This window comes from Mytilus galloprovincialis, chromosome 7, assembly GCF_965363235.1.
Source record: "Mytilus galloprovincialis chromosome 7, xbMytGall1.hap1.1, whole genome shotgun sequence".
Classification (NCBI taxonomy): Eukaryota; Metazoa; Mollusca; class Bivalvia; order Mytilida; family Mytilidae; genus Mytilus; species Mytilus galloprovincialis.
In genome coordinates, this window is record NC_134844.1 from 49,733,212 (window position 1) to 49,877,390 (window position 144,179).

Here is a 144,179-nt window from a genome sequence, read left to right on the forward strand (position 1 = left end):
TAGATATCAGGATTCAAATGCTTGTATGCCAGACGCGCGTTTTGTCAATAACAGACTCATCAGTGAAGATTGGCTCGAAAAAGGTTTAAAATGCCAAAATAAAGTACTAGAAGTGGAAGAGCAATGCACACAGTACCACTATGAACAAAAAAACAACAACATATGAATAATGCTTGTTTATTGTTCTTTTTTACAATTGCTTTTGCACTTTGTACTTTTGTTATGAATAAGACATGTAAGAGAATATAATAATTATTAAAATTTGAAATAATAGCTTTTATCCCATAATAATTAAACCTTGTTAAATTATTACGACCCAAACTCAACTAATATCAAGAATAAGCTTTTATTTCAAATAAATATGCAATAGTAATTTCAAATTATATACCAAATGACAAAATAAAATTACACGCTTCTAAATTTTAATTGTCGTAAGATTCCTTTACAAAATATATATAATGTTAGAAATGTGTTAATACCATTTTAACGGTTCAAGTAAAACAAACGATTTTGTTATCTGTTCACTCATCGTTAAATGTTTGTAGTATCTAAAACAATGGTTTTAAAACTCTTCAAGCAAGCTCGATTGTCTGGCAATTTTCATCGATAATGTTTCTTCCTCAAGAATTCTTTATTTTTCCCCTTGATCAGGGAAGATGCAGTTCGTGACATACCATCGGAAATCAATATAAAAAACAAAAGAACAATAAATATTGATAAAAACATACCAGACTGCTTGAAAATAGCAACATAATTTTCATTATAAAGACCTATATATAATACCAACGACAAAAATAACGCAATGATTACACCAGCTTGAAATCGATAGGATATCTCACTCGATTTCAGTGCGTCTAAATTTACTGTGAGTTTTTTAGGTGGATTGCCATGAATAACTAGTAATTTCTTCTCATCAATAATATGAACCTCGTCGGGTTTTACCGCCAAATTAAGACAACCATTACATCTTCCATTTTTATCGTATAGAACTAATCGTCTGTTGGCTCTATCCATGAAAATGTTTTCATCACATTTAGACGATGCTTTCTCAGATTTTGTATTGAATGGTTCAGATTTCTCGTGTATATCATCGAGTGTCCTGCGTAAAAAATGTGAAGATTTTTCACAAGTGGTTGTGCTTGCTTTACTTAACAGTGTTTCCTTGTGGTATGAGATAGTTTGTGCTTGTTTCATATGAAATTGTTCTATTGACATGGGCTTTCGTTCTGCATCAAGAGAAATAGTTCCTAGGGAATCCAGTGAGTCTAGGAGTTCTATGTTTGGTGAAAAATGCAGGTTTACATCATGCAAACTACTCACTGAAGATAATGATTCTAATTTTAAATGAGCTTGGCGAATTGCTTTGCTCAATCGTTTCATCTTTAAGAAACATTGTGCATCATTAGAAGTCGTTTTGGTTTCATCCTTTGTTGTCCTCAAATTGGCAACCAAATGTCTCAAGTATTGAATTTCATCCAATTCTCCACTAACTTCTTCTCTCATCGTGTTGAAAACCTGCTCAAGCTCATTTTGAAGTTCAGTTTGAATTTGATCTAATTTGTTATTGCAGATACCTCTATTCTTTTCTATCTCTTGAAGCACTTCAATCTTTTCTCTAAACAAATTATTTAAAAGAGATTTCTTATTTTCTTCATTTGAATTTATATTGGATGTTAAGTTGTCTATTTCATCTTCTAACTCGCTGAAAGCAGCTGAACTTTCAACATTGTGAATACAACTTAATGTTAAAACATCAACACATTTATTGTGTGTCCGTTTATGACACCTGTTGCAACATGGTTCATCGTGCATTATGCAATAATATTTGAATTTACGATGATGATGTGCACAAATAAGTTCTCCATCCCTGGTAGTGGGCATTTCTGAGATGTCTTGAGTATGGTGTGTAACTACCATTAACTATTCCTGAAAAAGATATTGCTATGTATCAATAATATTTTTAGAGACATACAAATGTACACAGCTAATTTGAATTGAAGTATGATAAGCATGAACTTATATTATTAAAACCAAGGAAAACAATTAATAAAAGATTTTATTTCAAATGAAATCAAATAAAATTATTGTTATAAAATGACAGAAAAGCAAAGTCGGTTTCTGAATATAACAACATTAAAAGGCGGGGGAAATGAAGAAAATAAATTGAGAAAAAAAATTGTCAATGGAATAAAACTAGTAATGAGAGTAAACAAATAAAAACAGATACAATGTGAAAACAGACACACGAATGACAGCTGGTAAAGATTGAGAATTGTTCTACAGCCAACAGAGTTGATATAACCTGGACAACGACATTAGTAACAGAACCGGAGGAGGGAAAGGAGGAGGTGTCAGAATTTTAAATTTTGAACAGAAGCCAGGCTGTGTTCTATCGGGCTTTTTAAATTCTGAATCACAATGCGGAGGAGTGAAAGGGATAAATAAAGAAGGGAATAAAATCAAAATGTATTTAAAAAAAAAGAAGAAGATAGGTGTGTATGACATAATATACAAGCCATAGACAATCCAAAATTTATAGAAAAAATAACAACTCCAGACAAGCTGTGTGCAGTTGCAAGACGTGCAAATAAAGGTAGATGTCCGAAAGAGGATAGGACATATAAGGTAAGAAGCGGAAATTAATTGCGGAAACAACATATTGTTTGAACTTATTAAGACATGCCAATATACCTTATCCGATTGAAGAAAACCATGTACCAGTACACTAAGGCTGAGTAAATGCCAAATTTGATGTTTTACCTCTGGTAAGAAATAGGGATTGATTTATTTATGCAAGACAACGACGAATATAGAAAAAGAAGGAAAGAAATACATAGAGTCAAAAAGTTAAGCAACAGATATTTCATTAAAAAAAAACTGTAAACTAAACATTTTCAATGTGTCACAAAATATGTTGTTTTCTTCAAGCTATACTGATACGGAAGTAAAACAAAATTACCCGATAACGTGCATATTGAAACCAAATGTAACAGACGAAATGCTACATATGTCTGCTATTCATGAGAAAATAATATAGTGAAGTTAAACTTATACAGTGCATAACTCTATATAAAGGTCCAAAAAATGTAAACTGGTAAAATCATTTAATAAACAATGAGCCATATAACACTAGTTAATATCAGAAAGGTTAAGGAATCACATTGCGATAAGACGTGTCACGGTACTTGTCTATCCCTAATTCATGTATTTGGTTTTGATGTTATATTTGTTATTCTCGTGGGATTTTGTCTGATGCTTGGTCCGTTTCTGTGTGTGTTACATTGTAGTGTTGTTTCGTTGTTCTCCTCTTATATTTAATGCGTTTCCCTCAGTTTTAGTTTGTTACCCCGATTTTGTTTTTTGTCCATGGATTTATAAGTTTGAACAGGGGTATACTACTGTTGCCTTTATTTAAGGAATCACAACTTGTTATTGGGAGGTATATAGTTAGCTTATTATCTTAGAATGGCGCAATATTAGTATACAACAAGAAAACTACCTTTTTTCTTTGATATTTATATAAGACTGATGTTGATTTATAAATTAATTGTTTACAAAATTAAGAATTGTTTAAATACTAAAACTGTTCTACCTCAGGAATAGATTACCTTAGCTGTATTTGGCAAAACTTTTAGGAATTTTGATTCTCAATGCTCTCCAACTCCGTACTTTATTTTGCCTTTTTTGGATTCGAGCGTCACTGGTGAGTAGTTTGTAGACGAAACGCGCGTCTGGCGTAAAAACAGAATTTAATCCTGGTATCAATAATGAGTTTATTGGCAAAACATCATGTATTTGACAAGACATTTATAGAAATTCGAAAAATGTGGTTACTAGAATTGTTATTTCCGAAAGGGATATTGGGGCTATGCATTAAGGTAGATTCATGGTATACCGCCATCTTAGATTGTACAATCACAGTACACAGTCAGTCTAGTTATGTGACAATATGATGGGCTTAAAATATATATATAGATATATATTATATATATATCTATATTTATATTTATGATTATACATTCTCAAAATGTTTATTAAATTGAATAAAATAAATACAGGGGAATATCTATTAAGAAAAACATGACCTTGTAAAAGGTTGTTCAATTGACCGCTACGTTGCATATTTACATGCAGACCAGGTGGTGACATGTAGCAATTAGTTAAAACACGGGAAATATGTGTATTCTTTGAACATTAATCTCCAGGTTGGTCAAAACATGTCAATTAAAGTCAACTTAATAGATATTCATCCCTGTATCTTTTGATTTAAGACTATAATGGTCAAATTAATAGAAACCTTGACACTGTTTATATTCTGTATATATACTTGTGTAATTGACTGTATAGAGGAGACCGTCCGTTATGGACACTGGTCCAGACCGGCTTTAATAAACAACTGTTCCAAATAACCATGTGTTGTGTTACAGTTATTTGACCAAATCAATAAGCTTTGAGATATATTTGCAATTTGTGGTTTGACTGTTTATTTATATGAAGAAAACTTGCTTATTTGTTGCATTATCCAAAATTTTATTTTTACTTGCAATTGTAGCAAGAAAACAAGTTCGGTGACATCATGTTTTTCTTGTCAATTGCTTATCAAAACATATTATAAAACCTATCTTCTCACAATTTATTTCAAAATTCTATATCATAGAATTCTTTTTATGCTCAAAAATGTGTTTTTTCATGATAATTCTAAGCACATTTATGCATTTTCAACGACTCATATTTTGAAAAATTTCACGATGGCCCATCCTTTTCATTATATTTTTGAAAAGAGCATAGTAAAATCTTCATTTTGGCAAAGTATAAGAAAATTCTATCTCGGGAAACTTATACCGATGATCTACCTTAAGAAAACCACGATGATTGAAGAGAACAATGAGTTGAACAACACTGTGAATGTTACAGCTGTTATTTGGAGGTATATAGCTAGCTTATTATCTTAGAACGGCACAATATTAGTATAAGAACAAGAAAACTACAGTTTTGTCTTTGATATTTACATTAGTATGATGTTGGCAAAACATCATGTGTTTGACAAGGCAACCAGAACAACTCAAAAAGGTGGTTAGTAAAATTGGTAGTTTTCAAACGGAATATTGAGGCTATGCATTAAGAAAATCGTGATATTTGAAGCAGAGAACAACGAGATGAACGACCCTGTGAATGTAGTCATAGAGTTAAATGTGTAAAATGATTTAGGAAGAGAATATGGATGCAGACTATAAAGTGTGCAGATGTGTACCAAGCAGGCATTGATCGTTTGAGTAAACGTATTCTCAAAGGATATCAATTAGAAAACATTGTTTGGTAGGAGTTAGCTATTGGCTTTGAACTACTAACAACTTTCGGCAATGAGAGTATTCATAGATCTGCGTGCCGAGTGAGTCTGAATACCCTTTTGATATTTTTCGACTCTCTTTTGTCAGTTCAATTAACGACAATGGTTGTGAATAATATAATACAGTGACTATTGGTTCAAAGAAAAATTAGATAACATACAAACTGAAGGCTGAGGATTATGTACGGGGCAATGAATTCATGCTAAATTGCATCTAAGCAATTTGGATTGGGATTCTTTGAAACGAAGAAAGACGAAAAGCTAACATTAATAAACAGGTCTAAACAGAAACAGCAACATCGATGCAAGTTCTAAATTAGTCTTGATGGACGGTTTTGCATATTGATCTTATGAAACGAAATACGTTATAAAGGGAAACCACATAGAATATAGAAGCAGATGATTAGGCAGCAACCATTTGATTTTCTTGGGGGCTATGGTTTTTTTTTGAAAAAAAAGTTTGTTTCCAGGTTTTGGTGAAAAAAATCATTTGTTTTGGACCCTGAGTAAAAAAAATTGTTTGTTTCACCCTCAGCTTCCACTATATGTAATGCTAAAATTGAAAGAAAAAAATTGTCTTCGGTTTGTCGCTAAAAAAATAGATTGTTCTTCGCCGAAGGCGAAAAAAAAAGTTTGCACAGAAAAAAAAACCATAGCCCCCCCCCCCCCCCCCCCCCCGAAAATCAAATGGTTGCTGCCTTACACGTTGATTTAAAACCAATTCACCGACAAAAACAAATCTTTATCCTACCGTGGCATCTAATAAAATTAACAATCTGTTCACAGTTACTCTAAAGTATCACAAATTAAAGCAGGGTCTTCTCGCATAAATGAATAGTGAAATTGAGATATTAACCCATAGTATATTTCAATGGTGTTTGGAAATATATACTGTAACAGATGGAAGACTATTTGATTTTATATATATAAAATAATAATAATAATAATAATATTGTGAGTATAATAAAACTCTAAGAAATGACTTTTTTCATCACATATGTACAGAAAATAATAACTTTAATAATTTAAATGAAGAAGAAAAAATTCATTATTTACTAAATCCATCATCGCCTTTACAAACAAATAAGTTAGGATCCTTCTTGAAAAAGTCATTAGAACTGAGGGCAGGGGACTCTTAACAACTTGTTTGTTGTTATAAATTTTAATGCTGTTGATATTTTGTATGTTTAATATGTATGTATATATGTTTATTGTGCTTATTGTATTAATATATGTTGGTCACAAACTGTAAAGTTTATATGACAATAAAATATTTGATTTGATTTGATTTGTAATAATAATAATAATAATAATAATAATAATAATAATAATGATAATGATAATGATAATGATAATGATAATGATAATAATTATAATAATAATATCATTGGCCTCGGTTAACAATGTTTTCTCGAGGTGAAAATCTGCTCTATCACTCTCTGAGCTATGTGTTACCATTATATTATTAGACTTCACGTTGAAATGCCATATTTTGATTGGCTAAAACGAGGAAGATAATTTACTCTATCCCATGGCTGAGCGAGGGACATTTTTTTTTAATGTCACCTTTTCGTCCAGACTGATTAAAAATCGATAATTCATAGGAAAATTAATAGAATTTACATCATGTAATTAAAGACAATGCGTAAGTTCTAAGTTTTGGCTCAGATTTAATTATTTGACACAAAATAAAAAAATATAAAACATCTTGCTTCACTTCTGTTGATTTTTCTAAAACCCGAAACGTTGTTATGTACGTGATGTCATAGAAAATATTTAAAATAAAATGTATCTGTAAAAGACATCATGATAGGACGTTCAGTATAATACATTAAATAGCACATGGCTCAGAGGGTGATAGAGCAGATTGGTACCCCTCGAAAAAGCATTGTCCACCGCGGTTGACAATGTTTTCTCGGGGCAACAATCTGCTCTAGCACCCTATCAGCTATGTGTTATTTATATAGTACATTTCGTGTTAATGTATGTTTCAACTCATTTCGACACGACCATAACACTCTTAATTCCAAATAGGATATTCAAAATACGGTTTGCCAATATAGACTTGTATTGACAATATACGGTAATTAAGTGAATAAAATTGAGAAAGGAAATAGGGAATGTGTCAAAGAGACAACAACCCGACCATAGAACAGACAACAGCCGAAGGCCACCAATGGGTCTTCAATGCAGCGAGAAACTCCCGCACTCGGAGGAGTTTTCAACTGGCTCCGAAACAAATATGTTACTAGTTCAGTGATAATAGACGTCATGCTAAACTCCGAGTAAAAGATTATCAAATCAGATAAAGATAAAGTAAGTTATGCATACTTTCACACAATCATCTAAGCGCTACTACAATACTGTCTAGAAATGTTATTTGGCACACAAAAGAATGCCCCAGGCCACCACCTTGTTTGCCAGTACCAAGTCAGGCTATTGATATTTGGATCGTGTGTTGTTACTAGTATTGTATTTGTGTGTTCGTCCGTTTTGTTTTTGTTTTATTTAAAAGGAAGCAGGTATTGGTTGATGTTGGTTGTTGTACTGACTAGTCTTTTTTGTGAATTGTTTCATCATTTCATATATTCTATTCAGTCCTCAACACAGTAAATAATAACTCTTATGAGGGTCGACTTTAGAGGGGTAGGTGGATGGTCCTTCAATTCTGTATTGTTTTATTTTTTCTCTATAAATCTAATTGTGTGTCTTATAGATCGAAACATCTCACTATGTTATGAATAATATTAGTTACATAGTGTGCTAGTGACCTAATACGGTATATATGGGGTCAGTAAATTCCATATGGGGTGAGAGCGAAGCTCGAATCCCCATATGGAATTTACTTACCCCATATATAACGTATTACGTCACTAGCACACTATGTAACGAATTTATCTTACTGACTATCTTAACGTGTGAAATTAAGACTAGTGATTCTCAAAATGAGCAAGTCTTCAATACTGTTAGCACTAAGAAAATACTTCCATTGATCCTACAAAAACAAATGCCAACAATAACGACTTGTAAGGTTTAAATGTGTTTTATGAATTTGTTTCAATCTTAATCATCAATTTCTTCGTCTGTTGGATCTTTTAAGATTTTTTCTCAGTACCGTTTTGTTTTTATAAAGGGACATAACACCATTACTAACCGTGTATAAAATAAGCTCCGCCCCCTTCTTACCTAATAAGGTATAGAAAGGGACGTAACTCCACTACTAACCGTGTATGAGATAAGCCCCGCCTCCCTACTAACCTAATATCAAATATACACGGTTTGCACGCGGACGCTTTTAACCAATCATATTCCTGGAAATGTATAGAAGGTAAGATAACACTGATTCGAAAAACAAAAACACCAAAGAACATATAAGAAATCTATACTTTTTGATAGACAATCCATATAAACATAAACTGGTGTTGTGTAAATATAAAAAAAAAAGATGTGGTATGATTGCCAATGAGACATCTCTAAAGTTTTTTTTACAAATGATATATGTACAATAATTAGCGCCTGTCGGGTCGCCATTCAAAATAATAAAACGATAACATATGGACCGGTATAAAATCATTATTCTAAGTAGGATATGACATTAAGAATACGATGGTTTTTCTGCATTTTCAATATTCTTAGTGCAAATATGTTTTGATTTTACACAATATTGATACCGAATATCGACTGATATCGGAAGTCAAATTGACTGATATTAGTACAAGATATCGACTAACATTGGTACAGGTCTCGACTGATATTGGTACCTGAGATTTCGACTGATATCAGTAGCGGATCTTGACTGATATTGTCAGTGGATTTCGATTGACATTGGTTCCAGATCTTGATTGACAGGGGATGTGGGGGCAATAGGAGGTCCGTTAACATGTTAACAACACCTCGAGTTTGGCAAAAACAGTTAACAACAAATGTGAAAATGATGATAACAGTTAACACAGTGGGGCGAAACAGTTAACAGTTTAAATTTATCTCAGATAACAGTTAACAACACCTTGAAAAGGCAAGAACAGGTTAACATAAAAAGGTATTGCTCCCATCTTAACTGTTATTTGTTATTTATACAGAGGAGTTAAACAGATGTACATGCAGGCAAAGAAATGTCAAAACAATAATTAAAAGCTATATAATGCAGTTCATATACTTACATCAATATCAGCGCTTACTTACTATACTTGTAAATTTCCTTTCTTTTGTGAGGTACAAAATTTGAGATAAAACCAATTATCTGGTAACATTACATACAGTTATACCTATTTTGACAATATAATTCTTCCATGGTATACAAAAGGTGAATGGTTATATAGATATCAAATTAACTTCAGTCTATTCATCAGTTAAAGAACTACAATTTCACACAATGGTCGTAAGAATTTTACAGCAATTATAGTAATTATCATATGCGTATTTACAAAACTTTAAATAAATGTAGATTTAATCGTGATTACATAGTGAATTGTCATTTAGATGTATAAACAAATGCAGGTTTAATTACCTTGTCCTGGTGAAAGTTGTGCTGGTTTTTATCTGGTAGCTGTGTTTGTTTTGTTACATTTTGAAGGATCAGTAGACAGTAATAATTTTTTAAGAAATTCAATGTACAAATTTTCAAATATGCCAAATATCTTTCTTCAATGATCAAAAAATACTATTTATAAATGATATTTCGATGTGACTAAGCAACATAAAAGCACACACTGTTCTCAAAGAAGCAAGACGATGACATATAGCATCGTCTAACCTAAATAACATGCAAATTTGAAATCTCATGTGCAATAAGATTCAAGGTGTATTCTTAAAAAAAATGTACATTACATAAAAAAGGGAAGAAGAAGTAGTAAACGAAGATGCATGTAGTGGTCAGTATACAACAGTGTCTGGGTAGGGGTGATTCGCTTCTGTATATTCTTTAATCAATTATGCCATTTTCTCTATTCTTCATATTCTCTGTCCTATATTTTCCATTCTTTACATTTTAACACCCCATTTTTCTCTATTCCTCATCGTTTAGGTCCGTTTTTTTCTTTCTTTTTATTCTCTTCCACCCACCCATTATGTTCTATTCTGTTAATCCCAATCTAGACCAGACCCCAATATAACAGAAGAAAAATCGACAACCAACAAATCTACTGGATAGTTTGGGGTAAACCTCTTTACACAATTCTCAGAGGAAGTTCATATCATTATCAAATGTACCAAGGTTTCAAAGCACGCTTAAGCTTGACATTTTTAATTCATGAAAAATGTCTTTTGATTCAACTTACTAAGTAACCTAGTCGGGCGATACAGTGTACACATACATGTACATCCCTCGTTGTCAAACGGACACCCCGGTGCAAATTAAAAACGGTTTCTTATCAATTCAATACAGAAATTTAATAAAACAAGATGTAGTAAGAAAATAGACACATCTCCTTCATTTTCAATTGCAATACATTACAGCTGAAACAGATTGAGATTTTTAAGACTTTGTCGTGGGTTAAAACTAGGAGTTTGGGTCTAGTTTATTTTGAATATTTAACTGATTATAAAATATAGATGAGAAATAAAAAACCCACTTATTATTCAATTATATCTAATAATCCAAAATAATCATAATCATGCCAAAGTGACTTGTACCAACAAGATGAACTGGTTTCCTGTCGACGACACCATTGAAGTGGTTACCGAGTCAATAATATATATATATATCTGACAAGTTTTGACAATAGAAATCGAATTATACTGTACAAATTGAAACAAAGCAATAAAATCAACAACACATTTTATTTAATGGTACCACATAAGGTGTCAACAACTTTGATAACGGAAAGTAAAGGAACCACTTATATACTTAATTGCCAATTTTATCAATTTGAAGGAGTATATCACTATATTTAAGGTGTCAATTTCAATGCTTGTGAGAAAACACTTGATTCCATCTTGGGTAGCGGGATATTGTTTGTCGAATTAATAACCGAATTAGTGATAAAATTGGTTATTAAAACTTCATTATTACGTCACGACTTTTATATATCTTAGTAATTTGAAATATATTACAATTTGCACATATTAAAATTTCGATTTTATGACCTGCATTGAAGTTTGAAGTATGTGAACTGAAAGACAAACGAAGAATTACTTGAAATATACGTGTGAATTTCTAGAGTAAACGTATAAGTCCTTGGCCTGAAACCAAATGTTCTTTTCGTTTTGTAAAAATTAAATATAATACTTTATTTTCTATATTACTTTTCTTTAATTCTATATAGAGAACATATGTTAATGGATGTTTGTCAAAAAACAATGGTTAACTTAGAAAATTTAAAAAAATCAAATTTGTTTAATTCGCGTCTACAATAAGAACTGATCTATGAGTATTTCGTACATAAGTCATTTATCTTTAACAGTTACTGAGCATTGGTTGTATTATGTATTGTATTGTATTTTACATTGCATTATTTGCATTACATTGCATTGTATTGTATTGTGTTGCTATTTTGTGCATTGTATTATGTAATGATATTGTAAATGATATGTTATGTTTTGTTCTGTTCTGTGTTATAATATAACTGTTATGATAGGCCATGGTGTGTCATATTATTTAGAGAATAAAATATTGTCATTTGTTGCAATATTGTATATTTTTTCATACTAGATACTCATTATCAACAGGAAAAAGATAAATTTTAAAGCATGTATAGAGGAATTAGAAATTGTAGTGAAATCTTAAGGCCTTAACGGGTAGTGATCCTTGACAATGTCAAATGTCAAAAGGACGCCTCAGATGTCCTCTGCAGCACATAACAACATACTTGCATACCAAACGTTAAACTTTTTTTAAAAGTAACAAAGCAGTCAAATATAATGTTTATTTAAGAAACACAATATGCCAGTAATCTGTAGTTTTTTTCCCCCACAACTTCATATCTATTTATACTTTTTTTCTTAAATTCAATATTCATTTTCTGTTTGGTCACTTTTAAATAGTCCATAAACCTTTAACATGCAAGCGTTGCAGAGAACATTTGATGCTTGTTATTTAGGGGTAGGATGATATCATGCGGTTTGTAGACAATGCTTACTGTATGTTAACAGATAATTTTTGAACAATAAAACTATATCATCTTGATGAGTCAAGATTCAGGGTCTCTCTATATGAATTTCTTTTGAAAACAAACGTGTTTTTTTTTTCTTATTTTTACGGGCTGTTTTGTAGTTTAGAATATATATTATATGAATACATGTACGAAGTCAAGGAACGAAAACTTTACACTTTAGCAGTAGTTTTCTTTTTTTGGGGGGGGGGGGGGGGGGGGGGGGGGGGTTGGGGGGTTGGAAGGGGTCGTTGTTTGCTGTCTTAGATGTAATGTTTGTTTGTTTTTCATGTCGAGTAATTTGATATCGATTTTCACAGGTTTAAGGTGTGTTGTTACACCACTGTCCCCTGTTTTATGCTGTCACAAACATGTTTAACCCTGTCCCATCATAGAGTCAAGTCCCTTTAATTCAGTGGTTGTCGTTGGTTGATATACGTCATAACTACATAGTATCATGGGTGCTCGACGTCATAACTACATAGTATCATGGGTGCTCGACGTCATAACTATGTATAGTATCATGGATGCTCGCTCATAACTACATAGTATCATGAGTGCTCGACGTCATAACTACATAGTATCATGGATGCTCGACGTCATAACTACATAGTATCATGGGAGCTCGACGTCATAACTACATAGTATCATGGGTGCTCGACGTCATAACTACATAGTATCATGGGTGCTCGACGTCATAACTACATAGTATCATGGGTGCTCGCTCATAACTACATAGTATCATGGGTGCTCGACGTCATAACTATGTATAGTATCATGGATGCTCGCTCATAACTACATAGTATCATGAGTGCTCGACGTCATAACTACATAGTATCATGGATGCTCGACGTCATAACTACATAGTATCATGGGAGCTCGACGTCATAACTACATAGTATCATGGGTGCTCGACGTCATAACTACATAGTATCATGGGTGCTCGACGTCATAACTACATAGTATCATGGGTGCTCGCTCATAACTACATAGTATCATGGGTGCTCGACGTCATAACTACATAGTATCATGGGTGCTCGCTCATAACTACATAGTATCATGGGTGCTTGCTCATAACTACATGGTATCATGGGTGATCGACGTCATAACTACATAGTATCATGGGTGCTCGCTCATAACTACATAGTATCATGGGTGCTCTCTCATAACTACATAGTATTATGGGTGCTCGGTCATAACTACATAGTATCATGGGTGCTCGACGTCATAACTACATAGTATCATGGGTGCTCGACGTCATAACTACATAGTATCATGGGTGCTCGCTCATAACTACATAGTATCATGGGTGCTCGACGTCATAACTATGTATAGTATCATGGATGCTCGCTCATAACTACATAGTATCATGAGTGCTCGACATCATAACTACATAGTATCATGGATGCTCGACGTCATAACTACATAGTATCATGGGAGCTCGACGTCATAACTACATAGTATCATGGGTGCTCGACGTCATAACTACATAGTATCATGGGTGCTCGACGTCATAACTACATAGTATCATGGGTGCTCGCTCATAACTACATAGTATCATGGGTGCTCGACGTCATAACTACATAGTATCATGGGTGCTCGCTCATAACTACATAGTATCATGGGTGCTCGCTCATAACTACATGGTATCATGGGTGATCGACGTCATAACTACATAGTATCATGGGTGCTCGCTCATAACTACATAGTATCATGGGTGCTCTCTCATAACTACATAGTATTATGGGTGCTCGGTCATAACTACATAGTATCATGAGTGCTCGACGTCATAACTACATAGTATCATGGATGCTCGACGTCATAACTACATAGTATCATGGGTTCTCGACGTCATAACTACATAGTATCATGGGTGCTCGCTCATAACTACATAGTATCATGGGTGCTCGACGTCATAACTACATAGTATCATGGGTGCTCGCTCATAACTACATAGTATCATGGGTGCTCGCTCATAACTACATAGTATCATGGGTGCTCGCTCATAACTACATAGTATCATGGGTGCTCGACGTCATAACTACATAGTATCATGGGTGCTCGCTCATAACTACATAGTATCATGGGTGCTCGCTCATAACTACATGAGTATCATGGGTGCTCGCTCATAACTACATAGTATCATGGGTGCTCGCTCATTTTTCAAAGTCGATTCATTTGGACTCTGTTAGGCAACTGTACCGTTAGCAAACGATTTACATCTTTTTATTCCAAATTATAACTTTTTTTACATTGTTTAAATACTTCCTGGTATTCTTTCAACAAGCAACCCCCCTTTAAAACGTTTTACACAAAAAATATTATATCACATCCCCCAGATATGAGGGGTTAATACAGTTGTCATTTTGTTTTCAGAATGTTGTATTGTTAGTATTCGATTTTTTTCAGAATGGTAAAGGAGAGTGGTCGTTTTTATACTTCGTGTTGTATGGAAGGACTTCGATTTTTTTCTATAGGATATTGTACAGAAAGTCTTCGATTTTTCTCAGAATGTTGTATGGAAAGTCTTGGATTTTTATTCAGAATGGTTTGTGGAAAGTCTTCGATTTATTTCAGAATGTTGTATGAAAAGTCTTCGATTTTTTTTTATGAGTCTGCAGTTTAGAAGATACCATAGCAACCCAATACAACGCTGTTGGATTTAGATGGATAGAGAAACTGCTAAAAAAAATTACTTCAAATTTAAACATTCCTCAATATTAACGAAATTTATAATTCTATAATATCAAGCTTATATGTTATCAATTAATTCAACATGTTTTTAAAAAATTAATGAAATAATTCATAAAGTGCAAGTATAACATATAATCAAAAGATGATTTTCATAAATAATAAATAATTAAAACGTTATTACTTTTCAAAGCAGAGGAAATGGAAAATTGCTTTGAAAGATTTAATAGTTATACTAAGTTACCTTTATACTTTTGAGATCGTTTTTAGAAAAGTTTGATTTATAGAAATTCTTCTTGTGTTTAGTCACAATCAATTGCAACAAACTCAAACAAAAATTTAATAATTTTACAACAAAAAGACTTCAAAGGTTTTGCAATAAATCAACTAGAGGACCCAAACTAAATCTATCAACTGAATTATAAAGTAATTTCCACCATTGACATTTGTGCAGCTATCTGCATAGTATTTGCATTAAGCTACTTTTAAGATTTTATTGTGGGGCCTGGTGTTGGGTTGTAAATTGATTACTTTTTTTACAGCAAAAAAGGCCATCTGGATAGCAAATAGGGACACTAAAAATAAGGATGCAGGACATCAAGAAAATTCCAGATTAGGTCAATGTGTAGCTCATAAATGACAAAAGTATAAATCTACAAAAAATAAACATGTTAACACCTTCAAAAAGAAAAAAAAGTTTTAAATAGGTTTTTGGCCCTCACATACTATGTCAATGTATAATGTTTTAAATCAGCAAATGTCTTCTGGTTCTATGTTGATAGGTTGCTGCCTTATTGAGTTTTATCTGTAATCCGTATTTATTCATATAACTTTGCCATAAAATGTAATTTTTAAGCAATATGAAACAAACAATTGCACACCTTAAAGTTGCATAAATAGAATCATCAAAAAATATAAACGATGACAATTATACTACCCAATTCTAATAATTTAATGCAATTTTAAACATTCAATCCAAAAAAGCAAGTTAAAAAAGAAACGTGTATTTCTTAAAAAAAAAGACTTATAACCCTGCATGGACAAAACTATAAAATTACCAAAAAGTCCTCAACAAGCCTTCTTTTCACTGGTGGGTGTAAAAAATGTGGGTGATGAAACAATGTATACTTATAAAATAAATTGACATTGTAACTACTTTTTGTAGAAACAAGCTTACATTTTGAGATAAAAAAATAAAATTACAACTATACTAGTAAACTTCAAAAGAATTCTTTACTTAATTGAATTTTAAATATCAGAATGTTTGAACAATAACATAAGATAATCTTTTTACTTAAAAAACCATGAAGGCCTTTTCAGATTGTCATTGTTAACTTAGTTAACATGGGTTTAATCTGAAAAAAGCCAATGAATGCCCAAAATCAGTCCAAAAAAGCCTTATGAGAACTTCCAAAGCTCAAATCAATAAAAGTGAAAAACAAATGCATACATTAGCAATTATGGCGCAACCATTATCCAAATTTAAACAACCCAACTATTTTTTCTTGTACCCATAAAAAAGATAAAATAAGAACATTTCCCCCCACTTTATCCCCTTTATTGCAGCAAGTATCCAAAGTTTCATTGAAGTGTGTAGAATCAAATTATGCAGTCCTAAGTTTTAATAGAATTCAAATTCACCTCTTGACACACTAGGGGAGGCATTGGAAGAAAAAATATGATGCTCTTTATTGTATAAGTCAATAAGATAATTTTCACACCATAAATAAGGATATTCAAATATAAATGGATTGAAGAGGGCAATCCAGTATACAAGATTGTAAATAAATTCTAGACAATCAAATTGCACTGATCGGCATTAAATACTGTAGGAGCTATCGTTCAAGTCAATAAAAAAAAATCTAGCCATTATTCATATAAAAAGATAAAAAAAAAAAAAAAAAAATTACTACAAAAAAAATTATAATAAAGAATAAATCAGATGTCTCACTTCAGATTTATAACAATGGAAATATTTAAAGAGATTTTTTTTTATATGCATTTAAAAGTTATAGAAAAAGAAGTGGCTTTGATAAAGGGGTAGATGAAGGTAAAACAATCCAAGACAAAATATATTAGAAACAGAAGATAAACTAAAACTAGAACAAGAATGTGTCCATAGTACACAGATTCCCCACTTGCACTACCATTTTCTATGTTCAGTGGACCATGGAATTGGGGTCAAAACTGTTTCGGCATAAAAATAAGTCCAATATACAATTTAATCGTCTGACGAAACAAATTGCAGTTCATGGAGACCTAATTTTGTAAAGAAAGCATAGTTTCTGTTTATGGAGAACACTTTCATTTGTCATATTATTGTTTGCCTCTCTCTATCTAAAAAAAATTACTCAACTATTTTTTGCCAGTGTAGCATGAAATGCCAGTCAGTTCTGGTAGAAGCTGTTATGAATGAATTTATGTAATTAATAGTCACTTATCTTCTGCAAACTAAACTTAAATGTCAACTTAAGCTGACAAAGAGATACCTAAAAGGTTGTGTTAGCTCCTATATACATGTACTAGAAAAATTAATATAAATCATTGAAGCATGAAGGAATATTGTGATTTACTTTTGTTTTTTTTATACTTCCTAATTGATCCCTTCATAATGTTGTAAGACTGCATGATGCCACCAAGTATTTGTGAACTGATATCCAAGATAAAAATTTAAACCAGTAAAGCATGACATGTATGACACAGTGACCTAATTTGTTTTAGTTTAAATTACAATTTTGAAAGTTAGAAGTTGATTTTAGTGTCAGTGTGAACATAAGAGAGAATTTATGTCAGTTTGTAATTGAGAAACATTCTTGGACTTTTAACTTAATGCAAATAAATGACATGGAACATGTAGACCACAGTAATTCAATCAGTGGCGGATCCAGCCATTTTAAAAAGGGGGGTTCCCAACACAGGACAAAAGGGGGGTTCCAACGATATGTCCCCATTCAAATACATTGATCGGCCAAAAAAAAGGGGGGTTCCAACCCCGAATCCCCCCCCCGGATCTGCCACTGCCAATTATTATGATACTGGTAACTATAGATGCCTCTTTACCCCAATTTATAAGGTCACGTCACTTAGCATCTAGCATTAAAACTTGCATACAAAACATTAATGTGTCATTAAACATGAAAAGTAGGTTAGAGTGACACATTTTTGAGAATACTACTTTCCTACTTTTTATCAAACCCACTGAACTGAAAAGTATAGGTCATCTAACCTTCATCTTATGACAAATGCTCTTTCCTTTGACAATGTAACTGCAACACATAATCATATAGCTGTATAAGTTTAATCCCTTAGAAATTTCTCTAAACTTTTAGGCTATAATTTGGGTACAAGAAGCAAATATAAGTCAGCCAGACTCCGCCTGTAAACTCCTAAAAATACTAATACCCTTAATCCTAAATCAGGATATGTTTTACTGTAATATTTTTCCAGTGGTATTACACGAATATCAAAAAAGCATCACCCAATTTAACCTAATATCTAGTTTTTGATTTCAGAGCAGTTGTGGAAAGCAAGTGCAGAGACAAACAAATGCACAGACCAGTGGACAAAATTATCATTACATCAGTAAGCAGTAATACCAGAAAAAATGCAATACTTTTGATTATTAATTGGCTATGATAAACAATAACATGAACAACATTATCAATATATTTATTCTCTGTGACTTTTAGGCATTTTCTCTTGAAAGGTCAATATATAGAACTTTATCCAACAGTACATGATTCCTATTGCACAATATACTGATGTTAACATCAACGGTATAAATGGTAGTCTTTGATCTAATCCTAACACTGGATGTATTATACTGTTATATATTTCTAGTGGTACTATACCAAGCAGATATAATGTTTCTAATGTAGAACACAGTGGTAACTGGGTTAATGTCCAAGGTATTCTGAAATTAAACCATAGATTAAATTATAAATGTTGAGCATGACTTGAACTGGTTACCATAGGCATATATTCACAATGAAAACATATTTTTGGGGTGGTAAGGGAATGCTTTGTTTCAAATTACAAACTTTCACTAATCTAATTATGTGATACTAGCTATAAGTGATACCATTTTATAAAATAGCAGGAAGGTACATATAGTCTTATACTCTTTGCAATGCAAAAAAAATGTAACCTGAAAAAAAACCCTTTCTTTATTCATTTAAGGTGGTACCCAACACTTTCACCAAAATTAATTTGGCTCGCTTAATCTTTATAAAATTTTGTCAAATTATTTACTTTGACCCTTTAACAAAAACATAAAAATTTCAAAAATTTTGAACGAACAGTTTTGTCAGAAAAATTACCATGATTACACTGGTTATATAGCAGTTTGACAAACACCAATTTTGATCATTGAGAAGCTTAATATTCCTTTTACAACACAATGTTATTAAAACGTTTAGCTGACTTTACAGAGTTATCTCCCTGTAGTGTTAGGTACCACCTTAATTCCCATAAGTATTCTCTCTGGATTTATCCTTTGATTTTTTAGAATTGTAGTAAGGATAAGTCAATTATACAAGGCATATGCTAGTTAAATGAACACAGGAAACAGAAATGAATTAAATTCATGATAGAAAATTGAACTCTTCAAAAGGAAGAAAACTGTTTAACTTGTCACTACCACTCAAGCACTTACTTACCTGTAGATATTTCCCGTCACTACCACTCATGCACTTACTTACCTGTAGATATTTCCCAGACTATAAAATGAATAAACTGTATACAGCAGCACCATACAGATCTTTATCACAGTTTCTGCAAAAGAATTTTTTTATAAATCACATTTTTTTTGTCATTCAGAAAATTTTGTTTTGATTGGAATAAAAAAAAACCACTTTCTTGTCTTTTGAGTAATTAGAATTATAAATTACATAGAAACTTGTCTACTGCTGAAGACAATACATTAACCTCGAACTAATTTATCTTTTTTTGTAGTTCGGATTCTGTTTTGTTGGAATATAGCCCACTATTCGTTTATAAATCTTTAGTAATACATACTTTGGAGACGTTTATTTTCGTGGGTAAAAATGTCCTGGAATTGGTCAAAATTGTATTTTTCTAATACCCTATCAGGGAACAAACAGACAAGCATCAACATTCAAGGGAAGCAAGCATGTTATAGCTTTTTATTAGTTTTCCATAACTTAAGTTATCAAATTTGAATTTTCAATACAAAGATGCTGACTAAATATGTTCAAGTGTTAATGGAATCAAACAACAAAACAAAACAAAACATAAACATGGTATGCTCTCTAGCAAAAAAATTAAATATTTGAATGCTACAAGGGTAAATACTAGCATAGTTTTGACTTGGTACACAGCCACTTTAACATTATTTGGTTAAACCAGGTTTAACTACCCAAAATATAAAAATATATAAATCCATTCTGAGTTTTTGGTACATGTATCAATTCTTCTTTGTGCAATTAGGCATATAACATCATTTTTTGATAGGATGACGTCTGCCATTAGTTCGACAATTGAGTCATTGGAACCAAGGTTCTGAATTCAGTTAACGTTTAAGGGGTATTTGAAATAATTATTTTTATAAGTTTAAGAGTATTAATGGTTGGATAGTGGGATAGTTCTTCAGTTGTATGAATGACGCTGCATGCTTTTCATTGATAAATTGACATGGACAGACACGAGTACACAATTTCCATTACTTATACATGACATCATTGCCTAATATTTTTGAGTATCAAGTCCTACAAATGGCCATGATCCAAAAAAAAATAGGTAGTAAAATGAAAGGGAAAAAGTATAAATTGCAGATAAAGTTATTTCTTAAATGATTTTTTTCACTTACCTGCTTTTGTAAATATTAATGGAAATAATGAATAATGAGCAACTGTAGACAGAATGAGGAATAGCTGTGCATCTCTCTTCTTATCCAATACTAATAAACTACAAAATAGTAAGTGTAGAACTAATTAGATAGTATACATGGTACAAAACCATTCCTTCATTGAGGTATAAGCCCTTGCTAATGTTGAAGGTGTTAATAGGAATTTTAAGATGAACAACAGCAATAAAGCGATTTAAGGGTTCCTTTACTTTAGATTATGTCAAGTGCATCTAAAAGTTTAGTCACATGAATTAATACACCATTTCTCTTCTTTTTAATTCTTTATTCACTTGATATTATGTAATCTCATACTGTGGATTCATTTATTTTCGTGGGTATCAATTTTCGTGGATAGAGAAAAAAAGACGTTTCGTGGTATAGGTAAATTCGTGGATCGCTGATTTCAAAACAAAACAAAAATTCAGATACGTAATTCGTGGATTTCTTTTTGATTTAGGAGATCGTATAACCTCCTTGGTTTGATCAATAATAAAACAAACAAAAAAGAAGGAATTCATTGAAAAAGTTTTGAATTGTCAAAATCCTCGCTTGGTCATTTTAGGTTAAAGTGTTCATTGGAAACTTCTCTTACAATAATGGACAAAGACAACTAATTATTTGTTTGTTTTACAATTTATAAATGCTTGTCATAATTCCATAAGGCAATCAAAACTTTATGATTGAAAGCTCATTTCCCTAATCACGATATAATAAACAGTCATATAAGTCAAAGGTGTGAAAATAAATGTGCCTGTCATAAACAATATTACCTACGGGCAATATCCCCGTACTTAATCCTATTGATTTTTAATCACTAGTAAACCAAACTATGACACGGTAATTAACAACTTGCAGTTATTTTCCATGAACAGTTTTAATCAATTTTAAAAAGTAAATTATCACTGATATTCGATATATGTATTATTGATTTAATTAAAATACTTGTATCTTCTTTCAATAAAAAAAAAAAACATGTGTTATGTTACAATGTTTATCGCTAGTCAACACTATACTAGAACTGCATAACATAACCGGAAATAAAAATCCGACTCCATTCACATTTATCAGGATTATTCTTCGTTGAATTCTTAAATTCGTGGTTTGCTGTGACCCACGAAACCCACTAAAATTGGTATACCACGAATAAAAATAAATCCACAGTATCATAAGGAACATGTATACTTAGTTTCAAGTTGATTGGACTTCAGCTTCATCAAAAACTTAAGCGGGACAGACCAGAAAACATAATGCCCCTTCTATGATAGGTGGGGCATAAAAACATGTGATTTGCTTCAAAATATGCTACAAAATACTTCAGTTGTCAGTCACCTAGATGTTCAACTCTAAAGCCAATTGTTCTGCAAAAGGTCATGATTCTCTATCCATACTCAGATTTCTTCCTCTAAAACAATGCAATGAGTGCTGGTGTCGTTGTTTAACAACAACAATCAATCAATCAATCTATATCTTTTGAGATAGTGTGTTGTTGAGAATATGAAGAACATTATGACACACACGGGTGTTTTATCTGGAAAAATTTAGAGAAAATATTTTTTCTGGTTCTTTTGTACTAAATATATATATAAACGGCTGGTATTTATCATAATTTTATTCCACTCTCTTTATTGGTTTTAAATCCTTCTATGTAAGAGAAACACCATATTTTTGTAAATTACCTGAATGGAATGGTTATAATGAGAATGGCCTTTTCATGAACATGCCAAGCAAACATATATGATCCAAATCCACATAAAATGAGACATCTTAGGAAACTTTTTGGTCCTTTGGGACAAATCCAAAGGTGTAAAACTGCTGGCTGAAAATGAAAAATCAATTAATAAACACAAAACACCATTGCCCTTGTGTACATACATACACAGATATAGGAAGATGTGGTGTGAGTGCCAATGAGACAACTCTCCATCCAAATAATAATTTATAAAAGTAAACCATTATAGGTCAATGTACGGCCTTTAACACGGAGCCTTGGCTCACACCAAACAAAAAGCTATAAAGGGCCCCAAAATTACTAGTGTAAAACCATTCAAACGGTACATGTCAATATAAATATAAAAAAATTAGTATCCATCTTTGTAAGAAATTTTGTAGACAAATTCATTTGCAATAAAAATAAAAAATATACAATTTTTACTTGATCTATGCTTTCAATGATTTTTTGTTATTAATTTATTTAAGGAATGACTGTAATATTTTTCTGTCTATGAAGAAATAACATCAAAAATGAGGTGCACACTGAATACACGGATTATTTTAAAGTGTGCACCACATTTTTTATGTTATTTCGAATAGACAGAAAAAATATTACAGTCATTCCTTATAATTTAATTCTAAATTTTACTTTACCCACAGTAAACCACGAAAAAACATTGATGGTCACATGACAAAATTATGTCTATGTGCTGATAAACAAAACAAGGTCAGCCAATCAAGCATTACATTCAAAATTTAAATTATTAGAAATTTAACTTGAAGATAATACATTGTATCCTACATTTCTGTGTAAAATGTATGCAAGGGTAAAATTTTGATAGAAAAAGAAACAGATTTTTCAGTTTTTTTCTTTCTTTCTTATTTCACCAAAAATATAATTCAATGACAATTATTCTGTAAATTCATATGAAAAATTCTGTAGTTAAAAGTCTGAAATTAAAAAAGTTCTTAATTCAATCGTACAACCAAGTTGGTATTATTGCTAACCAAATGAAACTTTTCCACAGATTCACCTCATATTGGTCAATCTATTTAAACTTTGGAAATATGGATTTCTCTTAGAAGAAATTAAAAGGTCCTAGTGAATAAACTTCACAGATAACAATAGCTATTGTATTTATTCAATAGGACAACAGAACTAACAAAAGTTTAAAAAGATTTACCAATAGCAGATGAATCCATGTATTTATTTTCATTGAAATGTCACTGATCTTTCTTCTGTGTTTTTTCTACTAAAAATAACAGGAAACAGTAAAGAACTTGACGATAATCATATTTAGGAGATAACTGTGTTGTATTTTAAGCTTGGACGGCACCAAATCACCAATTGATGTTGTTGGAGCTTAAATACAATATTATTATCTCAATTCTAATGAAAGTGGCAAAAAACAATGATAAATCATACATTTAAAAATCTCTCAAATGTCTTCTGCGCTTGCACATATTACAAATTGATGCCATGCATGAAAATTGGTGGCATTATCCAAACGTAAAATAAACGTTACAAACTATGTTGCATTAGAATAATTGATTGATTGTTGCTTGTTTATCTTCCATTAATCGATTACCATATAGATATAGGCTGTCATGATGTTGTCTTACTGATGTTTATCCAGGGGCAGATCCAGCCATTTTAAAAAAGGGGGGGGTCTTTACACAGGATAAAAGGGGGGGGGGGGGTGTTCCAACCACATGTCCCCATTCAAATGTATTGATCGTCCAAAAAAAAGAAGAAGGGTTCCAACCCCGTAACCCCCCTGGATTTGCCACTGTTATCTAAGCATTGTTAATGCTGTTGCAAAAAACTAGCTAGTTTTTGTAATCAGTATTTTAAATGCAAAACCTCAAGACTTACCAGTAAAGATAAACCTGTTAATATAAGTGTGACTATAGGTGATATAGATGGGAGCACTGTATGCTGGAACTCCTGTACGAGTCCTCCTGTCATCATGGCAGATCCCGAGTCAGATACATTTAGTAGATTATATTTTTTACCTACAATTAAATGATATTTTAAAACTAAAAACTCTGAAAAAGTATGGAAATACAGCAAATGTGTGAATGACCTTTCCAAAGAAAGAAAGGACAAAACAAGACCGAGTTCTGTTCTCAAGGGCAACTGATACAGCACAACAATGAGCTGTTATCACTAATGAAAATAAATGTTAGAATGTTTTAAAAGTTAAACCAAACAAAAGGGTACACACTGAAATGTCTCACCCTTTTTACTGACCACAGACATGACTGATATTATGTTAAAAGTCTTAAAGACCTGAAAGATTAAAGATTTTACTATAAATATTACATAAACTTCACATTTTTAAGACAAAAACTAAATTTCTCGCAAATCTTAAGGATGAGTTTTAAATATTGTATGACATGTTAGTTTAAACATATTTATTTATAGTGGATTGGGAAACAAGTTTTGCAATTTATATTAATCCCTTTCCACTTAGCGGGTGCGAGTGCTGCCTTGTAGCGGCATTAGCCTGCTCTTTTTCGAAATCTACAAGGGTGTCTTTAACGTGCAAGAGATATGGCTCTCTCTTAACACGGGTCAGACATTTATCATCCCCTTCCGACGGACTATAATCTTTTCTCAAGACCATACTCGCAAATGGTGTCAAGGGAGAGCCAAAAATTAAGTTCCTGAAATTTTCATCCCAGACGGAAATCGAACCAGGAACCTTTGTGTTAGTAGTCCAATGCACTAACCACTACACCACAGCTCTGACATATATTATTATATTCATCCATACTTAAGTTATTGTGACAGATTTGAAAAATTATCTTATTTTTTGACAAGTTAAAGTCCCATAACTCTTGGTCAACTTTACTTTAAATCAACAAAATCACAAGGTTGCTAGTTTTCAAAGAACATATATTGTGTAAAGTTTGGGTGTTTCCTGACCCCACAAGGTATGCCAGGATGGATGAAATATAACTGTCAACTATAATAAAATTGAGAAAGGAAATGGTGAATATGTCAAAGCGACAACCACCCGACCATAGAGCAAACAACAGCCGAAGGCAACCAATGGGTCTTCAATGTAGCGAGAATTCCCGCACCCGTAGGTGTCCTCCAGCTGGCCCCTAAAATATGCATAATAGTACAGTGATAATGGACGTCATACTAAACTCCGAATTATACACAAGAAACTAAAATTTAAAATCATACAAGACTAACAAAGGCCAGAGGTTCCTGACTTGGGACAGGCGCAAAATTGCGGCGGGGTTAAACATGTTTATGAGATCTCAACCCTCCCCCTATACCTCTAGCCAATGTAGAAAAGTAAAACAATAACAATACGCACATTAAAATTCAGTTCAAGAGAAGTCCGAGTCTGATGTCAAAAGATGTAACAAAAGAAAATAAATAAAATGACAATAATACATAAATAACAACAGACTACTAGCAGTTAACTGACATGCCAGCTCCAGACCTCAATTAAACTGATTGAAAGATTATGTCTTCATCATATGAATATCAGGTACAATCCCTCCCGTTAGGGGTTTAGTATCATACTATCATAAAATATATGAGAAGAACATAACCCGTGTCATGCCAACAACTGTTTTTTTAGAAATAAATGTGTTTAGTTCCGATGCAAAGACCCTATCAGTGAATCAATGTTAAAGCCAAAATATGCAATCTTTAATGACCTGACAACAGTATCGTAACTATATCCCCTTTTAATAAGTCTATTTAAAGGTTTTGTTAGTTTCTGAGGAGAATACTGACATTTTTGTGCTTTATAAAGAATATTTCCATAAAATTTTGGATGTGAAATACCTGAACGTATAAGATGTCTGCATGTTGAGTTATATTTACGAATTATTTCCTTATACCGGTGATAAAATACATGTATGTCCATCTGCTACTTTTTGGTACATAAAAATTAGTGTGCATATTGAATGGTGACACTAGTTATAAATGAATACTGTAAATGCAGAAATTGTTACATGCATTTATTATTGGGATTTTGTCATTTTAGACTAAAATGCAACTTTTAATTTTGCAATATTGATAAAAATTCTGTATAATTCATTTAAACAAATTCAAAATGCGAGTTTAAATTATTGCAATTATAACCCTGTCGCTTCTTTAGCAATAATAAAAACATCACAATAAGTTCTGAATTTACAGTATTGAGAAGAGGTTTTACTATACTTTAAAACATTCTCTATATTTTAAAACATAATATATAAATACTTACAAAACAAAGTAGCTGCTTTATCAACAACGTTATATAATGCATAGAAATTTGGTGCCCAGTATGCATGACAAAGACCTCTTTTAAAGGGAAACAACCTTGAAAGAACTTGTGGGAGCTGGTCCTGAAATAAGAAGAAATAAAATAATTTTAAAATTACAAAATATTAAGCATGTTGATTTATTTATCAAATTATCATATGATAAATACTTTAAACAAAAAATACACAAACACACATAAAACCTCATAATAAACAAAACAATGTTATTTCTATATGTTGGATTATGTTCTATACAAATGTGTTCAACAATATTTGACAAGGTAAATAATAATCAAAGATCAAAAGAGTGCAATATACTAAACAAGTAAAACTGCGAGATACTGCTTACTGATGATACCCTCGCCGCAAGTGGATAATATTAATAGTGTAAAAATATACATGTGTTCGGTAAACAGGAAGTTATCGAGTCATGACTCTGAAAACGCATCACACGGTATAGCTGACTTATATAAACCTTGAAACCAAATTTCAGAAATCCTTGTATTGTAGTTCCTGAGAAAATTGTGACGAAAACTTTGAACTTGGCTATCTTGGGTAAAATCAAACAAGTGTTCGGTAAACAGGAAGTTTGCGAGTGATGACTCTGAAAACACATCACATGGTATAGCTGACTTATATCAAGCCTGAAACCAAATTTCAGAAATCCTCGTATTGTAGTTTCTGAGAAAATTGTGACGAAATTTTCAACTTGGCTATCATGTGTAAAATCATACAAGTGTTCGGTAAACAGGAAGTTGTCAATTGATGAATCTGAAAATGCCTCACACGGTATAGCTGACTTATATCAAGCCTGAAACCAAATTTCAGAAATCCTTGTATTGTAGTTCCTGAAAAAATTGTGATGAACATTTTCAACTTGGCTATCATGTGTAAAATCATACAAGTGTTCGGTAAACAGGAAATTGGCGAGTGATGACTATAAAAACGCATCACACGGTATAGCTAACTTATATCAAGCCTGAAACCAAATTTCAGAAATCCTTGTCTTATAGTTCCTGAAAAATATTGTGACGAAAATTTTCAACTTGGCTATCATGTGTAAAATCATACAAGTGTTCGGTAAACAATAAATTGTCCAGTGATGAATCTTAAAACACATCACACGGTTTAGCTGACTTATATAAACCCTGAAACCAAATTTCAGAAATCCTTGTAGTGTAGTTCCTGAGAAAAATGTGACAAAAATTTTTAACTTGGCTAACATGTGTAAAATCATACAAGTGTTCAGTAATCAGGAAGTTGGCGAGTTATGAATCTGAAAACGCATCACACAGTATAGCTGACTTATATCAAGCCTGAAACCAAATTTCAGAAATCCTTGTAGTGTAGTTCCTGAGAAAAATGTGACGAAAAATATTCATGGGACGGACGGACTCACGGATGGATGGAAGGACAGACAGAGGTAAAACAGTATATCCCCCTTTTTTTGAAAGCGGGGGTATAATTAAGGAAAACAAAATGGAATTTATTAATTATCATAATAAATGGGTTAACAATTTAACAGTGTAAGGCGCTAGGTTACTCTTTTATCATCTAGTCAGAAATCTTGTATAACAATTTGAAGGCTTTTTGTAATTGAACCAAAACCACACTAAATTACATGACAACTGCCTACATTTTCATTAAAATCTGGTTAAAAATTATGCTTTGTCCGCTGGATAATATAAAATATCAAAATACGGTATACAATTAACAAGAGAAGCTAACACATTATGGGGTTCAATGTCAAACAAAAATCAATTCATAGGATCAATATTCCACCGCAGTAACTGTCTGAGCCCTGTACAATGCTGAGAGGGAATAATGAAACCATTCGTACATATATATGTGTATATGAATGCTACATCATTGGAAAAGTCAACTAACGACTTAAAAATTCCAAATTTGAGAGTGATAGCAAAGGCATTTTCAACTAATTGGCTAAAAACGGGAATCACTGTATCTTCTTTTCTGCAATTCCATTTGAAGCATCAATAGATATAAAAAGCTTTGTTGAAATAGCAAAAGATCTTATTCAAATCTTACCATTACTATGAATGGCCCAAATGACAGACAGAATACAGATATTACCACAAAACCAAGCATAATAATTCGTGTGAATGAAAATGTCCTCCAGGAAATTTTAGCTGCTACACCTATAAAGATATTTAATTAAATGTAATTTTATTCCAAGATCAGATTCACAAACATTTACTTATGTTCTCCCAGTATCATGGACACAAATTGACATAATATAATAATAATCAGTTTATTGGAATGCAGTGCAAATTTAGTTCTTACTGTGCAGATACATGTATTGTAGAGTTTTAATTGTTCCTCCTTTTATTGTCTCAATTACAAAATCGTTGCTGCTTTTGTTTTGTTGTGGAGTATGGAGTTGGAAAAAAACTCAACTTTTAATGTTTCATTTAAAAATGTCAGAAGTCAACATAAAATAACTTATTTCTATTAGCAAATATCAAATTACAACAGTTTTTGCGCTTATGCGGAAATCACTGTCGCCAAACATGTGACTTCATCGAGATCAGTATCACAGGAAAATGGCGCCTGTCAAATTATTATAGGTCACCTGAAGGCAAACTTTAAAGTTAAGTACATACATATCAGTGTTCACACATAAAACATACGTACCATCACTCTTGAAACAGTAACACCGAAGGAGGTATACAAAATATGCAGGTGCTACATACAGGTAGATGTGTTTAAAATTAAGTAGTGTAGCAAACCATAATGCTCCTTCTAGATTTCTATTCTGAAATAACAATTTATTTTATATCATAAAACTAACCATGGGGGACAACTCTTAATACTTAAAATTGTTGAAGTTTTAAATCTTAATTTACTTTCTTAATTTACAGCGACTAATTATCATCCTTTTTCTTACAGCAATTGTAATTTGTATTCCTCTTATAAAATCAGGTTGATAATTACTTATTGATAATAAAAGCTTTGTTTTCATCCTTGAAATTTGATTAGAATTTTATTATTTATTTTTGAATGCAATATTTGTTTATACACATCTAAATTCTGTTTTTTTTTTTAACTTTTTTACTTACTACAAAGTACCCCTGAATTGTAGTTACCAAGAACAAAAATATAAATTGACAAAACAAATACAGACATACACAAAACCTCATATAAATGCTTGAACAGGTTAAGAATGCTAACACCATATCATTGATTGTTATTGTTCAATTCATTCACAAAAACAAAACAAACAAGAATGTGTCCCCAGTACACGAATGCCCCACTCGCACTATCATTTTCTATGTTCAGTGGACCGTGAAATTAGGGTAAACCCTCTAATTTGGCATTAAAATTTAAAAGATCATATCATAGGGAACATGTATTCTAAGTTTGAAGTCGATTGGACTTCAACTTCATCAAAAACTACCTTGACCAAAAACTTTAACCTGAAGCAGGACAGACAGACAGACGAACAGACGGACATACAGACAAATGGACGCACAGACCAGAAAACATAATGCCCCTCTACCATCGTAGGTGGGGCATAAAAACAATTTAAAAGTCAACTTAATGTATAGACACCTGTATATTGGTGAAAATGTGTGTTGCCTTTTTATAGATGTCTTTTGATTATTTTATGTTGTTGAGTTGGTGTCTCATTGATGCATACCTATATCTTAATTCATTCATTAACATGCATGTTTATAATAAATAAGACACATTGTTTACATTACTGGTATCCTTATACATACCTCATATAACCTTGTTATAGATAACAGTAGTATTCCAAACAGGAAACCATTATACTGAAAATGGATGTCTGAAAACTGTTATGGAAACTTGATATCAAATACATCAGAATTACCCTTCATGATTTTTTTAAAAATCATTGCACATGCTTATAGTTTGTCTAATTATTCTGCATATCCTCTAAATAAAAAGTGAAATGCGACCATCTTTGACTTGATAAAAATTATTTATTTATTCCTCATTAAGATTTTTTAAGATGCAATTAGTCACATTTCCTATACTATCCAGAAAACTCCCAAAAACCATTTTGTTGTGTTTTTGTTACAAGATCATCACCTCACCATATTGAACTATACTTGGTAGATGTTCAAAAGGCATTCAAAAAAATATAATAAGTTTTGTTACTTCTATCTTTTTAGACAAGATGTTTCCTGGAGGTCATCAGTTAGCAAAAGCCAATACTCAGTACAAGAACATGTTCAATTTGTTTTATTACACTTTGTTATTTGAATGTTTGTTGTTTATTTAATATCCATTCATGGCAAATATTTCATAAAATTTTGAACAATTCTTAAACAAGAGACTATAAACCACATGTCAAGCCCAAAACAATAATCATCAGATTACTGTTTGTTAAGGATACGATCAACTATCATCAACCCAGCATTACAAATCAGTAAAGATAAAACTATTAAATATGGTGAAGTAAAGATGTCTTGTTTGTTGTCATCTTTTCTTTGCAGTTTTATACATTTTGTACAAAATCTGAAAAAAAATCAAAAAAAAATTTAATATTGGTTAACTGTCAACCTCAAAAAACGGCACCCATTGGACAAGGAAAAAATAACCACATAAGACTGTACAGGTAATCATAAAATAAGGTTTGCAATGTTAAGTTAGCTGTAAATTGGGATTTTCTGTTCCTATCCTTTACCAATTTTTGGCATGTTTTTTTAAGAAATTAGCTTGTAGGAATAAATTAAATTTGGTGATATTTTAGTTCAATCAGTGATTAAGGATACCTTGAATGCCAATTACTGATGTCTTCTAAAGTAAGTCTGGACAAAAACTAACCATTAAATATATACAAATGTACTTTCACGTTAGGGAACAATTTGTGTGGCCACTGGCCATGTTACCTTTGTAATTTGGTTTGTGAGAATATAGATATATATAGAAAGATAATTTTTTTTCAGTTAAATAACACATGAAAACCCATTGGCAACCATACTACATCTTCTTATTTTCATATTTATTTCAGTTATTTTTCTATTTTTATCTTATTAAATACTACATATTTCAACACAGTTTTTTTTTTAATTTTGTTATAGAAGTCCATTATATATTTTTATATAAATGGCAATCAAATTGTTTTTTTCTAAGATTTTATAAGATATTCAAACAAGAATCATAATGTACTAACTCTTTCACTGCATAAATGAATATAAAATCTGTCAGTACAACAGATAGTCTTTGGAACAGTACTGTAGCATCAGATCTGTAGTTGATGTTTTCTACTTTCAACATGTCTGGGTCAAAAAATTGTGCAATCTGTGACAGCAGATATTCTAACCAGGCAAATAAAGGGGGATAATCTAATGTCCATTCTGAAGTTTCCTAAAACAAAAGAAAATGAAAAATTATTATGATTATTTCTTACATTATGTCTTATAAAAAATACACTTCCTAACATAAATGTTGAATCTCTTGGATGTTGTTCATGCTATTTTTCCAAAATCATCTTCTACTTGGAATTACTGAATCTGTGAAAATAATTTTTCAAACAGATGGGTTGTTAAAAACCAGCAAGCCTTTTAAATTATTATCAAGAGCCTGTATTGCTCACCTGACTCTACTTTGGTTTTTGAAATCATATAAAAAAAGATAAAATTTGGTTTAATATTGCATTCCATTCTGTGGTTTTTCAAATGAAGAGTTTGTATGCATTTTCCTTAGGGTCCTTTGTTAATCTTAGTCCCCCGCTGAGGGCCATCTTGGATGTTGGATCGGCAACAAAGTAACAACACTTTGTCAGCATCTCATAAGGAACATTCATGCTATGATTAGTTTTATTCCATTCAGTGGTTCTCTAAAAGAAGACATTTGTATGTATTTTAGATAGTGTCCTATGTTAAACTAAGTCCCTCGCTGGCAGCCATCTTGGATGATGGAATGGCAAAAAAGTAACAACACTTTGTCAGCACCTCATAAGGTTTCGATTATATGATCAACCATACTTGAGACAAGCACGCCTCCATTAAAACAAAACTTTATGATAAAAGAGATGATTTCAGCTTTCCAATTGCGAACTTTTCATTTCTAAGTAGCAACATTCCAGAGGCACCTGCATATGGGGTATATATCTCCCAATTGACAATGATTGATACGATATTCCTATGCTTGTATTTCCTATCATTATTTTCTTGATAGAGGGATGCTGCTCACAAGGAACCAAGAGTGCCAAATGGTGAAGTTGAAATCATCCCTTTGTAAATTTTACAGACACCATCACAAGTTGGTTGACCTTTATGGAATAACCTTTTCACGTGTAACACCGGATATGTTCCTTATGTCTTAACTACAATCCCCTTCCCTTTCATGAATGTCACCTACCAAATTAGACTATTTACATTATTTGTTAATACATGAGCAACACGACAGGTGCCACATGTGGAGCAGGATCTGCTTACCCTTCCAAAGCACCTGACATCACCCCTAGTTTTTGGTGGGGTTCGTGTTGTTATTTCTCTAGTTTTCTATGTTGTGTCATGTGTACTTTTGTTTTGTATGTTTGTCTTTTTCATTTTTAGCCATGGCGTTGTAAGTTTATTTTCGATTTATGAGTTTGACTGTCCCTCTGGTATCTTTCTTCCCTCTTTTGGATCACCTAGGCTTGTGACTGGCAAAATTCAATAATGTCAAACTCTCAGATATTCTTTTTAGCTCACCTCATAATACCATTTGCTAATTGGAAGACTATGAGTGATTGCCAACCAATTTCTGTGAACATCAAAATCAGTAGATTTGCTGAAATAAAAAAGAGACATGTTTTCGTCATTATTATGTTTTTGTACAATGAAAAGTAGTGTTTAATTTTTTTTTAAATAAAGTGTAAAATCTCATTTGGTTCAGTTTAGTCACAACTTGTTTTTTTTTGTGATTTAAAAAGCCATATAAATAGTAATGACATTATAATTTGATATATATGCTATACTTACTATAGGGGCATATACAACAGCCAAGGGTGGATTTTGCTTTTTCCACTGGTGCCAACCGAGGGCAGCCGACCTGTGCCCACCCTAGCTATAATCTCTTTTTTTGTAAAAATAGTGATTACAAATGCTTATCTGCTTTTTTCACTTGACTGTAAGTACTTGCCAGTGTTTTGATTAAACAAAAGAAATCGCATGCCCACTCCTATGGGTGCGCAGAGTGGACAAGCTCGCAATTTTTTATATATATATGTTCCTTTCTGGCACTCTCAAATGATACTCAAATGAATGATTTTTACTCATTTGACTGATTTTAGGAATAGTTCCCCATTTCAACTATTTGGCAGGTTAATTCTTCCCAACCTGGCAACCTGATAAAAGTCGATTTAAATAGTTTCAACAAAAATCAAAATTTCAGAATGCTTAATTTCTCCTAAAACCTTTTTTTTCTTTTTACTTTTTTTACTTTATTCAATTTTCATTATATTTTATAAGGGAAAGGGGGAGGTAATTCACTAATGAATATTCTTTTGGTTTTTTTTCTGTTGAAATTCATTTAATGTTAATTTTTCGTGCATAATTTTGGAAAAAGTAAAAATATTCCGTCTTGTTTGAGGTGAAAAATAGTATAAATACATACTATGATGGAAATAAAAGCAATTTTGTGCATGTTACAATGCCAACAACCATCCACCACGTCTCCATATTTAGTCTTCGTCATTCACGCGTTTTAAAAATGATTTATCTTAAATTGACATATTAGCTCTTATAAGACCTAGATTAAAGGATCAATATTAGTCAACGAGTCAAGTTCCGAAAAAGGATAGTTACTATTTCCGGCAATTGATAAACTTAGTGTCCTGCTTTGGTTCATATTAAAAGAATAAGGGTCAACCATTGTCAATGTATGTATTAGGGAAAAATCGTATTTTGTTTTTATTTTTCACTTGTCCTGGTCAAAAGTGCCGATCGATAGCGTTTGACTATTTTTATTGTAATTTAGTTTTATGGACGATTCTGAATTTGCCTTTAGCTATTATTTTTTTTAAAATATTTTTTTAAATAATCTCTTATTCAAACAAAATTCTCTGAAACGACGTTTTGTCAACAAACAATCGACATTAAATGGACACCAACCATGTCTTCATGCTGACTTCATACTGTTACAGGAGCTACTTAGGAAGAATGAAAAAGTTAAAATAAGTTTTAATTGAATTCCCGCTATATAGATGCTTTTTTAACTCTCTAAACAATCCTATGTTGAATAAACGCATCTATTGGATTGAACTTGAAATAAAGGTACAACAAATACAGTAAATAGATATAGGAAGATGTGGTGTGAGTGCCAATGAGACAACTCTCCATCCAAATAACAATTTTAAAAAAAGTAATCCATTATAGGTCAATGTACGGCCTTCAACATTCATCATTCATTCGGAAAAAAAATTACGGACGCCCTCACGAGTTGGTTGACCGGGTGTGTACTTACACGAGCAACACATGGGTATCATATATATGTGGAGCAGGATCTGCTTACTTTTCCGGAGCACCTGAGACTCCCCCCCCCCCCAGCACGTTTTCTGATGGGATTCGTGTTGCTGTCGAAATTTGAAAGCAACTTGTATATGTGAGGAGCTATATGAACAAAAGGTACCTGAGGACAAGAACAAAATCCAAGGTAAACTCTGCTCGAGGGGGAAGTAATTTAAAATTGTTTAATAGTTGGTAGAAATCATTAAATGAACGACTGTGTTAGAATCTCAGTTTCGTGTTTGGTTATAATGGGTGGAGAGCTTTTTTTTCTATCTTGACACTACATGTATATACCTGGTACTGACAATAAATGTAAACCAAAGAAATGCATCAGAGTAGATAAATTGACCAAACACAAGCAAAGAAGGGCAACGTATGTGGTTTAGAAAAATATGAATATTCAGTGTAATGAAACAAATGAAACATGTAGATGTTTAAATTTTGATGACAATGGCAGCATAGTTATGGCAACAGCTCACAGTTTTTAACTGTTACAAAAATCATCTCAAGAAAATACAGAAAAGGGCCCATACTTGTAATTCATATCGGCAAAACCAAAATTTCAAAAACTCCAATAGTTGATAAATTAATTGATTCCAGTGGCAAATATCACATGCAAACTAGGACAAAACGGTGCCAGTATGAATTATGATTCATGCTTTGTACTACGTCAAAAGGCCAAAGCGAATTTTTAAAATTATAGTTAATACGATATAAGTTTGCAATTCCTAGTCTTTGCTCTTATCTTAATTCCATTTAATGGTGTTAAACGGAGAACAGCAAATGTTAAAATCGCCATTATATTCAACCCTCAAAGGTAATAAACCTTTAGCCTCGAACTAGTCCAACGTATTGCTGCATGATATAAAAATTCATAAAAAAACTGACAAGAATCATAGCATTGAGGAAATTTACAATGCAGTTTTAAAAAACAATTACATTTCAAGCAAATTGAGCAACCCAATGTTAACCAGTGCCAATTTGAAATGTTGATACTGTGCTCTGATTTAAGATTTGAATGCTTCTTTATGTAACTTGATTAGGGTGTAAAAGCGTTGACCGAAGTACATTTTGTTCCGCGCTTCATTCTAAGAATGTGCGCACGGTCAACGCTTTTACATTGCAGTGTAGCCAATCAGAATAACGTTTTATAATGAAACATACATCATATAAATTCTATAAATAAAACTTATTCAAGACATTGCCGTTCTTCTCTTGACTGTTTATGACGTCTTTGCACTAAATCCATTGGATGTTGGATGTGTACGGATTGATAGTTTAGTCTTAGATGCATGATTTTTTTTATTAGTTGTTAGTGGCTTTGAATTAGCTTTCAGATTCTGCTTCTGCCTGATAATGAGTCAGGAGCCTGTAATTCAGTGGTTGTCGTTTGTTTTATATGTTACATATTTGTTTTTCGTTAATTTTTTATTCAAATAAGGCCGTTAGTTTTCTCGTTTGAATTGTTTTACATTGTCATATCGGGGCCTTTTCATGATAGCTGACTATGCGGTATGGGCTTTGCTCATTGTCGAAGGCCGTACGGTGACCTATAGTTGTTAATGTCTGTCATTTTGGTCTCTTGTGGATAGTTGTCTCATTGGCAATCATACCACATCTTCTTTTTTATATTGAGTATGCTTAAATGCAATTTTCCATATATTTCTTTTTCAAAAGGGGATTCAATTCTTTAAATTTTGTTCTTCAACATTATTTTTTAAAAATTCAAGTCATTGTGGATAGATAATCTTACAAAAATTGTAGGTATGAGAGCTATAACAAGACAGGAAAGACATCCAATATTTCTCTATTCCAACACGGGACGGGGTTAACATTTGAACATGTTGAATGTAAGCACCAATTTTACAATTTTGATGATATAATGGCAATATATATACATGTATTAAAAGTATGAAAATCATTCAGTCAATAAACCATTACTGAAGGTGTAGCCAGAGCCAATTAACTTTCAGGAACTAAATGTCTATGCTTATAAAACTGCTCACCTAAAACCAAAGACTTAGTATAGTATAACAAAACCAGAGTTCGATATTTTAATCATAGATTGCTTTAAACGGAAGTAGGACAAATCGCCCCACTTGTGAAAAGAGTTAAATCCCGTTATTTTCTTTTTCTTCTCCTGCCAACTCGCCCCACTTAATGAAAAATGTAAAACCTAGGTGAATATATAATTTCCGATCTGCCAACTTGCCCCACTTAATCTTATGTACACAGAATACAAGAAAACGAAAATTTGTTAAATCATTATTATTGACACTCGACTTGATTCATCAGGTATTTTCTATTTGTTCCTAACGGAATAAATGGTATAGAATATTTGTTCCAACAAAAATAGATATTATGATAATGTTTATAACAAAGTTTCAATTGGAACTTCTGTTAGGCGGAACAAATATACGTTGAGAGATGGCATGACTTCATAGGCGGATCCAGGGGGCCCCCTTTCGTACGTGGGAAAAATTTGGTTGATTATATAGGGAATTATTGAAGCATGACGGGAGGTGTATGCTTTATTTCAACAAAAAGAAAAGAACTCATGACAAAATAGATATCAGAAGATGTGATATGAGTGCCATTGAGGCAACTCTCCATCAAAGTCACAATTTGTATAAGAAAATCCATTATATATAGGTCAAAGAACTGTCTTCAACACGGAGCCTAGCTTTTCTCACATCGAACATTCAGCTATAAAGGGCCCCAAAAATGACTAGTGTAAAACCATTCAAACGGGAAAAAAACATGTTTATCTATTAAAGGTTTTGATAGGTATTGGTTTTATTTATTAGTGGACAGGAACAGATATAAAACGGTATTCCATCTTTTTTCACGAGTTGGTTGAGTTGGCACACTAAATTCATCAGGATTTGGCGAGTTTGCAGACCTTATATCAGTGATTTTTTCCGTTTTAATAAATGGAGCAAGTTATCCAACCTATTTTCTATGAGATTTTATCCTTTTCACAAGTGGGGTGAGTTCGTAAACAAAAGTGTGGCGAAAGTGGGTCGAGTTGGTGAAAAAGTGGGGTGATTAGTAATAGATTGCTTTACACTAACAAACTTAAAATATAACTGCATACCAGACTTAACATTAGTTGTTCATCTCAAATTTAAACAATTACAAACTTCAACATTTACATAATGCAAAACATTCAGTCAATGAACCCATTAGTTAAATCTTCCAGTTCTTTTTTATGGCCCACAGTTGCCGCCATTGATCTTCCAGAAACTCAAATATACAATAGAAAGAATAACTTTTTTCATTCTTATCAAGAAACTATTGGAACCAACTATGACAACTGCTTTATTCTTTGAATTTTTCAAGGTTACAAGTTTGGTAGTGCATTTCCAGTGTTTCTAGAAAAGTTCATCCATTGGTTTTATTCCACTTTTGCCAGTTGGAAAGGAGTACTTGACTTATAAACAGAAAACACATGATTTTTATCAGAAAATGTTTTTTATATTATTCATTTTTGCCAATTTCGAAATTTCTTTTATAATTTGTCAAATGTAGTCTGGTTCATCAATCATATTCTTAAAAGGAACAAGCATTCTGTGACTTTAGTATTGCACAATTCCCTACCTGCTAAAAACTTATTGTACTGGAACAAAATGTTAACTTGATCTATAACTTGTCATGGTGTAATCTATATAACCAATATCAAGTCAATATCTTCAAGTAGGACTAAATAAGGCCTACTTATTGTTTCCTCTCTAAAATAGGAATGATCTAGTTGAAAATAAATGGGAAATGTGTCCATGAGAGCAGCATGAGACACAGATGATGCCCCTGATTGCATAACATATAATGTTATGTAGGTACAAAACCTCAGAACAGATAAAGTGACGCTACCCAAATTGAACTTGATCTAAGTTTTGAGGTAATTAGTATTGTGTATAAGATTTATAACATTTGGCTGAGGCAAACTTAAGTTACAGAACAGAAACGAAAAATTCAGCAATTTTTCAATTTGTAAAGGGGTACAACTCTTCAGAGCATCTAAAGTGACACCACCAAAATTTGAACTTGATCTATATTTTGTGGTATAAATACTCATATTGTATAAGTTTCAAAACATTTGGTTGAGGCTATCTTGAGTTGGGTGAACAGAAACAAAAATTCAGCATTTTTTTCTATTTGTTAAGGGGATTAACTCTAGAACGGTTAAAGTGGCCCCACTAAAATCTAAATTTGATCTGTGTTTTGTGGTAATATGCATTCACATTTAGTTGAGAACAGAATCCAATTTTCGAGTCTACGTAGAGACAGACAAGGGTAAAACTAAATGCCCCTTCTATTAAGGCAGGGGCATAGTATTGCCTTTCATAAATATACCTGCATGTATAATTAGTTTTGTTCCATTCTCTTGCAGAGAAAGAACAAATTTAACTGTCCCAATATTTAGGAGTTGTGGTAAACTTGGAAGGGGGTCCAGAAAACTTCTAAAAAATTTGTTGTTTGTAGCTTAACACTGAACAAAACAAAGACATGTATGTTATTTCTTTTTTTTTTTTTTATTTCCCCCCAAAATGTTCAATGTCCATATCACTACTGTGGGGGTTGTGATGGCTTTCCTCTTCCAAATCCACCTCTCTGAAAAATAAAGAAAGAACAATTTATAATCAGTAAATAAACAAACTACAGGCTGCATAAATTCATAGGAATTCATAATTTAACACGTTTGGATATGAAAAATCTATCACTCTCAATGTTTTACTTTGATACGTCTGTACTAAAATCTTTTATACAAATAATACGACATGGAAAGCATTTTCTAAACTCTATACTCAGAATACTTTTATGTTATATTTCTAAAGCTGAAATAAAACACACAAGAATATAAGGACAGCTCAAATTGAATAAACAGCTGCACCATGAGCGCATGATACGCCTGTCACATTTTCAAAGAAAAAAGTTTTATTAATTCTCTATGTCATATTAGAAATATATGAAAATCAAAAGCGAGCTTACATCAAAAGATATAAACAATTCACCAAAGTTTCATGAGAACTGCTGACAGCATTTTTGAGTTGGGAAATTTCTAATTTGGCATTAAAATCAAAAAGATCATATCATAAAACATGTGTACCAAGTTTCAAGTTGACTGAAACTTCATCAAAAACTATCTCGCCCAAAAACTTTAACCTGTAGCAGGACAGACGGTTGAATAAATGAATGGACGCACTGACCAGAAAACACAATGCCTATAAATAGGGCATAAAAACAATTCACCAAAGCTTCATAAGAATTTTGAGGTTTTGTCTGAAAAACTGGAAAATCCACCACTTTTTTTGAAGAATAAAACCCTGCAACTCAGAAATATAAAATTATAAAAATTGAAAGGGAGCTCACGTTAATAGATCTTAACAATTCAAAGTTTTAAGCAAATTGGATAAAGAGATTTTGAGTTAATATCAACATGTTGACAACGGACAGACAGACAACGGTAAACCATAATACATCCCGTAAACAGGCGTATAAAAATGATAATACAATTCTTTTCTTAATCTTACCACTTACAAACATGATTACTGGATTTGTTTACAGGTAACAGACAATGATACGTAACAATTTCTGAAAAGCTCTATTTTTTTGTAGTAAATTATAACTAGCCTGCATGTTTAAAGAAAAAAAGCCATGTGATTGATAGTGTGAACTTACAAATTGGAATTTGCCATCTGCTGGGGCTCCTACATCAGCCTTCTTATCATCACCACCACCTGTAATTAAAAATGTCATCATTAAATTTTGATAAAGACTTTAAGTAGGGAGATATTTTAATATTAAAAGACATCTAATACACAATTTGAAAAATCATTGTATGTAAACTCAATTAATTATAAGTTTACTCTTTTACCATGTTTACTTCAAATCTTAAGAATTCAAATCTTACAACATATCTTATAGCAAAGAAAATTTATGAATTGAGTAGTAAAATAGATTTTAAATTCATTGTATGGAAACTTAGCTTATTCTTTGATGGTACATAAATTAAATTTATATTCAACTCAGCAAATCTTCAGTTTGATATCTATTCAAATTCAAAATAGAACAATTTTTTAACAACTATTGTATTTCAATAAATTCTGAAGTTTACTTATATATCACCATGATCATGATGATTAAAATTCTGTTACCATGCAAACCATGGAAAATCAAAATACAAACATACCAATTTCAAGTAAAAGAAATATATTGGGATGATATATTCAACTTTATTAATATTTAAATGGGTAACAATTGAGTATTTCAAGATGATCTAAATAAAAGTAAAACCTATCCCCCTTATATTTTATCAACAATTCCTGAATTGAAATATAATTAATTTCTTATTTCTCAAGATAAAACGGACTCCTATCTCGAAAACAGATGAACTTTTTCTCCCTCTCAAATCATCTCATCAGAACCAAAGAAGCCATCTGCGATGATCATAAAAATACTACTGGCCCATGTCAACATAACAAATCTACTGACATTGAAGTTTTGAATTTTAAGCTCTTTGCAAGGAAACAGTCATTACAGGGACAGATTTTAACACAAGTGTTGGAGAAAATAAGCCTACGCCCATAAAATAGCTACATGGAAAACAATAAATATCAAAGTGGGACCCAACAAAATTGACATCTGCAAATTAACCCTGCAATGATAAAACTTTTGACTATAAATATACTTTGATAAACAAATCAAACTCCACCTAAGGAACAGAGCAGAGTATTACTTTTACCAGATTTATCCAAGGTGAAAAATATCTGTACACCTGTATATAGAATTGAATGTTTTTTTAAGATGTATCAGATTAAAAAAACTCTCGGGTAAATGACAAATCCAAATTTCAATAAAATGTGAGATGTATTTATTTCATGAATACCAATATTTTGCTAAATAAAAAGATTCTGTTGAAAGATACTTTTATCAGCACTAGGGAACAAAACTTTTAGCTAAATGTCAGCAAACAATATCAAAGGTGATTTGTATTTAGTGATGTCTAGGACAGAAGGATATCCCAATATCACATGACCAATACACTTACCTGGAGCGGCTCTTCTGTATTCAGCACGGTCAGCACCACCACCTGGAGTTCTAGAAGGTCCATCTGGTCCTGAAAAAAATAATCATAGTATAATCATACAGTATCAAAAATGTGCAGGTAATTCATGTTGCAAAAGGATCAAGTTATTTATAGGTCATAAAATAATACATTTTGACCTCTTTGATCCAGAACAGTTCCTAATACATTTTTTCTTCATAAATGTGAGTAAACAAAATTTAATTAGCCTGAATTAATTCTTGCTAGACTCTGGTATAGGGCTAGGGACTAAAGGCTCAGGCCAATTTTGATATATAAAACTAAATATGATAAAAATGTGATTAATAATTTGAATGAAATTTGTGTCAATTATTGTCCTTAAAAACATCACAAATTATGTTTAAGTAAAAATAAATCAGAAGACTGCATCATATTCAAGCATAATTTTGCTAAATTCAATTAATTTTTCAGGGAGAAGAAAAGGGGAAGATGACATCAATTCAAAGCCTTGTAAACAAACTTTTCATGTTGATTCATTTTGCAATTCTATTTATTAGGCCAAAAAAAATATGTCTGTTAAAGGTTACATCATCAAAATAAATAGGGTAGGTAGGTCGGTATTTACATTTTATTTCTATTGGGGCCATGATTTTGAGTTGTGTGGTCCGTCTTGCTGTGGTCTGAGTTGTCCATGGGCCGAGTTTACCTGTATTTTTCAGGATTGGAAAAAATTGGGGGCAAATGTTTATTTCATCACACGAGTCGTCAATTTCCTGAAAACAGCTATCATATTCATGATTATGAACATTGGGATGTATCAAGCAACACTATCTTCACTTTTAACATGGGTTCAGTTTATTTTTCACTTTCTGACGGAAATTAAATGGCTTATGCGGGGTTCACACATTGCCGATTATTGCTCCCGTTTGAGATCAGACAGCGATACGACACGAAAAGTGAAAAAGTCGGATTAGTATCCTCAATTATCTGGAATGTCCTATTATTGTCTGAACACAGTCGTTTTAGTTCGTAACAGATTCCTACTGGTCGGGAAGGGTCCGAATAGTTCGGCAAAGCACCCCGACAGTTAGGTGCGTCCCGTAACATTCGGGGAAACTCAGCCGATTTTGTCTAGTCGGATTACAATCGTGCCTATGTCGTGACAGATTCTGCTGTATCGGATCGAATTCCTAACAATGTTCTGTGTATTCGGGACGGTGTCCTGTGGAACGGGAATGATCTGGAGAAGTCCCGACAATAACAGAATACAATACGACTGAGACCAGACAAAGCCGTTTGCAATGCGATAGAGCGGACCGTGATAGGATTACGTTCCGACAGTACCTGATCATCCCGATTATGCCGACAGTTTTCGAACGGATAACTTCCGTCAGCGTCAGTTCACTATCTGATCTCTGTCGGATTACATTCGGTAGAATCGGGACGCAGTCGTGCCAGACTCGGTCGAATTTTACCTGGCGAAAGATACAAATCGAATTTCCATCCACGATTCACAGGATCTTGATCAGATTTTTGACAAATTTTAATCGGGAATGGTCCTGTCAAGGACGGCAGTAAAAATCGTGAATGTGTGACCCCAGCTTAAGGGTTGGCGCTCAAAATAGGGTCGGTCAGGTAACCGTAAACAGAAATATTTTATCAGAAGCCCCTCAACAATATAGAGAAGGGATTGCTTAACTTGTTCCATTCGGGTTTTAGATATGGTGAAAAATCTAAAAAAAATCTAAAGTTTTCTGTTAGGCCAATTAATTGGGGTTTCATTAATTGCATTTTTTACGTTTTTCTTTTGGTCAGGATGTCATGTGTCACTCTCCTGCATGTTTATGTAACTACAAACTTGGTATTTTCTAGTACCATGGAATTTCACTGTTCTTTTATTCATTTACACTTTTAATAATTATAATATTCAAACAAATTTTACACATATCTCATACCTTTAGGTCTTGGCCTTGGTGCTTCTTGGCGTGTCTGTCTTTTCAGTGTTGCTGGTACAATCTCAGCTGGGAGGTGGAGGTAATTCCTCAAATACTCAATCCCTTCATTTGTCAAGTACCAGTAAAAATGACGCCAAGCAAATTGTTCTCGGACATATCCTTGTGATTTTAAAGACTAGAAAAGATAGAATTAACATTAAATGTGTGAATAGAAAGACACAAATTTGTACATGCACATGTGTTGAAAGGGAATTCAGTTATTTTTCACCTTTATTAATATATTGTGTTAAGGCCGAGAAAAAAAAGATCGATGTTTCCGGTAACCCGACCGACCCTATTTTTTAGCCCCGACCCTAACTTTTTTATTGGATCTTCAAAAAAAAAAAAAAAAAATTGTATCAACCGACCCCGTTTTTGACACAGGCTTCTGATAGATGACATAATATTTTTTCTCTCTTGCTTCTACTTGCATAGAAAGCCAGTAAAACATTTTATTAATGTCAAAAGGTATTCCAAATAGGTTAAAATCCAAGAAATTTGCACAGCAGGTGCTTCAAAAAAATTGCAAATGGCACACTTCCGGTTTTTGAAACTAACTACGGATCCGGACTTCGAAAAACAATGATAATTTTCCGGATTTCATTTACGATGTCAAAAAAAAAAAAAAAAAAAAAAAAAAAAAAGAATTCCGACCTACCGACCCTATTTTTCAAAATGATGTTACCGGAAACACATATTTTTTTTTTAGGCCTAATGGCATGTGATGCATTTCCCCATAGCTCATTTCTCTCTAACAGAATATTTAAGAAGGCATGTGACGGTCCAGGTCTTTGACAAGTGTATTTTGTAGGTCATTCCAAATACTGCATCAGTGGTTGGTAATTGATTGTCATTGATTACATTTTCACCAAATAATCTGCAGAAATATGTTTTCCTCAAAACTTTTGATTAAATCAATGTTATCATAATTAAATCGGTAATAGTAAAAATATCATGAAATCATCAATTACTATAACAAGAGGCTCTCAAGAGCCTGAATCGCTCACCTTAATGTTTTTGGTTAAATCTCTCATTAATGATTATTTTGGCTTTTCAATTTATTTAAATGTTCTTTGAATCGTCCTATTTTCTTCAAAAGCAAAAAAAAAAAATCATTTTCTCCTATGTTCTATTTTAGCCATAGGAGCTATGTTTCTGACATACAAGGAAATGAAATATAAAATTTATACTATATACTCTGAAACTCATTTAGCCTAAGTTTGGCTGAAATTGATACAGCAGTTTCAAAGGAGAAGATTTTTTAAAGTAAGTCAACATGATGAACAAATTGTGAAAAAAGTCTTTACAGGGCAATAACTCCTTAAGGGGTCAATTGACAATTTTGGTCAAATTGACTTATTTGTTGATCTTACTTTGCATAACATTTTTGCTATTAACAGTTTATCTGTATCTATAATAATATTCAAGATAATAACCAAAAACTGCAAAATTTCTTTAAAATCATCAATTCAGGGGCATTATACCTGAAAAACCAGTTACCCAATTCGGCTGAAAATTTCAGGACAGGTAGACCTTGACCTAATAAATACTTTAACTTCTTGACTTATTTGCTCTAAATGCTGGAGTTTTTGAGATATAAGCCAAAAACTGCATTTTACCCTGTGTTCTATTTTTAGCCATGACGGCCATGTTTTTTGACGAAAAAAAAAATAAAGCACAAACTTTATTTTATACACCCTACTGATCATTCAGTTGAAGTTTGGTTGAATTTGGTTTAGTGGTTTTAGAGGAGAAGATTTTTTAAAGTTAGCAAATAGGATGAACAAATTGTGAAAAATTGTCATTAAAGGACAATAACCCCTTAAGGGATCAATTGACAATTTTGGTCATATTAACTTATTTGTAGATCTTACTTTGCTGTTTACAGTTTATCTTTATCTATAATAATATTCAAGATAATGACCAAAAACTGCAAAATTTCCTTAAAATTACCAATTAAGTGGCTGCAACCCAACAATGGTTTGTTTGATTCATCTGAAAATTTCAGGGCTGATAGATCTTGATCTAATGAACATTTTAACACCATGTCAGATTTGCTCTAAGTGCTGGAGTTTTTGAGATATAAGCCAAAAAACTGCATTTGACCCCTATGTTCTATTTTAAGTAACGGCGGCCATAATTTTTGACGGATCAAAAATCGAAGCACACACTTTGTGCAGGATAATCTAAGGAACAATCATGCTAAGTTTCATTCAAATCCATTCAGTAGTTTCAGAGGAGAAGATTTTTTAAAGTTAGCAAATATGATGAACAAATTGTGAAAAATTGTCATTAAAGGACAATAACCCCTTAAGGAGTCAATTGACAATTTTGGTCATATTAACTTATTTGTAGATCTTACTTTGCTGATCATTTTTGCTGTTTACAGTTTATCTTTATCTATAATAATATTCAAGATAATGACCAAAAACTGCAAAATTTCCTTAAAATTACCAATTAAGTGGCAGCAACCCAACAATGGTTTGTTTGATTCATCTGAAAATTTCAGGGCTGAGAGATCTTGACCTAATGAACATTTTTACCCCTGTCAGATTTGCTCTAAATGCTTTCGTTTTTGAGATATAAGCCAAAAACTGCATTTGACCCCTATGTTCTATTTTAAGTAACGGCGGCCATGTTTTTTGACGTATCAAAAATCGAAGCACACACTTTGTGCAGGATAATCTAAGGAACAATCATGCTAAGTTTCATTCAAATCCATTCAGTAGTTTCAGAGGAGAAGATTTTTTAAAGTTAGCAAATATGATGAACAAATTGTGAAAAATTGTCATTAAAGGACAATAACCCCTTAAGGAGTCAATTGACAATTTTGGTCATATTAACTTATTTGTAGATCTTACTTTGCTGATCATTTTTGCTGTTTACAGTTTATCTTTATCTATAATAATATTCAAGATAATGACCAAAAACTGCAAAATTTCCTTAAAATTACCAATTAAGTGGCAGCAACCCAACAATGGTTTGTTTGATTCATCTGAAATTTCAGGGCTGATACATCTTGACCTAATGAACATTTTTACCCCTTGTCAGATTTGCTCTAAATGCTTTCGTTTTTGAGATATAAGCCAAAAACTGCATTTGACCCCTATGTTCTATTTTAAGTAACGGCGGCCATGTTTTTTGACGGATCAAAAATTGAAGCACACACTTTGTGCAGGATAATCTAGGGAACAATCATGCTAAGTTTCATTCAAATCCATTCAGTAGTTTCAGAGGAGAAGATGTTTGAAAAATTGTTAACGACGACGACGGACGCCAAGTTATGAGAAAAGCTCACATGGCCTTTTAGGCCAGGTGAGCTAATAATGTAATTTGATGAAATCCAACTTGCAACAGTAAGTGGAATAGATGCCCAAAAACCTTTTGTAGTAATAATCTCATTGCCATTGGACTAGTGCAACCTGAACCCATTTGCATCCAGTTACAAAATGTGAAGGCCTATTTGATCTCACTGTAGAAGTATGTACATTTTGTCAAGCTTTTAGTTTCGATTGGATGATGTATTCTTGGATGTCTCTCTATCTCTTATGAATCATTGACATATACCCAACCTCTTATCATTCATAGGATAATGCAGAGTGCAAGTACTATATAAATACACGATAGTTGGTATGTGTACATGTGTACTCACTGTCAATGCTTTAATAACTTGAAGATTTGGAACATCAATATCTGGATGCTTTGGGGCACCAAAATCTTTCTTAGCTACAAGAACACCTTCTTTGAAAAGATATTCAAAAATTGTAACTCTGTTCTTCTTGGGCATCAACATCCTGAAATATGTACATGTAAATTTATTTTTAGAAACAAGAAACATACATATATAGTAAAAATAACATATACGAAAACATGTACCTGTACATGTATGTGAAGGTAAAAGATAAAACAGTTCTTTCACCTCCATCTAAAAATTCTGCAGCTCTTTTCACATACATTTTAATGAATAAGAAAACTTGTAATGTCATACACATCAGTATCAGCTGTTCAGTATAACTTACATTCATTATATTTTTTCGTGAAGTCGCAACCCTTTTTCATGTTATTCAATTAAAATGACTGAAAAAGTGAAATAACTGAAGTGGCCTACATGCAGTGTGACCCAGCGTTTACATTTTGTCATTTTCTGGCCATGTCTACAGTATCACTATTTAAGGATGTGGGGAACTTGAATGATTGACGTCATACAACCACTTTTACTTTTATAAGGAAGGAAGTCATTATTTTATTCTTTCGACAATTATATTTTTCATCATGATTATGTTGATATAAGTTGAGGTTTAGAAACTTCTGTTATATCCAGTAATGGCACTCATACCACATTTCAGCTGCAGAACCTCTCTTTTTACTCTTGGGTCCTTCTGCACATGTCAATACACCTTATCGCTAGTCTGGTCACTTGAACTTTTGACGCATACAACAATCACTTTTCGAGTGTGACGTAAAAATTTTGAGGGAACCTGTGTGATATCCAGTAATGGCGGACAATTAGCGATAAGGTGTATAGTCCATAGGCAACCATATTTGAGAAACACAATACCTAGCTGCGGATCTGTAGGTCTTTAACCAAATCTTAGGTACTAAGCTACAGTTCCGCACCATATCCAGACAATTTATTTGTAACTATCTTGCCAACCGTTATTTACTCCTGCTGTATGAAACTGTACGTGTATATATGAAGACTATGCAACCAATTCACCAGAAATTATTTAACAGTGTCATGGTGTCAGGCATTAAAATACATTCGAAAAAACAAGGTCCTGCTTCTGGCACAACAGTTAAAGTAGGTATGGCAAACCAATGGGAGATAACTCCAAATTACCCTAAATAATTGTTCCCAGATGTGTGTAAAAATAAAATCTTTGGGTGACCTCCGATTACAGCCTTCTATCAACTTGTTAAGTCTCAGAAGGTTCTGATTGCTTTTGATAGATATTATATGAATATAAATGATTTTGTATATTATAATTTTCGGGAATACGATGAAATATTTGAGGTACAAACAAGGGTTTGAAAGTTACATTCGTTTCAAAAAAATACAAGGGAACTTTATACAGCCATAAAATGTATTTTTTTATTAAGTTTAATATATTAATTAAATAATTAGGTCCAATAAATAAATCTAGATAGCTGTGTTCATATAAAAATTAATTTTTATAAATTACCCTCCTTTTTGAGTATACAGAGTTATTTCCCTTGCATGGACAACTTTTGGTTTAGTTTTGATTGGAAATCAGCGGTGATAAGTTTTTTTATTGCATGATACAGCCAGTTTATTGCGATTTAAAGATAGTTCAACCACTTGCCATTGCACACGAGATAGTAAGGATACTGAATAATGTGGTTTAAAATATATGTATTTTCAACATGTTCAACTAAAAACATACATAGGAATCCATGCAGTAGTGGCAGTTCACTTCCAATGATATTCACATTCAATGCATTTTGAACTTCAGTCCTGAATGAGATTGGTTTACAGATTTCACTGTATAAATATTGTAACTGATATACAGATATGAATTTACTTTACTTTTATACATACATGTACAAGTATTTACAGTGATCTGACATAACTATTTTTTTTGAAATTTCTCGAATAAAAAATAATGTTATATTATTTTCATTGTTTTTCAGTGCAACAGGTATTTTAGTCCTGTAGAAAAATTGTTAAAAGCTTGTTGTTTATTTTTATTCATAAGCATTTACTATACATCTATAATACTAAAATTACGAGGTCCAATTTGTCAGCCGTCATCACGTAAAAACGACGAATCACAGAATTCAACTTTATATATAGCTAATATAGTACAAAGGTGTAGATTAAAAATTACACCATTCCAGGCCCTTTTGTTTTCCACGTAATTAATGTTGCCAATAATTAAGAAGTTCCGGGTCGAGTCCGCTACCGATACCAAAAGTATATTCACCTGTTACCTATTACCTTATCTGTACGTTCCGCATCTGACAGGCGCACCACCAAACGTTGTATTCAGGATTAATATGCTATATACACGGGTCATAACCACAGGGTTGACACTACTAAATTGTCAAATTGTTACCTATATGTAGTATTTTAATCAGTAAGACTTTCTAAGATAACAATACAAATACTAAAAATAAGGCGTATAGGTACAGTTTTCAATTTGTTAGTACGCATGACGTAAAACAGCGAAGAAAAGAATTCAACTTTATTTATAACTTATATAGGACAATGCTGTTGATTAAAAAATACTCCATTCCAGGACCTTTTGTTTTCCAAAAAATTAATTTTATTGTTTCAGTTCGACGGGTTCAAACAGAAAGACTTGAAAGCAGAGAAAAACTGTATATCTTTTAATCGGCATGACTTTGTCAGATGACAATACTAATACTAAAATAAGGCTTGCGCATAGTTATATACTTTAATTCAGTCACGGACCCGTGATATCACGGGTGTGTTCTAGTGTTATATAAGAATAAGAATATTTCATTAAAATAGAATATTAATGAAAAGGGAACATTCTAAAACTATACAAAGACAGATGACATATTTCAAAACAATTCTTGTCTCTCATGGTACAACTGATTTTTATAGTTCGTTCTTATGTTGTACTGTGACAGGTCAGGGGAAGAATTGGGCACCCGCTAACATGTTTAACCCCACCACGTTCTGTATGTATGTGCCTGTCCAAAGTCAGGAGCCTGTAATTCAGTGGTTGTCGTTTGTTGATATGTTAAATATTTGTTTTTCGTTCATTTTTTGTACATAAATTAAGCCGTTAGTTTTCTCGTTTGAATTGTTTTACATTTGTCATTACGGGGCCTTTTATAGCTGACTATGCGGTATGGGCTTTGCTCATTGTTGAAGGCCATACGGTGACCTATAGTTATTAATTTCTGTGTCATTTGGTCTCTTGTGGAGAGTTGTCTCATTGGCAATCATACCACATCTTCTTTTTTATACACACACACAATTGAACATATATAAAGAGTAATATTCATATTAATATTTTGTTTCTTTACATTCAAATGTTTATAAGTTTTACTTTACATTTTCAATATACCAACTGATGCTCTGAAAAAAGGAATATATAAAAGTTATTGTCATGTTATGTGACTTTGGACGATAGAATTTCATGAGAGTGGTTGCCATTTTCATGCTTTATGCTTCTACTTTAACCAAAAAACTTAATATGGAGGATTGAAATTGACTAACAAGATGTAAAAGAAGCAATATAAACAAAACTATAACCCAAATGATTAAAATAATATATTTTATTATTTTTTAAAGAGAGGAAACAGTTTTTCCAGAATAGTAAAAAATTTCCATTTTGAAAATTTGCTATTTCTTCGTTGTTATTATGTGTATTGATAAAAGTGAAACTGTTTTGAAAATGTCTTCACAATGCCCTTAAAATGAGATTAAGTTTTCTTAGATCAGTTGATTTAAAAAAAATCACTTTCCGTACCTAGTTAAAGTTCATAGGAAGACTTGACATTGGAGCATTCGAACACCGTTACCAATAAACCCTGTGTGAGTGTGTGTGTGAATAATGGTAGTGTTTCGTTTGTCATGCATTGCAAATAATGGAGATATGCAACCTGCATCTATGAAAAACGAACTTGTGCACAGTTCAAGTTTAAACTGTACGCAATTCGAGATGATCTGCGACAATTTGGACAAGACAAAAGATTTCCTGCATTTCATTTTTTATTTGTAGCTAATCATTTCATTATGATGACGAAAATTAGACAAGATTTTAACCGATTCATTTAAAGATTTCACTCACTTGCTGCACTTATTTACGACAGACCGGAAAAGGAAGTTCAATTATACAAATCTCGCGTAGTACGAGACGCAATGGCAGCCCCCATGAAATGTCAATATGTGGCAGTAATAATAGTTTTTGTTGCTTTATTCGAATTGGCAGGCTCTCATTTGGGCAAAGCATACTCAAAAGATGACATCCTAAAATACAGGTTACTTAAAAACCCTATGTGCATGTGTTTTTCCACTCTTATGGGAATAATATTCCTCATAATTTTTTAAGTACAAAATGTACCTGTTCATTCATTTTCTTTTGACCTGAGTTTGAACTAAGTTTTCTTTTGTGTATTGCTATGTGTTTCTATATTCCACATTGGCTTGAGGTAAAGGGGGGATTGAGATTTCACAAAACATGTTTAACCACGCCACATTTGTGCGCCTGTACGCAAACAGTGGTAATAGATGGAATAACATCAAATACAGCACCAGTAACATCAGGTGTCCCCCAAGGAACTGTCCTTGGGCCTATACTCTTTTTAATATACATTAATGATTTTCCAGAATACCTGGAACACAGCAAACTACGACTCTTCGCTGATGACAGTATTATATACCGAGAAATAACATGTCAACAAGACTGCACAAATTTACAAAAAGATCTTAACGCAGCAGCGAAATGGGAGGCTGATTGGCTCATGGCCTTCCATCCTGGAAAATGCACTATCTTAACCATCACACAAAAAAAACAACCATTTAAACACGATTACATCCTTCATAACCATACTTTAGAACTAGTAACATCTGCAAAATATCTTGGCGTAACCCTACAGTCTAACTTAAAATGGAACATTCACTACAACAACATCGTATCAAATGCAAATAAATCTCTTGGCTTTCTTAGGCGAAACTTAAAAATTTCTAACTCCAGTATCAAATCCCGTGCTTACCAATCAATAGTGAGACCAAAACTCGAATATGCCTGTAGTCTATGGGATCCACACACAGCAGATTATAAAAATAAGCTAGAAATGGTACAGAGGCGTGCGGCCCGATATGTATGTAACAATTACCACAACACCAGTAGCGTTACATCCATGTTAAATGAACTACAATGGCCCTCACTCAGTGAGCGCCGCCTCAAAACCAGACTTATCATGTTCTACAAGGTCATCCATGGACTCATTGCAATCCCATCACTAGTCCTCATACCATCAGATACTAGAACAAGAAAATTACATACTCAAACATTTCGGCAAATATCCACCTCTAAAGACAGCTACAAATGGTCATTCTTTCCGCAAACAATCATTCAATGGAACATGTTGCCACAAGTTGTGGTAGCAAGTCAAACCATTGAAATTTACAGAGATCAGTTGACACCAACTGTTCTCCACAACATAATTTAATTCTATAAATAACAATGTACATATTTTTTAATCACTTGTTGTTTTCTTTCATGTAAATATCACCAAGTATTCTACTAAGTTAAAGATAAATTTTTGTTCATATTTTTTAATCATATACTCCGCGCATGCAACAGTTCGTAATCTTCAATAATAATGTAGCTGTAACTGTATATCAGAAGAAGAAGAAGACATGTATGTATGTATGTTCCATATCTCCCTCCTTTAGTAGGAGCACCACCATGGGTTATGGTGTAAAAAGGAAGACATTTAACACACTGTATCGATACAGATTTAATGTGAGCATTTGCCTATCCAGTTTCCCAGCCTGGCCGTGACGGGTCTTACTACCAGAAAGTTAACCTTTCCCTGTACAAAGTCGGTAGCCTCTGCCTCTGCCTCTGGTCTTTGTTTTTGATTGTGTGTTTTTTGTTTTTTAATTTTTGGTCATTTATATTTTTTGTGACGTCAGTTTTCAATATACTACAATGTAGTGCACAATTTTATTAAGGTGTTACATTTAGCTGAGGACCACTTTCGGGTGGGGGAGTTTCTCGCTGCGTTGAAGACCCATTGGTAGGGTTGTTGTCTCTTTGAAATATTCCATATTTTCATTTCTCAATTTCCTCATATTTTAAACACCAATACAAGTAAATATATAAACTATATTTTTTCAATTCATTGTTATAATTTATAATATATACATGTGTTCTTTTTCAGCCTTTTTCAATACCTCAGCTCTGAGTCTCATAACTCATTACTTCCTATATTTTGATTTTGCTGGGAGTCTCACACTTTGCATGCTTTCAACAATGTTCAAGCATCGTAAAGATCACCAGAAGAAATTGAAAAGATAATTGAACATTTTGTGCGAAAAGATTCATTGTCAAGTACTAGTGGACTGAGTCATTTTAAGATTAAAAATCTTTCATTCAAATCTGCTTAACATAACGATTTGCATTTTTTTTTTTTTTTTTTTTTACAATAATGCTTGGTCTAGACAAAGACCTTTATCTTGTTGGAGTTGACATTAGCTTATCTCAAACATACAATGTAAAAACTACTGACAAAAGGTTTCAATTGATCACCGATTATTTATTTCTATTGAAATAATGAAAAATCAAGAGAATTATGAACACAGGTTTATCCACAAAATATTTGAAAGCAGGAGATTCTATACTACCTTGAGGGTACAAGCGGAAGTTTTCTGGAATTTTGTCATTTGAGCAGGAGTGTTGGCAGGTAATGTGCTGGCCTTGATCATGTTGATGCAATAAGTCAAATGAGCAACATGAGCAAGTACATCATCCTTAGCTTGTCCCTTGGCACATAAAAAAACCATTTACAGTGATAATTATGGATCTTTTTAAAGGCCCTCACATGGTCGGTTTCATATTGTCTAGTGTAATTTGACATGTTGACGTTTATAGTGAGACCAATATTACTTATATACATGATATTTATACCCACCAGTCCCAGTAACTTGTAGCGATTTTAGTTTTTGTTTGGTTGGTTGGTGTTGAAGGCCTCACTGTGACTCTGATATGTTTTCCTTTGTGTGATTTTTTGCTCTGCATGGATAGTTCATATCCTTTGTTTTTCTATTAACATGATTAATAACATGCCACATAATGGCACATATCAATTTGACTTGTACATGTAGATCTGACCTATATATAGCTGGAGAAGGCGGTGTATATTTTACAGCAGTAATAAATTTTTGTCATGTCAGTTGGTTCAAATTGCATTTGTTTCAGTTCATTTTTAAGTATTTTGAATTCAAGAACAATTTGTTCTTAGGGCAAGCAAAAAAGTATGTGTGTTTACTGTACCACTAGCTACTAAACCTTATTTTTATCCCCTACCCTAAAGGTTTTTTTTCACCATTTGTGATTTTGCACTGTTTAAGTCACAATGTTGCTCCCAAAGACTCAATGTGAAATAAAATATCAAAAATGAAAAAAATCCCTACCTTCCTTACCTATTTTTTTCAGCATGTACATTGTAACAGTAAACTCACAAACTTTTTTGTTTAGCTTTATGTAGTGATTTACTTTAACAATGTACCATCATGACTTGAATTTCAAGCAGTGCAGGAAGCGAGAACAGAATTTTCAAGGCCTTTTAAAGTTTGCTGTGCAGTATGGGGTTTTGTTCAAAGGATGAAGGCTAGGTTTTGCAGTGACCTATATAGTTTAATTACTTCTACGTCATTCAGTCTTAGTGGAAAGTTGTCATATTGGCACTCATTCCACATCTTCTTATTTTCATATTGTTTTTAACAATCATGACATTCATTTTCATTTTTCAGAGGCAAGGTAGAGAAGATGTTTCACCATGCATACGATGGCTACATAAAATATGCTTATCCTTATGATGAACTTCGACCTTTGACTTGTGATGGTCATGACACTTGGGGCAGGTATGTTAAATTTTCTTATGAATAAAATAGAATAAAGATTTCAATGAGAGGGAAAGAATATAATGAAAACACATCCAAACACACACAAAATATTAAAAGTTAACCTTCTTAAGTAAACATACAGTGAACAGGCTTAACAATGGCTGCCCTTTGCATTTTTATTCGCAATATAAATGAGACTAAGTGAGTGAAAATAACTATTTGTCCTGCTAAAATCTCTTATAACCCACTTAATATAAATCCAGCTATTTAAAATGTAGATCATTCAACTACTTTGTTATGCTGCCGCTGTAGTGGAGGGTGCATTAAGGTCTACCCTTGTCTGTCTGTATGTACTTTCGTCCCTATGTCCCAAAGTTGGCTTCTGTTCTCTAACTTTAATTTATATCAAGAACCTTGATTAAGTTGTCACTTTTAGAATAGAATTGAAACAGTACTCATGTCATGCATGTGTACTTCTCTGAAAACCTTTCCCCTTACCCTTTAAATTTGAGCTTGAACATTGCAAAAAATGATTGAATGTTGCTTTCACATATACATGATATATAATGACTTTCTTGTTTCCTCTGTCTTGACTAATTTTGAATGCTTCTGTTTCAATTTCAGTTATTCCTTAACACTGATAGATGCTTTAGATACTCTAGCCATCATGGGAAACTACACTGAATTTCAACGAGTTGCCAAGCTAGTATCTAACATGATCAACTTTGATATAGACATCAATGCTTCGGTATTTGAAACTAATATCAGAAGTAAGAATACATTTATTGTCAATTCCATTACAATATATGTGGGAAGGTAGGAGGGGAAGTTTAATTATTGAATGTGGGTCTAAAAAATGGTTCTTGGTTGTAGGGATATTTTGAAAGCTCTAATCAGTGTTTATTCAAGAAGTTCATGAAATGGTGGGAAAAGCAGAGCAGTATTAAAAATAAGTTCATTTTTTTTTGTACCTGTAAACATGCTGTGAAATACAAAATAGCATCTAATGTGTAAAGTAAAATGTTCAGAATTTCAATGTTTTTTGTAGTGACAATTGCAATGCATATTATTAAGAACAAATTTACTATTTAGTTTTAGGTGGACTACTGTCTGCTCATTTGTTGTACAAGAAAACAGGAATGGAGTTAGAACCAGGATGGCCATGTTCAGGACCTTTGTTGAGGTTAGCTGAAGATGTAGCAAGAAGAATCCTTCCTGGTAAAAAGAAAACACTATTTTTTATGTGAGGGATGAGTGGGAAAATAACATCCTTATTTTATATCTTATTGAATATTATATATTCAAGATCAAACCTGTGGCCCCCACAAGTTTGTAAAACATATAAAAACACACCCTGCTAAAACTTTTGATATATTGTTTTTTAGAAATAGAGTTAGGAATTTGATTTTATTGTATCACCTACAAAGAATGTTACAGAATGCAAAACATAGGGATTTTGATGCCAGAAATGGGTGAAAGTGGTGATGATGTAAACAACATGTATTTGCATAAATTTTTATATATCAAAGTAAAGTAGATCTTGAGTAATTAAATGATTTGTTTAGAGATCTATACATGTAGTTTTCTTCCCACTTTTGTTTACCTTCATTGTTTACATGATTCAGTGATATTTTAATATGACAATGTGGTCACATCAACTAAAAAATTAGTACACACTCTTCATTAGGATGTGACCTTTAAAAAAGATATAGGCCAAATTAGGGTATGAGTTTAAGATTTGTAGGACAACTAAAGTTGGATATGTGATAGCTTAAATAATCTTGAGCTTAGTGTGTTTGAACACACATTCTTGTCTTTGTGTACTATCACAGGAAAAAATGTTAAAGTTTTTGTATAAACATATGTATGATAAAAAAAAGGAAGTAAATTAAAATTGTAGGAAATTTCCTACTTTATAATTTGACCTTTCATAACACTATAAATACAAATGTAACACTAATTTCATGCTTTATTTTATACTCTTTATAATTTTAGCTTTTGATACACAGACTGGCATGCCTTATGGAACAGTTAACCTAAGACATGGTGTACCTAAAGGGGAGACAACTGTTACATGTACTGCTGGTGTGGGAACATTTCTTATTGAATTTGGAACACTTAGTCGTCTCACTGGAGATCCTGTTTTTGAAAAAGTTGCCATGAGAGCACTCAGAGCTCTTTGGAATGTTCGCTCTCCAATTGGAATGGTAATTTTCAGTATACAACTATGATACATTAATACCATTACCCCATTAAACATTATATGTCTTTCTTTTAAAGTGTTTTTGAATATTTTCTATGTTAACCCTACAGGTCTGGATTTTCAATGGGTGCATTAATCATAGGAAAAAAATAAATATCTGAAATGATTCCTGGAAAAAGAAACATGTATTTTGCAGTGATTGAAACAAGAATTTGTGAGCATCCAGTATAAAATAATCAAAAGTCTTGGCAAGCCACAATTTCCTCCTGCCTCTAAAGATGGTACAAATAAATATGACATTTTCTTATAATATGCATGTATGTACACAGGGAATTGATATATTTGTTGCTGAACAATATTTACAGGTAGGAAACCATGTTGATGTAAAGACAGGAAAATGGACAGCTTTAGATTTTGGTATTGGTGGAGGAATAGATTCATACTTTGAATATTTGGTCAAAGGAGGCATTATGTTTAACATTCCTGAACTCCTAGATAATTTTCATGGTTAGTGTGAAATTTGTTTTACTTTAAAAAAATATGAAAAGAAAGCATAACACTGAATAGTATTACAGTTTTGGAACAACAGATTTAATTTTAAGATTTCATTATTAACCAAACGAAAATACTTGTTTGTTTCAAGCCTTTTGACCAATTCAATATAAAATTACTCATGCTGATCTCTGAATCTAGTGATAAAATAACAAAACCACATGTTCTTTGAATGAATTTTATGTAATGCTTAGCCAAATTTTATTTGTGTTAGTTCACACAAAGTAACAATCCATCAGAAAACATCAGACACACCTAGTATCTGACTCTGAGTTGACCATTTAACTTTTACTCCTTAGTGTCCAGTAGAGAAGCAGCATGCAATTATACAAAATTTAAAAACTTTAGTTTGATAATTGGGATCTAATTTTGCACATTCTGGCACTCAAGGCATGCATGCTAATCTTTTATATTCAACAACAACAAAAAAGAAATGTCATACAAATTTGTTTTATAGATAAACTCAAATTGCATATTTATTTTTCAGAATACCATGCAGCTGTAAAGAAATATATAAAGAGAGATGACTGGTATATGTGGGCAAACATGAACAAAGGGGGAATAACTCTACCTATGTTTACATCTCTAGATGCATATTGGCCTGGCATACTGGTAAATGGAACTTTGCATACTTCTTTTATGTGTATTTTTCATTGAATTGTAGCAATTTAAATTTGGTTTACAATAGGATATGAGTTGGAAACAGAATCTTCATAAGACAGGATTGAGTAGAGCAGAAACAACAAGACTATTAATAATACCATGATATAGATATGATGCATCTATTGTCAGTCAGGGGAATTACTTAAACAAGTAACTTTTAAAATAACCTATATAAGTGATGTTGAAAACGAGGCTATTTCAAAAATTACTTATATAAGTAACTTTTCTAAATATTATTTTTATAGGTGACCAATTATACAAATTTTACTAGTTTTAACAAATTTTTACAGTCATCTGGTTATTTTTCCCATGAAATATAAAGTCTAATCCTTCTGAAACACTAATTGCTTTTCTGACACACTTATCTTTGATATCAACGCTTCTTGGTCAAAGGTTGGTCTCTTGGGACTATTAAAATATCGTTTTCCTTTAAAATATTGAAGGTAGACAGATATAAATAGATAGAAACTTATGAATCAATTAAGACTTGAAGTTATTTATAATTTGTAACCCAAAACAATTACATATGTTCCTTAAATAAGTGTTATTACTAATTCTGTCAAAGATGTACAAAATAACTTATTCAAGTAACATTTTTGTCATTATTTTTAAAGTAACCCTTAATGTCTATTCTCCTCTCAATTCTTACAAATTCTTAAATTTATGTAATAAATGATATAAAATGATGTAAAAGTTCATGAAAACTACATTTAGTCCCTGCTTCTATTGAAATTTAAAATAACTCTATTGAGTAATTTTATATTTTTTAAAAACAAAAATTACCTATATAAGTAACTAAAAAAAGTTACTTGTTTAAGTAACGCCCCTGACTGATTGTTGACACAGACTTTTTTCAGAACAGCGTAGTTAAAGTTTTCAATAGAATACATAGCCTTTTGTTTTTAAACTGTGAAATTTTTCGAAGTGAAATGTTGTTTCATAAAGTTGTAAATTTGTATAAACTTATAGGGAAAAGTCTAATACTGAAAAGGGAATGCCTGAATTCATGTGTTGTAGGCTGTAAATTTAGAATTTAAGTAGAGCATAAATTATTGGGAAACTTTTACAGCTGACTTTGAATACCATTCTATAATCTGTTAAAGTAAAATATTGCTGAAAAAAGTATGTGTTTAAATGTGGATTAATTGTAAAAATTTGGATGTTCATATGATCCCAGTTTTAAAATTGACATTTTCCCATATCCTTTGTGTTTCTTTAATATAGCCACATTAATTTCTAAATTCTATTATAATTTCCTGTTTGAATAGTCATATTAATATGTATTAAGAAAATCCTTTATTTTATTTCAGAGTATGCTTGGTGACAATGATCAAGCAATGAAGACATTGCATAATTTCCATCAGGTCTGGAAACAGTATGGATTTACTCCAGAATATTATAACATTCCTAAAAATGAGGCTCACAAAGGGAGAGAAGGATACCCTCTCAGACCAGGTAATGTGCTAATGAATCAATAGAAAATCATTTCTTAGAATAGATAGGATTTATTTGTAATATAATTTACTTTAGAATGTATTTGTCTTTTGATTGGCTGAAATGTTTATGTCTATTAACTCATTGACATAATTTTGTCATATGACTGCAGCGACGTCATCAAAATTTTTATGTGATTTACTCATTAAAAAAGGAATTTAGAATTAAATTATAAGGAGTGACTTATATTTTTTCTGTCTATTCACAGATTACCTAAAACATGTGGTGTACACTTTTAAATAATGTTTTACACAGTTAATTCAGTTTGCACCACATTTGTTATGTTTTTCTTCATGGACAGAAAATAATATTACAGTCATTCCTCAGATAAACATTTTAATCCAGATACCTTAGATATCATTTCCTTTTAAATGTTGTTACTGTGTATATGTATATGTTACATACCTTGGAAATATATATAGTTGGAATAAATTGAGCAGCTAAACTGAACAGATCTAAAAAATATCTCATGTATTGAAAGAAATCATGAAACATAGAAAGTGTAAGGAATAACAAAGAAGAAATTATATAGTGTTGATATATGAGAACATTAACGTTTTGGATGTAATGATTGGTGAAGACTGTTACAAGAGCAGAAGTTGAATTTCTGAACAGGTCCATTTCTGCCAAAAATACTGTAAATTCATTATTGCAATTGTTGAAGAAAGGACAAAAAAAGAGGGACGAAAGATACCAAAGGGACAGTCAAACTCATAAATCTAAAACAAACTGACAACGCCATGGCTAAAAATGAAAAAGACAACCAGAAAAACAATAGTACACATGACACAACATAGAAAACTAAAGAATAAACAACATGAACCCCACCAAAAACTAGGGGTGATCTCAGGTGCTCCGGAGGGGTAAGCAGATCCTGCTCCACATGTGGCACCCGTCGTGTTGCTTATGTGATTACAAATCTGGTAAATAGTCTAATTCGGTAGGTCACATTCATGAAAGGGAAGTGGATTGTAGTTACGACGTAAGGAACATATCCGATATCATTTGTGAAACGGTTATTCCATAACGGTCAACCAAATGTGATGGCGTCCGTAAAATTTACGAAGGGATGATTTCAACTTCACCATTTGGAACCCTTGGTTTAATAGCTTCCTTGTGAGCAGTAACCCTTCTATTAAGAAAATCATGATAGGAAATGCAAGCACGGGAATATCGTATCAATTGGGAGATATATACCCCGTATGCAGGTGCTGCTGGAATGTTGCTACTTAGAAATGGAAAGTTCACAATTGGAAAGCTGAAATCATCTCTTTTGTCATAAAGTTTTGTTTTCAACCGACCCTCATTGTCAATTTCTAGATGTAAGTCAATATATGCAAAAAAAATTTTTGCGATATCAGGAAAATCTGCATACAGATATGCATCATATATCAGCTTATTTTATGTGATAGTCACCCAATTGCATTATTCACATTAATGATATCCTCAAAATGATTTCTGAATTTACAGTATGTAATTATAATGCAGAAGGGAAAACTTGAATTCAGGAAAATGAAGCAGTTTCTGATCATTGGGTTAAATCATTAATGAGTAAAACATGATTTGACAGCATTGTTACTTGATTAAATGTATTATTTCAGAGTTGATAGAAAGTGTGATGTACCTGTATAGAGCAACAAAAGATCCCTTTCTACTGGATATAGGTGTAGATATTATAGAGGCTATAGAACAATCTACTAAAACTAAGTGTGGATATGCTACAGTATGTATAGATAAATGATAGTTTGGGTGACCAGTCAGGACAGTCATCAGCATTTCCAAATTTGCCATTTCAGAATCCAATGCATTCTGGGTAAAAAAAATGTACACCAAAAAGTGATTGTTTAACAACATCCTGAACAATAGATATACAACCAATGGCATACATGTGATGTTATTGTCATTTAAGTGTACAGACAATGAAATGACCAATATTCCTTTAAATATAAATACTTGCATGGCAACTAGCAAATTTTAGCATTGATTGAATTGATTTAAATATATCCATTCCTGTGCACATGGCTATCAGGGATTATAAACTTTTATATTTTACATTGTTGTTTACATACATATTCAAAATTTTCATTTACTCAAGTGGACTGTTTAGCTGTTTTTCATTGATGTTATTAAATAAGGTTGTATAAAGTAAAATCACAAAAATACTGAACTCTGAGGAAATTTCAGATTTCAGGCATTCCCTTTACAAAACGGAAAGTCCCTAATCAAATGGCAACATCAAATGATAAAACACATGAAATGAATGGATGACAACTGTCATACTCCTGAATTTGTACATGCATTTTCTTAGGTAGAAAATGGTGGATTAAACCTGGTTTTAATCAAAAGTTCAATGTAATTCTCATAGTTTTTTTCACTGACCAACCCATCCACCCCTCTGGGAAAAATTGAATGACCAATATTAATATATGTAAAATCGATGTTCAATTAACAAAACTTGCAGCATTAATATATATTTATTCCCAAATCATTTATCTTAACTGAGGTTTCTTATTTTTTTTTTTACAAAAGTCAGAGAAGTGTTAATTCATCTTACCAAATATTTCATTGATATTGATGGATTTGTGGGTACATTTTAACCATGAATTGAAAAGTTCAACAGAGTATACATTTTCTAATGGTTTGTATAAGACTTTTGCAAAACCATGAAAATCAAATATTCACAAAAATCAGTTTTCCTTCAATCCACTAAAATGTGTAACAATAAAAATAAAAGAATTCGCAGCAGTTGTTATTTCTGTAGATAACTTTTACACAAATTTATTTCTATACTTAGGTTAAAGATGTCAATAACCACCTTCTTGAAAACAGGATGGAGAGTTTTTTTCTGGCAGAGACAACAAAATATTTGTATCTTCTCTTTGACCCAGATAATTTCATTCACAATAACGGTAGCTCGGGAACTGTTATACAGACCCCCAACGGAGAGTGTGTAATTGATGCAGGAGGATATTTTTTCACCACAGAAGCTCATCCAATAGATTCTGCAGCTGTGTATTGTTGTAGTGCTGCTAAAAAAGAAGATGATGCAATACTCCAGGGAATGCATGATAATTTAGATCTGTTGTCTTTGTTGGATATACTCGATTCAACTGAAACGATTATTGGAGAAAAGTTAATTTTAAAGCAAAAGAAGGAAGAAAAAAGTCAAAAATTAAAAGGAGAAACAGGAACTATTGATGAGTTCGGGAAAATAGTTGAAGAAAATAAAAATGTAATTGAAAATAAGAATATAAAAGATGAAAAGATTAAAGATGGAAAAGATGATAGTATTTATATGAAAAATGATAATGAGAAAAGAAAAAGTAGCAAAGAAAGAGATATAAAAGATGAAAATGTTCCAAAGAAGAACAATAATATGGATGTTAGAAAAGATAATTTAGACAATAAAAAAGAAAGTTTAGACAGTGTAACATCAGATAATATTAAAAACACAAATAGTTCAATTCAAGTGAACATTGATCTAAAAAATACAGAATTGACTAAAAGTGAAAAATTAGAATCAAAACATTCGCAAAGTGAAAGTACTGATAATCAGTCTAAAAATAGTAACACTGCAATTAAAGAATTAACAATATTACCAAAACAGGTAAAACAGACATCACAAACAAATTTAAATTCATTAGTGCAACTTTTAAGTTTATTGTCAGGAAAAGAAATAATAGCAGATAAAAAAGATACAGAGTGGGTACCAGATGTGAATCACTTATACCAAGTAATGCAAATGTATTCTAATGTTTATAAAGTCAAACCTGAACTTATGATGTGTAAGGCTCAACCTTTTCACATGAGATGGTCTGTCAACGGCGAGATGTTTGAAGAGGAATAAATCTCTTACAATTTTTATTTTAAAATTTTAATGCAACCTGAGATGTTTTTTTTAATGTTTTGTTAATGAAGAAAACATGTTTTTTTTTGATAATTTTTCATGGTGTGGTTATTTGTACATTTTGTATGTTCTGTAAACTTAGTCAAAACAGTCTGTAAACAGAAAACAAAATGAATACTTATTTAAGGTATAAAGAAAAACTTGCAGAAACATACCTGCCAACTGTCACTATTTGCGGGGGATTTCCCCCATGGAGGCTCCCAAATTGAAATTTTGAAAGAGCAATTTTGTCCACAATTTAAACAAAACAATTAATTTAACAATGATTTTAGGCTTATAAAAGTATGAAGAAGCCAAAAAACAACATTAAAATGTATTTGAAGGCCCCCTTGAAGTTTTTTTAGGATCATGACAGCCATCTTGCACGCAAAACCCCCATGAGCATTTTGAAAAGTTGGCAGGTATGCAGAAAGTTATTTTCCTATTAAATAATTTTTGTTATTTTGAATTAAATTGAAACTATTGGATTGAAATTTGTCACTAACTACGTGAATTAACATAGAGCACAAATATTCATTTTTTAATTGTCTACAATGAGTACACTTTCTAGGTAAATATTGTTGGAAAACACTAGTCCCATTTGTTGTTCTTTTCCATAATCAAGAAAATAAGATCTTTGAGACATGTACATGTTCTGTTGTTTTATCTTAAGTTAATGTGATAAGGCTTTAGTTTGAATTTGTATTTTGTTTGATTTATAAAAAGTACATATATTTTAAGTAAGCTCAAGGTTTAATTTGTTTCAAAACGGTTTCAAAACAGATCTATTTTGACAACAATAAGTATTTTTTTCTTCGAAATTTTAATTGATGGTTTTCTTTATTATTAATAGAATGTAAACAACATTACAAGAATTAAGATGAACAATTGTATTGTAAAACCTGATTGATTGGTTGTTGTTTAATGCCAATTTCAGCAATATTTTGCTATTTCGTGGCAGCCAGTTGTTATTGGTGAAGGAAGCCAGAGTGTCTAGAGAAAAGCACTGACCTTTCCAAATGAATGCTGACAATCAAAGTCAATTAAGATATGAGTCCAAAACATTTGCTGGATTTGAACTCCAACACCTCATTGATACAGTAGTTTGACTAATTAGAAACTGCTGCTATCAATGCCCATCTAACATGACTTTTGTCTAAAAACTGAAAGATAATCCTAAAAAAAAATATAAGAATACTGCATATCAAATGTGATTCTGCAAATCCTGTCTTTTTCATAACACACTTTTGAAGAGCTCCTTTCATATGGAGCCAACATTCCAGTGAACTTCATCCATATACATGATTCAATGCTATGATCAATCCAGTCCAGTCTTGCAGTTATGTTGGAAATGTATATTTATATTTATTTGTTTTTGTTGATTATTCTTATGAATAAAACTTTATATTTACATATATTTTTGCTTAATTTGTAATAATCTTAAATAACTGTGAATAGCTTATATAAGAATAAGAAGATAGGGTTTAATTGCCAATGAGATATTTATCCATAAGAGTCAAAATGAAGTAATTAGAAACATTTATATATTTAAAATTGATTTCTGATTTTGTCAGGTTGTTAGAAATGACGAAACAGAATAGCCTTTTTTATGCCCCTGACGATAGGTAAATGGGGCATTAAGTGATACCCTTGTCTTCCTATCAATCCATCAAGTCAGTTCATCCCCAAATTTGGTTTCAATTCCCTAACTGTAGTGTGCCTCAACAACTTGTAATACTTATACACAATGCTTATAACCACAAAACACAGTTGGAAATAGAGTGACGTCACTTTTACAGGTTTACTGCTCTTTTATGAACATGAAGATAGCTGAAATTTTCTTTTGTTTTCTAACTTAAGTTTGCCTCAACCAAATGTCATGAAACTTATACCCAAAACTAATTCCCACAAAAACAGATCAAGTTTACAATGGGGTGAGGTCACTTTTACTGTTCATTATTTATACCCCTTCATACACATATAGACTTACTGAGTTTTTGTTGCCTTTCTGTTACTTAGGCAGCAACCATTTGATTTTCTGGGGGGGGCTATGGTTTTTTTTGGAAAAAAAAGTTTGTTTCCAGTTTTTGGAGAAAAAAATAATTTGTTTTTGATTCTGAGAAAAAAAATTGTTTGTTTCACCCTCAGCTGCCACTATATGTAATGCTAAAATTGAAAGAAAAAAATTGTTTTCGACTTGTCGTGAAAAAAATAGATTGTTTTTCGCCGCAGGCGAAAAAAAAAATTTGTCCAGAAAAAAAAACCATAGCCCCCCCCAGAAAATCAAATGGTTGCTGCCTTAAGTCTGCCTCAATTAAATGTTATGTTACTTACACCCAATACTTATTACCGCAAAAATAAGATCAAGTTTGAAATTTAGTGGTGTCACTGTTACCGTTTAAGGCTCACATGGGCCAAAATTAGCGTCACTTGTTGTCGTCTGTTAAATTTTTCATTGGCAAACTCATCATTAGGGTATCTTGTTTAAACAATGTAATTCTTTGGGTTTTGTGATATGCTGAATCTAGCTGTGTGTTCAGGTTTTGAATTTTAGACCTAAACAGGTAAAAGTACGATTTCATTTTATGTAGTTCTTTGACCATTTTTATACGACCCCAACAAAATTTTGGGTTCGTATAATGGTATGATGTCGTCGTCTGCGTCGTCAGTGTCGTCTGCGTACGAAGACACTTTGGTTTCCGGATAATAACTTAAGTTTAAGTGAATAGATCTTAATGAAATTTTTTCAGAAGGTTCATTACCACAAAAGTAAGTTTGGGATTTATTTTGGGGATGATGGTCCGAACCATTTAGGAATTAGGGGCCCAAAAGGGGCCAAAACAAGCATTTTTCTAGTTTCAGGATAATAACTTGTTTACCAGTATTTCAATTGCTCTGAAAGTATACTGCAATGTTTAAAATCACAAGTAGAAGGTTTGGATTCATTTAAGGGGTTATGGGGTCGAAGTTTAGGAAATAAGGACCAAAAAGGGGCCAAAACAAGCATTTTTCTAGTTTCCAGACAATACCTTGTGTGTAATTGCATGGATCTCTCTGAAATTGTACCACAATGTACCATATAACAAAGGGGAGGCTGGGATTAAGTTTTGGGGTTAATTGCCCAAAATATGTAGGAATTAGGGGCCAAAAAAGGGCCAATAAGATGGATGGGATCTCAGTTTACCATTTTTTTAAGGATTTTTTTTTTTTTAAACATTTTTCAAATTTCAAATTTTGAAAAGTTTCAATAAAAATATTCAATTGCACAGTATTGTGCAATAGATGTGTTAGATCTTGAACCACATTAATTTTGTGGCAAAAACCTATATTATGTCAAAAATTTGATCACAATCAAAATTCAGACGGTATCAAGCTTGAATATTGTGACCAAATTTGCCCCAACTGTTCAGGGTTCGACCACTGGGGTCGTATAAAGCTGCGCCCTGCAGAGCACCTGGTTTTCTATATCAGAATCCCATGATGTGTCGAATATTTAATCAGGATCTAAATTCAGAGTTGTGTGACAGGGGAAAAGGCAGCTTCGTTTATTATTTTGGACTTTAATATGAAATTCTCAATTTTGATATCTTAGACTTCTCTGTATTTTATAATTCATTATATTTTATAATTTCGTTTCTATTTACATTTCGTATCCAGGACTTAAAATCAACATGCTTTGATATGCATTTAATTTCTCAGTTTGGACATTGAGTGACATGTTATACTCTGTTAGCTAATAAGTGACATTTTACCTTATTCATAATGTATGTTCTTAATTGTCATAATCAGATTATTATTTTATATTCATTCTTCAAGTTCTAAAAATAGTTTTAATCTTTGTCAGTGAACAATATTACTCAAATTAATTGTTATTTTTTATGTCTATACTTGTCTATTAAGTTGTGTATACTTGTTTATAATTTTTATAAGCAAGATTTGGACTCATGACTTTACACTGAACACAGTCCATCTGTAATAAAGTAGTAGTACTCTATGCTGAATTATTGGTTTATTCATCGCTAGTTCCAGAGTCTCAGTAGTTAGTTTTCATCAGTATTCCGAGTTCTCATTGCTATTCAGAGCAATAATTCGTTGTGTGATCAGGTGCATCAGACAATTTCAGTAATAAGAGGCCATTTAGTCAGGCTCTTGTTACACACCCTACAAGTCACCTATGATCCCCGGTGACAGTGGTATCAAGCTTGAATGTAGTATCAAAACTAGTGTCAAATATTTAATCACGATCTAAATTCGGAGTAGTATCAGTTTTAACGTTTTAGATGTAATCGTTGTTTAGTTGTAGACCTTGAAATAGCAACTACTATATATTTGAAATTGTAATAGCATATGATAATGTTACAATTAAAATACATATAAACTGCCACTAAAGATGCAACCAAAGATATTTAAATATCAATTATTTTCAGAAATGAATATGAAAAAATGATAAAGCAAATATATACGCAATAAATAAACAATGAAAATTTCGACTTTTATAAAAAACTAGAGGCTCTAAAGAGCCTGTGTCGCTCACCTTGGTCTATGGGAATATTAAACAATGGACACAAATGGATTCATGACAAAATTGTGTTTTGGTGATGGTGATGTGTTTGTAGATCTTACTTTACTAAACATTGTTGCTGCTTACAATTATCTCTATCTATAACAGTACTTTCTGTGGAAAATGTTATTGAAAATCTTCAAATTTTAAGAAAATTGTTAAAAATTGACTATGAAGGGCAATAACTCCTTAGGGGGTCAATTGATTATTTTGGTCATACTGACTTATTTTTAGTTCTTACTTTGCTGTACATTATTGCTGTTTACAGTTTATCTCTATCTATAATAATATTCAAGATAATAACAAAAAAACAGCAAAATTTCCTCAAAATTACCAATTCAGGGGCAGCAACCTAACAACCAATTATCCGATTCATCTGAAAATTCCAGGGCAGATAGATCGTGACCTGATCAACAATTTTACTTCCTGTCAGATTTGCTCTTAATGCTTTGGTTTTTGAGTTATAAGCCAAAAACTGCATTTTACCCCATGTTCTATTTTTAGCCATGGCGGCCATCTTGGTTTGTTGGTCGAGTTACCGGACACATTTTTTTTAACTAGATACCCCAATGATGATTATGGCTAAGTTTGGTTAAATTTGGCCTAGTAGTTTCAGAGGAGAAGATTTTTCTAAAAGATTACTAAGATTTACGAAAAATGGTTAAAAATTGACTATAAAGGGCAATAACTCCTAAAGTGGTCAACTGACCATTTTGGTCATGTTGACTTATTTGTACATCTTACTTTGCTGAACATTATTGCTGTTTAAAGTGTATCTCTATCTATAATAATATTCAAGATAATAACCAAAAACAGCAAAATTTCCTTAAAATTACAATTTAAGGGGCAGCAACCCAACAACGGAATGTCCGATTCATCTGAAAATTTCAGGGCAGACAGATCTTGACCTGATGAACAATATTACCCCATGTCAGATTTGCTCTAAATGCTTTGGTTTTTGAGTTATAAGCCAAAAACTGCATTTTACCCCTATGTTCTATTTTTAGCCATGGCGGCCATCTTGGTTGGTTGGCCGGGTCACCGGACACATTTTTTAAACTAAATACCTCAATGATGATTATGGTCAAGTTTGGTTAAATTTGGCCCAGTAGTTTCAGAGGAGAAGATTTTTGTAAAAGTTAACGACGCCGGACGACGACAGACGACGGACGACGGACGCCGGACGCCAAGTGATGAGAAAAGCTCACTTGGCCCTTCGGGCCAGGTGAGCTAAAAATCAAGTCAAAGTTATAAAAAGCCCAGAGTTTGTATAATCCATAGATACATGTATATGAAGATCTACCGTACACACTTATCCATAGTTATACAATTTTCTCAGAACGTCGATATATATCAGTCCAGCTTCAAAATGTATGTTTATGTTTCCATTATTTTACTTAATTTCTAGAAGTATACGTATCGATTGATATTGTATCAAATTATCCTGTCTAATGAATAATTTACATAATTTTTCATTAAAAAAGTACCTTTCAGAATTACAATATAAATTATAGGGTAGGTTTATTCTAATCTTTTTTTTTGTCTTTATTGTATACACATTCATTGATTAGTCCCAGGTAAGAGACGGAACATTTCATCTAGATCATCTCTTGAACAACATGAAAACAAGACAGTACCAACACCTAGAATATTCTTTCTCCCTACAGTGATTTCAAATTCTTTTCCGGTCTTAAATTTCGCATAATTTCGTACTACTTTATATGGCCAATAACATTTTGAAACCATTTCCTCAATGTCTTCTAATATAAAACCACTTGGTGTAATCCGCAGTCTGTATTGCCCATTTAATCCAAATTTCAAGGCATCTTCCCCTGGTTTCACCGTGACAGTAAAACAAGAATCTGAAGCGAAAGAAATCTAATCTTTAAGAATTACATAATATATATATTTATCACATGTTTAGTAGTAAATACAGTAGTTTTTGCTGTTTAATCAATATCGCGCAACTTTGATGCGCACCCTTTATCGCATACCCTTTATCACACCCCTACTTATTTCTCTTTTTTTTTTTTTACATAAAGTCAGTTTTTTTTTTTCGCTTAAGAAAAATTTCCCTCAAAATAGGTAAATTTTTTGAATTACGTCATTGTTTGGTATGCTACGTCACGAACGTCAAGTTTTCATATATTTTGGCACACTAAATGCAACTATAAAAAAAATACAAAACACACAAATAAATACAAAAATAAACAAAATATTTTTAAAACAACAGCACGCAAATTGTAAGGTAACCCAGGTGCTTCGGATAAGTAAATGAGCAGTTCTTTAAGGCATTCGAAACAAGACAAAAGTAGAACTGAAGGTAAACCAGTGCTATGGATCAGAAAACAGTTCATATAATATAATACTCTTTTGTTGAAATATATGATAAAGCGTATAATACATGGAAAAATCCGTATCACATGCCATATCACCTCGACCAATATCATCCCTCGGGCCTAAAGGCTCTTGGGCTGATGATATTGATGTCTCGGGATGATACGACATATGATACGGATTTTGCCATGTATTATTCTCTATATATATTACATGAGAATCTGTAATATTGTGATTGGCTGAAAGCAATCGATATGCATTCAAAAATATGATGCCAAATAAAACTTAAGGTTGCAATTCTGTAAATATTGACAATGCAATTTCCCATAGAAACTCCTTTTACGTCTAAAACTGTACCACTTTTACTATGAACTTTTATCCTAGAATTGAAAGTTCATATGCATCACAATTTTTTTCAAAGGTCAGAATATAGGGCTGTGCGGCATATTTTCAACGTTGATATGCCCTGAACTTTACTAACACTAATTTTCTTAACTACCCCTACCTCGAATGAAAGGTTACCACAGATTTCAATGTAAACAATATGCTATGCACATGTTTAATTACTGGACAGGTAACATTCCCAAGTTATGTCTTTGTCAGATGGAACACAGAGAGCATAACCTGGAACCAGTATGTAAACAAACTTAATTTTTTTTTAATGAATATTCAAGATCTCCCCAAAAGAGGCGTGTTTTGAGAAACAGCTGTATTTACAAAGTGCAAGATTCCTGACATCATGTGCTTCCTGTATCTTATATAGTAGTAAACACATTGATCGTGTGCACATTTTTTCAACGCTTTTACACACAAATGTTTAAACATTAAGGAACATCTCAGATTCTTATGATTGTCTTGCTTTAAAAGGTAAAAACAAACAAAGGGATTGAACTTACAACTTTCATATAATGTTCTTTTCATAATCTTCCTGTTTGATATTTCCCTCGACTTATATGCGTGTTTTTAACAACACAGAAAATCAGAATTAAGCAGTATTTATATTTAGTGTTTTTATAAATTTAGAAACACGTCAGAGGGAATTGCCCAGTTTTTGTCGAGCCTGCAACTTTTGTTGCAGAAAGCTCGACATAGGGATAGTGATCCGGCGGCGGCGGTGTTAGCTAACTTCTTAAAAGCTTTATATTTTAGAAGGTGGAAGACCTGGATGCTTCATACTTTGTATATAGATACCTCATGTTACGAAGTTTCCGTCAGTCACATGTCCAATGTCCTTGACCTCATTTTCATGGTTCAGTGACCACTTGAAAAAAAAGTTAAGATTTTTTGTAATGTTGAATTCTCTCTTATTATAAGTAATAGGATAACTATATTTGATATGTGCGTACCTTGAAAGGTCCTCATGTCTGTCAGACAGTTTTCACTTGACCTCGACCTCATTTCATGGATCAGTGAACAAGGTTAAGTTTTGGTGGTCAAGTCCATATCTCAGATACTACAAGCAATAGGGCTAGTATATTTGGTGTATGGAAGGACTGGAAGGTGTACATGTCCAACTGGCAGGTGTCATCTGACCTTGACCTCATTTTCATGGTTCAGTGGTTACAGTTAAATTTTTGTGTTTTGGTCTGTTTTTCTCATACTATATGCAATAGGTCTACTATATTTGTTGTATGGAATGATTGTAAGGTGTACCTACGTATCTAGCGGGCAGATGTCATGTGACCTTGACCTCATTTTCATGGTTCAGTGGTCAAAGTTAAGTTTTTGAGTTTTGGTCTTTTTATCTAATACTATATGCCATAGGTCATCTATATTTGGTGTATGGAAATATTTTATGATCTTTATGTCAGTCAAGCAGGTTTTATTTGACCGTGACCTCATTTTCACGGTTCATTGCACAGTGTTAAGTTTCTGTGTTTTGGTCTATTTTCCTTAAACTATAAGTAATAGGTCAACTATATATGTTGTATAGAAGCATTGTTAGCTGTACATGTCTGCCTGGCATGGTTCATCTGACCTTGACCTCATTTTCAAGGTTCATTGGTCTTTGTTTAGTTATCTTGGTTAATGTTAAGTTTATGTGACAGTTGTATTAAAGCTTAGCTTTATACTTAGGACTATCAACATAATATCAATGATTAGTATAGAAGGCGAGACATTTCAGCGTGTGCACTCTTGTGATAAAAATGCGAGAGTTCTCTGAATTCCGATAAATCTATTTCTGTCACATAAGAACTGAAGTGAAGTTTTTCTTATATGTCACCGTTATGAAACTAATATTTGATATTGTACTTCCACATATGTTCCATAAAGAAATAGAGAACCATCTAGGTCGTTTAATATAACATTTAATATGCGTTCTTTCTCCAGGGTTTGTTTAGGTAATTATGCACATGCGTATAGTTTTCTTGACTTCAAGGGGGATAAGATTGAATGGTTGCTCTGGATTCCCCACTCAATTGATTTATTTAAAACTCATGGAATCCTTTCTATGTATGTCTGCTATTAAGGGTTATTGTTGTTGCATAATTTTAAATCATATGCATCATTTGAATTACAATAAATGTAGTCCACATCGTAAAGGTGTAACTACAACACCCTTTCAGGCGAAATAGAGTCTTCCATATTATCATGATTATCGTTTCGAGTTGTCTCATTTCCGGAAGTAACTTCCGTCAATTCTGAATCCAAAACACGTCGAGAAAAATTAACTCGTCCTGTCGATAAACGTCGTATCATATTAAAAACGATCGCAATTTAAACCGAGGAATGTGTACGGAAAGGAATCATGACCACTGACCCAAAGGAAATCAAATATTCAAAGAGTTAGGAATAAGGGTTCCTCTTAGAATTAACGTAGGAAAATAGGTGATAAGATACGAAGTGAAATACCTTCTGCCACTCTGAGTCTCAGTGACTACTGTGGAAAGTGAACTTGGAATTGATGGTACAAAAATAAAACACAATTGGCCTAAGTACATTGTTCATACACTTACATCCGGGATTGGCTATTTTGTGTGGGTATTCATATTACGTAAATTACATTTTACATGTGCAGTTAAATTAGTTTTGAAAATAATATTATCCAGCTACATGTATACATGTGTCAATGAAAACAATGGCAATCGTATCCCTCAGAACAATCTGCTCTTTGATCATTTTTAAGAATTTGGAGTTTCTTTTCATAGTTTTATCGGCTTGTAAAAGCGTTTTACGATCACGTTTTGTATGAAGTGTGAAATTGGATTTATTTACAAGGAACTAAAAAAAAGTATGGCAAAACCGGGAAACTACCACTGAATTGTAGCTTATTTTTTAATATGATCGTTAATCTTAACTTCTATACATTTCTACGAACATAATTATCATTAGTTAAAAGTTCCCGCTTGGAAACCGTTTATATTCAATGTGGGGTTTTATTTTAGTACTAGGTTAGACGCAGTTACCTGTGTCTGTTTTTCAAAATATGTCAAAATACAGATGATATGCATCCTCATGAAATGGACAATGCAGAATAAGGCAAGAACACTGAGATTAGTGCTAAATTATTACACATATAATATCATTTACACAACATAAACAGAAAAAACCTGTAGCGAACGGTATGATTAGACTTGATGTTTAATAATCAGTAGGGCGATATTTATAAGTACAGTATGTGGACATTTTTTTTTAATGTTTTTTAAACTTTGATAGCTATGCAAGTATGTAGTAATCGAACATGTCATCTTCTTAATTATATATAAAGTATTTTAAATATCTGAATTATCGACCAAATAACCATTAAACTGTTTGAAAATACTCTTCAAGCGAGTGTATATTTTTATCATTACACTAGTACTACAGTTGAGTCTAGACAAATATGTACTTGACTAAAAGTCTTTTTATTGAGAAGGTTACAGGTTTGTTGGGACTATTGTTGGGAGAAAGGAGTAGGTTCGGTAATGACCGATTTTGGCCTCAAATTTCAGGTTCATCTGACGAAAGATTTTGACCACTTTTTAAACACTTTAGTGTTAATTTCATTTGATTCAATGAATTTATATGAAAGATTTTGACTAATTTAGTCATTAAAAATGATCCGATTCAAGCTCAAATATGAAAAATCTACCTAATATGCCGAAAAATGTCACTTTTCAGATGGTTTTTGTCAAAAATGAAAGTGGCCGCATCCGTGTTCATCCTCAACCTTTATATATGTTATGTATTATCATCAAATACAACTTGTATTTCAATATTTAGGATAAAGACGAATGCGGCCACTTTCGTTTTACATGGAAACTGTCTAAAATTTAACTAAAATTCTAGAATTATGAGGATTTCAGTAATTTAGCTTGCCTTAATGGTGCTAGTACCCGATATATGTGCATTGTATTGTCAAAAACAGCCCATATTTATGTAGCAGAAGCATTGTACTGTCCAATAAATAACTAAAAGTTTACATTTTAACAATTTTGTAAAACTGCTATATTTTGGGGCCAAAAAGTGGTCTTACTGGACCTACTCCTTTGTTAATATTGTTAAAAGTGAATACACATTGATAGATATTGATAATTTATTGTATTCATTTTGTTTTTGGCATTTAGTATCGAGTATTCTGAATGAAAAAAGAATATCAAAGAAGGCAAATTGTAGTACAAAAGAAAAAGAAACAATTAAGAGACTTCGTCAAATCTTTAGAACATTTAATTTTTATAATGGAAATAAATGAAACAGAAATAACCGCTGTAAATTGTTTTTAACAGGACTCGCTCTTTCATGGACCAAGGTCAAAGCTAGTGAAACTTAACAAAAATGTGTGCTTGAAAAAACAATTTTGTTGATGCTTAATCAAATGATAAATACACGAGTTTGCAATTTACCTGGTTATATGATTAGGTATAATAAAAGGAAAACCCGTATTATTTGTGAGGTCACTCAATATAATATAAAGCTGAAAAAAACCTAAAAATAAACCAACATTGATGTAGAAAAGAGACAGCTGTACCCCTATTTTTGACATTTTCACCTATAATGTCTATTTGTTTTGTTCACACATTGTTGTCAATAAAATGGAATTGTATGCGACTGCCATTGTATGATAGGTTTAATTATTTTTAAAACTAGGTGTTATCACGAAAATTCCTCTACCAAGTCCGGAATATGACAGTTTACCCATTCGTTTGATGTGTTTTAGCTTTTGATTTTGGCATTTACTTAAGAACTTCCTGTTTAGAATTTTCCTTAGAGTTCGGTATTTTTGTTATTTTTTTTTCCAGATGATAAATAAGAAGCTACACTATTATATTATAAAAGATTGTAAAATAGATTTCATAGACACATGTAATGAGAGAAATATTCCTATTTACTTTGAAAGTCACTAGGGTAAGGTCACATCTACTATATACATAGAGTTGTTTAACAATATTACTGACTGAAATTATAAAATAAAGGAGATCATAAACCATAAAAAAAAACATAGACAGCAATTCACCATAATCTTATTCCGTTTAAAAAGGGTGAGGTGGGGTGGATGAGGGTTTGATATTGTACATTGAATGTTCTTTAATCTTCTTATGTATCGTAACTGTAGTAATAAAGTTCAAAACCGTTAGATATTGCGATGAAGACAATTCTTTAAATGATCTTATTTTAAAAATAGGTTCTCTAGTTCATTTTGCCTAGAGATTTTTAACGGTAAAACCCTATCAAGTACATATCATTTTAACAAACCATTTTCAAGTTCCACAGTTTCATATTGATGGACAGGTCTACGTCTGATGTCAGCAGCCACATTGGCCTGTGCCTGTTTACTTTTCTGTCTCACTAATAACATGTCACATGGACTAGTCTGAACAACGAGTTCTCCAATTGTACTAATATTTCTGTTTACACCTTTTACTATTTCGTCAGATTGTAAAGAGATGATGACATCTGATAGTTCATTGTTATCTTGCATGGAGTGTATGATACTCTCAGTATCAATCAATTCCTGTTCAATCTGTTTACTGACAAGAAAAGTGTGTAGGTCGGATGCATGCTGCTTTATTATTGAAAAGCTCGTTTGAAGTTCATCTATCTCCTTTTCTTTCCGCTCTACAGATGCCAAAATTTGGCTAATTTTTTTTCTTTCTTCATTTTCAATTTTTGTTAGTTCCTTCAGTAATTCACTTTCAAGACAATCAAGATGTTTATTAATTGTATGTCTAGATATCTGAATTTTCTTCTCAATATTCTGTCTATACAGCGTGAAAGATGACAAATTTCCGCTACGATTCTTTTGAATCATTTTCAAATTTTTAGAAAGTTCTTGCAAAGAATTTTCGATTTCTAACACCATGTTTGATGATTTTATTTTGCAAACGACATCGTTTATATCCGTGAGATCTTGACAGTTCCTATGGTCCCCTATAAGACACTTTGTACAACAAGAACATTCGTGTTTATGACAATAAGTTTGATATCTTTCACCATGCAATTTGCAGGATTCTGCATTTTGAAGGACACTTAAAGGTAATTTTTGAAATTCGTTTACCGGTATAATGCCATGATATTTCGAAGCTTTGTTTAGAGTATGGTGTTCTTTACATTCCTCGCACAGTCCCTCGTTACATTCAAAACACCATGCTGAAGATGGTTTAGTTCTATGTTTGGAATCGCAGATGCCACATGCAGTTGTTTCACTTGCCATTTTCCTGTAAAAAATATCTATAATACTAAAATGACGAGGTCAAATTTGTCAGCAGTCATGGGGGTAAAAACCACAAATCAAAGAATTCAACTGTATATAAAGCTAATATAGGACAATGGTGTAGATTAAAAATTACATCCCTCCAGACCCTTTTAGCAGAATGTCATCAACAGCTCATAAATGCAACGATAAACTCCGCACCCGGAGGTGTCCTTCAGCTGGTCCCCAAAGAAATATATATACTAGTTCAGTGACAAACTAAACTCCAAATTAAACACAAGAAACTAAAATTAAAAATAAAACAAGACTAACAAAGGCCAGAGGCTCCTGACTTGGGACAGGCACACAAATGCGGCGGGGTTAAACATGTTTATGAGATCTCAACCCTCCCCTATACCTCTAGCCATTGTAGAGTTCAGTTCAAGAGAAGTCCGAGTCTGATGTCAGCAGATGTAACCAAAAAAATAAACAAAATGACAATAATACATAAATCACAACAGTCTACTAGCAGTTTACTGACATGCTATCTCCAGACTTCAATTAAACTGATTGGAAGATTATGCCTTCATCATATGAATATCAGGCACAATCCTTCCCGTTAGGGATTTAGTATCATACCATCATAACATATATGAGACGAACATAACCCGTGTCATGCCAACAACTGTTTTTTTTTAAATAAATGTGTTTAGTTCCGATGCAAAGACCCTATAAGTGAATCAATATTAACGCCAAAATATGCAATCGTTAATGACCTGACAACAGTATCGTAACTATATCCCTTCTTAATAAGTCTATTTAAAGGTTTTGTTAGCTTCTGAGGTGAATACTGACATAAAGGATATTTCCATAAAAAATTGGATGTGAAATACTTGAACGTATAAGAAGTCTGCATGTTGAGCTATACGAATGATGTCCTTATACCGATGATAAAATTTAGTAAATGTTTTGACTAGTTTGTGATATCGAAAACCTAGCTAGATTTCAAAATTATCAAGCTGTAAGCGCATGTAAACAGCTATATATTTTGAGAGTCTCCCTTGCACATCACATGAATATTTACATCACCCAAGATCGCGTTCTATACACCTGGAAAAAAGTATTGCAACACCAAATTGAAATTGAATTAAAAAAAAACACTCATTATTTTTTTGTGATATAATTTGGTAAAATAGAACTAGTTAAACATTATTTAAGTAACACCTGAGTTTAATCAATAAATATCGACTCGATAAGTTTTTATCTGCACATGCAGCTACTGTACCCGTTAACAGCAAAAAAGATGTTTTGATCCTCATTGTTTTCAGCACTTTATATAACCAAGTTTTTAAAATTATGTGATTGACACCTTATAATGGGTCCTTGACAACTCTTAACTGCAGCAAGATGGCAGATTATCAGCATAAGAGAAGCAGGGATGTCGCTGTAACAACTGCACGCATTGTTGGTCATCACCATTCCACTAAAGTCGTTTTGAGAATAAAAATCAGGCAATAAACGCTGTAAAATACCTTCCGAGATAATGAAGACCCCCTATACCATTTGCTAGAGAAAATCAAGCATAATGAAGGTTGGTCAGAAGGAAACCCATTTCATATAAGACAATCCTAAAATGAGAGTGGTGGCCATACAAGAGCCTTTTGACAAGAACTGTTTGAGATTAACTCATCGCTACTGGTTACCGTACGATAATACCATTTCGGAGACCTTTGCTAACGAGCAGACTTACAGTTTTCCGTATCCAATGTAGTGCAGAGCTCGCCAAAGTTGGAAATTAGCATCGTGGAGGAAGATCCAATGTTCAAATGGAATTTGGTTCATCTTCCTTGGTCCGATCGTAGCCCGGCTTTGAACCATATTGAGCTTATATGGGACACTATTGGGCGGAAAGTGAGCGAAAGGACACCCCAATTCAAACACAACATGAAATAAACAATTCCCTTCATCAGAAATGGTTGCTGCTACCTTAGCAACAAATTAGTCGATTTATGGCTGGAATCAGAAGACGTTAAGATGCGGTTATCCGTTTGAATGGAGGCTGCGCACAAAGTACTAATTCTTTGGCGTATAACGATCAACCATGATGTGAACAGTCATCTGAAGATTAATTTTGAAATGTCTGACATTGTAAAGTTCGACTACAGTGAAACTTGTCAAATGCGTTTTTTTGTACAAAAAACACTTCATTTTGTAATTAAAATTGTGGTTATATAAATCATTTTTTTTTTAAACATTTTTTGTTCGTTTCAATTCCAATGTTATCGTGAACTATGTTTCAATAATAATATACACATATTTCATTATATTCCATAAAAAAAGAGGCTGATTTTTCAAATTTAATAAAAAAACAAGGTGTTGCAATACTTTTTTCCATGTGTATATATCTGTTATTTGACACCAACCTGCGTTCCCGAACGGAAATAAAAAGAATGTGCAAAAATAAGTTGACATATCTTTAGAACTATCTCAATTAGTTAAAAAGGGATTCAACAAAATAATTAGCACATGAAACGATGTCATTCCGGTTTTGCCATTTTGAACTAATTCATGGAAAAGATTAAACAAAGCTATATTTGCAAAATTTATAAGAATGAAGATACCAGTCTGATGTCTGAATTCACTAAAAGTTTTATAAAAAAATTACATCTGATTTGTGTATAAATTTTAAGCATAGGTATTGTTTTCTATGCAAAAGACCTTTAAAATAACAAAATCGTAGTTTTTTTTATCAAGGGATAACACCCCTTCATTTGTTAAAAGAAATATATTTGTTTATCAACACATACTTTATCTAACTATGCTTCTCATTTTACAATATTGAATATGTATAAAAATTCAAATGTTGAAGAATTTTATAGTTATACTCATATTTAAATACCACAAACATGTAAATGATGGTTGTAGCTAAGATACAATGGAGGGTCTCTAATAAAAAAGACTTGCGTGGTATGTGATTTATAATATACTTCAGACGATTTAGAATTGATAGTAAAAAGATAGCACGGCCAAATAGTTCACATCATAAGACATTGATGACACTTCCTCGGCCGAATGGATTTTAACAGCTGTTTTCCTCGGACATAATTTTTTGATGAAACTTTTAATGTAAACAGTATTACACTCATGGTAATATATTTTGTACTTCAATTACAATTTAACAAAACTTGGTGTCCTCGCTATAGTAGGATAGGAAGTGAAAAACAACAACAAGGAAGCAAAAATCAGATTTAGACACAGGTTTAATGATCGAAATTATTAGTTGTATCCGAATAAGAGTTACGACTTTAGCTAACGTATACAGCTCTTATGACAGAAATTTGGTATTCACAAATATTTTCTTAATCATTCATTTTTTATAAGAATAAAAATGTGTTATTCTTTTAAATTTACAGAGTATTGCATTGTTGATGTATATTTTGAATATAATAGTTACGTGTTAAGAAAATCCTACAGGTTTCTATATCAATCGGAAAGTACACAATTGCATGTGCTTCTGTCGTAATGTTACCATTTAAAACAGTATGAAACGTCTTATCTTTCAAATATATTAAGGTGAATCATATCCTACCTTTTTTGCATACAAACACATCACAATGTTGAATAGTTTCAACTCAATCACAAAATTATTATGACTAATAGCTCTATTTACCTATCGACAATACTACCGCCGTGTTCTATAGCCAAGGAAGAAATAAATCCATGTTTTGTCATGTGACGCTTAAGTAAGTGGACACTTTATAAAGTTTAAATAAATTTAAAATTAAAAATGATTACTAACAGATAAGTTATTAGCCTAAATACTTTACGTTAAAATAAAACAGGACAAGGAAGCAACACTACTCAACTGTTTTTTTTAAATAACGTATGATATACAAAGAAAGTAACAAGAGCATATTAATTTGTTACTGGACATGTTGGAGTGTTATCAATACAAACACAATACATTGGTGCACACGAAGACAGGCAATCTTAAGCTTTTGCATTAATCATAAGACATCGAATGATTTAAAATGACCACAGTGAGGTATGAGAATCTTACTTCATAGTGATTTTAAAGTTAGTTATCAGGTATTTTGTATGCATTATTGTATACATTACATAATACACACAACTTTAGATTGAAATGGATTGAATTTATCAAGTCTACATCTGATAATATAGGGTTATTGCATGAATATTGTGAAATATTGTTCCGAGTAAAATTTCTTCAAAATTCATGACGTCATCAACAACAAAATCTTAGCTTAAACCAATTTTTACTCTCAAGCAAGCTCATGCAATATATGTACTACGACGGACAATATTTCCCAGTATTCATGCAATAACCCTTTTATTGTATAGCAATATAATATTGAAAGTAAAAATTGGTTCACACTAAGATTTTGTTGTTGATGACGTCATGAATTTTGATGATTTATTGCACTAGTGCAATATTGGAATTTATTGCAAGCTAACTTTTGGTTACTTTTATGGGAAATATTATATTGCTATGCAATAATATAGGTTTTGTCTTATATATGAAATGGTCAGTATTTGTTACATAATAAATTAATATCATTATTATTAATAATGATATTAATTGTTTCGTAAAGCAAAAGTTATTAGACAATTTTTACCACAACTGAAATAGTGATATGGGTAAATCTTCTAGAGGCGAACTTTATCTGTGCCTCAAGTTAGAATTTGGACTAAAAAGAATTTTTTTTAAAATTACCTAAAGTTGATCGATAACTATATGTAAACTAATAAGATGCTCAAATGTCAAATTTCCTGTCGAAACAGGTAGATGGGTTGGTACAACCATGAAAAATTTGTCATATTTGTGTAACTTGAATGAAACAGGCAACGAATACCGCTACTTCTTTGTATGTTACCATGTTAAAGTAGCATCTATTAGAACTATATAATATTTAAACATAAAAAAATATTGTAAAAAGCTGTATTGCTCATAGTTAAGGATGTACTTAGGTGAGGTTTTGGAATTTGTGTCAAATGTTTGGACGTGGGGATTTTCCATACAATACAATGTAAAATATTTTGCCCCATAACAACCATTTATTTTTCCATATAAGACTTAATAGCTCATTAAATGTCATTTACCAAAAAATTAGAAGATTTTTGATTTTCTTTTTTTTGTTTTGAGACCCAAATAATTCCAATGGAAATAAAGGTAAAAGTCCGAGTGAGCCTTTTCTCGCCATATTTTAAATCTCAAATATCTCGAAAAGGAGGTCCATATTTTTAGCTTATTTTTATCCTTTAATGATGCTCTACCAGCTTATAGTATCAATTTGAAATTCTTTATTTATCAATTTTCACATAACCGCAACTAAATACATCCTTAATGTAATGATACGTATTTGTATATTGTAGCTGCCTTTTCAATTTGAATATATTTACTACCTTCCTCTTGTAACACTGTTATATGTGTCTGAGAGTTTATTATATATAATTTGAACTTCGAACTTGAACTTTGAACCTTATCTTATAATTATATATTGTCTGTTTGACTTCAATATAGTTCAAGAAAATATTTAACAAAAATATAATTTTTCTAATAATTTTTCCTAAATGTATATTAATAAATACGATATTTTCGAATTTACAAATACAAAAGTCATCCACTCGGTCTCTAATTGCCTAGGTCGCATAGAATTATTAAACGTGTTGTTTTCAATTTTTTAATGTTAGTTTTTGTGGTTAAAACTTAATTTAGTAAGAATAAATAATCTCCGAATTTGACGTTAAACAACTAACAACCAATCAATAAAGAAATAATTCAACAGCCTTCCAATCAAAACAAGAACAACACAAAAGTGCATTAAATGTAAGTTCCATTGTACCATGTGACTTTACACATTAAAAATAACTCATCATAGATACCAGACACGTGTTTCGTCTACAAAGGACGCATCAGTGACACTCGAATCAAAAAGAAAATTGTGGATTGAACCTAGCTTTATAGCGCTAAACCTCTCACTTGTATGACAGTCGCATCAAATTCCGTTATATTTACAACGATGCGTGAACAAAACAGACATACTAAATAAAATAGTCAAAATATGGGTACAGCAGTCATCACTGTGTTACTATATAGCAGCCACTATGTTCCGTCAGTTACTTTAATTGTTCCGGCGGAACTTTTCAACTAGTTATTTCGTTCCGATGGAACTTTCCAATTAGTTGTTTTATTCCGAGTGCACCCGAAAAAGTTCAGGAAAAAAGTAGCTAGTTGAAAAGTTTCGGAACAATGCAGCTAGTTGAATAATTCTGGCGGCAGAAGAACAACTAATTACATCATTCCGGAACAGATCAGCTAGTCAGTTCATTTAAGCATATCATAATAACTTTTCACTACACTTGGTATAAACCAACTTGTTGGAAAGTTGTTGTACGGTAGCCATACCTGCCTTTCTCCTTAAGGATCTTTGTGACTAGTTGATTAGTTCCTTTTGACTGTTGCAATCAGTATCTTGGTTCCCCTTTGAAAGGTTCAAATATAATATGTTACACTTTTACTTTGCATCAATTCTCCAAATGGAACTTTGTGACTGGTTGATAAGTTCAGTTGGAACTTTTGGGCTAGTTTGTTAGTTCCGGTGTTGACTAATTTGCCAATGAGGAACTTTGTGATAGCTGATAAGTTCCTTTAGACTTTTGTTATCAGAATCTTGTTTTCCCTTTGAAAGGTTCAAATATAATATGTTGCGCTTTTACTTTGCATCAATTCCCCAATTGGAACTTTCTGCCTTGTTGATATGTTCCGTTGGAACTTTGGTGCTACTTTGTTAGTTCCGGTTTTGACCAATTTGTCCAACGGAACTTTCTAACCAGTCACTTTGTTCCGGTGGATCTTTTAAACCAGAGGAAGAACAAAGTAACTAGTTTATAAGTTCCTCCGGAACTTTTTGGCTAGTTAGTTCTTTCCTCCCGGAACTTTTTAACGTCGGAACAAAAGAGCATTTACATAATCTCAAAACCAATATTCATTTGCAAAAAAACACACACAAAAGCATCTATCAAATTAAAAAAGCACATGCATTGCTTCGCGTGTCTGATATAATAAAAATGTAAACGTCATCACATAGGAAGAACTTTTGTATGTTTAATGTTTATTCATAACAATTATATTTTCACATGGAGAATGGTAGAGCAAAAAAACCATACTAAAAGTCACCATACTAAAAGAACAGAAAACTTGATTGTAGTCTTATAGAGTATAGAAATATCTATTAAATCAAAGAAAGGCAAAATATGATTGTAAACACTTTTTTTTTATGAAACAAAACATAGAAATGATCATGTAATGACAACCTTAATGTCCTAAATCATCTGTGAATATATGGTTGTTATTTCATTAAATGATTTAAAATCAATAATAAAATCTAAGTAAAACTTCAGCATTTTTATAGGTATTTTGAAATATTTGAATATGTCAAGTCACATATGGTACAATAAAAGAGACATTCAAAGCACATGTATGTTGCTTTCGTTTGATTTGAATGCTGTTAGACTATACATACTTATTCCATCAAATACTTACAACCTAAAACCCGTAGAAACCTAATGAGTTTCTTTTCAAATAATAAACCAAAAACTATGAAATTAATAGTCAGAGTTCGTGTATATCATATATTAACATGCAGATAGACATATAATATGATTAAAAAAGGATTTTTAAGATTTTTTGTGGAGGTATATTGAAACAGAGGAGCAATAACATATTGATCTCTTGAATGATCATGACCAGTAGGATATCCATATTCTATGCTGCAAAAGTGTATTTGAAATTAAGACGATAGCAAAATAAATGAAGCCTTTTTTTTATTTCCCTCATTGAAGTGTGATTAGTGTGATACAGAAATCTTTTTACATTTTATAACCCTTTTACAAAAATAGAAATAATACTTCCGTAAAATGGGGATGCTTAATAGATAAAAAAAAGTAAAATTAAATCAGAAAACAAAATATTAGATTGACATTCATTTAATTCAATGCTGATCATGACAGTGTAATTGCAGTAGCAGTATGATGAATATAGTTATAAAGTGAAAAATATTATGAATAAGTTTTCTCGATCTTATATAACTATAACAAATGTAGAAAACGCAAATCTTTACATTGATACTGACAAGTTACTGATCATAATATATTGAATTTTCAATTTAAGATAGTGATTATTAAAAGTTGTGAGTATTTTCATGCGAAGTTAATACCCTTCCTTCAAGAAGACCGACACGATTTCCATGAGTTTGTAATATATTGTTAGTAAATAAGTTAAAAGAGTTTAGACACAACATCGTTCTATGGCATTTGTTAATTAAAAGTACAAGAAGTTAACGCAATATAATTAAGGTTGATACATTTTTTTTTAGCTAAGAAAAACTTGATTCATAAACATATTTATATTTTAATTCCGTCCCTTTCCCCTGGTATGTGACATTTAGACTTATCATTAAACTTTGTGCATTGGTTCACACCAAGTCTGCATTGTTGGTTTCGTTTCCATGTCGTTGCCAGTTTGTCTTCCGTGACTTGTGAGTTTCAACATTTCTTTGGTATCTTCTGCCGCTCTTAGGATATTTAACAGAATGGTTTAAACCGCCTGAGTGGTTTCGTGGTGGCATAATTGTCACAATTGCAAGAATTCGTCGTTTCGAAATCCGGCCATGTCAAAAGTCAAACTAGAAATGGTTATTTTCTGCCTCTTATCTGTATGTAGTTATTATAATATATACATTTGGTTAATTTTTATTTCTTTTTGCGTAATTTCTTTCTTTTTGTTTCGTTGAGTTTAATTTTGTTTCCTTTTTTTCGTTGATTTTGTTTCGTTTCTATTTTGTGTCGCAGTTTATAAGCACCCTACAAACTGCAATTGGTCTTTTTTCTCATGTGGCAGTCATGTTTTCATCGATTGGAACAAAACGAAGATCGTTTGTAGAGAACGCTAAACATATATGTACTTTAAAGTTATTCTCACATCGGATTTTTTGTGTCAAAGGGGGAGATTTTAATATAGATTTGGGACAAATGAATAAACGAACCAACGACATTATCATTAAGTTGTATTAATAAAAAATATGCAACAACATTACAATTTGCATTCTAATGCAACAACGTTTGTAACGTTCATTTTGATTGGATAACGTCACTTTCTTACATGGCATCAATTGACAATTGATGCTATGGGACGTACACGCAAGCGCAGACGGCATATGACAGATTTTAAATACATGTTTTAACGTTGTTTTCTGTCAGTTTCATTAGAATGGAGATAACAATATTGTATTTTAAGCTCCGACGGCATCAATTTGGGATTTGATGGTCGCAAATACCCGTTTACTGTCTCCGCTAACGCGTCGCCAGTAAACTTAATTTGCGACCATCAAATCCCCAATTGATGCCGTCGGAGCTTAAAATACAATACAGTTATCTCCTAATTATACTTGTGCACCAAAGGGGTATAACGTGTACATATTATACGAAATAATATTATTTCTGTTACAAAAAAAAATCATTGTAGTTACATTACATAATAAGAACTATGATAAAAAAATGAGTATAATATTAAGAACATGATACTCAAAGGAGTAGGTCCGGTAAGGACCGATTTTGGCCTCAAATTTCAAGTTTGTCTTACGAAAGATTTTGACCACTTTTTAAACACTTAAGTGTCTATTTCATTTTAATCAATTAATTTATGTGAAAGATTTTAACTGATATAGTCATTAAAAACAACCCGATTCAAGCTCAAATATGCAAAATCTACCAAATATGCCGAAAAATGTCACTTTTCAGATGATTTTTGTCAAAAATGAAAGTGGCCGCATCCGTGTTCATCCTCAACCTTTATATATGTTATGTATTATCATAAAATACAACTTACATTTCAATATTAAGGATGAACACGAATGCGGCCACTTTCGTTTCACACGAAAACTGTCTAAAATTTAACTAAAATGCTAAAATTGTGAAGATTTCAGTAATTTAGCATGACTTAATGGTGCTAGTACCCGATATATGTGCATTGTATTGTCAAAAACAGCCCATATTTATGTAGAAGAAGCATTCTACTGTCCAATAAATAACTAAAAGTTTATATTTTAACAATTTTGTAAAACTGCTATATTTTGGGGCCAAAAAGGGGTCTTACTGAACCTACTCATTTCATTTGCTAAATTCTTGAACATTAGATTTAAACACACTTACAACATATCATAAGATTGTCAAGTTTAATCTCACATTGAATTTTGTTTGGTTTCAAAAAAGATTTTTGGCTTAGATACAAAGGTTACATAGTAGCATTGGAGCGCAAAAAGTGAAATAACAACAATAACGAACTCCTAGCAAAAAATCAAAAATTCAATACAAAAGTCCTTTATCAAATGGCAACATAAAAAGCTGAAACATATCAAACTTATGGAATATAACTATCATATTATTAAATCGGTATAGAAATTTCCTTATGAAGATTAAATCTGGTAATATAGCAAGGTAAACCTCTCACATGATAGTCGCATAAAACTACATTATATTGACAATAATGTGTGAGTAAAACAAACATACATAATTGTAACTTGGATGGAGAGTTGTCTCATTGGCACTCATACCACATCTTCATATATCTATATAATAGGCACGAATGCCAAAAACAAGCAGTACAACAATCAGCATTGTGATATAATTCTTATCATTATAAAACAAACAACTGTGTAAAAAAGGCATATGACACACTATAGACAGAGTACATGAGCAAAAGTTGAAGACAAGAATACAAAAAATCACAAAAGCACAATAACACAATGGCGGGATGTATAAATATCGAACTTCGCCAAAATAATATAACTAAAAATGAATCAAACATAAAATTTAAAATTTACAAAATGACAAACAAAAAGTATACTTTAATCCTAATAATTGAAAAAAAAACACGCATAGCAAAACAGGTTCCGTCTACAGTTCCTCCAGTATTTGGTTTACAAGTTGAAGGTGCTAAATCCAGAATAATAAATATATATTTTTAATAACTTATGAAGTGTTATTTTACTCTATGTCGAAAGCCTAACAGTAACTTTGTGATGATGAACAGCAAGAATAGCGCTGTTCCTTTGCTTTTGTGCGGTTTTTTTGCTGTGCTATACTGATTTTGTGAAATGAATGAACACCTTATCCTTTGAATTTCTATTACATTCTTGACAATTAGTTATTAGTAACACACGTAAAAACTGAAATAAAATTAACAATGCTACTAAAAATGTTTAATGGCGAATGTTCAACATTCCAACATTCCAAAACAATTAATTATCTTATAACTGGTATGTCCTTTTTAGTTTGTTGTTTTGCCTTCAGGTTAAATACATTTTATATCCTCACAAATAAACTTCAGAGATCAATTAAATTATTAACAAAACATGGCAACAAGCTGTGAAATTTTACAAAACCAACCCCAGAGGTTTAGTATTTGACATGTATACACTTTTATACAAAACTAAAAAATAAATAATTAAAAGGATGAATTTTGGGTATTAATGCCAACTCCCTGCTTGGAAAAACTACAATGATTAGAATATTATTATAAAAACTTATTTCTATTATTCTAGCATCACGGATGTGTATTTAGTAGACAAAATGAATGTCTGGCCTACATATACTTTCAATATTGTGTTGTTTAAATCATTGGATTAAAATCGCTCTCTTCTTTTTTTGCGTTAAGATTATAATATTGAGACACCAACAGCGTTTGATGGTATTAACAGAAAATATATGAAGTAGTCCTAGCGCATACAAAAAGCATGAGAGCAACATCAGTGGTCGATTTTAATACACAAAGACGAACAAGGATAATATTTTGCAGCAAAAAGCAAGACACAAAAGCAGCAAAATCAAATCTTACAACGAGAATTATCAACTAAATTTGTGCTAAGGGGGACAACCCAAAACATGAGAAAATTGGCTGTGAAATAAGTATTGGCAGTGTAAAAAAACAATTTGAAACCGTCTTGATGAGCGACTAAATTATAGTTTTTGAAGGTGACTTTAATTAAAATGTTTTTGTGGAGTTGTCATTTGTGCTTTCGATTTTTTTCATTTTCTTTCATTTCTTGAACTATCATTAATTTGCAAGCAATTATGCTACCTTCAGCTGTCCAATATCTTTAATAAAGAGGAAGGTTATTCTTAAAAATATTTGAGAGTTAAAATAAGCATACATAATAGTTTCTCACAGAAATAAAGAACAGATAATACAATAGACTGACGTCACAACAATCTTTAATATTTTATAAAACGCGATCACATGTTCAAAAACACGCTAAAATATTAAAAAATATTCAAAGTTTGAGATCTGATTGCATCTTTTTTATAATAATTTGGAAAAGACGCATAATTTTACCTGGGTGAAATAATGAACTGCACTTAAACTCGACGGTACCTTCACCTAAAACATTCCGTCTCCCTACAGTGATTGCAAATTCTTTTTCGATTCCTCTCTTTCCATATTTTCGTACTATGTCATATGGCCAGCAACATTTTGATGTCATTTTTTCAATGTCTTCTAATATAAAACAACTCGATGTAAGACGCAGTCTATATCGTCCGTCTAATCCAAAGTTGAAGGCATCTGCACTTGGTTTAACCGTGACAATAAAACAAGGATCTAAAGTGAATTACAAATAATCTTTAATCATGACATAAAATGTACAGTGTATATAAAGTGCGAATCTAGTAAGTCCATTTTCACTTTTGCATGCGAGTACGTCTATAGTAGAATAAACGATGATGGGGGAAAAACTTGGTTTGTTTACTCTTTGGAAATACCAAATAATTGATTTGAATGTATGTTTTAACACACATTCATTACAATATAACTTTTAAATGTATAATAACAGGATTCAATAAAAAAAAAAGTGTTTTGAAAGCAGCAACATCTATAATATTTCTTACTGAATGCGGTTCCCATTAACTATAGATGCAATGAATTATCACTGTAAGTGCATCCATTTCTGATGTGGAATTTTTAAAGGTGCGATGAATTTGCATTGTTGTTTTATTTGTTAATTCGACATGAAACTTCTGAAAATAGATTTTAAATGACTTTAATATAGATGATATTTACAATTTGAAATGCAAGCTAGTCGTAGATGTCTACTCGAATATCAATGAATATACATCAGACCAGTAGTCAGCACTTCGGTGTTGACACGAATATCAATCATATGGTCATTTTAATAAATTTCCTGTTGACAAAACTTTAAATTTTTCGAAAAACTAAGGATTATTTTTTATCCCAGGAATAAATTACCTTAAACATATTTGGCACATTTTTTTTGAATTTTTGGTCTTCGATGCTCTTCAACTTCCATGAATATAACGTATGTCAAAGGCGAATTTTCCTTTAAAATATTTAGAACTCGCTTAAAAAAAGCTTTGAAAATTTGTGTCATACATATGTCTAACATATTGATAGGCTTTTGCACAACGAACAGTACAAACATGTACAACGAACGGTACTAGAGAAAGTAACCAAACTACAAATTTAAGAGAACGAATTGTACAGTGCAAACATTCGGAGTTCATTTCATCGAGTAAATGTTCTCAAAGTAATTAATACAACGGGTTTTTCATTCGCATTATGTATCTATAACAACAGCAAATCAGAAAATACACGATCGTATTAAGTGTAAGAGCCAACCAACTATCCTTTATTTATAGTAATTAAGTTTGATTTACACACAGTGTTTGTGTCGCGATATTTACAAATAATTCTAAAACCTGTCTATTTGAAATGGTCACATTAAAATCATTTTTGTGAATGGTCTTTGTTATCTAAAAAGCAAGAATTAAAAGAGGGACGAAAGATACCAGGGACAGTCAAACTCATAAATCGAAAATAAACCGACAACACCATCGCTGAAAATGAAAATGACAAACATACAAACAATAGTACACATGACACAACATAGAAAGCTAAAGAATAAACCCCACGAACCCCACCAACATCTAGGGGTGATCTCAGGTGCTCCGGAAGGATAAGCAGATCCTGCTCCACATATGGCACCCGTCGTGTTGCTAATGAGATAACAAATCCGGTAAATATTCTAATTCGGTAGGTCACATTTATGAAAGGGAAGGGGATTGTACTTACGACGTAAGGAATATATCCGATATCATTTGTGAAACGGTTATTCCATAACGGTCAACCTTAAAGCTTTTCCATACTAATGCTAGTAGTTTAAAGGTTTGGTTACCTTGTATACATGTTTGCTCAATCTTATAACAATGAATAAGCAAACATCTTTACAAACAAAGCAAACAAGCTAACGGCACCTTTGAATTACAAGCATTAGGAAAAAAAGATCTAATAACGTTTAATTTATTGGTATACGTTGTTGATTTAGACTAAAACAGAAACGTTGTTTTTTCGGTGACGTGGATTGGTTTAACTGTCCAAGATATATGTATTCAATGAAAGCGTGTCAAATTAAAGGAACAATTTTTTGTCCTACATATATTCCTGGATCTTAAAATTTTTATTACAGACAATAAAATTGACTATATGAGAAATAAATGACATTTTTAAGGAATTCATTGGTGTATTACCTCAGACTTTAACTCACTTAGTATGTATGTATTATCAATACTTCTGACTTCATAAATTGTGTTAAAGAGTCGGCTGAATAGAGACTTTATGTAATAAAAATGAATTCACTTTTGTCTGTAAAAGTACATCGCATGTCCAGTAGAAATGAATCGCCCTACACGGCTATAGTGAAAATGAAAGTCTACATAAACTAAAAAAACTAGCCAAGAAATTTGTTTTTGTCCCGGCCGATAAAGCTGCTAATAATATTATTATTGCTTGACGTAAATTTTACATTGAGGTTCTGAAAAAAGAAATCACCAATTCACCAACATTCCAACTGACTCCATTTTCAGAAAACGACATCTGTAACAAACATAAATTTTAGCTACCGCTTTACAAGCAGAGCCAAATACAATGAAAGTCCCAACTATGTATTGGCTTCCGAAGCTACACAAAACACCTTACAAATATAGATTTATTTCGTCTTCAAACCATTGTTCCACTACTAAATTGTCTATTCTTCTTACCAGCACACTAGGTACCATTAAAAACCTGATAATAAATTGTTCAAATAAGGCCTTCGAAAATAGTGGAATTAATTACTTTTGAAGTGTCAAGAACTCGTTGGAAGTACTTGATAAATTGCATGCTTATATTGGTGATTTTGAATCTGTTCAAAGTTTTGATTTTTCTACCCTGTATACCACATTGCCTCACATTCTCATTAAGAAAAAATTCACACACCTAATTAAATGGACATTTAAAAAATCAGAATGTGAATATATATGTTCAAACTCTTTTAGGTCATTTTTTAGTAGCAATAAACAAAAAAAACTATGTCAATTAGACATGCTTTGATACTATATATGCCCTTGAATTTTTACTAGATAACATTTTTGTTCGCTTTGGGGATTCCGTATATCGTCAGATTATCGGAATTCTAATGGGGACTAACTGTGCACAACTTATTGCGGACCTGTTTTTGTATTGCTATGAGTTACAATTTATGACAAAAATAAGCAAAGACCCATCGAAACAACATCTGATAAACAAATTTAATAATACTTTTAGATATTTGGATGATATTTTGGCTCTCAATAATAACGACTTCAGTATGTATATTAAAGAAATTTATCCTGTTGAACTTACTTTAAATAAAGCTTATACTAACAATGACCACTGCCCTTTCCTCGATCTTGATATCTATATCACTAACGGAAAGCTGAATACTAAAATTTATGATAAAAGAGATGATTTTTCATTTCCTATCGTTAATTATCCATATTTAGATGGTGACGTTCCCTTGTCACCATCTTACGGTGTTTATATATCTCAGCTTGTACGATTCGCTCGTGTATGTAACAATGTTTTAGATTTTAACGAGAGAAATTTATGTATTACTGAAAAATTATTACACCAGGGTTTTCGATATCACAAACTAGTCAAAACATTTACTAAATTTTATCATCGGTATAAGGACATCATTCGTAAATATAGCTCAACATGCAGACTTCTTATACGTTCAGGTATTTCACATCCAATTGTTTATGGAAATATTCTTTATAAAGCACAAAGGTGTCAGTATTCACCTCAAAAACTAACAAAACCTTTGAATAGACTTATTAAGAAGGGATATAGTTACGATACTGTTGTCAGGTCATTAAAGATTGCATATTTTGGCGTTAATATTGATTTACTTATAGGGTCTTTGCATTGGAACTAAACACATTTATTCAAAAACCAGTTGTTGGCATGACACGGGTTATGTTCTTCTCATATATGTTATGATGGTATGATACTAAACCCCTAACGGGAAGGATTGTGCCTGATGTTCATATGATGAAATCATAATCTTTCAGTCAGTTTAATTGAAGTCTGGAGCTGGCATGTCAGTTAACTGCTAGTAGTCTGTTGTTATTTATGTATTATTGTCATTTTGTTTATTTTCTTTGGTTACATCTTCTGACATCAGACTCGGACTTCTCTTGAACTGAATTTTAATGTGCGTATTGTTATGCGTTTACTTTTCTACATTGGCTAGAGGTATAGGGGGAGGGTTGAGATCTCGCAAACAAGTTTAACCCCGCCGCATTTTTGCGCCTGTCCCAAGTCAGGCCTTTGTTAGTCTTGTATTATTTTAATTTTAGTTTCTTGTGTACAATTTGAAAATAAGTATGGCGTTCATTATCACTGAACTAGTATATATTTGTTTAGGGGCCAGCTGAAGGACGCCTCCGGGTGCGGTAATTTTTCGCTACATTGAAGACCTGTTGGTGACCTTCTGCTGTTGTTTTATTCTATGGTCGGGTTGTTGTCTCTTAGGCACATTCCCCATTTCCATGCTCAATTTTATTGTATCATTATTCAATTGTTACAGTAAACACGAATCGCATAACGAAAACAGCATTGTGGAATTTGATTCAATATCAACAAGCTGAATAACAATACCTGTTTCAAGATATACTGCATTAATAATATGTAAAAACGTACATAGTCCGCAAATGAAACTTAACTGCTTCTTTAAATTCTTTGCACGCTCTGTTCGTGAACTATTCTTGATATTTATTTATGTGTGTATCAATTTACAGCTGAATGGCTGGATATAATGATGAGGCTAAGAAACGGGCCAATACAAGGCTGTGCCGAGCATTTTCCCTGTTTCGGATGAATCCTTATATCGTTTATATGTCAAGTCAAAACATTATAATTATCCTTATACTGCAATCTGGAAAAAAAAACATTTGCAATTGTTGTGTATTTTGTAATTGTTATCTATTTGATTTAAATATTAGGGGAATGCCCCCTTTAAGAAGGTCTCATATCTAGCGGAGTAATATTATCGATCTGTTGAAAACAATCCGAGGGTCAACGAATTCGTTTGAGTATGAACTAAAATAATTAGTAGAAAACAATGATTTTAAGGTTTTAAAGAAAAACATATAAACAAGTAAAATATTTTTTCCAAGATCTACTAACAAGTCAAACTTTGCTGATATATTTAGTAGATTGTCACCCTCTATAGGAGTGATTATATTTAGATGAGGAATTTTTTACACCCCTCTTTTGTGTTGTGAGCAAACAGAAAACAAAACACTTTGTGCGACTTTGCTATTCATTTTTTCCTAACTGCAGAAGGTGCTAAAAAAACTAAGTTGGGAAAGAGGTTGAGAAGCTCCTCTCATATACACTTTTAATAATTGTGGTGAGTAGTATTGATTTAGTGTAACCGAGTGGACCGTTTCAAATGAAACTCATGTATTATCTTGTTTTACTATGGTCTGCAAACTGGAAGATTACGCACATCAAATAGGCCAGTTCTGGGATACGGTTTTCAGACGAATCTGTCATGTGACTTCCGTCACAACGTGACAAAAATGTATGCATAGAAATTTCCAATTCATGTAGAGCAAACGGGTGAAATTTTACACTGATTGAAATATTTGGGAAATTAAAATCTAAAATGATGGTCACCCTTCCTCAGTCATACGGCAATCACGATTATGTACTTAGGGAACATTAATTATTTCTATACTACTCTACAGAATGACGATTATTAAAGTGCTGGAAACTTTAAATAGAGCAGGGATACAGGTGAGCCTTCTATCTGAAAAATTTCGTCACAATGGCGCGCGAAATTGACGATATTTTCCGGTAGTTTTTAATTTCTGAAACAAAGACTACTATAACTTATATATATCTAGGTCCTGCCATGCATTAAAACTTTCCTTGATGCATCAGTTTGTCTGTGGTGTAAAAACGGCCATATTTTTTCAATTTCTTTTGATTAACGTTAATTAGAGTTAAATAAAAAAGTCATTTCCAGGTATTTTTTTCTTATATCCCTTGAAATAAATGAACTTATAGTTTTTCATCCATTTATTGATATACAATTCAAAGTGGGTCACTGAAATCATTTTTCTGAATAATCATTAACGGAAATGTGTAAGGTTAGTTAAATTTAACAACATAATGTAGTAAGATTTCGTTGCGAATTGCGGATACAGGAGTTTGAAAAAAGGGGGTTAAGGCAACGTTAGAAGTGAAACATAAAAAATACGTATTGATAGGATATAGGGCCATCTGTTTAGTGTCTTTTAATATCAGCTGTATGTGTACGAGGCTAAGAAACAACAAATGTAATGCAAGCTTCAGCGAGCTATTACTTCTGTTTCGAGCCGCGTTAAACGCTCAAAAATAACAAAACAATTTAAGGGCGATGACGTTAAATTACGCAAATACAGCTGATATTTGAAGACACTAAACAGTTATCGTCTTTATCCTGCAATTAATTATGTACATTTGTTTCATCCCTATCGTTGCATTTGTGTTTGGATGAAATCTACATAATTTAAACGAGCACCGCAATGAGTACCATAGATTGAACTGTGATGTAAACCGTTATTTGACATAACCGTTTCCTCACAACAGAAGCCGGATCCCAGGAGACAATAGACGTCAAGTATACGTTTATCGCTTCATGTTATCTGCACAACTGTATAAGTATAGTAGAAAGGTCGATTACAGGATAAATTAGTGTTCGTTGCATATGTTTTTTGCATATACATATTTAGGATGAGAAGATGAATATATACCAGACTTTATATTATACTAGTACTACATTTAGACATGTCATCCTACCAGGACATATGACCGACCAATCTTTGCTTAATATTACGTGCTTGGCAGAGAGGCAGCCAATCGCTTCAGTATTGGTGTAGTTTTCACTGACGAAATGAGACAACCGCCTCACAAAATTTTCCCATTAAAACAGAGGATTAAAAGAATTATGGACCATTTAATTCATAGTGTAAAGTATACTGAGCAACAGTAAAAAAATTCTATTTCTGAAAAGAGGCCTGATAAAGAACTTGTTACTTTCGGTGGACAAAGTTATCATCAGACACTTGGCATTCCCAATTTTGTGTAGACTGTACTCTTCTACCGTGGTTAATATAAGCAAGACTTGATAATTCAACAAATTTGACAAAAGCTAAACGTATTTAGTTAAAAGATATAGATGATCTTAAACTTCATATTCCAAAATCTGTATAAAAGCATTTAAGATGAGGTAATTCATATAATTCTGTCTGGTATGGACCTGTCTGTAACTGAATACTAAAAATCAAATCATTAACCAGTAGTTTCATTTAGATATATGGATTTGAAGAACACGAACAATTAATTTCATGATAAAATCCCACTAATCTGGATTTCTCATAGACAGTATCTCTTTGCAAGGGTGTGACGTTTCAACAGTATGATCACCTACACCTATTTTGCGATTCATATTTTCAATTGACCGTCCACTCCTTATGGACATTGACGTATTTTGACCAATATTCAAATCATTTGCTTTGAGTTTGACTGTCCCTCTGGTATTTTTCGTCCCTCCTTTGCTTCACCAGAAATAAAATTCAAATTGAAACTCTTGTTTTAACCTTATTACATCAAATACAAAATAAGAATATGATATCGCTTCAAATTCTATATTTTTTGATTTTTTCAAACTTAATTTTGATTTAGTAACTTTCAGAAATAATCGTTTGAGAGATAAATATTTGGGTCAAGTGAAATGACGAGCTAAATAATTGATCCATGCAGTTGATTACAGGTAACTGAATTAATTATTCCCTTACAAGGTTGTTGTCAATTAAAAAGCAAAATCACAAAACTACTGAACTCCGAGGAAAATTCAAAACGGAAAGTCCCTAATCAAATGGCAAATTCAAAGGATTAAACACACCAAACGAATGGAAAACAACTGTTACATTCCTGACTTGGAAATGGTGGATTTAACCTGGTTTTATAGCGCTTAACCTCCCACTTTTATGACAGTCGCATCAAATTCCGTTATTTTTACAATGGTGCATGAAAATAAAAAGACATAATAAATAAAATAGTCAAAATATGGTGACAGCAGTCATCACTGTGTTACGATCTCAAGACAAACAAACATATACAAAAAACACAAAAAAACATCTATCAAATTAAAGCATCCCTAATTTAATAACAAAGTATGTAATAAAAAAATAAAATGGCAGTTTGTGCTAATTTTAAAATAGCTTCTATTTCAACAAAGTATTTGTATTCAACGAGCCATGCTCCCCTCCGTCGTCCTTCCATGCAATAGAACGAGATATGGTCAGATAGGTTTTTATTTCATTTTATTGGAGATCTCTAATAAAATGTCAATAGCATGCAAAAAATCGTAATAACTCTTTAATCGGTCGTAAACAAAGACAACAGTAGTATACTGCTAATTGAAAGTTATAAATCAATTAAGAAAATACAAATCCGGGCTGTTAACTAAAACTGAGGGAAACATAAAGTATGAGAGGAAAACAACGAAACAACAGAAACACTGAAGTGCAACAAAAAACCGAAAGTGTTCAAATTGTGAGGATCCATGAATCGATCGTCATGCTCTTTACAAAAAATACATATAAGTGAAGGGAACCAAGGGAGGACGTCGCCAAAAACTAAAATATTATTTCAACAAACCTTTCTCAGTTTTTATTATATCATACTGATGGTCAAAGCTACCATGGCTACCCTTGGTCTTATCAGCAACTCTTGTCTGTGCTTCTTTTATTTTCTGTCTTACTAATGACATATTCCTTTGACTGGTCTGAACAACAATTTCACCAAATTTACTAATATTTCCGAGACTTTTCATTTTATCATTTGTTTGATAAGAGATGATGACATCTGATAATTCTCTGTTATCTTGTATCGACTGTATAATTCTGTCTGTGTCCACCAATTCAGTCTCAATTTGTTTACTGACAAGGAAAGTTTGTAGGTCGGATGCATGCTGCTTTATCATTGCAAGACTTATTTGAAGCCCATCTATCTCTTTTTGTTTCCGTTCTACAGATTCCAAAATTTTGTTGATTTTTCTTCTTTCGGCATTTTCAATTGTTTGAAGTTCTTTCAATAATTCCCTTTCAAGACGATCAAAGTGTTCATTCATTTCATATCTAGATTTCCGAATTTCTTTTTCAATGTCTTCTTTGTAGAGTGTGAGAGATAATAGATTTCCCGTGCGATTCTTATGAATCTTTTTCAAATTTTCAGTCACCTCGCGCAATGAATTTTCGATTTCCAAAATCATGTTTGAAGATTTTATGCTGCTAATAAAATCATGTATGTCAGTGCGATCTTTGCAGTTCTTATGCTCCTCGATGATACATTTTGTACAACATGAACATTCGTGTTCATGACAGTATGCTTGATATTTTTCACTATGAGATTTGCAAGAGTCGGCAATTTGAAGAACACTTACAGGTAACTTTTGATATTCGTTTAAAGGTATAATTCCATGACTTTTCGATGCTTTGTTCAGTACATGATGTCCATTACATTCTTCACAGAGCCCTTCATTACATTCAAAACACCATGCAGTAGATGGTACACACTTTTGTCTGAAATCGCAGATTCCACAAAGAGGAGAATTACATGCCATATTCCTGAAAAATATTTACTTCATAGAATCATCATGCATTGACTGTCAAATACATGTTTAACTTCACGTTTTTCTATCAAAATTATTAAACGTTTAACTTTGCACTTTTGGTATCGAGTGTTTAAGTGACTTACCATTTCTTTTATAGTGTTATGTGGCATCTTCATAGGAGTAAATAATAAGATTATTATCAAAACAAATCCCCTACTGGCTGTAACGTTTACATTAGTAGAGACAACACTTATACGAGTGAAGTTGTCACTTATATAGTTTGTGTTTTTAGAATACTGCCACAAAGATGTTAAAGGATGAGTTACAATAACACCGTTAGTTAACTTCTTTTATTATGTGATCAACAAAATTGTGAAATCGTGCAATCATTTCCATACCGTGTAACAAAAAGTAACCGGTTTAGAGAAGCGACCTGTTAACTAAGGTTTGAAATGCATAGACATTAGAACAATTGGACAAACAAAGGAAGACCTGACATTACATATTTACTTAAGAAAGAGGTGACATTTAAAACAGGTTTGAATATTTTATTTTGCATTATTTACATTAGGCCTTGTTATTTTGATTAATAAATGCATTAGGTAACACTTATGCATTATTGCATATATAACAAATAAATAAATAATATCTGCAAACAATCAAAGATTTAACGGTTTAATAATGATTTTAGCTCCAAAGGTTTCGAAATACTTGTTGCACCTTACAAAAAGAACATAACTTAGTTTTAAGATCAACTTATAGACAGTAGATGGTATTGTAGCATTTGTGTTTGTAAAAAAATGCATTGAGTCATCTGTCTTTGATCCCTCATTTTTCTAAGAAACAGACTGGATTTCCAATAGCGGCATCAGAGTTCGTTTCCCCCTTTCTATTTATCCTCAAACTATTAAAGAATAGACTCTTGCATCTCTTTAAAAATATAATATTTATAATCGATGTGTTCAGTTTTTAAAGTTAAATACACAGTCTTTGTTTACGTAGGCATTCGACTGAATTCTTTTGATTACACCTATTCATAATTTATCTCTTTATATTATCGTTATAATTTAAATTATCTATATTTCAGCTTTTTATACTATTTGAAATGGTTTTATTACAAATATGCAGTTTTTGTAGACATTTCCTTTTTGAATTTATATATGAGTTCGGTATATCTGTGGTACACTACTGTTCAGTATGGTAATGCAAGAGTACCGATTCAAATCGTACTTTTTTTTAACTTTATGTAATTCTTCTTTTTATACGACTCTTTAATAATATGAGGAACACTTTTTCTTTAAAAATCAACACAGTTGCCGCATTTACCTATCATCGCGAAAGATCGATATATTTTGCCAATTGGCCTACATATATAATGGGAAGGATATACTTTTAAAACTTCCTATGTTAAGAATATACATAGATACAAGTACACAGGGGTAACATATCAAGGTAGCACAATACAAAGATTTTTTTACTTCCAATCTCCAACCTTTAAAATGCTGCTGCTTTCTTAAGACAGCATATAAATTGATAAAAGCGGTATATATAGATAGATAAAAGATTAATCTTTTAAATGAATGCAATATTTTTGTTATGTAACCATTATGTAATCAATTATTATGCAATTACTGGCAAAATCTTGGTCAGTTCACTTGGATGAATTTAGTTCTATCATATCTGTAAATATACACGACAATTTTACGAAATCTTAATCAACACAGCAGGAGCTACAAATGGTGTCTCAAATTATCACTGTCGTATTCCATTCTCTCAAAAATCAGTAATTAGTGTAAACATCCTAACCACATAAAAGCAGATAATTTTTGATGAAGTGTAAATTTATCTATACATTCTATCCGAAATCTGAGACACCCTTTTGTAGATAATGGCTCTAGGAACAACATATACTAAAATCAAAGAATCTAATTTCAACTGAAAGTGAAAATTTCTTGTAAAATTTTGTAAACACAGTTACCATTATAATTGATTACATAATTGTTGTATAATACTAACATTGCATTAATTTGAAAGAGTAATCTGTTAGCTATCCATAAATACCACATTCACATTTTTCAAGCATTGTAAAGAAAGTTACAGCATTTTAAAAATGGGGAAATCTTTGTATTGTGCTACCTTAATTTCTAAACATTTTGTTGAATGATCGTATTCATAATATCATATATAGTTTGGACATCAATACAAAAATATCAAACGTTTCTAAACAAATAATGATACGTTAAATGTGCATACGAAGTGTGTTTTCTGTTAAGGTAATAGTTGGCGAAATTGTTTATATCTGTTTGTAATATAAGGCAATCAATTTTTGCGTTATCCTTCAACAAAGCAGATTAATTTTTCATCCGATGACTGTTTTTCTATAATCAATATTCATTCACAGGTTTTTCAGTACCACTTTTGTGTATCTATTCTACCCTTCCCCCACCCTAACTGAAACAAATAATAAAAAAAGATATGAATTGGTTTATGAACTGATAAAATTTATATGTAATTTGTCAGTTCAATTCTGTTATATTTTTATGACGTGTACATGTAGTTTACATTGAGTTTGGGATTGTAGGTTCTAAAAAGTATATACATATCTTTGTTGAATATGAATTCAAGTTTCATAATCATTTGGTTTTTCTTTTTCTCTCGATAGCATGATAGCTTTGTGTATAATGACGCAACAAACTTTTTAGTTCATAAATAAAATTGCTAACTGCAGTTCCGTTGTCTCAACAATATGTAAGCATACTCTGGTGGATAATTAAATCATTGTAAAAAATCAGTCACTAATGAGTCTTTTGTAGACGAAACTCTTACTGCTTACAAACAATTGGTCTTGGCATCTATGATGAGTTATTGTTTTTATTACACTTTCTTGTTGGCGTTTTTGAGAAAAAAGTTGTTATGTTTGTTTGAATTTTTTAGTATTTGTTTTATTAGTGTGTAATGTATGTTTAAACAGTTTCGACTGCTGGATCACAAAAGTTGTCATATAAACTTTTTTTGGCTATTTGGCTCGTTTACCAAATTGCTCATATAACAGAACTAAAAACAACTGACATGCAAGTTGGGGTTTAAAAGGCTTTCGGAAATGCCTGTACAAAGTCAGGAATATGAACGTTGCTTTTCACTTCTCACCGTTTCCTCATTTAATTTATTGAAAGCAGTATGATTAATTGTCATTGTACACGTTCTTATTCAATTGGTTTTTATTAATTTTATAAACAGTTGACGTATTGGCAATCACACAATATATGTTCATATTTCATTGTATTTCGCGTATTTTAAATATATTCCAACAAAATAGGTAGATTTGAATTACGACAGTTAACAAGCAGTTATTTTAACCCACTAATCATTCCACGGACTAAATGTTCTTTGTCGGTAGACAATGATTCAGACATAATGTTCCGCGCAAGATAGTGAATAGGAAAGCTTTTCAGACAAACTCAGAATAATCAAAAAGTTGTACTTATCAAATACAAAAAATAGTTTAAGATTCTATAACATCAATACAAAATAGTATAACGTCAAAGTGATATACCTGACTTCATAAATTTATTTTTGACGATGTATTTTGAAATTCTTAGCGCAACATAAACAAAATACATTCTTTGTACGACAAGCTGTCAAAGCTTAATGGTTGAAATATGATATGTTGGGTTTACGTCAGAGAGACCAAACTCAACGACAGCATTGCCGTTACGATACGGACTTCATCCATCGACAGGTTCATGATTTTGAGGCATCGATATATGCATCAGACCATAAGTTTTTTACTGGCTTTATATGTTTGAAAAAAATATTAACTAGCCAAATGACAATAAAAAAAATATTCAAAGAAAGACAATAAGATGGTCAACTGATAAATAGAATTTATAAGAGACTAAGATAGAACATGTAGAAGTGCAAACCATATTGCAGATCTTATTTTAACACGTATTTGATTCATTTGCTTTAAAATGATGGCAAAATCTGTTTCATTATTGACATTTTAAATCCGCTTTTAAAAATCATAATCGGAGATATTATACGAGAGCAAAATAGAGCAGAATTGCGACTTCGACAAATGAATCATACAATGTAAAAACGAAGAGACAAGTTGTAATTATGTTTTTAAGCCATTTGGAGGCATGATTAAAACTTAATCACTACCAAATCTTTTCTTCTTCCTGTTTGAAAAGCAGAAATCCTTTTAAATTGAAATGCTAGATCTTGATTTGAATGATGAATATGAACATGGTATACACTTCAATTGAATTATCATAAACGTTTACTCCTTCATTCATATCAATAAAATGCCTCTTGTTATATTTATGTTATATTTGTTATTCTCGTGGTGTTTTGTCTGTTGCTTGGTATATTTAATGCGTTTCCCTCGGTTTTAGTTTGTTACCCCCATTTTGTTTTTTGTCCATGGATTTATGAGTTTTGAACAGCGGTATACTACTGTTGCCTTTATATACATAACCAATTAAATGCAATTGCTAAATGAAGATTTTTTATCCAAGTATTAACAAATACAACCATTAAAGTAACAAAATTAAGTGTCGCCGGGTTTGTATAATTGTTTGTTTAATCGAGTATCATTAAAAGAAGGTATAATGAATTTGCCGTATCGTTTTGAAATGCATTATTTCATGCACTGTTTCGTTAGGGAATTTTAAGTCCAGGAACTTTGGAGGCACTACTATATATCAGAGTCAAAGTATTAATAGTTTTAATAAAAGAATGGGGCTATTACGTAGTTTTTTTTAACTATGTTAACACAGCACAGTATTAAATTGTCCTATTTCAATTAGATTAGAAGTATGAATATCTTGTACAATAGAAAGACCCAAACCCACCCTGAATATATTATGTCAAAGTGTTTTGTTGTTTTTATTTTATTATATGTCACCTTACTTTTTTAGTGTAAATATGCTAATAAAAAATTTAGGCCTTTTTTCAATGTTTTCCTTGAAAAAAATATTTGAAAACCCTTACTTAAAGTAACACGCATTTTCAATGTGTCCTGTTAACCCCTTTGTTGTGCCTCTCGTATTTATATGTACAAATATTTCCTGGTGATCTAATGATAACCTAAATCCATTCAAACGTCATTAATTATTTCGTAGAGTTCTAGCGTGATTTGTCAACTACCATCTCTCATTTTGTTATGATAGAATTTACGCAATGTGTTCAAATAAAACTGGTTAGCTCTGCAATTGTAAAATACAATATACTGGTTAGTGTAAGGCTAATTCAAAAATACCGAACTTTTCCATTAAGTAAACACACTTTTGAGAGATGGCAAAAGGCTGTGTAGATCTGCTTACATTCCCGATGCTTTGAATGTATAACATTAGACGCTTAATGTAGATTCTACCTCCATTTTGGTACACTATCAGTCTTATAAAAAAGAAGATGTGGTATGATTGCCAATGAGACAACTATCCACAAAAGACCAAAATGACACAGACATTAACAACTATAGGTCACCGTAGTTTTTTTTTGCCTTAATCACACATTTCGATTATTTTAGTGATTGGTGATTGCAAATCTTAAGACTAATTAGCAATATATATAAGACTGTTTATATGTATTGTCAAAATGCGCATCTGGTGCAAGAAAATTAGTACCGTTAATTTTATTGTATAAGTGATTTATTGCATTATTCATATTGTTTAACAAATGACAAATATTTGTGTTTATAAGAATCAATTTGTCAACTTAGCCATTAGACTCCTAAAAGAGAAAATTTTGTACTGGAATGATAGTGAAATGATATCTTTTATACTAGTTAAAAAAAAACGAAAAAAAAAACCCCAGGTTTATTTTTTTATTTTCTAAAGCATATCATAAAACATATCTTTTCATATCTTATGTCAAAATTCTATCTCATGGAATTCTTTTAAGTCACAAAAGTTTGCTTTTTCATGAACAATCCATGCAAATTTGGACAAGGACATTGAAAAAAAGGCACTGAGACCAATACTTGTTATTATATTTTTGTAAAAAAACATAGTTAATTCGTTAATTTGGCAGTGATCAGTAAATTCTATTCTGAAGAAATATATAGCAATGATCCCACTTCACCTGTCAACACACGGTCTCGCTGCTTTATGAATTAATGCGGGTTGATCTGTTTGTGTTGATAATATTGATGGAGCTTCGCGATCTATTGAGTATATCTTAACATTGCTAAACTACTGTTGCGTTAAAAAGATTTAAAAGTATTGGAATTTCGTATTTAATATGCATTGTAATTTATTCAGTATTCAATTTGCTTAAAAATGTTAGATTGATTTTAAACTGCACAATAGACAACAAGCATTGACCTTAAGAATTTCGTGGACTCAACTTGTGATAATTAACAAATACATTTCAAGAAGGTATCTAAAAGCTCTTTTTGAGCTTTTGGTTTTGCGATTTTTAAGGACTTTCCGTTTTGAGTTTTCCTCGTAGTTTTGTTATTTTTACTTTTTGGTCGTTCCCGAGACTACAATTTACAACCCGCATTAAGTTAATATATGGAATTCTAGTTATTAAGATAATTCAAAGCTGAACTATTCGTACTGAAGTCATGAATTAAAGTATCAAATCTATCAAACATATAAAATTACAAATGGGAAATTCAAAACGGAAAGTCTTTTACATAATCAAAAGCTCGAACACATTTAACGATTATAAAACGACTGTCAAATTCCTGATTTGGCACAGGAATTTCTCAGTGTAAAAAATGACTACTTATTTTATATCTTAGCAGAAATCATACTTACAAAACAGCAGAGACCTAGGCTGAGCAAAGACGAAAATAAGCTTAAACTTTTCATCAGTGACACTTAATGTCCTTGTTTTAAAAATAGACGCAAGGATGAACATCCGTTTAAGACTTCATATCTTCTTGAGGTATCAAAATATTTTAATCTAAAATAGGCCAGTTTCCGATGAAAGATAACATGACAGAAAGGATGAGACAACAAATATATTTAAACTAAATTTTTAGGGATATGGTAAATAAAATGTGATTATTTAACCTTCATCCAACTTTCATAGTTGGTTTGCATTTGCAAAATATAGAACTAATCACGCAAACCGGAAATCCTCATCAACGGAATATGAGTTCAAAACAATTTTTTTAAGAAGCTGCCTTTCTTTTATTGTAAAAATAACAGAATTTGATGCGACTGTTATAAAAGTGAGAGGTTTAGTGCTATAAAACCATGTTTAATCTACCATTTTCAACATTTGAAAATGCCTGTAACAAGTCAGGAATATGACAGTTGTTGTCCATTCGTTTGATGAGTTTTATCCCTTGATTTTGCCATTTGATTAGGAACATTCCGTTTTGAATTTTCCTCGGAGTTTAGTATTTTTGTGATTTTACTTTTTTCATTACCGACTAAACGGAATTGGGTTTTCTGATTAGTGGGAGATATTATGGACATAATTGTGCAAATCGTGATACAAGCCTGAAATTTGGTATGAAGGTTGACTAAATGATAATTAAAAAAAAAATCAGGTGCTGGCCATCAAAAATTTTCATTTTTTCAAGATGGCCACCGATCATTTTGCAAATTGCGTCATATCCAATTGGCTACATTTCGTAAATCCTTGAAAGCTGTGTTATAGGTATAATCCAATGTAAGTTTTGATAAAACATAAATTACAGTTCCTAAACTACGACAAAACAACAAATAAATGACTAAAAAGAGTGACTTCCGGTTCCAAATGGCGGCAAAATTTTAGAAAATGTATTTGTTTTTATAATTTCCATCAACTTAACGAGTGATATCACATTCTTTGTTAAGTTCAAATACCTAGATTGTTAGATAGGCAGGTTGGTTATCTTATATTTATCTGACAGTAGCCAATACAAAAAACCCGTACAAGGAAGGACAGAACGGTAGCTTTTACAGTTGTCAACACAGCTTGATTTTTCCGAAGAAGTCCTTTTTGGTTTCCAACTGTCATCGATTTTTTTCTTTCATCCAACCCCAGTGTTCATGTACCTGTCGAATACATAAATCAGACTGAGCCCAAAATTGTCCTCCTTGATATGCTTTTCTTTGAATGTGCTCCGAGAAAAAACTCTTGCAGGCGGGATTGCATCACAATGCCGCTGCTTCCTGGGTAACAATTAACATCGCGCCTCGTTAACAGCAAATGTTGATGTTGTTCTGTCATATATGATGCAAACAAATGCTTCTATGATGTCCATGTATGTATCTTTATACTTCATTGAAGAAAAAAAAACGTCCCTTACGTCTGGAAATACTTCCCATGTCATCCAAACTGACCTATTCCCTTTCCCACGAAAATCCGATAAAGTATCACATCCACTGAATGCATGAACGAAAGGAAGAGTAGCTACACGAGGACCAAACGCATTTGATATGTCACGTACAGGAAGCAAGCCAAACATGGACAAACATTCGTGTATCTGCTTCTCCATGATTACAAGGGGTAGCTGAAAAGTATCCTTATTAGTCTTTAAAGAAGCAATTCTGTCGGCAAGAACAAATTTCGTTTCGTTGTCATCTTCACAGAGAAAAATACTCCAGTCCCCTGGTGTTCTACCAGAACCAACACCTTTCCGTTTAGCACAAGAACCTTGCTTTTGTCTTGTCACATCTAGCCTTTAAATTATTCATTTAGTAAACATCAAATACAATGTCTACTCTTGAATACTTATCGATGCAAGATTTTATTAAGACAGTATGACATCATTTGCAAAATCTTCAAATATTGTTGCCCAACAAGGTGGCCTGGAATAAACCATTGCTGCCCCACCAACGATAAATGCGTCAGAATTTGGATCAGCTAATCACAAAATGTTTTAAGTATACCATTTGCACCGATTTAATACCACTGTTTAAAGTGACATCCTGAGACAAAAACAGAGGAGCAGTTTGTTTTTTATGGATAAAGAAATATGACAACACCATCGCCCTTCACAATTGCATTATTCTGGTTTTTTTTGCCTGATCAATTGTACTATAAGAAAACTATTTCCTGGTCTTACGTACAGTTAAATTATCATGTTCAAAATCAATTGTCACCTGTGGGTGATGTTAGAGAAGGGAAGCCATATCTCGGAGAAGGTCGGTAACGATTGAGAATAATTTACACGATCAAGACTTAGGTAAATACGGCATCATGCTTTATATGGACTATTTGTAAAAAATCTGACTCATGAAATGAGCATAGTACAAAATTCACAAGAAGTTCTTATTTTACAATTGAACGCAAGGAATTAAACTGTGGTCGAGATGACTATATTTTCTTACACCAGTCTATCAAATCATTGAACGTCACAGAGTCATGACATGATTATAATTTCTGTGTTTAGCTTTCTTAAGCCGATATATACAATTCAAGCAAAACACATACAGTTATCTGATGCGCGTGTCTAGTCCTAGGTACATTTGAACATACATACAAAGAATCTGCCGTTCTAGGTGTTGCAAGATTGGTTTTAGTGAGGACACATGTCCATCCACTATTACGTAATATATCACCCAGAATTTTATAACAAGTCTTTTCAACGTGCAATCCACCTCACATGACGATAAACTTATCTTCTCCGTACAAATCAGGCCATTCCCACTGAATAGCCATTACCAAAAGTGGCTGATCTGCCGTTACTATTGATGTTTCTTCCGTACTTACCACATTTTTCGCCTTATCCATCGAATACCTGATCATTGAAACTGAATGGGCTTGTTTTTTAAACAATGGCATCATAGATGTTACACTTACTTGAAAAGCTCTACAAGAGCCTCGATTTTAGAGTAATGAGAAGAACTACGATTTATACCAGTGTGCCCTGGTAGTGCATAAAATCGCTCTTTATGTCTATAAATAGTTTGGGCATGCGCAAATTGTTAAATAATGTGTATCATAACCTTGAAAAATGTTATCAAACCAAATCATAAGATCATTGAAAATCCCAGAACACTAATTTTATAGTAAATAGTTCAAATGTTTTTTGATAAATTTTGATACATTTTCGCGCATGCGCAAACCCTGTTAATTATTCATTTCTAGTAAATTTTTCACATGTAAGGAAGGTAGCTACCAAAATTGATAGCTGTTTTTCACTAAAAGAAGGTAAAAGAAAAGTTTTCCAGAAAAAAAATCACAATTTTCAGACTGTAAAAACAGCCATTTTAGAAAAAGGCCGTGGCCATCTTGAATTTTTTTTTTTTTTAATGGCCAGCAGTTGTTTCTTAAAAAGTATATAATAATGATGCTTTGTGGCAATTTTCATGCTTGTATCATCATTTGCACAATTCGCTCGATTTTGCCTGCTAATATCTTCCACTATTGTTGGAGACAGTATTGTAATCTGTATTTGGTCAAACTAATTCATCTGAACTTTGTCGTGAAGTTTCTAACTTGCAATCATAACTCACCTTCTATTTTCAATAAAAACAAATGAAAAATCACACAAAAAAAAAATACTAGTCCATACAACCGATTAATTGAGGATCAATCATGATCTTGGTATTAAAATCAACAACATGTGTGTTGCGTTAGTATAAATAGCTGAACTATAAAAGCAGAACAAAAATATAGGTCCATGTGTTTGTTTTTGAGATATAAATAATGGAAAATTTTGCAGGAAATGATTCTCTCTGCAGTTTTTTTTGGATGCATCAATATTAGAACCTATTTTCTCTCAAAAACTATGAAAAATAAGAAGTATTTCAAAATTGTTCAAAAAGACTTTTAATACTATATGTAATAGAAAAAATGAAAAGAAAAGTAGGGGTTATATGCAAAAAAACATATTGGCACTACATAGATAACACCGAGGATTCTAAATGACTGACAAAAAGTAAAAAACAAGAGTAGCAAACATCCTGAAAGACATAATTTTGATTTAAATTCTAATCCGTACACTAGAATTTCAATGTTTAACCTTTGATTTCATCCCTTCAATAATGATATCTGCAATGCGAGATATTTGATATGGTTCATCTATTGAACTACACAGCAACACGACAGTACCTTCACCTAATAAATTTCTTCTCCCCAGATTGATTTCAAATCTTTTTCGATTCCTCTTTTTCCAAATTTTCTTACTATACTGAATGACCAACAGCATTTTGGTGTCTTTTTCTCAATGTCTTCTAATATAAAACATGAAACAAGAATCTGAAATGAAAAACAAATAATCATCAGTGCATTCCTATGAGAAAAAAAGGTTCATTTGAAATAAAAAATCGTTATCATAATGCAACAGAGTGATTTTTTTTTTAAATATTTTGTATAATGTAAATATCATCTATTTAAGGTAGCATTACAGTCTAACAACGATTTTTTGAAGATATTTTGTAAAAGTCCAAAAGTCACTATCATATTACAACAAGGAGTAAATTGATATTGAACTTATGTAAATATAAGCACATGGAAATTAATCTAAATATATAGGCATTTGAGATTGGCAAATGTATCAATCATTTGTTGATACCTGGGTCCAACTTTTAATCCCTGGCCACAAGAAAAATATTGTGGTCTTATCTTATTGAATTGCAAACAAGAATGTGTCCCAAGTACACGGATGCCCCACTCGCCCTATCATTTTCTATGTTCAGTGGACCGTTAAAAAGGGGAAATTTAATTTGGCATTAAAATTAGAAAGATCATATCGTAGGGAACATGTGTACTGAGTTTCAAGTTGATTGGACTTCAACTTTATCAAAAAATACCTTGACCAAAAACTTATACCTGAAGCGGCCGGACGAATGAACGAGTGGACGAACCGACAAGAAAACACAATGCCCCTCTACTATCGTAGGTGGGGCTTAAAAAGTTAATTTATATAAAATGGAGCAAACAGTGAAACAGAAAAAGAAACGAAAGGGAATAAAATCTACCAAAACGAAAGACAAGATAGAGTGCACACGCTGAAATATCTCGCTTTCTTTACAAACCATAGATATTTTGTTGATAGTCCTAAAATATGAGGTTTACTACACCTATCACATAAACTTAACATGATCCAAGAAAAGGAGGTCACTCATTGCTATTACTCATAACAAGAGAAAAATTAACATTACCAAAAGATCGTTTTCCCCCCATGTAGTCACTGAAACATAAAAATAAGGTCAAGAACAATGAACATGTGACCGACAGAAACTTGGTAACATAAGTAATATATATACAAAGTTGGAAGCATCGAGGTCTGTCACCTTCTAAAATATAAAGCTTTAATGAAGTGAACTACATGTAACGCTGCCATCGCCATAGACGCCACCGCCGCCGCCGGATCGCCGTCCCGATGTCGAGCATTTTGCGACAAAAGTCGCAGGCTCGACAAAAACTATGGATAAGAGTGTGAAAGTATCTTTTAAATCCTCTGACTGCTTGTACAAGTTCTTCTCTTTTTATTCAATTTTAATTTTATTAAGGTGGTACCCAACACTTTCACTTAAATTAATTTGGCTCGTTGAATTTTCATAAAATTTTGACAAAGTATGTACTTTGACCCTTTAACCAAAAGATATAAATTTCAAAAATTTTGAACCAACCATTTTATCAGAAAAGTTACACTTAGTCTAGTTATATAGCAGTTTGACAAACACCAATTTTGATAATTGAGAAGCTTAATATTCCCTTTACAACACAACGTAATTAAAAAAGTTTAGCTGATTTTACATAGTTATCTCCCTGTAATGTTAGGTACCACCTTAATATGTGAAATTGTTTAAGTGTATATTATTAAAAATCATGTGGGAAGTCTATTTTCAGGGACGGAATGGTCTAGATTTTTTATGAACATGCATTTAAATGCACAGTTTTAATGTTTTAGCTAATTTCAGTCATAGTATATTTCTTTTTAAAATTCAAATGAAAATTATTCTATTTAGTTAAAATGTTAAATATTGATTTATATGCCGAATGCCAAGTAAGTGTTGGGAAGTGCACACTTAATGCAAAATTTACAGCATAAGAGCACCAAAGACACAAAGTGTGTGGTTCTATTGATAAAGTAATGGTGTCAAAACACTCCTGGGGTGTTCCCAGTGAAATTTTGATATTTATGTTTCATTTCAAGGGGTTCTAAGGAGGATATTTAGTTGTTTTAGTGATTTCTCAAATCAATTTTTTATGAGAATTGTTAGCAAAAAATGAAAATAAAAACCATCGGTTTGACTTTGATATATGCGATATATTTACTACATAACCATTTCCTGTTTTTGGATAATTTGTTTCTAAATGAATTCATAGGTCTCCATAGCATAAAGGTGCAATGAGGTATGACACCAAACAGTTAAATCAATATCTTATTACTGGAGGTCTATATCAAAATTCTAAGACTCGGTTTTGTAGCTTGTGTATGGTTGATTAAATGAATGGAAACAAATGTTTACTATCATGTGACCTGTTGCCATGGTTACACCAGAGAGAGATTATATTTCACCATTATAACTATTGGAAATCAAATCTTTGGAAGATTCTCTTTCTATAAATATACACAAATATTAAGCTTTATTTGTTAGAAAGGAAGAGAAAGAGGGTGTTTAAAAACTATGAGTGTCAATTCTAAGTTTGTTTCCTAACTGTGTATTACTACCTAAGTAGTTTGATAATAGATACGAATATTGAAAGAACTATTGCTCAGTGTCTACGAGTGACGAAAGGTATAAAAGTTGCAACATGGAAAACTGCATTTTCAGTTTTTATCAAGAGTCGCAGAAGTCACATCTCATGTGCTATGTATTTATTCGGGATGTTGATTTACTTAGCAAACATCGTTAGGAGTCGTAAATTGTCATAAATTATTCGTAATTATTCATAATGACACGTAAATAGATTGTAGCTAACATATTAAGCCATGTATGAACAGTAACATTTCCGTGTTATTCACTTCAAAATTCGTTAGTAGCCCGTAAAATGCACGTAAGTTACTCGTAGATAACTTAGATAACTATTAAGAAATCGGACAATATTTCAGTATAATTCAAAAATATAATAAACCTTTGTCTTTTTCATTTTTAGCCATGGCGTTGTCAGTTTATTTTATATCTATGAGTTTGACTGTCCCTTTGGTATCTTTCGTCCCTCTTTTATTGAAACGTGAAAATACATGTAGGTCGTTAATGTGGTTAAATCGTAAGGATTCGTGAATTGGTATGATTCTTAAGTTGAATCCGTGTTTATAAAAGGGCTATTGAAGAAGGGACATTATAAAAAAAACCTCAAAGATTGTTTCAACAAACCTTCCTCAGTTTTTATCATTTCATACTGATGATCAGGGTAGCCCTCAGCGACAATATCAACTTTGGCCTGTGTGTGTTTGTTTTTCTGTCTCACTAAGGCAATATCACTTTGGCTGGTCTGAACAACAATTTTCCAAAATGTACTTATATTTTCGAGACTTTTCATCATATCATTGGTTTGGAAAGAGATGATGACATCTGAAAGTTCATTGTTATTTTGTATTGACTGTATGAGGCTTTCTGATTCCATCAGTGCATGTTCAATCTGCTTGCTGATAAGATACGTTTGCAGGTCGGATGCATGCTGCTTTGTTATTGCAAGGCTTTTTTGAAGTTCATCTATCTCTCTTTCCGCTCTACAGATGCCAAAATTTTGCTGATTTTCTTTCTTTCATTATTTTCGATTATATGGAGTTCTTTCAATAATGTTCTTTCAAGACGATCGAAGTGGTTATTTACTGTACGCCTAGCTTTCTGAATTTCTTTTTTAATCGTCTGTCTGTGTAGTGTTAAAGACGATAGATTTCCTGCGCGATTCTTTTGAATTCTTTGTAAATCAGCAGTAACTTCCCGGATTGAATTTTCGATTTCTAACATCATGTTGAACGATTTTATCCTGCAGACAACATCGCTTATATCTGTGAGATCTTTGCAGTTCTTATGGTCCCCTATAAGACACTTTGTACAACAAGAACATTTGTGTTAATGACACTAAGCTTGATATCGTTCACCATGTGATTTGCAGGATTCTTCAATTTGAAGGACACTTACAGGTAACTTTTGAAATTCGTTTACAGGTATAACACCATGACTTTTTGATGCTTTATTCAGGATATGATGTTCTTTACATTCATCACAGAGTCCTTCATTACATTCAAAACACCATGCAGTAGATGGTACACACTTTTGTCTGGAATCGCAGATGCCACAAAGTGGAAAATTGCATGCCATATTCCTGTAAAACATTTATTCATTGAACATGTTGAATCCTCATGCATTGACTGTCAAATACATGTTTAACTTCGCGTTTTTCGATCAAAATTATTAGAGGTTTAACTTCGCACTTTTAGTTTTGAATGTTTGAGTTAACTCAAGAAAATCTAATCATTTCTTTTATAGTGTTATGCTGCATCTTCATATGAGTAAATAATAAATAAGGTTATTATCAAAAGAATTCCCCTACTAGCTGTAACGTTTACATAAGTCGAGACAACACTTATACGAGTGAAGTTGTCACTGATATAGTTTGTGTTTTTGGAAGACTGCCACATACCAGTTTTAAAGTTTCACTCCCGGTTTTTAGTGGAGTTCGTGTTGTTTCTTATTTATTGTTTATAAATGTTGATGGTTTTATGAGTCTTTGTTTACTCCTTTGTTTTGATTGTTATTGTCTTTTAAAGGTTACAAAAATCGCTTAACCATTGTGAACAACCTTTTGCAACTGCACCAAAAAGTAGCTCACGCCTGTAGGCCTTGCTGTTGAAAGATGTAAGAATTGTCACGAATTAAGGTATATCCGATTTTGATGTTTTAGATCTATCAAGACATTTTGACAGAAACTAGTGTCCAAAATACTGTTTATTATGAAAGCATCTCTAAAATTTGTCCTTTCAAAATTGTAAATAATGTGCAATATTACACAATAAATATCAAAATCATGAACATTTTTAAAATGAATTCACATATCTATTTTTTGGACTGTATAATAGAAAAAGTCAATTTATACAAAATAAGCTGATGTCGTATGACTATCGATGAGATAAACCGTATCTATGAATACTGTCACAAAGATGTGAAAGTTAGAGCTACAATAACACCGTTAGTAGACTTCTTTTATTATGCCATCAACAAAATTGTGAAATCATTTCCATACCGTGCTACAGTCAAAACTATATAGAAAATTGCCTTTGTCACAAAAGAGTAACCGGTTAAGAGAAGCAACTTATCAACTAAGGTTTATCATGCATAGTAATTAGTACAGTTGGACAAACTGAGGGTGATCTGACAACACATGTTTACTCTAGAAAGAAGTGACATTAGAAACATGTTTCACTGTTATTTTAGAAACATTGCTCATGGCGCGAAAATGCAGTAATGTCATCCATTATTTGGATTAGACCTATTTGGAATGCTTTAAAACTTTGATTTTTTTTCTTCATTATGTATTTTTGTTTTTTTTAATTAACATATGCATTAGGTAACACTTATGCAAAATTGCATATCTAAAATGGAGAAGAAATAAAATCCGTAAACAATCAAAGATACGATTTAATATGGATTAATGCTTGTTGCATCTTACTAAAAAGAACATTACTTAGTTCTAACATCAAAGTATAGACAGTAGATGGTACTGTAGCAATTGTGGTTTTAAAACAATATGCATTGAATCATTTGTCTTTGATCTCTCATTTTTCTAAGAAACAGACTGGATTTCCAATAGCGGCATCAGATTTCGTTTTCCCCTTTTATTTATCCTCTTTAAAAGAATAGATGCTTGCCTCTATTTAAAAATATAAATTTCATAATCGATAAGTTCAGTTTTGAAAGTTAAATACACAGTCTTTGTTTACGTAGGCATTCGACTGAATTCTTTTGATTACACCTATTCATAATTTCTTTCTTTGAATTATCGTTATAATTTCAATTATCTATATTTCAGTTGTTTATACTATTTGAAATTGTTTTATTACAAATATGCAGTTTTTGTAGACATTCCCTTTTTGAATTAATATTGGAGTTCGGGACTTTTGTTGTACAATTTTGTTTAGTATGGTTATGCAATGGTAACGATTTAAATTATAAATCTTTTTAACTTTTGTAATTCGACTTTATATATGAGCCTTTAATGTTAGTTATGAGGCATAGTTTTTGTTTACAAGTCTACACAGTTACAGCAATTGCCTATCTTTTCGAAAGATAGATATGTTTTGTCAAATGGCCTTCCTATTTAATGGAAAGGGCATACCTCAACAACATCCAGTTAAGAATATGCATGTATACAAGTACACATGGATAAGATATTAAGTTCTATACATTTAGTTGAATGATTATATTCATAATTTTACATATAATTTGGACATCGATATAAAGATATCAAACTTTTGTGAACAAATAATACGTTAAATATGTTTACGAAGTATGCCTTTTGTTAAGGTAACGGTTAGCGAAATTGTTAATATTTGTTTGTAGTTCAAGCAATTATATTTTGTTTATCAAATTAATAAAAATAGTTTACTGTCATAGTGACGGATCTGAATGTAAAGAACTATTTTGACCACGTATTTTGAAAAACTTAGCACAACATGAAAAATACATTCTTCCTACGACTAGCTGTCTAAGGATTAAAATATGAGATGTAAGGGTAACGTCAGTGAGACCAATTAGGAATTGAATGCATCGATATATGCATAGGGTATAATTTTCTACTGGCTTTAGAATTCGATATCGGAGATATTATACGGGAGCAAAATAGGACAGAATTGCGACAAATGAAACTTATCCTACTTATCTATGAAACATACAATTTAAAAACGGAGAGACAGGCAAACTGTTGTAATTCTGTTTTTAAACCATTTGGAGGCATGATTGAAACTGAACAAATACCAAATCTTTTCTTCGTCCTGTTTGAGCAGAAATCCTTTATAATGAAAATGCTAGATCTTGATTTGAATGATGAATATAAACATGGTATACACTTCAATTGAATTATCATAAACGTGTACTCCTTCATCCATATCAATAAAATTAATTTGTAAATGTAAGCAGTAAAAAGGAACACTTTTTAAGTCTGCATTGTTTATTAAAAATTCTAAAAAGGTCTTTAAAGCAGGACGTCTTCTTACATAACCAATGAAATGCAATTGGCAAATGAAGCGTTGTAATCCAAGTATTTACAATTACTACCATTTAAGTAACACCATTAAGTGTTTAAATTGTTTGTTTGATCGAGTATCTTCAGAAGAAGGTATAATGAATTTGCCGTATCGTTTTTAAATGCTTATTTCATGCACTGCTTCGTTAGGGAATTTTAACTCCAGGAACTCTGGAGGCACTACTATATATCTACTATATATAGCAACAAGAAGTATCTTTAAAAAAGATATCCGACGTATTTAAATTTGAGTATATGTTTAAAACTATCATTTCGATAACCTTCAGAAGCACAAAGATACCATTTAAATAACGTTTTCTCTGTTTGTGTTCAGTATTCTCGGTCCTCGTATCTTTCTGTTTACATTCACCAAAACCCCGCGGAAATCTCACATGCGTAGGTGCGTTCGTACAACAAAGTTTACATTAAAAATTATATAATTGTCCCGAATAAACAGCTGTCACGGATGCAAAGAGCTATTGGAGAAACAATTATTTGAATAAAAATATAAATCTTTGTAAGATCTAGTTCAAATATTTATAGTTTTTCACTTGCTTTCCATCACGATATAATTAACGAGACGTTTTTTCAAACACAACCAAATCACCTACCATGACAGCATTTTGTCCAATCACAGAAAGGATTTTCGAGCATGCGTATTCTGTTGCTATAGTTAAGCGTCCTTAAGTTCAAAGGGCACAAACCGAAACTATACCGACTACGTCCTGTTGACTCCTTTGTTTGGCCTTTGTTGGGCCTCTCGTTTTAATATGTACAAATAAAAACAAATTTCCTTGTGATATAATTATAACTCCAATCCATACAAACGTCTGACTCATTATTCATTTCGAAGAATTCTCATGTGATTTGTCAACTAACATGCCTCATTCTTTTATAATCGAATGGACACAATGTGTTGAAATAAAACTGTTTAGGTTTTCATTGCGAAGAACCCAATATACTGGTCAGAATAAGGCTAATTGAAAAATGCCGAATGTTTTCATTAAGTAATCAAACATTTTAGCGATGATTAAAGGCCGTGCAGATCTGCTTGTATTCCAGATGTTATGAATGTATAGCATTAAACTTAATGCAGATTCACTGTATACTAGTACCTCCATCATGGTAAACTATCAGTCTATTTAGTTTTGCCTTAATCGCAAATTTAAATAAATTGATTGATTGGTGATTGCAAATTTTAAGACTGATTATAAATATATGTAAGCCTGTTTATTTGTATAAGTGATTTATTGCATTATTCATATTGTTTAAACAAATGACAAGTACTTGTGTTGGGAAGTATCAGTTTGTCTACTTGGCCATTCAACACCTATAAGAGAAAATTTTGTACTTAAATGCTATTTAAAAGGTTTAGCTTTTATACTATAAACCCAAAACAAAGAAAAATAAAACAAGTTCGGTTATTTATTTTCAAAAATAATATTATTGAACTTGTCTTTTCATATCTTATTTCAAAATTCTATCCCATGGATTCTTTTAAGTCACAAAACTGAGCTTCTTATGAACAATAGGACAAATGTGGGCAATTTTGCACGACCAAGAACATGAAAAAAAGCACGGTAACTCATGCAAACTTTTTATTATATTTTTGTAAAAAACATAGTAAATTCGTTATTTTTGCAAAGTGTTTATTGAATTATATTCCAAATAAATATATACCGACGATCCCGCTCACCTGTCAAAACACTGTCTAACTTTTTTACATGATGAGTTTATGCGGTTTGTTCTGTTGCGTTAAAGTAATATAAAAGTTGCGGCACATTTCAATATGCAGTGTCACTGTGCTAGATTAAGTATTGTTTAAAAATGATAAAAAATAATTTTAAACTGCACAAAAGACAACAGGCGTGAAGTTGAAGAATTTCCTGGACTTAACTTGTAGATACTAAGGAATTTCTTATCCCAGGGATAGAATAACTTAGCCGTATTTGGAATTTGGGTCCTCAATGCTCTTCAATTTTTTAACTTGTTTTGGCTTTCTTACTATTTTGATCTGAGCGTCACTGATAATGCGAATGTAGACGAAACGCGCGTCTGGCGTATTAAATTATAAGCCTGGTACCGTTGATAATTATTGCAATATGTATATTTAACAAATAAATTCCAAGAAGGTATTGAAAAGCTCTCTTTGAGCTTTTGGTTGTGCCATTTTTAAGGACTTTCCGATTTGACTTTTCGTCGTAGTTTTGTTATTTTAATTTTTGCCTGTTTCCGAGACCACAATTTCAACCCGAATTAAGTTAAGATGTGAATTTCTAGTTATCAAAATAATTCAAAACTGCTTTATTTGTACTTCAGTCATAATTGAAGTATCAAATCTAGCAACAAATAAAATAACAAAAAGGGAATTTAAAATGGAAAGTCCTTTACAAAATCAAAAGCTCAACACATTTAACGATTAGTCATATTCCTGACTTGGCACAGGCATTTCCCAGTGTAAAAAAATACCACTTATTTTATTTCTTAGCAATAATAAAACTTACAAAACAGCAAGAGGAGCAAAGACGAAAATAAGCTTTAACTTTTAATAATACTTTCAATGTCCTTGTTTTAAAATAAACGCAATGATGAACATCCGTTTAAAACTTCATATCTCCATAAGGTACCAAAGTTTCCGATGAATGATATCCTAACGGAAAGGATAAGACAAACACTATATTCAAACTATATTTCCTGGAGTATGGTACATCTAATGCGATTTATTTAACCTTCATCAAACTTTCATAGTTGGTTTGCATTTGAAAAATATACAACTAAACCAGCAGAACGAAATCCTCATCAATGGAACATGCGTTTAAACAAAAAATATTTTCATGAAGCTGCTTTTCATTACCGACTATACAGTATTGGATTTTTACATTGTTACAGACATTATTGTAATCTGAAATTGGTCAAACTAATTTATCTGGACTTTGTCGTGAAGTTTCTAACTGGCAATCATACCATATCGCCTTATTTTCAATAAAAACAAACGAAAAAGCATACGAAAACAATACCAGTCCATACAACTATTTATAAAATACTGGTATACATGTTATACTACATATGATTATAAAGAAACCAACACAAACGAAAAAATTAATTTTTCGACAGCCCGCCGTATTTGATGGACGCCGGATGTAATATCATTATTACAAATACAATATTGTTTCTTACAGCAAATAACAAACACGTCGTTATTCTACGGTTCTATACATTATAAAAAAACAACATTTTTTCTCTTTGAATCTTAAATATTTCAAAAATATTTTCCTCGCGGATAGTCGATCTCGTCCAGGAAAACCCCTATTTTTTCAGTGGAAACCTGTATCCGACGACAATGCACAAACCTATCTAAAGGAAAGAGGTAGTCGGACCTCACCTACTATAACATGCATAACGAGAGAGTTTTGATAAAATAAAAATTCTTGAAATGAATAAACAATACATCAATAGTATATATATATATATATATACATATATATCAAATGTTTAAGTCATGCTGGAACGAGAAGGCGGCTAGAAATGACCAATAGATCAACCATTCCTAGATACATGACATACCAGGATCTAACTCCTTTGATTGGACCATACACATATTACACCTAACGTTAATACAATAATTTCCCGCTTTTTCTCGAACCTTGAAAAAATATTGTTGATTTGACTTTTTACGGTTTGGTTAGATTTAATTTCTATTAATTTTTGCAGGGGTTGGTTGAAAAGAAATAAACTACAATATATGGGTTCGTTTACTTGTTTTGGTGTGTTGTTTTTTGTTTCTAAACAATTTCTTCTAGTTTTTGCTAACTTTAATTTGTTTTAGTTCTAGCTGTTATCCTTTAGATTACAAGTTTGAGTGCTGATGTCTTTTTGAAAGGAAGTTAAAGAGCAGACAATTAGTAGTGTATTCAGATTCTGACTTATACAATACGTAAACGCACTCGACAATGCCCTGGCCTAGTTAATGTCTTCTTCATACACTGATGAAATTTACCTTGTATCTCTGACTTTCTACATTTCTAAATTTTCTTTTGTTCTAACAGAAATGCAGAAAACAGCCTTTATATGTAAAAATAAAAAAGCAACACAAATCTTAATCTTTGAACATGCGGAGCGATATCGAATTACTCTTCAGGAGCACCTGGAAACACACGTGTCTTGCTTAAAGTAGTGTATGTTGCTTTTGATTTCGGGTTAAGTCTTGGATGTTGTGCTTTTAGTTTTCAATGTCTTCGCTGTAATAGTCTTGTCTATTATTTGTCTTGAAAAATTATGTTTCACGATAAAGATGTTGTAGTTCAGGCAGATAAAAAAAAAAAATATTAATAATTATCCACAATGCTTTCCAGCATAAAAATGCAAGCACACAAGGGATACAATGTAACATGCAGAATATTTTATTAATAGTCAACAAAAAATAAAAGCATGCAACACCGAGGAACAAGAAATCAGTTTTTTTAAATTTGGTTGTTGACTCTTTCTATAAACTGTCGACAATTCTAACGGAACGATGTTTATGCCTCTCCTATTGACCTCTTCTTTTCTCATATGATTTGAAGTTCATTCAAACACATGTCAAAGACAAGACGATCAAAGAAGCTAGATCATGTGATTTCACATTCAGGTATATATATATATGATATTCTTATCATTAACAATCAAAAATTTCCTGATTGGGTTACATTATTATAACCCAGAACTAGAAGTAAAAGAAACAATGGACATGGCTTTCTCTGTCTCACTTTTACACTTATTCCTCGTACTAGATATAAACGATCATCATAGTACCAAAATCTTCATAAATCGTCACAGTGTTTGAACAGAAAGTTAATGAACCAGGGTTGTGTCAAATAACGTCTCGTCCCTTTTTTTCAAGACTAACAAAGCCAGAGGCTCCTGACTTGGGATAGGCGCAAAAATGCGGCGGGGTTAAACATTTTTTTGGATATCTCAACCCTCCTCAATCCAATGTAGAAAAGTAAACGCATAACAAAAAGCACAGTAAAATTCAGTTCAAGAGAAGTCCGAGTCCAATATCAGAGGAGGTAACAAAAGAAAATAATCAAAATGACAATAATACTTAAATAACAACAGACTACTAGCAGTTACTAACATACCAGCTCCAGACCTCAATTAAACTGATTAAAAGATTACGTCTTCGTCATATGAATATCAGGCACAATCCCTCCATTTAGGGGTTTGATACTATACCATCATAACATATATGAAAAGAACATAACCAGTGGCATGCCAACAAATGGTTTTTAAATAAATGTGCTTCATTCCGATGTAAAGACCCTATAAGTGAATCAATATAAAAGCAAAAATATGCAATTTTTAATGACCTGACAACAGTATGGTAACTATATCCCTTCTTAGTAAGTCTGTTTAAAGGATTTGTAAGCTTTTGAGGGGATTACTGACATGTTTGTGCTTTGTAAAGAATATTACCATAAAAGATAGTTTAAATAAAGATTCCGTTCTTTGAAGAAGTTCTTTATTATTTCTTTAGAACATATGTCAAAGTTGGAAAGGTCAATCAATTCTGTTGTGCATGTTTTGAGTTCCGTTTTGTATCTTCTGCTTTTCTGATTACAGCACGTTTATATTTCCCTGTCTGCAATTTTCTTAAGAGCCGATTCATATTTTCGTTGCTCAGTCTCGAAAATATGTGTGGATATGGTTTGAAAGAAACATAAACAAGTATGGTTAGCATGAATGTATTTATTTGAGGATAAAGTATGATCTTGGTACACAAATCACCATCATGTGTGTTGCGTCAGTAAAAAAAAGCTGAACTATAAAAGCAGAAAAAAATTATAGGTCTATGTCCTTGTTTTTGAGGTATAATTAATTGAAATTTTGCAGGAAATGATTCACTCAGTTCATGCATCTAACATTGGAACCTTATTCTCTCAAAAACTATGAAGAAAAAGAAGTATTTTATAAGATTTTCAAAAAAGGCTTTTAAAACTATATGTAATGAAAAAAATTAAAAGAAAAGAAAGGGTAACGTGCAAATTATTTATTGGCATTACATAGATAACACCAGAGGACTCCAAATGTCTGACAAAATGTCAAAGCAAGAGTAGCAATCATCCCCAAAGACATAAATTTTGTTTTAAATTTTAATCCTTATCCTCGAAATTCAATGTTTAACCTTTGATTTCATCCTTTTCATAATGTTTTCTGCAATGCAAGACATTTGCAGTGGCGGATCCAGAAATTTTCATAAGTGGGGGCCCACTGACTGACCTAAGAGGGGGCCCGCTCCAGTCACGCTTCAGTGATTCCCTATATAAGCAACCAATTTTTTTCCCAAAAAGGGGGGGCCCGGGCCCCCTGGGCCCCCCCCCTAAATCCGCCTCTGATTTGATATGGTTCATCCTTTGAACTACACAACAACACGACAGTACCTTCACCTAAAATATTCCTTCTCCCTACAGTGATTTCAAATTCTTTTTCGATTCCTCTTTTTCCAAATTTTCGTACTATATTGAATGACCAACAGCATTTTGGTATCTTTTTCTGAATGTCTTCTAATATAAAACCACTTGTCGTAATGCACAGTCTGTATTGCCCCTTTAATCCAAATTTCAAGGCATCATTCGCTGGTTTCACAGTGACAATGAAACAAGAATCTGAAATGAAAAACATATAATATTCAGTGCATTCCAATTAGAGAAAAAAGGTCCACTTGAAAAAAAAATACTCGTTATTATTATGAAACCGAGTGATTTTATGTTGAATATTTTGTATAATATGAAAATCATCTATTTAAGGTAGCACTACAGTCTAACTATGATTTTTGAAAGATATTTGTTATCATTTTATTTTGAAGTAAGTATCATTCTGCACCGTTTGTAAAAATCCAAAAGTCACATCACAACAACGTGTAAATTGATATTGAAGTTATGTAAATAAAAGCACATGGTAATTAATCTAAATATATAGGTATTTGAGAGGAGCCAATATGCCAATCATCTGCTGATAACAGTGTCTAGCTATTAACCACGGACCACAAGAAAGATTTGTTGTCTATCTCATTGTATTGAAAAAAAGGTGATTTATAAAACATGGAAATTAAACAGAGAAGAAGAAAAAGATATGAAAAAAAAATAATAACTAAAAGTAATAAAATCTAACAAAATGAAAACAAGAGTGCACACGCTGAAATGTCTCGCATTCTTTACTAAGCAAAGATATATTTTGATAGTCTGAAATATAAAGTTTTACTACACCTATCACATAAACTTAACATGATCCAAGAAAATGAGGTCAAAGTCATATAAACCAAGCAAGAAATACATATACACCTAACAATTATTCAATACACTAAATTTTATTGACCTCTTGCTTATAGTTTATAAGAAACAGACTTAACCAAGAAAACTTAACATTGACCAATGAACCATGCTACGCAAACATGTACAGCTTACAATTTTTCCATACAACAAACGGAGTTGACCTATAGCTTATAGTTTAAGAAACCAAAACAGACCAAAACACAAAAACTTAACACTGAGCAATGAACCGTGAAATGAGGTCAATGTCGAATAAAACCTGCGAGACTGACATGTACATCATAAAATATGTCCATACACCAAATACAGTTGACCTGTTGCATATAGTATTAGAAAGAAGACCAAAACTCAAAAACTTAACTTTGACCACTGAACCATGGAATTGAGGTCAAGGTCAGATGACACCTTCCAGTTGGACATGTACACCTTACAATCATTCCATATACCAAATATAGTAAACCTATTGCATACAGTATAAGAAAAAAAGACCAATAAACATAAACTAAACTATAACCACTGAACTATGAAAATAAGGTCAAGGTTAGATGATCCCTGCCAGTTGGACCTCACAATCCTTCCATTCACCAAATGTACTAGACATATTGCTTATAGTATCTGAGATATGGATTTAACAACCAAATCTTAACCTGATCCATGAAATGATGTCGAGGCCAAGTGAAAAATGGCTGACAGGCTGGGGGACTTCAAGTAAAATCAATATATCTTCTTACTGAAGGCATATTTCAAAAATCGGAGACACGGTTTTGTAGCTTGTGTATGGTTTATTAAAGGAATGAAAACAAATGTTTTCTACCATTTGACCTGAATTTGCCATTTTCACTCACTAGATTTTTAAGGAAGAGTTATATTTCAGCTTTACAATGAGTTATTTATTGGGATGTACTTAAATCGTTGTATTTTATTCTGTATTAGTATATGGCGGTCAACATGGTCAAGTTTAGTTTCCTTTGTTTTGGACTTAGTAAACTCCTGCTGGACGATAGCCATGACAGTCGTTTCACAACATAACGTTAGATTCTTGGTCGTGGTAGATCTATTAAATAGTTGTCGTGTCGTGCAAAATGTCAAAAAAATATTTCGAGTGGTCACATCAGCTACGACACGTCAAAAACTCAAATATTGTTTCAACAAACCTTCTTCAGTTTTTATGGTTTCGTACTGATGATCAGGATACTCCTTGGTGAAAATATCAACTTTGGTCAGTGTCTGTTTGTTTTTCTGTCTCACTAATGAAATATCACTTTGACTGGTCTGAACAACAATTTTCCAAAATTTACTAATATTTTCGAGACTTTTCATCATATCATTGGTTTGAAAAGAGATGATGACATCTGAAAGGTCATTGTTGTTTTGTATGGACTGTATGAAGCTTTCTGATTCCATCAGCTCATGTTCAATCTGCTTACTGATAAGATACGTTTGCAGGTCGGATGCATGCTGCTTTGTTACTGCAAGGCTTTTTTGAAGTTCAGCTATCTCCTTTTCTTTCAGTTCTACAGAAGCCAAAATTTTGTTGATTTTCTTTCTTTCATCATTTTCAATTATATGGAGTTCTTCTAATAATGTTCTTTCAAGACAATCGAAGTGGTTATTTACTGTATGCCTAGCTATCTGAATTTCCGTTTCAATCGTCTGTCTGTGTAGTTTTAAAGAGGATAGATTTCCTGCGCGATTCTTTTGGATTCTTTGTAAATTATCAGTAACTTCCCGCATTGAATTTTCTATTTCCAACATCATGTTGGACGACTTTATTCTGCAGACAGCATCGTTTATATCTGTAAAATCTTTGCAGTTCTTATGGCCACCTAAGAGACACTTGGTACAACAAGAACACTTGTGTTGATGACAATAAGCTTGGTATCGATCGCCATGTGATTTGCAGGATTCTGCAAGTTGAAGGACACTTACAGGTAACTTTTGAAATTCGTTTACAGGTATAATTCCATGACTTTTCGATGCTTTGTTCAGGGTGTGGTGTTCTTTACATTCCTCACAAAGTCCCTCGTTACATTCAAAACACCATGCTGTTGAAGGTTTAGAAATATGTCTGGAATCGCAGATGCCACATGCAGGGAATACACCTTCCATTTTCCTGTAAAACATTGATTTGTAATAGTGACACACTGACTGCAATTTATAACTGGTATATTAAAGTTGCAAGGTGTAACACGCAGGATACAAATAGTGAAAATGACTCCGCTAAACAATCTGAAAGACCAAAGTTCACAAACAATCTGGAAACTCTGGCTATATTACTTCTCTTGTTTGTTCTTTTTTTCAATTTCGGTTAATTAATATGTGTAATATGTGACGTCCAGTTTTTACACATTCTAGTTTAGTAGAAGCCTTTAGCTTTGTGAATCTTGTATGTCTTTAAGTTTTAGTTCAGTTATATGTTTCGGAGTTTAGTGAGGCGCCATTTTCTCTGACCTCATACACATTTTTGTTAAAGGGGCCAGCTGGAGTCAGTCCCTGGGTGCGGGGGTGTTCTGGCTAGTTTGAAGGTGCAATACCACCAACGCATGATACGTCACATCCAGCTGTATACGAACATAGGTCGAAAAAAAATATTCCCTTGAATTTGACAGTTGTAGGTAATTAACCCTACATTTTATTGCAGTAAAAATTTCGGTGTCATAAACATATGTCTTCGGTATTTCAAAGCATCATTTTTTTTATTTCCGGTTTCTATAGAATGTTTTGAATACTTGAGGTTACATGGTTTCTAAATCTTGTACACAAGTTAAATAAGGGAGAAATTTGACTGGTTAACTTCCAGTGATGTTTATTTTCTTATATGCAATGAAATGCTATGTGAATATTTTTCTATAGTACTGGACAGGATAAAACTTTACTCATACAAGTATTTCTTTATTTAAAACAAAGACACATTCTGCACATTTTTTTGAAACGTGCAAATTTAACAAAGATTAATAGGGGAAATTCAATGGTGGTATTACACCTGAAGACCCATAGATGGCCTTGTGTTGTTTTCTGCTTTAGTAGGGTTTTCGTCTCTTTGACACATTCCCCATTTCCATTCTCAATTTTGTACTGTATAAGGCTGTTTGTATCCCTCAATTAATTCTCAATTTTGGTGTAATGCAATGTAATGTTTACCAAATATTTTTAAATCAACGTTTCAAGGTTTAATGAGAAAAGTTACCTAAATGGTTTTGTCATTTTTTTAAAACAAATGTATTTGTTATCAATACATGATATATCTAAGTTATTTTTCATTTACCTGTATATATTATGAAAACCGGTCTCTTCAAAAGTGATTATTTTCTTAGGGTGGTGTCTTGCCATGGCTTATTTGGACTTGTTTGTTTGCTTTTTGGCCTTGAATGTTTGTCCCTAATATTTTATTAACTATGTATTTGCATTCAGGTATCGTAGATCAAATTTATTCGTTCATTGTGTGTTAATTTACGTTTTTTGATTGAGTTAAGCCTACAATTGATATTATATCGTGTGTTTTTCTATGCTGTGATGTTGTACTATTGTTTCAGGAAAAAGGGAGAAGGTTTGGTACAATTAAAACGTTTAATCCCGCTGCAAATGTTTGCACCTGTCCTAAGTCAGGAATCTGATGTACAGTAGCTGAATGGTTTTACACTAGTAAAACAGGGACGAAAGATACCACAGGGACAGTCAAACTCATAAATCTAAAATAAACTGACAACGCCATGACTAAAAATGAAAAAGACAAACAGACACAAACAATAGTACACATGACACAACATAGAAAACTAAAGAATAAACAACACGAACCCCACCATAAGCTAGGGATGATCTCAGGTGACCCGGAAGGGTAAGCGGAACCTGCTCCACATGTGACACCCGTCGTGTTGCTTATGTGATAACAAATCCGGTAAATAGGCTTTTACGGTAGGTCAAATTCATGAAAGGGAAGGGGATTGTAGTTACGACGCAAGGAACATATCCGATATCATTTGTGAAACGGTTATTCCATAACGGTTAACCAACTCGTGATGGCGTCCTTAAAATTTACGAAGGGATGATTTCAACTTAAACTCTTGGTTTAATAGCTTCCTTGTGAGCAGCAACCCTCTATCAAGGCAATCAATATAGGAAATGCAAGCACGGGAATATCGTATCAATTGGGAGATATATACCCCGTACGCAGGTGCTGCTGGAATGTTGCTACTTAGAAATGGAAAGTTCACAATTGGAAAGCTGAAATCATCTCTTTTGTCGTAAAGTTTTTGTTTTCAGCCGACCCTCATTGTCATAGTAATTTGGGGCCCTTTATAGCTTGTTGTTCGGTGTGAGCCAAGGCTCCGTGTTGAAGGCCGTTCATTAACCTATAACGGTTTACTTTTAATAAATTATTATTTAGATGGAGAGTTGTCTCATTTGCACTCACACCACATCTTCCTATAACTATATATCTAACTATACTTCTCTTTTTAAAATATTGAACAAGAATTGAGTTTGCCCTTTATTATTGAGGAATTTTATTATTACAGTAATATTTGAAAACCACAAACAATTTAGATAGTGTCAATATTGATTGTAGTGAAGATACAATGAAAGTTTCTTCATAAAAGGGATTTTCATGGTGTGTGTGTACAGTAAACCTATGACGATTAAAAATGAAAAGAAAATAAATAGTAAGGCACAATCATTTTTCTCATGAGACATTGTTGACACTTCCTCGTCAGTATAGATTTTAATAACTCGTTTGCCATGAGGTATTTTACTAACTTACATAAATTTAAGAAAAGTACAAAATGACTTGCGTTAGCCTGACAATGTTAATAGGGACAAGGCTTATTCGATTAAATTATTTACTGACTCGAATTCAAAGTATATGATGATAAATTAACAGTACCTAGACTGATATAAACAAATAACAGTTACCCAATTGTCTTAATGGTTAATATGTCTCGTCCTGAATATGCATGAAACATTTGTCACTGTTACATTTGTAATATATTGTGGTCAACTACATTGTTTGTTAAACCAGTCGTTGGTATGATACAGGTAATGTTATTTTTTTTATGTTTTATGAACGCATTATGCTAAACCCCTTTCGGGTGTGGTTATACTTGATTTTCTTATCATATTAATTTAAGTCTGCTGTTGCCATGTCAGTAGCTGCTAGTACATGTAATAGTCCTTTGTTAATTTATATTATCAATGTCATTTTCTTTACTTCCCTTCGTTTGTCGCTCTTTGATCAGGTTGTTGTCCCTTAGACATATTCACCGTTTCCTTTCTCAATTTTAATTGTTTCAAATTCTAATAAGATTTTGGACTACAAATGCATGTAACATTTAGTATTTGGTTTCAATCAAGCAACGGATCCATGTATTCATATATGCATACTTATGGTTTTCACACCAATTATAACAACATAGAGTTCTACGCATTGTTAGTCATGTGTAATCGAAGATGTTTTTCATCAAGTTTTTATCCTTTGTCGATCTGATAGCACTCGGCTGTGTCGTCTTAAAACTGCTACATAGTTTTGCTTATTCAACTTTGGTTTCAACAAATAGTTGAACAAATAGTTCAGACTGGGTGCAACAATGAAAATAAAAGCAACGGCAAATCCATTTTTCGAGATTAATCTATTTAAATGATGAGGGGGATTCAAATCATTGCGTTATTTGTTGTCTTTAAATAACGATATTAACCGAAATTGGTGTTTCGGGTTGTAGTGGATAGGGATACCACCAACAAACAGCAAATCGGATTATCTGTAATTTTAAACAACTGTGTGATATTCCTAAAGTTTTATGTATAATGTTAAAACAGAAATGTAATAATTTTAATTTAATAGTTTAACAAATTAAGATTATGATGAGTAGTTAATATTTACCTATTCCTAAATGCTACCACCGTGTTTTATCGACAAGGAAGAAAAACAATATTTTGTCGTATGACCCTCGTCTTTATAAGGAAGAGCAAACTTTAAATACTTCAAGTGAATATTGATTAAATCATCTAAACAATAAAACAGTACAAGGAAGCACAAATATTCAACTTTTACATTTAGAATTAAACTAGCTATCTTGATAAATAATACTTAAGAATAATGGTGGATTTGAATTTAAATTTGATATAACTAGGTATTCCCTATAAAAGAACACTGATATCCGGCTGTTTATTACTTTCCTAATACCACAACACATATGTGTGAACATTTAAGATTAAAAACTTTTTTTTCTAGACATTAGTGATGTGTAAAATGATGCGATGAACTCACAAACTGAATAAAAGTCAGAAGAATTTGTATGTAAAGTTTGTGATTATGAGCACCGGTTTGCACATCAATTACCTTTAGTAAAAATGATATTGGAATTTAAACGAGAAGAACATTTTGCGGCTACAAAGCTTGACCCCCGTAATTGCCTTTTGATAAGACTGGAAGTAACAAATACCGATAAGTAGTCTTTCATTTGACAAGAACTGGGATCGAACACATGACCTTGCCCACTATGGACTAGCACGCAACCAAAAAACATTTTTAGCGTGTTGTTTGAAAGGTAAGTTGCATTTATGGAACCAATGCAGAAAGATCAAGAACTTAAAATCCTAGCTTAAAAGACCAAACAGTCCTTACAAGGTTCACATATTCACCCATACAAAATACATCTAATATAAAAATCAAAGCAGTAAATTAAAGAGACGCATACCAGATGCCAACGACCTCACCATGTTGAAGTCGGATATTGTTTTTATTTGTAGAAAAATTAAAAAAACACAGAAAATTCATTTCAAGATAGATTAAACATCCGAAGCATCCGCTATCATAATAAAGATATTTCTAGAATAAAATAGCGCAACAAATTGACACCTGATAACTATACTTACCCCTGACTCATAATAAATTGTTTTGTGATGTGCCTTACATTTGAATTTTAAAACATTTATGCTTATTCCAAATGTAATATTACAGAGATTTCAGATATTCGATCCGAATGTTGTTTCATTTATTGCGCTTTCTCTATTATTTGTGTATATATTTTGTATATATTATGGTGTATATTGTGTATTCACTATGTATATTGTGGAAATCAACTACTTTGATTATCTATATATATGCTTATTGTACATAATTGAGTACAACTCAATCTTTTTGTTTGCAAATTGTCAAACATTTACAAATTAATTATTGTATTTTATATTCGAGTAATTTTTGTGTAATGCTGTCATATAATATTATATGTATAAGTCAACTTACATGCTTAATTGAAGATTAATTAAATTTGTTTTGATAACGCTAACTAATACTTCGATACTTTCTTTTAATGTCATCAAATTCATCTACCACTTATTTCACGGCAAATAAATTAACATAGACATTTCAGGAATTACCAGGAAATGCACAACAATACTGAACTCCGAGATAAATTCAAACTAAAAGTCCAAAATCAAATGGTAAAACCAAAAGCTCAAACATTCCTTACTTGGTACAGACATTTTGTTATGTAGCAAATGTTGGATTGAACCTGGTTTTATAGCTAGCTGAACCTCTCACTGGTACGATTGTCGCATCAAATTCCATTATATTGACAATGATGCGTGAAGAAAACAAACAGACATAATAGGTAAAAATGTTAAAAATATAGCAGTCAACATTGTGTGACATTTACAGTGATCAACATATTATTTGTTGTGAGGAAAAAGTGAGTAGTTTAACATGTAAGTGGTCAATTTATTATTCACCAATTAAAAATAAGTCAACCAATTCAATATTTATTAACGAAAAACCTTTGCATAATACAAAAATATATAAAGAAAATATACATTTACTTTACTTTTTTACATTGGATAGAGGTATAGGGGAGGGTTAAGATCTCATAAAAATGTTCAACCCCGCCGCAGTTTTGCGCCTATCCAAAGTCAGGAGCCTCTGGCCTTTGTTGGTCTTGTATGATTTTAAATTTTAGTTTCTTGTCTATAATTCGGAGTATAGTATGACGTCCATTATCACTGTACTAGTATACATATTTTTTAAGGGGCCAGCTGAAGGACGCCTACAGGTGCTACATTGAAGACCCATTGGTGGCCTTCGGCTGTTGTCTGCCCTATGGTCGGGTTGTTGTCGCTTTGACACATTCCCCATTTCCTTTCTCAATAATAATATACTATAAAATACTGAAGGAACTCAATACAAAAATATGAGACAGGGTAAAACATACCTTCGATACCTTAAATGTCACAGTAACAGAACTTTGATATCTATGTACAAAACGTTGATCCCTTATTGAAAGGGGTTTAACACACATTGTTTGAAACCTTGATTTCTTTATGTAGATTCATGGTATACCGCCATCTTGGATTGTACAATCACAGTACACAATTGGTCTAGTTATTTGCCTAAATCTGCAAATTTGGAGACAGATTTGGAATTCAATGGTATACTGTTTTTTTTTATTTAAAGAAAACTTGTTAATTAATCGTATTCTACAAAATATTTTAACAAATATCAATTTTTTTTGGTTTTAAAATATTTTTTTTCAAATGAGCCATTTAAGGGGAGATAGCTCTTTTAGTACAAATACTCACAATTTATTTCAAAATTCTATCTCATAGAATTTTTTTGATGCACACTAATGTGTTTTTTCATGAACAAACTAACCAAATTTTGGCAATGTTCAACGACTCATAGCTTGCAAAATAGCACGGTGACCCATATTTTTTATTACATTTTTTAAAAGAGCATAGTAAAATCTTCATTTTGGCAAATTATAAAAAAATTCTGTCTAAAAAAATATACACTTGTGATCTACATTAAATGTAAAATTTCCAAACATTAGTTTCAAAATTGAATTCTATTCAAATATTTTTAATCTAGAACCTGTACAAAACGAATATTCTTAAGGTATATTTGGTCAATTGACTACAGCATTATAACAATAAATCTTCGCTTTTAAGATTTTCTCATCTGCTCGTCTTGAAAAACAGGAGACACGCCACATCTATATTAAAAAACACCCAAAAAAGTCGATGGTACAATGGGATCACCGTGTCTAAAATATGTACAGGCAAGTATTAAGTTCCCTTCTTACAATATTGTAAAAAAAAATGTTTACAAAAGCTAAAGTATTATTTGACAAAGAATTTCACTGTAAGTGTCATGGATAAAAATATAAGTATCCGTATGTAATTAACTAATTTTAAACTCCTTTTATTACAGAAATATAATAAATCCTAAATCCATATGAAATATATATCAATGGCATTTGAAAAAATATTATGATGATAAAAAAAGACAGATAAAAATGTCAGATAGTTTCACATGCGACAGTACTGGCAAAAGTACACGCACACATGAATATAGAATACAGAATATAAATGGTGTGCATATAGTAATACAATACGTAAAAATCAACAAAAATCGATGCAAATAATTGACTCATTACGGTCCGACTATTTTACGGATTTCACTTGCAGACTCATGTAAGCTTTTTGCATTGTTTACCTGTTACATAATCGCCAATAACTTTTCATGAAAGTGGGAAATTGATACTCAATGGTAGGTGGTGTATCCAAACAAAACATAAAGTATCCTTACGTATCAAACTGAATAAATTACAATGTAATGTAATGTAGAAGTAACAGGACACATTATTACTTCTGTTTATTTGAGACAAGGAGATGCGATAAAATTGGCAATGCGACAATTATATGAAAATAAAAAAAATCACGTAGATTTATCTAATAATAGTTCAAAATACAGCCTTAAGGATGTTCGCTACTCTGTTCCAAAATAACAAGGTTTTAAAAAGACTTTTATATATTGAAAGTACATAAATAAAGAAACGAAAAAAGGAAAAAAAAGTTAGGGGTCCGTGTGCTTGTTTTCGAGATATTAGCCATTGAAAATTTGGCGGGAAATAATTCTCTCTAGATTTTTCATATATTTAACATTGCCACCTATTGTCGTTCAACAACGGTGAAAAAATAACTAGGATTTTATAAGATTTTCAAAGTTGACATTTTAAACTATATTTAATGAAATAATGGAAAGAAAAGTAGGGGTTAATGGGCAAATTATTTTAATGGCACAACATGGATAAAACCAGAGGATTCCGAAGATCTGTAAAAAATTCAAAAACATGAGGAGCGAACTTCCTTAAGCAATAAGAAAAACTTCTGTTGTAAAACAAGCTATGAAGGCCTCGACATGACAAAATGTGAAGCATTCAAAATAAATAATGTAAACAAACAATAAAATATTATATATATATAAGTTAATTAATTCAAACAAACATACAACCATTAGATTAAACAAAGTGGAAAACAAAATTGTACTTGAAAGTAAATATAATGTAGTACAGTATATAAAGTTTTAAGACATATATACGCTTGCCCGATAAAGCAAAAAAAAAATCAAAATAGATATATGAGAGTACACTAATATTGGAAATAACATTAAGCAAACAGCATGCGTCCGAGCATCCCTTTGAACTTACCTACACCATGAATAAGTAAAGTCCAATATTTGAAAACTGGATCAGTAAATACCGAGCCACAACAACATTTCTACGACAAAAATGGACATGAAAGTACAAAGACAAATGAAGGGGAAACTGCAAAAGGAACTAAAATGATATATAACGACCGAATCTAGAATATATAATCCAAGAACATACTGCATTATTTCTGACATAAACTATTTATTTAAACGTTTTTGATACCCTCCGATTAACGTTTTGATAAAAAGGATAAGAAGTTCATTATGAAAGTACATAAATATTTTCCTTAAACAACGTTAACTTTTGACAAAGTTTTTTGGATATCGTATTATTTGAGAATTATCTCCTTCAAATGCAAGTGAAGTTTATTGTTACTCGGTGTTAAGTTATATAACAACATCTATGGCATCGACTTTATCCGCATAGGTATATTTTTAGGCATAGATTGCCCTAAGATGTATTTGGCAAAACTTTTAGGAATTTTGGTCCTCATTTCTCTTCAACTTCGTATTTTAGTTGGCCTTTTTCTTTTTTTGGATTCGAGCGTCACTGATGAGTCTTTTGTAGACGAAACGCGCGTATGGCGTATATACAAAATTTAGTCCTGGTATCTATGATGAGTTAATTTACAACCACTGGGTCGATGCCACTGCTGGTGGAGATTTATTTCCCCGAGGGTATCACAAGCCCAGTAGTCAGCACTTTTTGTGCTGACATGAATTATCATTGATATGGTTATATTTACAAATTAACTGTTTACAAAATTTTGAATTTTTGGAAATACTAAGGCTTTTCTACCTCAGGCATAGATTGCCCTTAGCTGTATTTGGCAAAACTTTTAGGAATTTTGGTCCTCAATGCTCTTCAATTTCGTATTTTATTTGGCCTTTTTAACTTTTTGGATTCGAGCGTCACTGATGAGTCTTTTGTAGACGAAACGCGCGTCTGGCATATATGCAAAACGTAGTCCTGGTATCTATGATGAGTTAATTTACAACCACTGGATCGATGCCACGTCACTGCTGGTGGAGATTTATTTCCCCGAGTGTATCACAAGCCCAGTAGTCAGCACTTTTTGTGCTGACATGAATTATCATTAATATGGTTATATGCTGTTTACAAAATTTTGAATTTTTGGAAATACTAAGGCTTTTCTACCTCAGGCATAGATTACCCTTACCTGTATTTGGCAAACATTTATGAATTTTGGTCCTCAATGCTCTTCAATTTCGTATTTTATTTGGCCTTTTTAACTTTTTTGGATTCGAGCGTCACTGATGAGTCTTTTGTAGACGAAAAGCGCGTCTGGCGTATATACAAAATTTAGTCCTGGTATCTATGATGAGTTAATTTCTATTTATTTCATAACTTGGTGACATCATTGTGTATTCGACGAATTAATATGATTAAACGGACAGGTGTATTTTTATTCAAACAGGAGTTCCTCTTAATACGACAGTAGGTAAGAAGTTATCAACGGAAGTATGTAGCTTTACGGCAACAAAACGGTTCAACGTATATAAATATAAACTATTCTAAATATTAATTAAATCAATACATGTTCTGGCAGGCACAAAAGTATAAGATGCACATAAGATTGTAGACCTAAGTATAAATAATATATTGTGAATTCATTTATTTTCATGCGTACCAATGGTCGTGGATTAAGGAAAACTTACATGTTCATGGATATTTAATTTCGTAGTTTTTGCCAAATTCTGCATACAAGCCTATATAAAATTGCGATTCGTTGATCATTTAATTTTGTTGTTATCATGAACACACTAAATCTACGAAAATTGGTATCCAACAAATAATAATGAATTCACAGTATGTTATTTGAATTTGAATGTTTTGTCTTAACTGTAGAACTGATTTCATCTGCTCAACTGTTACTAAAGATATATACAAAATCTGTTTTCTTTCAGCTTGTATGATGTAACATAAAAATCAAAGTTATTGTGTGTTTTAGCTTCATAATGAAAAAAAATGTCTTGTCTTCTTCTAAACACATATAATGTCTTTATCGGTTTTAGTTTGTATTAAATACTTTAAAGTCAATATCCTCTGGTATCAAGGTTTGCCTGCTGACTGTTGTATAAAGATGGGTACTAAGCGAAAAAGTCTTTCTAAATTATCTCTTGAATCACATAGGAATGTGACATTACCCGGACCTAGAATATGCCTTCTACCTACAGTAATTACAAATTCTCGCCCTTCTTTTGACTTTCCATATTGTTGCACGATATCATATGGCCAATGACATTTTAATGTCCTTTTCTTTATGTCTTCTAATGTGAAGCCTTCAGGTTTAACATACAGTCGGTAATCACTAATTAATCCAAATTTCCATGCTGCCTTCCCTGGTTTGGCCATGACAATGAAACAAAGATCTGAAACGAAAGAAAAAACAAATTCTGAGTGTAAAATGTTCTTATTGGACTCTGCATGTAACGAACTAACTTGACATTATATATACAATTCAAATATATATCCTCTCTCTTTGTATTTAATCTCCACACTTCTTATGAAGGAACTTACAAGTAGCCTTTATATTATTGTTTTATCTGTACTGTCTTTCTATTGAATTAAATTATGTCGATTGTTAAAATGAAATATGTCACATATTGAGAGGTTCAAATCAATTAATGTTTTAAAAATTTCTGTTGCTGAGTCTGGTTTCTATGTTGCGTTATTTTCACTGTGTATTGTCTTTCTATTTTGTCATGATATTGTTAACTTTGTTTTCGTTTTGATTTTCCCACCTCACTTCTACTCATCTATTTATTTTCGTGTTTTACAAAAATTGTTGAAGCAATCGATGATCGTAATACTTTACTTATACCAAACAAATATTCTTATTCTTAAAAATTCCTTTTCAAATTAAGGCTTTAACAGGTAACAACCTGTTTCATGCTCTGTGGTCAGTCTGGTATCATATGAATGTTTCTCTGTTTGCATGTGGAAACATTAGACTGTGCTTATTTATTTTTCTATCGTGCAAAAGACATGTTACCTGGATCAGTCTGTCCAACAGTTTCACCAAGTTCCGTATATGATTCTTCTCCATTCTCCTGTTCCATTGATGACGTATAAACTGGACTGGTCATTTCAACAATTTCACCAAGTTCCGTAGATGAAGCATCCGTATATGTTTCTTCTCTATTCTCCTGTTCAATTGATGACGTATAAACTGGACTGGTCAGTTCAACAATTTCACCAATTTCCGCATAAGTTTCTTCTCTATTCTCCTGTCCCATTGATGACGTATAAACTGCACTGGTCAGTTCAACAATTTCACCAAGTTCCGAAGATGCTTCTTCTGTATTCTCCTGTCCCATTGATGACGTATGAATTGCACTGGTCAGTTCAACAATTTCACCAAGTTCCGTAGATGCTTCTTCTGTATTTTTCGGTCCAATTGAAGATGCAGAAACTGGACGGGTCAGTTCCACAATTTCACTTAGTTCTGTATATGCTTCTACATTATGCTCCTGTGGTATCAAAGACGTATAAGCTTGTGTAATCTGCTCATCGTTTTCTCCAAGTTTCGAGTATTGTGCCTCTTTATTCTTCTGTTTCATTAAATAAATATAGTTTGAGCTTGTGTGTTCATCGTTTTCTCCAAGTTTGGAGTATTGAGCCTCTTTATTCTCCTGTGGTATTAAAGACGTATAATCTTGTATAATATGCTGATCGTTTTCCCCAAGTTTCGAGTATGGCGCCTCTTTATTCTCCCGTAGTATTGAAGACGTATAAGCTTGTGCAATCTGTTCATCGTTTGCACCAAGTTTCGAGTATTGCGCCTTTTTATTCTTCTGTTTCATTGAAGACATATAGTCTGAACTTGTCTGTACAACGGTTTTACCGAGTTTCTCATATTTTGCCTCATTATTCTCCCGTTGAATTAAGGCCGTATAAATTTGTCTGGTCTGTACATCGATTTCCTCCGTATTAATTATATTTTGCTTTACAATGTCTACAAAATCGTCCATTTGTTGAGAGATATTTACATTTGAAAGCTTATTATTATCGTGTATATTTGTGAAATTTTTGCATTTCTTATGTTCCTCAATGAGACTTTTTGTACAACAAGAACATTCGTGTTCATGACAGTATGCTTGATTATTTTCACCATGTAATTTGCAGGATTCTTCAATTTGAAGGACACTTACAGGTAATATATGTATAATGCCATGACTTCTCGATGCTTTGTTTAGTAAATGTTGAACCTTACATTCTTCACAGAGCCCTTCTTTACAATTGATACACCATGTAGTAGATGGTACAGAAATATTTCTGGAATCGCAGCTACCGCAAATAGGAAATTTACTTGCCATATTTCTGCAGAAAAAAACCAACATTTACTTCATTACACATTTTGATGGTAAAAGGCCTTACTCTCCAATCATAGTTTTATCTATCATAAAATTGATTAATAACACTGTTGAAAGCTTAACGCATCATATTATACGGAAGTTAACTTAAAGGTTCGAATACCAGGTGAGATCCTTACATTTTCGTTAATTATACAAATACTCTGTATTCTTTTTACCCATAGACCCTCTACCAGGTCAATCATAATTACTCCTCCCTTCATAAAATCCAAGTACCAGTTTCACGAAGCTGTCTTAGGACTTATACATGTCTTACTATTAGGATGGTCTTACAACATATCTTAGTCTAAAGTCTGTTATTCAAAGTAGTCCTAGATTAAGACATTTTTAGTTATATGGTTTGCTACTGAGACCCTACGGATTCATAGAGGGTTAGTAAAATGCATAGGGGGTGAGGCCGGATGCCGAATCCCCTATGAATTCTATTCACCCTCTATGGATCCGTAGGGGGGTCAGTAGTTAACCGTATAACGAATGTATCGCACGCTGGATTTTTCTGCTACGTTTTGTTGAAAAATAAACAAAGAAACACAACCACATAAATACAGACGTCGCCATTAACGCGTCATGAACCCCCTATGAAATGTACTAACCTCACAGGGGTCACCACGTGACGGCGTTAAACCGTTCACAAAGTGAGAATTTACCAGCGATGCGATAAATCTTAATATTGGTTTTAAAGTTAGGACTACACGAGAGGAGTCTTATGATGGTATAAGAATAGTCTTAAGTTTATTTACTAGTGTATAAATAACACTCATTTGTTTTTTTTAATTCAGCAAATATATTATTACACAATGTATCATATAATTATCTTTTCTCATTTTCCTGCTTATAACTAAATCTGTATGTGTTGATTATCATCATGATTTGTCAACAATGAACATTCGATTTATTAATATCAGTATCAGTTTAATCCTTTAAACTTATCATAACCGATACAATTGAATTAACTCACTTATTTATTCTTTCCCCCCTCAATTTGATATCTAATGTTTCATATGAATATTTTTTGGTGTACTATTTATAGATTATTTATATAAATTTAACATAATTTTTTATTTTAATTTTCAAAATATCTACGCATATTAATCAATACGTTAAGTAATTTGTTGGAAAGACACTACATTTCCATAAATCCAATATCAAAACTAAGGAATTAAAACAAACTTGCGACATGTTTATCTTTGGTAGGATCAGTCTGTGACAGCTTTGGGACGAGGTCTGAGATATGTTATACGGCAGTCATATGAGAATTATAAGACATGTACTAGGATATATCTTATGACAGATTTTATGATAGTTTCGTAAATCCGATCCCTGGTTGAAGACTATTGAAATGTTAAGTCACGCCTTATATCCTAGAATTTGGAATTTCTCGTCATTGGTTTACTGCTGTTAAGATCCATTCAATCATTTTAATATACCATAAACAATTAAAGGAGATAATTCGACATAAAAAATGTCAAGCCCTGACACTTTAACTATAAAATATTCATGCTACAGATCCGGAACCCGTTAAATTAGTGCATGTCACAATTAAAATATGTGATTTACTTTGTACTTGTTTGGCTTTATAACTATTTTGATCTCAGCGTCACTGATGAGTCTTATGTAGACGAAACGCGCGTCTGTCGTATTAAATAATCCTGGTACCTTTGATAACTATTAACACCACTGGGTCGATGCCACTGCTTATGGACGTTTCGTCCCTGAAGGTATTACCAGCCCAGTAGTCATCAGTTCAGTGTTGACATGAATATTAATTGTATAGTCATATTTTTTTTTATTAATTTTCTGTTTACAAATTTTTCAAAAAACTAAGGATTTTCTCATCCCAGGAATAGATTACCTTAGCTGTCTTCAACTTTGTACTTGTTTGGCTTTATAACTATTTTGATCTGAGCGTCACTGATGAGTCTTATGTAGACGAATTATATTTACATTTTGCAGTCTTGCACACTTATCAATATTCGTATCTGATATTAAAACAAAAAATAATCGTGCGGTTATCAATGGTAATATAGTCGTGCTATTAGCTCACTGGCATACAACCCTGATAACAACACATTGAAATAATGATAAACTTGGAACAGCTATTTCTTTTTTAACCACAAATGCTTTACATTGTTATCTACTGCTCATGTTGTTGTAGAGAAAAAGTTCGAATGATATTAGCAATTTCTTTGTTTCTATGAAAAATCAAACTTGATACACTTCCGATATGATTTTGGGTTTGGTCTCTTCGTTCATTGTGCTCAATGTTTACTGAAATTTTGAGATTGAACTATCCTGGATTTATAGATTATCGTTGATCATCTCAACTATATTATAATCCTGGTACCTTTAATAACTATATACTCAACGAGATTGATTTTCTTGCTTAAGCCGGAACGGCGAAATGGAGAAAAGCAATCGAGTTGAGATGCAAATTCTTCTAATCTGTGTATCGCTATTTTATCAATGACGACGTTGTCAATGTGATGTCAATTTCATTAAAAACGCCATGTGCTTCCTTAGTTTCTCGTGATAATTTTCCATTACAAACGAGTAGCATGATATAAAAAACTATCACAAAAATGTTCAAAGGGAAAATGCACAAGATAACATATTATACACTGGTATAGTACTAACCTCGAAGTACAGACACGAAAGTCTGATACCTATAACCTTGCGGTTGAGTTGTGGCCATGTCCTATCTTCATCTTTAAGGAAGAATATAAAAATTTTCAATGAACTTTGCACTTTAAAAGCAGAACATATACTTTTAAAACATAAGATTTATGTAAAAAAAAGTACATTAAACAGGGAAAAGCATTGTTCTTAATATATAAGTCGACAAACAATCAGGAAATCGAAACAAGTGTAAACCTCCTGATAAAATTAATTTTGATAAAATAAAGTAACTGATATACTGAGAACAAAACTTAGTGGATTATAAAAATGTGTTCATAATTCATAAACTATTGTAACTAACTATACAGGTTTTTTTTACTAAATGACCAGTCCTTATGTCCTTTATTCCGTTCATCCCATGATCACTTTGTAGTCACCATGATAGCGCTATATATGAAGAAAATCATTTCAGTTAGAAACTTTTTGAGCGGGGGATATGATCTCAATTTATCAGCTCCTGTTCAAATTTGTATGGACGTTTTAACTTATCGAAATATTGGATTGATAATGTAAAATACGTAACCAATTTTTTTTTGCCAAAGAGTGGTTGTGAAATATTTTGAAATAACTCTCGTAGTTCGCTAATACATATGTTAACAAAGTTATAGATATAATGCATATTTTTAGTGTTTTTTTTATGTCGTAGAACACCCCGAGGTGCGTTCTACCACCTTTATATGCATTATTCTGACTAATATACCGTCTAAAATTATTGTATTTTTTTATAAAGATTTGCAAAAATTAGCATCATATTTACCGACCACACTAAAATGGGATATTCCTTTCTAATGCG

General features: G+C 32.2%; 4 protein-coding genes across 5 annotated transcripts; 1 reads left to right on the plus strand and 3 right to left on the minus strand.

Moving 5' to 3' along the window:
• Window positions 1-18,779: 18,779 nt before the first annotated feature.
• On the minus strand, window positions 18,780-34,695 carry LOC143083196 (dolichyl pyrophosphate Glc1Man9GlcNAc2 alpha-1,3-glucosyltransferase-like). The gene is made up of 13 exons (XM_076259443.1): window positions 34,568-34,695; window positions 33,664-33,742; window positions 32,139-32,332; window positions 31,359-31,480; window positions 30,718-30,785; window positions 29,630-29,750; window positions 29,024-29,133; window positions 26,941-27,061; window positions 24,579-24,718; window positions 22,669-22,808; window positions 20,954-21,051; window positions 19,827-19,899; window positions 18,780-19,039 (listed from the first exon to the last, which is right to left on the minus strand). The coding sequence occupies exons 1-13, from the start codon at window positions 34,630-34,632 to the stop codon at window positions 18,796-18,798; spliced, it is 1,575 nt and encodes a 524-aa protein (XP_076115558.1). The 5' UTR covers window positions 34,633-34,695; the 3' UTR covers window positions 18,780-18,795.
• A 5,225-nt stretch (window positions 34,696-39,920) lies between these two features.
• LOC143083198 (small ribosomal subunit protein eS10-like) lies at window positions 39,921-52,373 on the minus strand. The gene is made up of 6 exons (XM_076259446.1): window positions 52,287-52,373; window positions 48,152-48,293; window positions 44,461-44,635; window positions 42,509-42,577; window positions 41,140-41,198; window positions 39,921-40,071 (listed from the first exon to the last, which is right to left on the minus strand). The coding sequence occupies exons 2-6, from the start codon at window positions 48,290-48,292 to the stop codon at window positions 40,027-40,029; spliced, it is 489 nt and encodes a 162-aa protein (XP_076115561.1). The 5' UTR covers window position 48,293; window positions 52,287-52,373; the 3' UTR covers window positions 39,921-40,026.
• LOC143083197 (ER degradation-enhancing alpha-mannosidase-like protein 2) lies at window positions 52,326-64,845 on the plus strand. 2 transcript variants are annotated; one of them, XM_076259444.1, is made up of 10 exons: window positions 52,326-52,476; window positions 55,979-56,089; window positions 56,696-56,841; window positions 57,164-57,289; window positions 58,067-58,278; window positions 58,640-58,781; window positions 59,314-59,438; window positions 60,800-60,944; window positions 62,585-62,706; window positions 63,778-64,845. In XM_076259444.1, the coding sequence occupies exons 1-10, from the start codon at window positions 52,358-52,360 to the stop codon at window positions 64,828-64,830; spliced, it is 2,301 nt and encodes a 766-aa protein (XP_076115559.1). In that variant the 5' UTR covers window positions 52,326-52,357; the 3' UTR covers window positions 64,831-64,845. The 2 variants fall into 2 exon arrangements, with proteins under 2 accessions (XP_076115559.1, XP_076115560.1); XM_076259445.1 differs by lacking the exons at window positions 52,326-52,476; window positions 56,696-56,841 and having other exon boundaries at window positions 55,985-56,089.
• A 72,686-nt stretch (window positions 64,846-137,531) lies between these two features.
• On the minus strand, window positions 137,532-143,546 carry LOC143083199 (uncharacterized). The gene is made up of 3 exons (XM_076259448.1): window positions 143,345-143,546; window positions 139,330-140,657; window positions 137,532-138,706 (listed from the first exon to the last, which is right to left on the minus strand). The coding sequence occupies exons 2-3, from the start codon at window positions 140,651-140,653 to the stop codon at window positions 138,387-138,389; spliced, it is 1,644 nt and encodes a 547-aa protein (XP_076115563.1). The 5' UTR covers window positions 140,654-140,657; window positions 143,345-143,546; the 3' UTR covers window positions 137,532-138,386.
• Between the last annotated feature and the right edge of the window lie 633 nt (window positions 143,547-144,179).

Excerpts from the sequence above, each read along its gene's own strand:
- LOC143083196 (XM_076259443.1), bottom strand. The coding sequence starts at position 34,632 with ATGGAGACGTGGTGGATGGTTGTTGGCATTGTAACATGCACAAAATTG. Across the intron at positions 32,333-33,663 it reads TTAGCAAATGGTATTATGAG|GAAACTTCAGAATGGACATT; the intron begins GTGAGCTAAAAA and ends CTTTTGTTTTAG. Across the intron at positions 27,062-29,023 it reads TTGGGCCATTCATAGTAATG|GACCAGCTCCCACAAGTTCT; the intron begins GTAAGATTTGAA and ends TTCTTATTTCAG.
- LOC143083198 (XM_076259446.1), bottom strand. The coding sequence starts at position 48,292 with ATGTTGATGCCCAAGAAGAACAGAGTTACAATTTTTGAATATCTTTTC. Across the intron at positions 44,636-48,151 it reads AAGTTATTAAAGCATTGACA|TCTTTAAAATCACAAGGATA; the intron begins GTGAGTACACAT and ends TATCTTTTCTAG. Across the intron at positions 41,199-42,508 it reads ATACAGAAGAGCCGCTCCAG|GTGGTGGTGATGATAAGAAG; the intron begins GTAAGTGTATTG and ends TTTTAATTACAG.
- LOC143083197 (XM_076259444.1), top strand. The coding sequence starts at position 52,358 with ATGGCAGCCCCCATGAAATGTCAATATGTGGCAGTAATAATAGTTTTT. Across the intron at positions 52,477-55,978 it reads GATGACATCCTAAAATACAG|AGGCAAGGTAGAGAAGATGT; the intron begins GTTACTTAAAAA and ends TTCATTTTTCAG. Across the intron at positions 58,279-58,639 it reads TTCGCTCTCCAATTGGAATG|GTAGGAAACCATGTTGATGT; the intron begins GTAATTTTCAGT and ends CAATATTTACAG.
- LOC143083199 (XM_076259448.1), bottom strand. The coding sequence starts at position 140,653 with ATGGCAAGTAAATTTCCTATTTGCGGTAGCTGCGATTCCAGAAATATT. Across the intron at positions 138,707-139,329 it reads TGTTGGACAGACTGATCCAG|ATCTTTGTTTCATTGTCATG; the intron begins GTAACATGTCTT and ends CTTTCGTTTCAG.